Source organism: Mirounga leonina, unplaced genomic scaffold (genome assembly GCF_011800145.1).
Source record: "Mirounga leonina isolate KUSES-001 unplaced genomic scaffold, KU_Mleo_1.0 Mir_115, whole genome shotgun sequence".
Lineage (NCBI taxonomy): Eukaryota > Metazoa > Chordata > Mammalia > Carnivora > Phocidae > Mirounga > Mirounga leonina.
Window position 1 is genome coordinate 16148100 of NW_023270268.1, and position 144179 is coordinate 16292278.

The window sequence follows — 144179 nt, forward strand, 5'->3', positions numbered from 1 at the left end:
AAAAAAAACATAGAGTGTTGCTCACAGTACAATGTGATAAGTGCTGGTGTAAAATCAATAGGTAGCATTTAGAGTAACCCAATCAAAATATTTAGTTGACAAGAAAAATTCCTTCCAACAACATGGTTTGGCATAGAGGGAGATTGGCTGTAACTGACCCTGAATTGAACTATAGCTTTTGGTGAAGTTGACTACAGGTGCTAAAGTCTATCATGATGGATCTTTCTGGAGCTGACCACTTATTTTTCCTGGTGGAAGACCTCCAGTTGAGTTATACCAATCTCCATCCTTCGACCACCTAGTCATTCTGTCAGAAGAATATTGTAGAATCCCAGAAACCTCTCAAATGAAAGCAATTTGTCCCTGAGAGGGCATTGTTTCTACATGATTATCCTAATTGCTGTAGATCTTTTTCTTTCAAAAGAAAGTGGATCAATCCTTGTCCTCCCTAAACTTTTAAAGTGATAAAAATCATCTACAAGCTGAGCTGGTCGACTAGAAGTTTCGCAGACAAAAATAGAAAACTTCCCACCAGTCACTAGTTTCCATTTCCCCCCCTTCATCACCAGATCCAAAGAAGCTGAGAAGTCTTGAAGCATCCTATAACCGAAATGCCACATTCCGTCACAAAAGAGATAGGATTGCATGAGAAGGAGCGTCTCTTTGAAAATTCAGAAAAAAGAAAACATTTCTAAAGAAATTTTGTATAGAATATGTGCTAGGGAGGCTCTGCACAGAGAAGCAAAAGGGAAAAAAGGAAGGATAGGCTGGTAAAAGAGACAGCAAAGAGAGGCTGAAAATAGAAAAGATAATGATAAGCATACAGAAGGGAAGTAATAGGGTAAAATAGGCAATTAGAGGCATAAAACAATTTTTTTTTCAAATTGTATGTGCATATTCTTATTGTGATGGCTACTCTTCCTTGATCTTACTTTTTAATGCAGCAACATTTGTAAACAGGATAAAAAAACTTTAAATCATGCAGTGTGTTAGGCATCTTGATGGAAAGACCTGCTTTTTGAGAATAACGCAGCAAAACATTATGTGGCAGAGAAAAGCTTTTATGAAAAGTTCCCTTTGTGTTGATTGAGGTTTTGCAAATCTGCCCCTAACAGGAGGATTTGCAGTTGGATTAGCCAGATCAACTTGCTGAGCCAAGGAATGGTTTCTTCTATCCTGATTTTTTTAAAACCTAATGTTTAAACCCATATCCTACAACGTTCAAGTAGAATTTGTTGACTGGTGATTTAAAGGAGAAAAAATTCAATGACTTGGACTCAAATCTGGGCTTCAGTAAGAATTTTAAAAAAAGGCTGGCGGATGGGTGAAGGGTTCTGGTGCGAACGGGACTGTTTCCAGAATGGTATGACAGTGATTTTAAGGAAAGTAACTTTTTACAAATGGTTCTTAGCATCACTAGAAACCCACATGTAATTATAATGAGAAATAAAATGAAATAGGATCTCGTTAGGAAACTGAACCTGAGCTTCACTTGCATGGAATGAGTGAAATATGAAAATGACAAGAAGGTTGTTAAAGTTTAAAATCCTCTCCCTTTTGAGTTAAGAGATGCTATTTATAAGACAAGATGTTTTAGAAATTTGAGAAAACTTGGCTCTCCCCGCTCACCCAGGCCAGCACCAAGCCTTGTCCTCTCTGGAACCTGCTGGGTGGGGGAGTTTCAGCACTAGTTATCTGGTTTAGATTCACCAGGCCAGTCATTCAGTGAAGGGGGCATTTCCACAAGCTGTGCTCCCACCTTTCCGCTGGAGGGAGAGCAGAAAAGGCCCACCGGGTAGTCCCATGGTCTGGGCTAAGGTGATGGGTCTGATTTTCCAGAATGATTGAAAGGCTTCAATTACAGTTGATAGCACATGCAGGTGCCTGTGAAGCCCTAGGACATTCCACGATCTATTCCAACATCCTTTACCCTGAACCATCTCCTACACGCCATCATCTTCCAGTCCACTGACCCAGGTGGGGTCATGTTTCCAAGGCTTTATTTTGCCTCTTATATTTTATTTCTCAGCCTCATTTTTTCCCTTCAGTTTTACTTGTCATTCCTCAATCCTGATTGCAGTCTCCTCTCTGTCAGTTATTCTAGCTGTCCTCCAGAACATTTTACTTTCAAGGCTCTTGGGACTCCTATCAATTGTAGCCCACTCTCTAGTTGGGACTCTGAGCACATTCAGACCCTGCCTTTTTTTAGATGTGTAGGTTTAGAGCCAAAAGAGGGTCTAAGAAACTTGAGGGCATTTTTTTTTTTTTAGAAATTAATGAATTTTATTTTTTAGAGCATTCAAGGGCATCTTAAATTTGTGCTTTTCTCCTGAACATTGTCCTGTACTCCTATTCATAGCCACGGTCCTCCCTACATCCTTCCTGACCAAGTGCCAACTAGCACCAGCTTGACGGTCCTTAGCAGGTGGGAACTCACCAGGCATAGTGAACACTCAAAACATTGTGCGGTGTGGTGTTTCTGAGCAACGCATTCCCCTTTGGAGCTGCTCTTTTCCGAGCCAGACCCGCCTCCTGGTAAGTGACACCCAGTGGCCCTGAGCCATCTTTCCACAGCTTCACTAAATTAACTCCAACCCACTTCTGAATAAACACTCTGCACATATTTGAAAATCACAGCACAGCTTCCCCTAGGTTCTCAAACTTAATCTTATTTATGGACTTGTTCTCATGGCACCCTCCTAAATATCTGTGTTTTGTTAATGTTCCACTTAAGATCTTTGTCCCAGAGATGAGCGTACTCCAGATGAAAACCAAGCAGTGAAGGAGATGCAGACAAATAGGGCTTTGGCTCTAGACTCTCTATTTCATTTGGTAGCTGATTATGTTAGTTATAACTTCCTCATGGCTAGATTATAAATTCATTAAGGCCAGAGACCCTGGCCACATTAAGGCCTGATTTTCTGTGCGCATAGAGTCTGGCCCTGGACTTGACCTAGGTTTTTTGAATAATATAATGAATAAAGGGCAGCAACCTTACCCCATTGACTTAATTTGCACTTGCATTCAGCAAAAATATGTACACCTTTTACCTTTATTACTCCTATTACATCAAATCGCCCCAACCTGAACTTGTGCAATTAATTTCTTGGACCAAAGATGTGGAATATTCCATTTTATATTTTTAGCATTTGTAATTTTAGTTTGGATCTTATGTACTATGTGTCTTTTGGATCCAAATTCTCTAACCCCTTTCATTGGCTAGGCAAGTGTGGACTGGCTATAGTATGGTGTTCCCCTTCACACAGTTCTATCAAAGGAAGCAGGACATGGCATGGAGTATGTTCCTGGGGAGAGCTGACAGCTAGAGAACCATGGATTGCCTTTTAATTTCTGTTTTACGAACCACATCTCCACTCTTGAGACCCTTACCCTTCCCTTATGTTTCCCGTGTGAATTTACAAACATCTTCTGAAATATGACTTCCAAGCTCACTGCTGTGCAGTCTGTATGGTCATTTAAAGAGAAGAAGTTGCTCTATTGGACAGAATAACTGGCAAAAGTGGGGTCTAAATGCAAAAATGTTACAAGGACCCACAGACCACAAAAATGGGAGCTCATTTTATCTCTTGTAAGCAGGGGATTTAGACCTGGCTATGAAAGTGTGGTATTGAGAGGGGACATCTTCCCCCGCTCCCAGTTTTATTGAGCTACAACTGACACGTAACTTTGTAATAAAGTGTGATTTGATAATGTATATATTGTGAAATGGTGAGTTTTGTTTTTGTTTCTCTCTCTCTCTCTCTGTCATTATTGACAAAAGTACAGGGGCTTCTCCAAAATTCTGAAGGCAGTTACTGACTAGTATATATGCTCCCTGGTGGCTTTTTAAAAAGATTTTATTTATTTATTTATTTGATGGAGAGAGAGTGAGAGAGAGCCCACAAGCAGGGGGAGCGGGAGAGGGAGGAGCAGAGTCTCCGCTGAGCAGGGAGCCTGACGCAGGGCTTGATCCCAGGACTCTGGGATCATGACCCAAGACGAAGGCAGACCCCGGCCCGCTCGGCCCCCCCCGGGCCCCCCCCCCCCCCCCCCCCCGCCGGTGGCTTTCTGACAAGAAAATGGACTAAAGCCTTGCTACTCTGAGTGTTGTCCATGGGCCGGTGGCATCAACATTACCCAGGAGCTTGTTAGAAAGACAGAATCATGGGCCCTAACCCAGACCTACTGAGCCCGAGTCCGCATTTTATTGGCATCCACAGGTGATTTCTCTGCATAGTAAACTGTGAGAAGCACTTGAGTTCTAGGAATGGGATTTGTAATAACCCAAGCAACTTCACAAAATACTGATGGCTGTATTCCACCCCTACAGAATTCTGATTTCATTGGTCTGATCTGTGACCTGAGTGGTGGGATTTTAAAAAAAAATTCCCCAAGTGATTCTGATATGCAGCTCAGTTTGAGAACCATTGCCATCAGTAGTATAGTTTCTGTAGATCTGCCTGTTACTACGGGCCTGCTCCAAATTCTCAAGCTCCTAAGGAATTGAATCCGCGCTTCCTAGGAGCTGCCTGACATGACAATGCACCTTTGCTGTGGTTCACAGTCGTGGTTTCACATTGGAATCACCTGGACTGATGCCCGGGTCCCACCCTTCGAAATGCTGAGTTAACTGCTCCAAGTTGTGGCAGAAGCATCAAGACTTCTCACGTTCCCCCAGGTGATCCTAACATGCAGCCAAGATCTGGACTTCCTGGACTTTCTCAAGGCCCCCGAGCCCAGGACATTTTGCCTTAGTTCCTCTTCCCTCCCTCCCTCTTCCCCACCTCCATTCCCTGTGGAATTTCTGCAGGTGCTGACAAGGCAGACCTGCCACAGAGACTTTTCTCCCTTTGGAGTAAGGTAAGCACCCGTTCTTTGGGCCTCAGACTCATGGGGCCTGACACAAGGCAGTTTTCCATTCGCTATTTGACTTATTGGTCATCCTATATACCGGACCCAAAGTGATTTCCTCTATTTACTTGTTCACATTGATCCAATCAGTTCTGTAACTGAAAACATAACTGGGATATTAACCACAGAAGGAACTCCTTCCACCTCCTTTCCTTGCTCATAGGTTGGCGCTCTAACTGTGATCTGTGGGAAGAGACATTGGCAGGTTGGAGGAAATCAACCTTCCTGTATTGTCCACTGGGTAGTTGGTCTCAGATGGAAAGCTCTTCTACCTAGTGCTGGCATTGAGGGTGCTATTTCTGCCCACCAGTGGTCAGGAAGGAAGGGAATACCTTCTCCACTCAGTGGATCCCAAAGAGGGCTTAAGTAGTCCTTCACTAAAGGGGTTTGAGGGATAACCCTAAAGGAATAGAGAGCGGAGGTAGGGGGATGGGTGCATGGCAGCCCGCCCTGCACCCAGTTGTTGGTAATGTACATGAATCAGGCAATAAATATCCCGTAAGCCTCTGAAAGGAGGTGCCAATGATGGACCTCCTTGTTACTTGTTTGTTTTTATTTTTTTCCCACTTCCTAAAATTTTTCCCATTAACACTTTTTCATTCAAGTGTCTCCATTGTCCATTTTTTTCTTTTGGGAACTGCCAGATTTACCAAGAATCTGATCAAATCTTAGTCTCCATCTGTCTCTCCTAATGTCCCATACAATTTACAATCTCTGGCATTATTTGATAATGTTCTTTATCCTCTGGTTTTGGTGTCCAAGGCTCCCACAGTGAGGGGTTGAGCTTGGCTCCCAGGCACTCAGGATGAGGGATCAGGGAAGTTGAGAGGGAAAGGATGAGAGAATGTTTTACTCCAAGAAATGGATGGGTCTCTTCAGGAATATCTAAAATCTAAACCCATCACAATACTGCAAAGTTGAATTTCCTTCTTGGATTTTCAAGTTTGGACAACTTGAAAAAAAAAACTGTTTCTCATATTAATTTCATTTTGACTTTCTTTCTTATAAACTAACAACTTGGTCTTATAATGATTGACAAAGCACTCAGTACTTTCCCTGAGTTATATTTTTTTAAAAAAACTCACATTACCATAACAATGAGACTTTCTAAACTCAAATCACAAATCCCTAAACCATGAAAAGGCTCAGTCAATGCCGCACAATGTTAGTCATCCCGGTTTTCTATCTGAAGAAAGGAATTATACACTTCAGATTATTTTGAAATTGTGAGATATTGAGGCAAATTCATCATACATCAACAGGTATTGTCAGTTTGATTTAAAAGTGAAGCCTCTATTTCAAAATAAACTAGGGAACTCTGTGTGTGTGTGCGTGCGCGCCCACATAGGTTAAAAATGGGTACTCAGAAGCTATTTACACCAGCCATAAAACATTTAAAAAATATCAGTAAGTGGCTTGTATCTTTGCTATCTACAATGGAGTTGGGACAATTTCTCAAAATATAAAAATTTATTTCATTCTGAAGGTTAGCAACTCTTTTTAGGTTGCTAATGTGATCTTGTCCATTAATCCAGGCTTCTCAGACTATATTTCAACTTCTGATTCCAATATTTTGACATAGAACCACACCCCCAGAGTAGCAGAGAAAGATTTAGCTTCAAGCCTTTTCCTAAAAGCATGACTCCTGGTATCCTATTTCTATAATGGGATTTTTTTTTTTTTGCCAGTTTGAAAGGTACCATTATTTTCTTTTAGTGATCATATTTTATGTCGCATTTCAATTTCTGTGCCTCAAATATTTGTCACCTCAACTTTGCTTTGTCAAGTCTTCATTACACCATGGCCCCCTTTTTATTCTGCACATAATGAAAAGGAATGTCAAGGGAAAACTGACACTTTTCATGAGTTTATCCTGAGGGAGGGCTTCATTTCCATTGTATCAACGATATTTTAGTATCACACTGATTACACTAAATTTCACAGACAAGAACGTGCAAAACTGATAATGTTGCCCTTCAAAAGAGAGCTAAATGGGATAAAATTGCTCTCTCTTTTCACAAGAAATCCTTTGATTTAATTTGCATACTTGGAGAATGACCATTTGTTTTCAAAGCTCACAAGGATTTCCTGCAGGACATCATATGCCTGTGCATCTACATTTTTGCTTGTTACTTCTGAAAATAAGTTGCAAGAAACATGGAAGGTATTCTACAAAGAGAAAGCATAGCCATCTGTTCACCCTGTTCCACTCCCAGCTGACTCCTCATTTTCACCCTCTTCTCTTTTCAGACTCCTCTTATCCCCCCCTTCCCACTTCCTTCACGGAGCCATCACCAACTCTTTCTTCCCACATTGTGTTCCTTCTTGCTCCTTGATTCTGGTTTTTGTCTCCTCAAATACACTGTAGTCTCCTTAAGCTTAGGGACCATATTTTATAATCCTTGCACTCTTACTGTGTGCTAGGTGCATAGTAAATTCATTTTACTTTTGCATTCGTTCATTCAGTCAATAATTCATTCAACCATGTTTGTTGGGAGCCCTCTAAATGTGAAGTGCTATGAAGGCAACAGGGAACAATGCAGTCACTCCATCTTATTTAGTGTAATTGTTGAACGCTCATGGTGAAATGTTTCTTAGGAAGCAGTGGCAGCCAGCAACTGAGGATGTGAGATCTTCATTTCTGGCTTCCTAAGAGCTCTCAGAGGTCTTCTCCGGCACTCAAGCTTCTCCTCACCCACCGGGCTTCCCGGGAAGCTCCTAGGGTGCCGAGACACAACCAACCACTGGGACGCGTCCATGGGTCATCCCATGAGTTCAGAGTGGGGAGAGACACCCCAGAAATTTTGAGAGAATTATACTGACTGTGGATCCTGACTTTTCATTCCTGTTTTCATTTTATGGGCCACACTGAGCAAGAATCATACAGGCCAAAAGCTCCTTGGTTTTTTCTAGCCGTGGTACTCACTCCTCTCCCTTGGTCTCAGCGTCCAAATGTCAGCTCTGGGTAGCAGAAGACAGAGGACAGTCACCTCTCTCCTTGGAGGGAAAATAACTTCAAGGGGTTTCTAAGAGGCTGGAGAACAATGTTAAGGTTTATTTTTCTTGAAACTTAGGCCATCATTTACCATTTGTTATTTGCAATGGGTTATGTATTTTGATGGTCTCTTCACCACATTGTATTTTGTATATGTATTTTGATGGTCTCTTCACCACATTGTTGAGAGAGAGATTCCTGCACTCTAGGGATGGCGAAACACAGGACAGCCAACCCTGAAGAGATAAGGTCAACAGCTGCATATTCATTGCATATCTGCACACACAGGGGAGGAGAACACTGCACACCATGTAGGGTTACACAGGGTTGTGCTTAGGGATGGAATAAAACATCAGGGCTGTGGGAGGCAGGTTTTGAAGTATCAAGAGGGTGAGGTGCCCTTCATTCCCATGGGAGGAAGTGATGGCTTGCTTGAATAATTCTGAGAGCCCGCAGGAAACAGTTGTAGCTCACTATTCAGGTAAGCAAGGACTGTGCCTGGTCCCCATGATAAGAAGTGTTGTTTGTCTAGGTGATATTGCCCATGGGAGTGGAATGGTGGAGAGGGGAAGTAGCACTTAGGCCATTCGTGTCCCTCCCCATTTTACCAGATCTCAAAGCAGCACACAATAGTGAACCTTAACCTAGGTTTTCTATTTAGGTATCTTACCTTGCACTTGACACAATCTATCTCATTTCACTCTCATAATAAGCCCAGGAGATAGTTATTATTATTTCTCACTTTATATTCAAAGTAACCTGAAGTTCATGGTATTTAAGTCACCCCAGGTGATTCCCAGGAAATGGAAAATTCAGGATTCAAAGCTGGTTCTATCTTACTCTATTGCTGTGACCTACGAAGTGGCTCAGCTTGTGAGGGACACTTTGCAAATCATAACAGGCTATACTTCCAATTAACAATGAATTTTGACACCAGGATGTGAATAAGAAAGTGAAACGGAAATTCTTGATTCTCCTGCCACATACTTATCTTCTCAATGAGCTGCAGCTCCACCGATGGGAAGCCCTTGGGTACAGTGAATACCTTAGTTCTTAAGCAAAGTGCTAATTATCTTGCAAAACCTCAACACATTTCATTCCCTATGGATTATGTGTCCTTTGAGTTTCATGAATTGTTCAAGCCAATTTCAGGAAGATACTTTACAATAAAATGTAGACACATGATTTGGCATGGTTCTAATCAATCTTATGTATGGTGATTTTTGGAAATAAGCAAAACATTTTCCCATATTCATGCCTAGAGTCATTTGCTTTTATGAGAGAATCAGACTGACACACAAAGGTGGCATTTTGGTATTGACGAAGGGTTTGCCCAAAGAATTTTTACAAAGGAAGAGTGTGGATTGTTTCTATGCACATCACATATACAGTGCATTTCCTCTTAAAGTGTGCCCTCCAGGCTTAGAAAGCAGTAACCCTGATCTATTTCTCCCCATCAATATTGGGGGTCATTCACTTATAGCAGTAGGAGAATCCTTGGGGGCACTTTTTTGCTCATCTCTTTACCTGTAGGTGTACTCTAAGGTTATTTCTTATGGATTGTAATAGTCAGCTATTGCTGCCATCAAACTGTATACCAAACAAACTAAACATCTCAGTGGCTTAAAAGTGTTATGGACTGAATTGTGTCCCCTCAAAATCCATGTGTTGAGATTCTAGCTCCTCTCCCCTCACTGTGATGGTTTTGGGAAGTAGGGCTTTAGGGAAGTAAGGCTTTAGGGAAGTAAGGGCTTTAGGGAAGTAAGAAGATGAGACAAGGTCATGAGGGAAAGTCCTCATGGATGGGATTGGTGCTGTTATGAGAATCCTGAGTGAATGTGTTTCTTCCTGCTGGGAGGACACAACCAGAAAATGGCCATCTATGAACCAGGAAGTGGGCTTTTACCAGACACCCAATCTGTTGGCACCTTGATCTTGGACTTCCCAGACTCCAGGACTGTGAAAAAGAAATGTTTGTTGTTTAAGCCAACCAGTCTATGGTATTTTTGTTATAGCAGCCCAAACAGACTGAGACAAGGAGGAAAGATTTTAATTTTTCCTACTCACAGTTCTGAAAGTCAGCAGAGGTGACTCTGCTTCAAGCTACCAGATAATCTGTTTCGGGAAGTTCAAGAAATCCATTTCATGGTTCTATCATGCTCCTTAGCCCCCTGGCTGAGATACACTTTCTCATGACAAGTAGCAGAAGCACAGGAAAGTGAGGGGAAGCACTGGATGCCCCTTTGAGGCCTGGTGTCTGCTACTTCTGTCCAAAAAGAGGTACTGTAAGTCACTTAGCACTAGGTCAGAAGTGATGGGAGCATGGTCCAATCTATTACAGGAGTACTTGTTTTCCTCCTATTGGCTTTGAAATTGTACTTTCTAATTCATATGTATATATATGAAAGGCACTTCAAAATGTCACTTAATTCAGGCAAGGCTAAATCTCTGGGGGGAAAAAAAGGATAAAATCATACAGAATTACTTCATTCCCAAAGCTGCTATTTTTCTTACTTTTGATTTTTGTTTTTTTTCAGATGAATCACAAAATTGTGTTTTGGAGACATCTCTGAGGTTTAGGAAAAATAAAAAATCTCATGTTTAAGAAAAATTTACTGCATACTTTCTCAAAGAGAAGAGTGTATGTTATGGCTAAAGCACCCAACCTGTCATAGAGAAGAATGAAATTGGAACATTCACGAATTGGATTCAGCATCTACCCATAATGTGATACATTATAATTTATTGTCTTAAGGAAGACCCTTTACCTCGACTGTAGCTATTAACTCTTTTTTTAAAAAAAAGATTTTATTTATTTATTTATTTATTTGAGGCAGAGAGAGAGAGTGAGAGAGAGAGAGAGCAAACACAAGCAGGGGGAGGGGCAGAGGGAGAAGGAGAAGTAGGCTCCCTGCTGAGCAGGGAGCCCTATGCAGGGCTTGACCTGAGCCTAAGGCAGATGCTTAACCGACTGAGCTACCCAGGCACCCCTATAGCTATTAACTCTTAAAATGGTTGGTAGCTTCTCTGTACTGGCAAAGTACTGTAATCTAGGTGAAAACCAGACATTCATGTAGCTATTAAATTGCATAGTCTATTACTTATGATGAACAAGAGTTATTAAATCATGGCAGCTTGGCTAAGACATACAAATGATTAACTTTGATGAATCCAATGTCCCTTAATTTGAAGAACTTCCAGCTTCACCTCCCCATGGCAGGGGGTAGCTAACATCCGGCATGACAGCAGTGACGGCTTGGAACGGGATATGTGATGTTAATGCTCAGAGATGCACCTGCAGCAGGACTCCATGTATCAGAAGACTTACCAACTCGGGGACCCTGGTCATTCACTGAAGGTTCTTCTGGTATACATTCTTACTTAGGGAATGAAGCAAATAATGATGCATCATGTTCTCAGGCTTAGATGAAGTAACCCAAGTATTAATTATCATGATGATGAAAACACACAGACCGTGTCCACCTGGCCCAGAGCAGCATTGTGAAGCTAGCACTTGGCTATGTGGCCACCCGTGTGGGATTGCCTCCTCTGCCATCTTTACTGTACTTTGGAGAAGGTGTGACCTCACGTGAGTTCATCATCCCTACGTGCTTCAGTTTACTCATCTGTGCAATGTGAATCATAATAGTGTGTACCTCAGAAGGCTGCTCTGAAGAGTAGCCAAGAAAGTCATGAAAAGTGCCAAGCATGATACTGGCACATAGTGATTGCTCAATATGTTATCAGCCGAAATGTTGTTTTCATTATTTTGTGGAATCATGTGTTAAATTTCTGCAACACCAAAGGGTCCCAGAGAATATTTTGTTATACTGAGTCTTAAAATCAATATACTTCATCTTATTTTTGACAACTAGACAATAATCCTTTCATAATATAACATTTTTGATTGGCCTTTTGGACTCCATGATGTGACATGTGAGTGGCATGGGAAAGAATATTCCAGTTGTTTCCATCCACCCTTAAAGAACATCTCCTTTTGTGAGCTCAAGGTACAAGCATCTCACAGCCTAATCTCCTGAATGAAAGTGCAGAGATTGCCTGGGCGTCCCAAAAAACAGTTCACCACATATGTGGAGATGTGGGAGGAGCTAGAAGGACAGAGATTCCAGCTGATTACTATTCTCAGGTCAAGGACTAGACAAGATATTTAATAAACTGCATTAATGTGAGCAGAGTCATTTCCCTGCAAGGTGATAAGTGGTTGCATTTTTTAAATTTAAAACCTTCATTAGAAGAGGTCTTCAAATAAAATGAACTTTCTCCTTTTCTGACAACCAAAAGATATGAGATCATTTCATCTGCAATGCGGTTGAAATCAAACCTATTTTTAGCTACATCAGGTTGAGCCTGACAGTGAAACCATGTGTCCTGGCTAGAACAATTAGGTTAGTTTTTTGAAGTTTCATTAAATCCATGTATTTTCATTGAGTCCATTATTTTCATGTATAATCATTAAACATCAGAGATGGAGCACAGCTATAGCCATAACAGCTACCTTGAGGATGGTGAGAATGATGAAGAGGAAGAGGAGGAAGACTAGGAGGAGGAGGAGGGCAGCATCTACAACATACCTGAACTCATCTCCCAAACACCTCTTAAATCCACCTGCTTTCTGGCTCCACTGTCACAATCCCTGCCCAGGCCACTAGCTTTTTCCACCTGACTTTAGTGCAACAAATACCTGGGTTCCTCATCTTTGATCATTGCTTGGTCCCTCTGCAATTCCTCCTGACCACATCTGCCAGAAATGCAAGGCTGATTACACTCTCATACCTGCTTTGAACTCTTCCGAGTCTCATAAGAGGCAGGGGGAGTTTTCAGGAATTCATGATAGAAAAGGCAGGAACCTTGTGGAGTTGGGATTTGGGGGTGGAGGCAAGAGAACTTTCTGGAAAACTGGACAGGACTGGCCAAGAAGAGCTATGTTGGCATTAAGGGGTTTGGCCTGGGCATTACAGAGGGGTAAACAGGGAGCCGTTAAGTGTGTCTGAACAAGTGTATAGGATGTCCCACTTATGTAGAATTTTGTATGTGTATGTAGAGAGAGAGAGGTCCAGAAGAAAGTTCAAAATGTTGAGCCGTTTCTTCTGAGTGGTGAGATTTGGAGGAATTTATATATTTCTTCTTCGTGTCCTTTAAATTACTCTCATTTTCTACATGATTCTGTATTCTCAGGTTTTTAAACATTGATGTTATTTTCATCTTGCAAGCAAAATAAAGCACATCTTGTTTTTTGTTGTTGTTTTTCTTAACCACATCACAAGGCCAATTAAAACCCTGGGTTAATTGGGCCTCTCTACCCCGGTAGGCTTTCATAGTAGCTCAATCTGTGGCACCACGAACTGTGTTCTAATAGGCTTCCCACAGTCGCTGGCTTCGAAGTTTCTTGCCTACAAAAGTCTTTTGAGTCTCTTACTGGCTGAACCACAGTGGCTGCTAGCTAAGGGGAGCAAGCCGACTCTAATTACAGTGTTTTTATTGCTCTTTGAAAGGCGAGAGGCAAGAGACCTCATTTACCATGCTGGTCCGAGTTTTCAGAGCCCCTAATCAGAGAAGCGATCATTGGATTGTAAACTGAGCCCATCTACTGTGAAATTGCTGGAAAGGAATTGATAAAGCTTCCCAGTTTTAAGTCCCTGCTCTTAAGGACAACTACTGCAATGGAGTACTGGAGATTTTTTTGCTCCGAGGAAAATTCCTAAGGAAGCTGGGGCAGGGGATGGAGTAGGAATTGGGCTGAAATTAAATATAGGGCACACTAATAATGATATCATTCTTCCAATTAAGATGTTTTATTACCTATGGCCATTTTTTCCCCTTTAAAATAGTCTTAGTTAGCTGGAAATGAAGCACTATCTGATCATTTATTCATTTTGTCTCTTTTGTTCTCATATATCTACATGAAAGTCCTCATTTCTCAGAGTTGTTATACTTACTTTTTAGTATGGGGCATTTCCAGAGCAAAGAGGTAGATACCTTCCAAAGCAAAAGTGTCTCCAAGAACTAAGGGCAACACAGAAAGATCCAGATATGGGATGGCATTAATTAATTGCATTTTCTAAAATTTTCTTACATTGCTTCATAAGGAAACCTTCCAAAATACTCTCTAGAAATCAAGGGTTAATATAATGTATTAGTCCTCTAAGGCTGCCATAACAAAATACCACAGACTGGGTACCTTAAACAACAGAAATGTATTTTCTCTCAGTTCTAGAAGTCTAAGGTCAAGGTGAAGGCGGGTTTGGGTTTTTCTGAGGCTTCTCCCCTTGGCCTGTGGACAGCCACCTTGTTGCTGTGTCCTCAGATGGCCTTTCCTCTGAACACAAGCATCTCTGGTATCTCTCTGGGTGTCCTAATCTCTTCTTACAAGTACACCAGTCACACCAGATTAGGACCCACCCTAAAGGCCTCATTTTAACTTTATTATTTCTTTAAAGTCCCTACCTCCAAGGATAGTCACCTTGTGAGATACCAGGATTAGGACTTCAACATCTAACTTTTGAGGAGGACTCAATTTAGCCAATAGCATGTGGCATCTGTTGAAAGAGTAAATGGAGAAAGAAAGAAAAAAAAAAAACACCAATAAAGCACTAAAATATTGCTTGTGCTTTTATAATGTCAGCAACAGTGACAATATTATCTGCCAACTTTGAGTAGAGATGAATATGGGATTTTTTTTAATCCCCAAAAACCAAGTGTCCTCTGGAAACAGATCATTGTCCTTCTCCTTATAATTATCCGAGACCTCTCCAAAAGTGTTCATGCCTCATAAATTAGAAGTGGATAGAGCATGAGCTTTGGTGTCAAGAGAACTTCTTGCAAGTCTGAGCTCTTTCACTTATTACCCAGAGACATGTTGGGCAGGTCACTTAGCATTTCTGGGTCTTAGTCCCCACATTTGGAAAATGACACGATCAACTCCTTCTTGCCACAGTGGGTGAGGGGATCGCATCAGCAGAGGCTGCTGGGGGGCTGTGGAATTCTGAGGCTTGAACTTGTGTTTGAGCCTGAATCTCATTGATTAAGACATAGTTTCATAGGAAAGGATGATTGGGTATCAAACATTTTGAGCACATAAAAGCCAGGGGGAACAAATTATTAAAAAAAATCAAAACTTAAGCAGTACCGAATAGGAAATGAGTTGGAAACAATCTCTAAATTTGAGGGCAGTGTAAAAGGCCCCAAGTAAATATAAATGTTTTTCCTGTGTCACTAAATGAAGGGTTTGAAGGGTCTTGAAGAAATACTTAGAATAAAATAGAAGCATGCAAATAATACATTTAAAACAATCAGAATCACCGATTACTTACATGTGACAGCAGATTAAAAGCAAGAGGCAATTAAACTATAGCTGGATGGACCAGGACATCAGATGTGGTTACTAAATTAGAAGTGCAGAGTTTTTTTTTTTTCTCTTAATTTTCTGGCATGTGAGGCAAAAAAAACGGAAACTTATATTAAGTGTTCACATGATGCTCATTCTCCATGAGGAGACAGCTGTTTACTTTCGTATGGCAGCAAAGTTTTGCCAAGCACGATGTCTGAGAAGGTATTTCCAGCACAGAATGTCCTCTAGGTCGGAGTTACTACCCTGACTGGTCATTCTAGATCTCTCGGGAAGAGAGGAGCCACCAAAAAATTCAGTGGTCAGAGCCCAACCTTCAAGGATTCCAGTTCAGCAGATCTGAGTTAGGCAGAGGTATTTATATTATTCAAAAGCTGTGTCAATCTGCTGATCATTAGCCAGGTTTGAAAAGCATTGATGTAGGGTATACTCAGGGATCTTAGTTTAGGTACTTCCAGTGAGAAGACAGTGAGACAAGGATTTGAGTGCAAAGTGTTTATTTGGGAGGTGAAAGAAACACAGATAGATAAGACAAGAGAGGAAAGACAGTGAAGGCAGTGTGTCATGAAGCCCGTTAGCACAGTGGGCCACTGGAGCTTCATCCTTCCGGGGAAACAGTAACATGGAGTGGGACACATGCTTCTGAGAGCAAGGGAGCTGGGCATTGATGCACCAAGTGCCCAGTAGTCAGGGGCTGAGGGCTACTCCCAGAGGGTGGTGGCTCCCAGGTATCCTCAACCTTCTGCATGAGTGCTAGCCGGGGTAAACCCTTAGGTAAATGCGTGCAGGAAGTGCCAGTTGAAATTTGGTGGGTGGACATGAAAATGGTAGGGTTGTGGACAAATATGGCCGCCACAAAACCATGGTCACCCACTTCACTCCCCTCCTGGGAGCAACTGTGGAACTGTGGTCCTCATCCCCATGACCCAGAGCTATATTCACATCTGCCCTGCCCAGGATGGTGGTTTACTTTATGTATACATGGAATTTCAGAGCTGGGCACAGAGGGATGGGTGGAAAATGGCAATGAACCACTGCAGTCCCCAAACACCAGCGCTGTGACCTGGCTGAGTGAGCTAAGGCTTGCTTTCTATTTTGCACCTCCTTTCTCCCCTGTGCAAATTAAGAAAAATGAGTTACCCTGTCTTTCTTCATTTATTATCATGGGACTTAAGACAAGACTTCATAAAACTAAAGGATGAAGCGTAACTAGGCAGTGGGGCCTAGGTGGAACAAAGGACTTTGCAGATAGCTAGACCTGCTCCACTACTGCACGTTAACTGTGGGGACTTGGGTGGGATACATTCTGGGTCTTAGTTTCTTCATCCATAAAATGGGAACAGTGATAATATCTACTTGGCAGGGCTGTTGTCAGAACTAGGGAAGGTAGAAACGGAGCCTGGCACTATGCCAGGTAAATGAAAACTGTTGTTAGGGAAGGGGGACTTATTTGACAAAAGGTTCTTTTATTTGGTAAAAGGTTCTTTATCTGTGACTTACACACAGGGATTCCTCAGTTCCTGTTTTAATGTGAAGATAGAAGGTCTTGTGAATGGTACAGTGCTGAAAATGTCAGTTTAGGTCAGTCCTATTTGTTTCCCCAGAGCCTTCTTCCAGGGAGTGCTCTCCCTGGTTTTTCTCCTCAGTTCTTCATTTCACATTCTCCTCTTGTCACTGCAGCTTGCTCCGCGGAGAGCCAGGGAACTGGCGAGAGAGTCTGTGAGGATGAAAGACTTTGAGAGCAGACCAGCATCTTTCATATATCTTTCTTCCAGAAGGAATGTGGACAAGCCTAGGGAAGCTGGATTTGTGTAAATTAGCCCCATCCCACTCCCTGTAGGCCATTTTATTTTAAAATCTATTCGACAGTCAATGTCATTAGCTCAACAGATGGCTTGTTAATCTTTAGACCAAGAGCCAGATTTTAAATTGCCTTCCATTTTGCAAACTCTTCTCAGAAGAAAAAAGTAAATGAAACATAAAAGAAAGAAAAAAAAGAATTTCAGTCCAACTCCAGGGAGACCCACAATGTATTCATTTCAGGCCTAGCTTTTAAGGTCAGCTTCAGCAAATTTTTGTCAGTTGGATGCTCATATATCTATAGGCAAAGAAAGTAAATGCATTGATTCTTTTTTGAAAATAGTGAGCAAAATGCAGAACATTTGTCAGCCAAAAAAAGAGCATAACTCTCAAACATGATTAACTCAAGCATGATCAGATCAAAACTTGCCATTAGTGACAAGCATGCATGTTTTCTCTGAACTTGGGGACACCCTTGAAAATACATCTAATAATTTCCCTGGAAATCCCAACGCTCGGCCATCTCTAGATGAGATTATGTAAAGATTTTGTTTTCAGTGATCTCACTACCTCTTTTCCTGATGCTTTCAGGACCCAATTCCCCACCATGTTACCCCAATGTACACATGGACACGTGCGCGCACGTGCGCGCACACACACACACACACACACACACTTCTTAAACAATTCACACCAGCTTCTGGTTCTTTTAATATTAAATAAATCAGAGCCATAAAATAAGGGTGGGTTTTCTTTTACTATCTCCAACCCATGATACGGTTGGACCCTATGTGCATCTTGTGGCCTCAAGATTGTAATTTTTCTGAGTTGGCAGGAAAAAGTGTTAGACCTTAAGGAGCGCCCCCTGCCAGATCCACGTGGCCCACTAATTCATTTGGTGCATCTGGGGCCATCCATACAAATGTGGGCAAATGTGGGATGAAGAATTCAGGTCTTCCTCTTCCCTAAATCCTGATTCACCTATTTGGATTTGGAAAAGGGTTGGGGAGGGCATTTACAAATGTGTGGCCAATGAGTTTGCCTTTGGTCTGCTTTTTCTGGGTCAGACCAGCCAATGTGAAGAATCAGTGACATCACTTTGGGAAGAGAGAAGAAGATCAGACAGAGGCACGGGCTCCCCTCCTGCTGGCAGGGCTGCACTTGACCACTAGGAGTTTATGCGGCTACTCAAGGAAATACATGCTAATCAACCCTCCCTCCCCAGGAAGCTGCCCCAGATCATTTTCTCCATCTCTCCCCAGAGAAGCCAGATCCTGCCTAGTGTTGAGCATGTTATCTGGGGGCTGTTTGTGAAAGGAAAACAGATGATCTCATCCTATCTTGAGGGAGCAAGCAGCTTTTTAGAATCACAGATATTCTTCATGACAACTCTCTGACAATGTAAGAACCTCAAGTGCCTTCTGAATCCTCAGAGAAACTGCTGCTGAGAGCCGGGACATTTTCATGGTATCTATATTCTTACTTTGTTCTGTTTCTTTGAAGACTGGGGGACAGGGCATTGGGAGAGGCAGCTGGTGTCCTGTGAAGGACACTGGATGGGGAATATGGGCACACGCGTGCTAGTGCCCACGGCTGAAGGGTTTCCATTTCAGCGGGTGAGAGCATTTCTAGGACTCTTCCAGACCCGAGATTCTAGGATTTCGCCTATTTCTAGTAACCTGAACATTTCATTAGGCAGAATTTTCCATTCTCTAGCTGTGCCAGATAGAGGAGAGAACTTACTGAATGAATTGGAAGTCTCGAGCCAGTGAGGAAAACCTACCCACATCTCAGACTGCCTTCTGCTTGTTGATGTCAGAACAAGAATTATTGTGGGTAATCATTGAAGGACGTAAAAAAGAACAACGCGTACCTGGCAGAATTGGTCTATCAGTGCGTTGCAACTTGCCAAAGTGTTCTTGAAAGTTACATCTTCCATTACATAACTTTTTATCACTTTCTTAAAAAATGTTCCAGTTGGGCTGGCATGTTTTATGATTTGCCTTGCTTCAGAGATAAGCACATTGTCAATGATTAGACGAAACTTCCCAGGTATTTTTGAACTGAAAAGTTTGAGGTTGGCAGAGGGACGCCAAAGGAGGGGGTTGAGCAGAGAAGCTGGTATTTAAAATATTTAAAAGGCAAGATGGTACGTATGTGCCTCAGATAATAAGATGATAGTGAATTTCAAAAACTTTACAGTCCTAAAATAGGTAGCTTTCCATGTATATAAATATGTACAAGCGTTCAGAAACTTAAGGAGCATACTGGGATCGAAACCGAAGGGGGCATTTTGGGGCTTTTTCTGTTCAGCCAGCTGTGGGCCTCAGGAAGCCACTCCTTAGCATCGTGTGCTATCGGTCCAGTAGATTGGAATATCCTTACAAGCTGATGGGAAGTGTATTTCCTTCCAGTCCTGGTCATGAAGGGGCCTTATAGCCTGTTATTGGTTTGTTTGTTTGTTTGTTTTTTTAAAGAATTAATTTTCTCCTCCAGTGGCTTAACCACTCCAATTCATGGCAACCTAACTTAAAGTTGTTTTTTTTTTGAAACACTCGTACTTACAGCACTGTTAACTGAAAATCTACACACAGAATCCGGGTAGGGGAATGGTTATTAACCTAGGATGCACCTCTTACCTCTACGTATGTACAGAGTTACCAACCCAAAAGTGGAAATTTCACATTGCCACCTCTGAACCAGCAGGTGACTGTCTTACAACACTCTTCAGAGATTTTTTTTTATAGGTACTTTCACTTGACTAATGTAATTGGCCATTAGGAAAATAAACTCTTATTAGTATGAATATAAAGGTTATTTCAGAAGCAGCTGCCTGAAATGGATTATGTGATTTGTGAACGCTTTCCTAAAAAGAATGTGACTCACACACTCAAATAAACGTAATTGATTTTTTAAAGGGTTATCTTAGCAATGGATGGACTTTCCTATTCTTTAGGGGAATAAAAATTTGCATTCAGTTAGGCATCTGTCTGTGGTAGTACTTACAGAAATATATTAATGTTGTCCTCCAGGGGGCGTTAAATCTTTAGCAAAGCTCCAATTTCTCTGGCAGGCGTTCAAATCCAGTTAGCAAAGCAGACAGTCTGGCTTCTTTCTCACTGGGATACAGAAGTGCTAGGGCCCATATTCTGAATTGCACATCTCAGACTTGCAGACAAGGCCTTACATTTTTTAGTAAAGCTAGGGTGGGTCTGCCAATCTCCTGGCCCTGGGGTATATGCCAATATAGCCTAGACACGTTGCTCTGAACACTCTACTGCAGGTCTTGGATTGGCCGACTCTCATGGTCCATGTCAGTAAACTTTTAAGAGACTATTGATATGGATGGGAACTGCTGTGCTTTCCAAGGGCAGAAATGTGATTCCTGGAGGCCCCAAAGACAACCTGGTGTGGGTTGAAGAAGGCTCTGTTGGTCAAAATTGCAAAGGACCCATCCTTCCTACTTAAGCCCCACAAAGGGCTATTTTTGTTGTTACTTTGTTAACGAGAACATCACTTAGGAAATCTGCAAACCTCTTGGTCTGGGGAACCAGCAACTTCAGCAGTAAAGTGTATGATTGTAAAGCAATACAGTACAGAGATTAAGAGGTTTCTAGGTTCTATAATTGACTGACAGGATTTCAATATCTGCTATACTTCTTGTAAGGCTAGGATCTTGAATTAATTGCTGAAACTCCTGTGTCTCTGATCCCTCATTCACAAAAGACTATCTCATAGGGTAACTGGAAGGATTAATTAATACAACCCAAAGAAAGTATGTGGTGCATCCTGAGTGCTCCATAAATTCTATTAGTCATTCTTATTTGCAAGAATTGAGATCCTCCTGATATGGCTCCAGCTTTGTCTCTCATTACTCCCCTACATAGACTTCTTCATCCCAAATACCACCCTATACTTTTTACCTCTTTGCTCCCCCTGGTTCATCTATCTTCCTTGCCTATATCACTATCTGATGAGATCCCGCCCAAGTTCCAAGGGTTATCTGTAATGGCACCTCAAAACCAAACGCCCCCAACAATTCCCTACTCAAGAACTGAATGCGCTTTCTCCTGTCTCTGAACAGTAGCAGAGATGCGATATCTTGATCTACAGGTATATACATTTGTCAAAACTTATGGAACTATACACTTAACATGGCCACACTTTTTTAGCATGTAAATCATACCGCTACAAACCAACCCAGTAGGAGCATTATAAGAAGGTCTCAGCCTTTGGAGAGAGAAAGCCATACTTCAAATTCAAGTTCTAGTACTTTCTACCTGTTAGGCCTTTGAACTCCTTCCACCTGTAGTTTTCTCTAAATGGGGCAGTTGTCACGTTCTCCTTTTGTAGTGAGGGTTGAGAGACATAATAATACAAAATGCCTCGCACACAGTTGATGCTGCACTACTGTTAGAACTTCTTTTTCAGCATCACTAGTTCTATGTTACTCACATACCCCTGCCCACCAAAAGGTGATCTTAAGGACTGACTGTGTGCTGTCCTTTTCTTTTCCATGTTTCTTTTTTTTTCTTTTTTTTAAAGATTTTATTTATTTTTATTTGAGAGAGAGAGAATGAGAGAGAGGGAGTACATGAGGGGGGAGGGTCAGAGGGAGAAGCAGACTCCCCGCCGAGCAGGGAGCCCGACGCGGGACTCGATCCCGGGACTCCAGGATCATGACCTGAGCCAAAGGCAGTCGCTTAACCAAATGAGCCACCAGGTGCCCTTTTTCCATGTTTCTAGTATAGAGCAAAAGTTGTGTGTTTAGCTATTTATATATAAATATATATATATCCAACTTTTGGATAGCGAACACCTAGCAGCATCCCAACTGAAGCCTCTGCAGGATGCCACACTGTGTATTATCACTCGGGTTTGCTAAGGCTCAGTATTTTAAAGTCTGACGGATACTTTCCTTGGTCAGTAATTCAGCTACGGCTCCCTGGTGTACAGTAGGGCTTAATAACACAACTTTAATTATGATAGTTCTTTAGGTTCATAAGGGTTGTCTATTTCTCTTGAAAGCAATGGAATGGCCATACTGTTTTCTGGACCAATAAGTCACTCTGTTTTCCATGGTTCAAAGTTAAGCTTTTATTTGGTTTTAAATTAAAAAAATAAATTTCGTTATTAAATAGTGAGATGGATCTAAGTTATGTTCAGATAGTAGCTTACTCAGGAATATACCACTGGGGGTACAAGTAAGGGGTGGGTCACCTAAACTAAAATGGTTCGTGATGTCATCATGTTTGTTAAAAGTTCAACAGTGGCATAATTCAAAAGAAACGGAGATACAAAGTTTAAATGTTTACAATGGATGGGAGAAGTAAACCACTTAATCTATTGCAATTGCCAACTAATTTCTTTCTCAGTGCCAGTCTGCTTGGACTCTATACCACAGTGCTAATGTCATCGGGCTCATCTGCTTTCTTCTGCCTGCTCGGCAGGGATTTCAAGTATTCAAGGTGTCTCCGGGCATCCTCCTGATTTTGCCTCACATAATACACCACATAGGAGATCACCATGGTGAACCAGCCAAACATGGTGACCAGCATGGCATAATCAGTAGTCTTTTTAGGGAGGTTACAAAGGTCAGCATCATTGGCAGCATTGAGGAATGGTCTCCCGGCGTGTTCATCCAACACAGAAGTCTTACAGATCACGTTGTGGGCTGTCTCATGGTTAGATGCCATGCTCCTCAGAACTTGCTGTAGAGTACAGTCACAGTGCCAAGGATTGTTGGCAATTCTGGCCCTGGCCTTCAGGTTATTGAAGGCATTTTTGTGCACGCTTTGAATCCGGTTGTCAGACAAGTCCAGAGTCTGCAAAGTTTCAGCTACTCCTTTGAAGGCATGCTCATCGATAAACTCAATGCCATTTTTGGACAAGTTGAGAACTCTCAGTTGATGGAGGTCCTTAAAAATCTCATTGGGGATAGATGTGATCTGATTGGAGTCCAGATACAATAAGACTGTTTCAGGAGGAAGATCTCTAGGTATTTCCTTGAGATTTGCATTGCTACAGGTGACATTTAAACCCCCAGAGGAAGAACAGAGACAGCCCTTGGGACACATACTGGCAGAATGAAAGCACAGTATCATAAGAACAAAACTTTGTAGGAGGAGACACATGGAGAGGGAACGGGTTAACCACAGGTCTACCAGATTCATGCTGGAATGTCAGCATAATCACAAGCCCATTCCTCATTCACTCCAACAAGCAAGCGTGGCAACCGTTCCAGCCCTGTCCACACTGTTGACTTCCTTCTTGCTTGGTTCAAAAGGTTGCAACTAACACACGTGTCTCTTCATTATTCCTGTCCTTACTTGGGTACCTAAAGGAAAGGGAAGCAGATGCAATTAGCTTTTTTGCAGAGGGAGGTACATTGCAATTAAAAGTGCTCTCAGGCGTCTGGCATTCTATGTGGGCGGGAGAGTTCGTTATGTAGTTAATTTTCATCAATAGCACTGGGAGTTATCTGCATAATGGAAGTCTCCTGCTCAAATCCCAGGTGTTGGGCTAAAGGACTGTCAATAAACGACAACATTTCCGAATCATGTTGCCTTGGTTTTAGTTGTGCAGGATTACAGCAAACAGTCCAGATTTCTCTCATCTCTACTGGTTCTCTCACATCCTGAACCCCTTCTAAATTAGACAGCAATAAAATTTAATTAGACCTTCCCCCCTTCTACGGTAACAGATGCATTAGTGCAATTTAGAACTGCTCTTGAGCAGCAATGAGAAATAACACCGATATTTCATGGTTAATGACCATAGATAGCAATAATTGTCATGGCTTTTGAATGGATGTCCAACTGGAATATTTTCTCTAAAGAAACATCTTACTTGAATTAAGAAATGAATAAATGTATTCCAACTTTCACAACAGAATGTTGCTAGGGACTGATAGACCAGGATCTCCAAAAGAGCTGTCTCCCTGTTTTTCTCTGTTTTCTAAACAACCTATCCTCTCTCCAAAAGATCTTCAAATATGACACACACCTCCAAGACTTTTTATTTTTATCCATTTATTTATTTATTTTTAAGATTTTATTTATTTATTTGAGAGAGAGACAAAGAGCAAGTGGGGAGAGGGGCAGACGGGGAGAGAAAGGGAGAAAATCCCAAGCAGACTCTACGCTGAGCATGGAGCCCAACACGGGGCTTGATCACACAACCCTGAGACCATGACCTGAGCCAAAAGGAATAGTCCGACACTTAACTGACTGAGCCACCCAGGCGCCCCTTCAAGACTTTTTAAAATATAAGATAAAATTTAAATATATTAGCCTCTAAGGCTTTCCCAATAACTTATTTCATCTTTCATATATATATATATATATATATATATATATATATATATAAATAAATATTGTTGGAAGGGCCTTCTAAATGGCAAAAATTAAGTGATATATGAAAGGATATAAGCTTACTCAAAAACAGAGATGAGAATATAAGTGAACCCTCAAAACTACTTTTTCATATAGAGAAGACAGGCATCTTCGAGACCAGTTCATGGAGGAAGTGAGTGGATTTTGGAGAGATTATGTGATTCGCCCAAGGTCAAATAGTTTGTAGGTGGAAGAGACAGAACTCAGGCCAAAGGCTTTGTTCTGACTTATTAATCTCCTAACTCTTTCCACTACCCCCCTCCCAACTCTCTCCCAATCTCATCTGCTCTATGAGGACAGTCAGAATCCAGGGAGCATTGCTTGTTGTGATTTCTGATGCCGTTATGTTGCAGCTCAATCCCAAATTGAGTACTCTATGGAGTATGAGGGAGCTCCATGTCTGACTTCAGAGCGTCCTCTTTCAGGATGTGAGAAACAAGGAGAATGTTCCTTCCTCTCACTGCAGTGAGCAACAAATGACTTTCTGCAAACTTATCTTTTCTAAAGATCCCAGATGGATAAATACAGAGGGAAATGACTCCAAATGTTACCAAACTCACAGAAGAGAGGATTAATGTGAGCTGAAAACATAATGAACGGGGTTGTTAATGATGGAAAAAATGAGATTAGCACCAGCAGAATGGAGTGGATGTGCTTTTGGAATCCTGAGTCCCTTAAATGCCAGAGAATGCTAAAGAAGGACCCCTAGGCTTAGGAAGCCATCCATCAAAAGCTCATTTCATTTGAGGTGAGTTTCCCTCCCTTCCATGTTTTCCTTCAACACTGCATTGCATGACATTTGGGAACTCTAGTGATTGCCTAGGTGGGAGAGAGAAAAAATAAACAGGTGTGGAGGGGAGGGCACTCAGAGAGGAAAGAGGGTGGCAGAAGGATAAGGTAAAGGATGCTAGGATGAGGACATGACAAGGACACAGGAGATGGGAGGCATGAATTTGAATAGAGAAAATAAAGAGAGTCTGTGTAATCAACCAGCTCCCATCAATCAAGTAGGTACCACCAGCCTAGATCCTGCTGGAAAGTGGGAAGCCTTCTCTGGAGGATACTCCACATCTCCCGAGAGACTGATTCAGAGTCTATCTGAAGAAAAACGTTCACCAATTGAGACTAACAGTTCCATGAGGGCAGGCTCTTGTGTCCGCCTCATGTAGAAACAACAGCAAACAATTAAAAAGTGAAAAGTACACTAGTTTGTATACCAGCTGTAATCCTTGTTAGCAGTGTGCTCCTGGGCAAGTTATTTAACCTCACTAAACCTCATTTTCCTTATCTTTGTATAGAAATTATAAAAGGACCCAATTACAGAGTTGATTTGGGAATTCTGTGAGATAATCCACATAAAGCATTTAACCCAATGCCTAAAAAGCAGTAAGAGTTCAATACTTGTTGGCTACAGTTACTATTATTACCCCAGATACATTCTCAAATGTTACCACAGTGCTTGGTATGTTGTAAGGGTTAAATGAATATCTATTGTATGAATGATCCAATAAAATATTGAAGAATCTAGCTGTGCTTTTTCTTCCCTATGATGACTATTTTTATTTTTAATATAAACATTGGCTCATCCAATGTCTATTGGTTTTACATATTGACATGGTAGTCTTTGGAAAAAAATCACAAATGCAGGCTCCTAGTTGATGGAAGGAATAATGGAGCTTCTTTTCGGTAGGCTCTTTGAGACTTAATCTTGGTTTCTCCAGAATGATCAGTCCAATGGTCATGGTAATAGCCAAGAAATGATTAGTATACATCGTGAGTTCTCAACATCAGAGTGCAATACCTTTTCATGTCCAAATGATCCACCTATACTGAATAGAAAGCCTATTAGGAACACAAATATAGAGTATCTCTTGCATTCAGAGATGGTGGACTCAAACTAAGTATTTCATTTTCTTTCTATAAAAGCTCTGGGATAGGCTAGATGACTGGGCTGCTCTGACTCAGCCTCTAGAACCTCCACACTCAGCCAGGACAAAGTGAGAAGAGATGCAAGAAGTAGAGAACTGAGCCCTTCAATGTCTAGGAGGCAGACAACAAGGGCCAAAGTTATCGAGTCAAGGTCATCTTCAGCAGGGAGGATGGAAGAACTGCCTCTCCACTCTATTATGCAGAACTACTATTTTCCAAAGGGATTAGCAGCTTGACATTGTCTTAAATTGCTGGATAGGTCAAGAGGGGTTCTTGGAAAAGAAAGACATGGCAGACGTGCCTCATAGCAAAAACGTGGGTATTCTTTTGACATCGGTTACCACCCAGCATTGTACAAAGCTAAAGAGTAGATAACTCAGAAACGAACATTCTAAACCCCAAACTCCCTCCTGTTTTGTTTCAGTCAGGTCTACTAAAAAATGCAAAGTAGCAAACAAACCATCCTGTTGGGAAAAGAGAGTGCCTCCTTTCTAACTTCAAAATGAGGATGTAGAGCACAGAGAAGGGCTGGGGTCACACTGGTGAATGCAAGAACAGAAGCAGCATCACTGCCTGTCCTCCTGATAAGGAACAAGACCAGCAAAAGAGGCAGAGCAAATTAAACAGCATCTTTTCTACCTCTTGATTCTCCCTCTCCACTTCTCAACTCATTACACTACCCTATCCTCATTCCCTCATTCCCTTCAAATATGTCTGAGGCAGGAAGCTACGGTATTTTTGGATGTGGTATTTAGGTATGAGCTGTGCTCCCAAAGGGGGCCATTTTATCCACAGACCCATGCCTTGTTCACATTTCCCTGTCACACAGGTTTCCAAGCTACCACAATTAATGCCTGGATTGGGTGGCAACCATCAAGTGCTGTTTCCAGAAGGAAAAAAAAAAAAAGTGCATTTAGCAGACTGCCTGAGAAGACAGATCTTTCAGAGGTTGATTAACAACTCTATCTTGCTTCCTGTTTCTTTCTTCTCATCATTAGGGGACACTCAGGGACACTCAGGGCTTCTAACACAAAGCTTTCATTAACTCTTCTGAGATAAGTGAGTGTACCAATTCATGAAGAAATACCAGACACACTGATTTCTCCCAATTACATTCCATGAAACTCTGCTACCCACAAGGATTTGATTAAAAAGCACAACACAGCAACACAGGAAGGCCTTTCGATTTGGGAGGTAAAATTCAAATCAATGGAAAAAAAAACCAAACCTCATAAATTAAAGTACTTGAAATTAAAACTTCCATATGGCAAAAAGTAAGACAATACACAAAATTAAAGGACAGATGATAAAATAAAGGGTTGATTTCTTTAGTATACAAGAAGTTCTTACAAAGGGATAAGAACCTGATCCAACAGAAGAATGAACAGGAAAACAATATATACAAATGACCAATAAATTATATGAATAGATCCTTGATCTCACTGACAGTAAAATAAATTCAGGTTAAAGTACCTAACATCTTGGTTAAAATGAGGAAGAATATCTACTGTCAGTTAAGGTGTAAAGAACAAAGCACTCTCAAAATTTGACAAGCAGATACTTGGGGCACTCTTCTTGTATGAGCAATTTAGGAATATCTATTCAAATTTTAAAATACAAGAACAAGTTAGACTGAATTGTATTGATATAGAGGTCTCCAAAGATGACCTCAAAAAGGAGCTTGGAAAAAGGGGTTCTGATGGCATCATCTTATTTCTGCAAAATTTTTAAAAAGAGGAAGTAAATGTGCAACATAGGTATAGAATTTATATGTTTACATATACATAGATCATTTCTGAAAGGATATGTATGGAAGGAAATGTATAAGAAACTATTAATAGTGCTTAACTGAGAAGTAGAACTTTGGGGGCTGACAGGGTGAGAAAAGGAGCTGTTTTTGTTTTTTAATTTTATACCCTTCTGATGGAATTAACTTTCTGTGCTATAAAGGTGTTTTGTTTGTTTTTATTTACATAAAAATTAAAAAAAATTAATACAAAAGGACCAGGGATTAACTGAAAAACCAATCTGAACATAATGTCTCAGAAGGCAAATTTTGAGCACATGAAACAGTTGGACAATGGTGGCCAAGAAGGTTGTGCAAATAATAAGACATTAAATTTAAAAAACTGAACATGTTTCAACATGAGAGGCTGAAGATGCAAAGGGACCACGGTGAGACCATATATAAAGATAGATCTTGAACTCCCAACCTGCTGCAACCAGCTCAGGAAGTCAAACTACAACCTCTGTAGCAAATATCCCAACCCAGCGAGATCATTCTGCCAACTTCCTTAATTTTCATTCCTACTTCCAATTTAGGACTAACCAGGGAAACACAGATTGGCTCCCCTCACCAATCGCATAGGATGCTCTGGTTCTAGCTAGACTGCCTCCAGCTTCCCTATGCCAAGAGCCACAAATCAGGGCACTTCTGAAGCTTTTCAAAAATTTTCCCACTATCAAGCTTTTCCACTCCCCTGCCTGCCTATGAGTCTCTACCAAATGCTGGGGATGGGTGCTGGTTCCCTTGCTATAGAAAGCTTGGGAAAAATGGCCTTTGCTGGTTCTCATTTGGGTAGTTTGCATTTACTTCCACAAAGACTTCAGTTTGAGTATGTGATATTTTCAATGTAATATTTCCAAAATTAGCTTTATAACCTATTATAGAAATTATATAAGGATGTCTTTATATGCTCAGGTTTTCTATAGACTAAGTATGGGTTGCATAAGACATCAATGTATATAATTCCTGACCAAAAAATTAGGGACCATTGGGAATTGAATGATTCAGGAGAATGAACTGTATAGATAATTTTCTCTACTGCTGCTTTTTGAGATCACGGTCATGGAGACAACACCTTCATTCGTGTCTTTAGCACTGAGCTCAGTCAGGAACTTCAGTTCTACCTTTCCATTCACAACCACCTATTACCACAAGATTCAGCCTGGGCTTCAAACTGGGTGTCCCTAAAAGTAAAATCATTTTCACCCTTTATCCCCACCCAACTACCTTCCTCCTTTACCATACACTACTTATTCTTCCCTCCTGATTTTTTAAGAACAGTTTCCATTTTCATCCTCCTTGCACCCCTTCTCTTGTGCTTTGGGTCCCCACTGCCTCTTTCTTGTTTAAACTCTCCATCCTTTTGCTCTGGAAGGAAGCAAAAGCATCCTTCCTGGACTGCCCATGTGAGGCTTCCGTTCTTCTTCTAACATTGGGTTAAAATAACCCTCTGACCATGTATTTCCACTGGTTGAAAAGCTTTCACAATCCCCTGTTGTTTATAACAATCCTCCTTTTCCAATCCTATGTCCCACTACGCTTCCTCACACAGACACAGAAACCTGAGCTCAATAAACAGAGACCAGCAATTACAAAGCTGAGGATGAACAGCACTTTGTTCCACAAATACGAGATTTATCGGAAGTCATCCCAACCGAAGACCTCTCCAGCTTGGAATCGTTTTCCTGATGAGAAAAATCAGGCCCAGGAGGCATTTAGGTGGCTGTTTTATAACAGCAGCTATCATCACTTAGTTAAGGATATGAAATGATAAGGCTGACGGATACAGAAGGAACTGAGGATCCTTATATTTAGAAGGCATTTAATCTGCTTGCAGACCCATAATTTTTAAAGTCAGGAGCTCCTGAAATCTTGAAACTCTTGCTTTTGTAATTAAAGCTATCTGTTTATCTTTGCTACCAGACCACGAGTTTTCAGAGGGTAGGATCAATGTCTTACTCATTTTTGTATTCTCTTATTGCCCATGGTAAGAATTTAATAAATATTTATTGAAATCATTAGGATCTATTCTCATTCATCATTAAAATAGCTATTGTTTACTTGGTATTTATTACATACCAGGTATTTATTAAGGAAGAACTCATCTAACATGAGTAATGGATGATAAAATTTAAGTTCTGAATGGTCCCTGGTTAAATGGACATAGAATTCCAAAGCGAGGGGTCAGGTTGCCATGTGAAGGTTAGCTGACAATGTTCTTTGAGTCTAACATGTATGTCCTTGCCCACTTTGAGGGTAAAAGGCATCAAGAGGTACCTATCCTGTCATCTCCTCAAGGAGAAGAAAGAGTTATTACAGGATTCCTGGAGCTGTGGTGGAGATGCAGAATGTCCTAGAACAAGAACAAGGTTGACCTATTGTTTGCCAGTAGAGTTGGGTAATGTTTTGATGTTGGGGTGAGCCTGCACTCCCAGAGTTTGTCAGAAAAGGGATAGAAAACTATTTCCTATATGTCAGATATGGCCACCTGAGGGAAGGAGATCCCCGGTGAAAAGTATCTCAGGTCCTTTCTCATGGTCCCATAGGATTCCTTGGTAGGGCAGAGGGGCATGAGCAACAAGAAACTGAAGGGCAGATGCTTAGATTTGGGGGAAGTGACTTTCTGGAATATATATACCACAGGGGCCAGGGGAGCCATATGGGTGGGTAGGGGGCATAAAGGAGCCCTGGGAGAGAAGCACCAGGCCCATCTCATTCTACCTTCCAGTGAGCCTCTGAGCAGAGCAGCTGAAACCCAGTGATGCTGAAGGTCTGGGAGGGGGGGGTTAAGGGTCAGAGAGGAGAAATTGAGCTACCCACCATACCTTCTTTCCCTTTCCTTTATGCCTGAAACAAAGAAGAGGGGAGAATAGCTGAATATTAGATGAAATTCAGAGTATTGGCTAATCTCTTGAACTAGACATTTACATTACCATATTGAATTTTTACTTTGGTTTAAGTTAATTGAGTTTGTGACTTAAAGTAATGGTAGGACAATCTATTACCTGAGACTGGCACAAAATCATGGGGCTGACTGATGTTTTCATTCAGGGACTAGAGGAAGATGATCACCTGCACAGAACAGAGATGAAAGGAATGGTGGAAGCAGAAAGTGAGTTGCATTGTATTCTGGATATACATCTATCACCTTGTATAATCCTCAGTACCACATGAAAGTTAGCAATTATGACCCTCGCACAGATGAGCAAATTGAACCACAAAAAGGTGATGTAACTTGTCCACTTGTCATAGATGCTGAGTTAAAGAGACACAATCTGAACTCAAGTCCTTTGGCTTCCAGAGCTCATGTGGTCAAACATGGCACACACACCTCTTTACAGAGAAACTACCATAATTTTTTCCCTCCTTCTCAACTGATTCCACTAAGATGAGGAGCAAGGAGCATGATGGATTTTACACTAGGGGAAGTATTGCTAAAAAGGAAGACTAGCAGGATAGGAGGAGGGAGGGAGAACAGCTGACATATGCTTCTGAAGGGGTTCAGAACAAGTGTCCCCAGAGAGCACCACTCTGGCATGATGATTATTTTGAGCTGAAGACAATCAAGTCCTAAAAGACTCAGGAAGAGCTTTATACCTCCCTTTTAACTGTCTCTAAGAATTCAGATAGAGGGCCTGGTTTAGGAAGAGAGCTACCACCACAGGTAACTACAAAGGATATGGACTAGGTGTGGTGAAATGGGTAGAGGTCAGCAGAGCCTGTTTGTTCAACTTCCTTTCTGTGTCCCATTGCCTCTGCATGGCTCCACAAACATATGTTTACTAAACATTTGCTCTTCCCATCTTTCTGTGGTCTTCCTTCCCTTTGAAGCCTCAGCCCCCTACCCCCTTTATTTTAGCTCAGAATGGCATGCACGTCTCAATTGCCTGTCAGGGAGCCTCTCATTGTCTTTGTGGGACTCCCTGTATGTAATTAAATTTGGTTTTCTCCTATTAATCTGTCTTATGTCAATTTAATTAACAGACCGACCAAATGAACCTACAAATGTAGAGAAAAAATTTCCTCCCCTATTCTTCTAAACCAAAAGCTCTAAAATTACATTTGTCTTAAATATGTGAACTACCATTACATTAGATGCTTGTGGGGCAAGTCCATGGATATGCTCTCATGTAATTATCTCTAAACAGCCCTTTTAGTGAAACATGGTAAACATCATTGGTCCTATTGTAGTATAGTTGAGGAACTCACTGAATGGAGACTGCTTAAAGTCACACAGCTGGTTAGCAGAAGGGCAGAACCTGGATGCAAATGTCCTACAGAGTAGATTCCATTCAACACTCATTCGTTTATGTATCTCTTCTACTGGCCACTTTTTGATATGGAGAGTCTGTAAACACAAGTACTGAGTTTTAAATGCCAAACCAGTCCTCTGTTGACCGCTTTCTACAAACTTTGAGGAAGTCAATAATAAGAAGAGAAACTCCTTTTCCTGTAAGAATCTCTTAAAGGCTACTCATACAAAACTTTTATCAAAATGACATGATATCCATCTGTCCCAGATCTCAGTCAGCTCAGGTACTGCTTTTCCTATTTTGAACCTATTTCACAAAATAATTCTTTAAGCAAACCCTTAATTTATTGGGGGGAAAAAAAACGCTTATGAACACATTGCCTCCTTTCTACATGATCTAATGTCCATAGGTCTCCAGGGAACCCACTGGAAAAACAGAGAAAAGCAAAGAAATACACAAACAAAAACCACTTTTTTTTTTTTTGGACCTAGTATCTATATCTCTGTGGGACTAAACACAGAATAAAGATAAGACTGTCTTTGTGAACATCTGTATTTATTATTCAACATGCTGCAAGTTTATAGGGAGACTGAGTGGGAACACATCCATCTCACTTTCTTTCTGCTTCTCTATTATTATTTCTCAGCAAGTGCCTATGACATTTAACAGTGAGATTTTTACAAGCTCTTAACACATAATCTACATAAATGTACGTTCCCTAAAACTCACCAGGGTCCTGAAGCAACCTGAAAGCTGCTTTTAGAAAACACTAACTTATGTTGAATTCAGTTGCATTTCTGAGTAGGATGAATGACTGTTACCATTTAAAAACAACAACAACAACAACAACAACAACAACAACAACAAAACCCTTGTTTTGACTAACCCTACCCATTGACTTGGTGGGAAAAGTACAGGATTGAGATCCAAACCAAGGTCTAGAAACTGAATTCAAACCCCAGCTTCTTTGGAATGAATTCCAGGAACTTAGCAAATCACTCATACTTCTAAGCCTTTGTTGTCCTAGAACTATAATCAATAATATCCACTTCATTGGGGGGCGCCTGGGTGGCTCAGTTGGTTGGGCGGCTGCCTTCGGCTCAGGTCATGATCCCGGAGTCCCGGGATCGAGTCCCGCATCGGGCTCCCTGCTCGGCAGGGAGTCTGCTTCTCCCTCTGATCCTCCCCCTCTCATGCTCTCTGTCTCCCATTCTCTCTTTCAGATAAATAAATAAAAAATCTTTAAAAAAAAATATCCACTTCATTGGTCTCATAGTTATGAGGACAAAATAAAATAAATATATGTGAAATGTGCTTCAGAAACCATCAATGGACATTTAAAGATTATGCTCTATTATGGGTTTCAGTATTTGGCTGTTTTCCTAAAATATCAGATCATTCCTTTTCCAGAGATGTACATGTCTTTTTCTTTTCTTTTTTTTTTTTTTTAAAGATTTTATTTATTTATTTATTTGACAGAGAGAGAGACACAGTGAGAGAGGGAACACAAGCAGGGGGAGTGGGAGAGGGAGAAGCAGACTTCCTGCCCACCAGGGAGCCCGATGTGGGACTCAATCCCAGGACCCTGGGATCATGACCTGAGCCGAAGGCAGACGCTTAACGACTGAGCCACCCAGGCACCCCATACATGTCTTTTTCTTAATCATAACCGACTAGGATATGATTCTAACATAACCTATAATAGTATTCATGCCAAAATATATTTAACCTGAATCTAATCAAGAGGAAAGGATTTGACCAATCCAGAACTTGAGACACTTTGCAATGTGACTGATCAAGACGCTTCAAAGGGTCACTGAAAGGAAGGGGATGGTTATAGGACACAGTTGTTGCCTGCTTGGAAAAGTGGCACGTATATATACTCACAACTTAAGACTCTTGAAACTTTGAATCCGTATATGAACAAGAGAAGGAGCATCTAATTGGAATTGTATCTCCAATTGAATCCATATATGAACAAGAGAAGGTGAACCTAATTGGAACTGCATCTCCGATCACTGGGAGTGATTGATTAATCAAGGAAGGCTTCCTGGAAGCCTTCTGATAAACCAAGAAAGTTTTAGGAATACTCATTAGAGTATGGCTTATCTCCTCATACTGACACAGAATAGAAACCCAAGGTGAAATGAGAAGCAATTCTTTGAAATTGTATTTCATGTATGCCAGGACTACGAAGGACTAGCACACTGACAGAAACACATGTGTAGCGTGGACCTGGTTTTAATTAGGCAGCATGGAGATCATGGCTTAGCCACTTGCAAATTATATAACCTCTCTACCCCATAGTCTTCTCAATTAAACATGGGGTAATAATTTCTCTCTCAAAGGGGTTTCATGAGGATGAATTGAGATAGCACCTATAAAACACCTAGAAAAGCTTCCGTTATAGGATAAAACCTCCATGCGAGTTTATTATTACTTTCCCCTCTACCACTACTATTACTGTTACTATCCTCACCATCATCACCTTACACCTCGTCTTCTCTCTGCTAGGAGAGTGTAGGGCCAGAGTGTGACCCTATCCTTAATGCAATAAAGGGAATAACTACGATGGTGGACATCTACCGTGTGCAAAGCACTGGACCAAACACTGTACTTTGAAGATGGAGAGAAATTTTGTCCCAGGATGCATCATGCTCAGCGTTTCCTCATATCTACTTTGGATGATCTAGATGATGAGATTTGGGACTTTTGAGCTGATGCTATTTAGATGAAATTTTGGATTTCGACTTGATGTCATAATGGGTTGAGAGTTTGGGGGATGTTGGGATATGAATGAATATATTTTGCATGGGGGATGGATGTGAATCTTCTGGACCAGAAGGTAGATTGTAGTAGGCTGAAAAATGCTCCCCACTGGATTCTCATTTTCCTCTTCCCAGTATCCCTGCCCTCCTCGTATCAATACTCTTTCAAAACCTCATATAAAATTCATCATGTAAGTCATTGCTCTGTGAAAGAATTCCTAAGCCATAGAAGGCTAAATTATCATATAGGAATGATGTTTACTAGAAATACATAATAAGATGGGGATGATTAGCATGTCTTTTATAGTGTGGGGGTCCACAGGGTGTATCATGCAAACAAAGTCACCTCCGACCGTGACAAGCAGTGCTGGTAACAATTGTACTGGGACAAATGCTCAAACAAGAACCGTCCCAGACAAATGAGACACGCGGTTATCTTGCTTATAGGCAACATCCTTAAAAGTTAGGAGAGAGCCTAGTCAAATCTACAGTATGCCTTTTTAAAAGAATATGTCAATCCTTGACTGAGACTAAAACAGACTTTTTGTTCAAACTTCACATTCTTCCTAGACATCGACATAAATTATCTTCTGTGAACTATTAACTTATTACATTTACAAATAATATTATAAAACAGGTAAGTTTTATAAGTGACAAAGACTGCGTAGAATTCAAACATCTAACAAATCAAATATTTTATTCTTCTAGGTAATTTTATAATTGCCATTTTAGCATAGGTGACAATTTTGTTCCTTTTTTTAAGATTCTAAATTGTGATCCTCATTATTTTAATACCAGCTCCATGCCCCAGTGAATGGAGTTATATATTAGATCTATCCAAACATTATTCTATTGCTAAATATTTTGATTTTCTCCCATTTTTGCTAATAATTTATCATAAATAATGTGGAATTGAAATAAATGTTTCGAGTTGATACATTTTTCCCTTTTGGATCATTTCCTTAAGATAAATTCCTAGCGGTGGAATTGCTAGAGTCAAGCTTCTCATCTGAATTCTGTTTATTGTCTACATCATTGAAAGGGCTAATTGCATAATGATGGGTAAGTCTTTAAATGGCTAAGAGTTGGTTGCTTCTGTTCACTTTGTATTGAATATGTGTCCATAGCATCAACGCCAAAATATGTAGAGTTGTTCCACGGGGCAAGTAGCAGCTTGAGGAGTCTGAGTCACCCTCTCCTGGTTTTAGTCATTGTGGATCTTAGTCATAGTGGCATCTGATAGGACCACTGGCTCAGTCCATTTACTCCCTGGTGAGAACAGAGCAAACCAAAAAAGTAGAATACTGTATTTGGTCCAAAATTTGTATTTTAAAGAACCATTTATTTATAGCCCATATAACATTTTCTTGGCAATAGTCCACAGTTTTTCTTAAGAGAAGTCACTGGGGGAAAAAATGCCTTGCATGGTTTTTGGTTTTTGTTTCCCATTAAAAACATAACTGTGCAAAGATGTATGGATAAGAGTGTTTCTTCACTGGGGCACTGTTTGCTATAGCAGAAAATTTTTTAAAAAGAAGGAATTAAAAAAGTAACCAGAAGTACTTCAAAAATCCACCACAAAAATTGATTAAAAATAGTACATTAACACAAAAGAAAGAAGCAATCTACATATCCTGATAAAAAAAAAGGTGTCAAAGATATATTAGGTGAAAAGTGTACGTGTATGATCTCATCTGTGTAAAACAAAATAGAAAAATTTACACACACACACACACACAAACATATATAATTAAGAAGTTAAAGGACAACAATAAAAAATGATAGTCTTACCCTCTAGGGGATGGTTATAGAGCTGAAAAAATGGAGAAGAATTTTTACTTTTTATCTTTACCTTTTTCTACTATTGCCATTTTTTGCCATGAGCATGATCATAATGATAACTCGGTAATAAAGGGAGTGGCCAGTAGGCATTAACAGATAACCTCTTCTCTGTCAGGAGCTACAGGGATTACAAAAGTATGTGAGACATGATGTCTCTTCTGACCAGTTAGTTACCATGGGCAATCATGTAAACTTTCTGAATCTCAGCAGAGTGTACAGGAAACCTTATAGGCCTGAAGTTAGATAAAACCAGGTTTAACTCCCAGTTATGATACCAGCTAGGGAATCTTGGGCAAGCAGACTAACTGCCCAGTTTCCTCAACTATAAATGAAAAAACCCACCTATTTAATGGGTTTCTGATAATGCCTGGTTCTGATAGTACCCATCTCATAGCAGATGCTTGACAAATACTATTGATTCTGAAGACACTTTCAAAGGGATGAGAATCCAAGTTCAGATTTCCCACGGGTTCTGTGGAATATCAGGTATCTGAGAGTTCCAGCAAATGAGAATTCTGCAGTCACCCGAGTCTGAGAAATACCCTCTCGGAGAGTCACAATGGGCATCAGCCTGTGAGAGGTTCTGAGAAGTTACAGCAAAGTAATCTGTTAGCTCAGAATTTCCCAACATACTTGGTCCCCCTGCCAAAGGCCTCCCCACACCCCATTATTTTTATAGCATAAACACCCACAGAATTTATTGGCTAAATTCAGATCTAATTAAACAATATTTAATTCTACCTCAATTGCTACTACTAATACACTATCACTTTACCCAAATATTTGGAGGGGTATATAGTGACAAGTTTTGCGAATGAGAATTCCATTTGTTCTCGATCCCTCTCATGCTGTATAATATTACTATAGAGAAAGAGTCAATGACAGCTAATGTCTATTATAGGCAGAGATGAAAAAATGAATAATCCACCACTAGGATGGTTTTATTTAATAAAAGAAGTAGCCTTTGTTAAAACTATTCATGCCTTTAAGTAAATGAGAATGAATGGGTTATTATTATCTTTGAATTATACACTCTCCTATTTCCTTATCCTCAGGCACCACCTTCATTTTTGATAAGATCATTGAATAACATGATCCTTAAAGATCCTGAAAACCTTATAGAGTGGTCAAAGAAAGGGCTTTGGAGTTAAACATGCCTAAGTTTGCCTAATTTTGTCATTCAACCACTTACTAGTTACGAATTAGAGCTAGTATCTTACTACTTAACAGTTTGGTTTTTTTAGGTTACATAACACTGGACCTCAATTGTTTTCATCTATAAAATGAGCATGATAATACTTAATTTCATGTGCTGTGGTAGATTGTTTTCAAAAACGGTTTCTATTATTTCCCATCCTGTATTATCCATGTCCCTTTGCAAGGTAACCTTAAATTCCTCCCATCAAGAAGTGGAGTTTAGGGGCAGCTGGGTGGCTCAGTTGGTTAAGCGTCCAACTCTTGATTTTGGCTCAAGTCATGATCCCAGGGTTGTGAGATCAAGCCCCACGTCTGCGGAGTCTGTTTGACTCCCTCTGGTCTTCCCCTGACTCACACACACTCCCTCTATCTAAATAAAATAGGATAAGATAAGACAACATAAGATAAGATAAAATAATTTCTAGGCTGGCCTTGGAATTTCCTTTGACCACAGATGAGGCAAAAGTGACATTATGCCAGTCCCATGCCTATGCCTCTCCAAGAGGCCACACATGCTCTTGCTTTTGCTCTTGGAACCCTCCCCCACCTCAAGTCACCTTGTGAACAATCCCTGCCTAGCCTGCTGGATGATAAGCAATCAGATAAAGGAGGGGAGGGGCAGTCGTCCTAGCTGGGTCACTCCAGCCTACCGCGGGCCACACTTCCAGCATGCGATAAAGTCTCGCCTAGATCATCAGAGTCAACTTCTGACCGGCAGCTGACCACAGACTCCTAAGTGAGCCCAGCCAAGACCAGAAAAACCATCCAGCTACCCATGAATTTGTGAGCAACATAAATGACACTGAGTTTGGGAGTGCTTGTTAGCTAGAAGTCAGCTGATACACATGACTATTTTAACAATTAAGAAAGTTAATATATTTATGTTTCTTACCATGACAACCGATTGGTATTTGTTTAATGTATATATACTAACAACTAATAGAAGAGTATGCTTCTTAATAAAAGTATCCTACGGATATTATTCAAGAATGTTATAATTGCTCTAAGCTGAAGAACATCCGCAGTTACATTATCAATAGAAACCAAATTATGTAATTATATTTGCTGACTATGATAGTCAATCATATTCTAAATTGTTATGGTAACCTCCAAGTAGCCCAGAAAAACTAATACATAGATGGAAGACATCCATCTGATTCCTAGGTCAAATGTGAATAAGACATCTTCATATTGCTGGCTCACATATTGCTAGTACCTGGCACAGCGACTAGCATAGACTCAGTGCTCTATCAGCGCAGCCCAGTGGTTGGGAGCCAGGGCTCAGTCTGAATCCCAGTTCCTTCCTTCAGTAACTTTGCCTTGCCTCTGTTTCCCCATCTGCAAATGAGGATAGCAGAAGTATTTACTGCTTCTATTTGCAGGAAGGAAGAAGTGATGTTATTTAGGTGAAGTACCTACATGGCACATAGTACACAATAAATGTTAGTTATATCTCTTTGTTGAGATTTTTGTTTTAAACATATTCCTGGATACAGAGCCTGTGTGGCAGTTCTGGGCATAAGTGAGTAGCCATCCTAGTGTTTGCTGGATCTCTCAGGCTCTCAGAAGCTATCTATCCTGCAAACGCAAAGGCAAACATCAAAGAGACAACTACAAAGGGAAAGCAAAGTTTCTAGAGATTCAGTGAAGAATTGAAATGTCATGTCTTAGCAATTGTGATGAAACAGAATTGAAATAAATAACATTTTATTAATTCAGGAGCTATAGCCGGCATGTAGACACTCTGAGGTGCTCACCTGTTGTTTGGTCTTCAAAAGGTTCCCATGGAAAGGAACCCACTCTCCCATACACAGTCCTGAAGGGCAGAACCCTGAGGCTCCACCTCCCCTGATTTCATTTTGGCCATTAACCTGTTAATGAGCCTACCCAGACCTGGGACCTCATAGACATTCTCACTGAATAATCTAGGCTGATGACCTGAGGCTGACACTGGATCCTGATTTCAATTAAAGGTGAACAGACCATTTATTTGCACTCAGATTACCCTTCCCTCTAGAACCTCAGGTTTTCCATTCCAGAACTGCTGTTTTATCAAAGCAAGTAGAATTGCTGCCCCTCCAATCTGTTAGCAGAAACTAAGTGGTGTATAAATCATCCCAATCTTCATGTAATTTGCCCCTGATTTCAGATTTAGATTCTTCATTCCGTGAAGCTCTCTAATGTACAGTTTCAAATTTCATCTTCTCAGTGACCACCTGGGGATCGTGGAAGATACAAATGTCCTCATTTATTTTATCCTGTGATACGTATTTTTTAAAAAAACAAACAAACAAAAAACTTAAGTCCTCCCTAAAGAAAAAGACAGAATTGGGCGCCTGGGTGGCTCAGTTGGTTAAGCGACTGCTTTCGGCTCAGGTCATGATCCTGGAGTCCCGGGATCGAGTCTCGCATCGGGCTCCTTGCTCAGCAGGGAGTCTGCTTCTCCCTCTGACCCTCCCCCCTCTCATGCTCTCTCTCTCTATCTCATTCTCTCTCAAATAAATAAATAAAATCTTTAAAAAAAAAAGAAAAAGACAGAATGGAAAAACCAGTATTTGTAGAACAATAAAGTCATACAAAGAACTTGCCTGGATACTGTCAGTATGGCAATAATTCTAACAGGAGGATCTTCAGACAGGCTGCCTCCGATTTATCTAATTATGCCAATGGATAAAAGAGGCAGCACTTTACAGATCAATGGGTTGTATCTAGTCTAGAAATGTTCTTGCCTCTTCCTGTTCTCTACCTGAGCCCTTTATGTTTCCAGTTAAACATAAGCTTCTCTCAAATGTAAACAAACAAACAAACAAAAACTCCACAAAACAAAACAAAACAAAAAAGGAAATCAGAACTGAGATCTATGGTTTTCTCTTTTCCATACCGTGTAGTTCATTGAAATTCCACAGGGAAATGTGTAGCCCTTAGTTGGCTTGATTTTTCTTTTGGGAATCACCCGGAAAAATTAACAGCTACCCAGGGACTGAGCTCTTGTCAACAACAAACCAAATAAAACTTTCCAAATTCATTTAATTGTCTGCAGGATGCAGTAAGGCTTCCCTTATCTCCTTGCTCAGACATCATATGCCAGTTCAAATAAAACTGAATTGGTATTTTCCATCCTAGCATTTACTCCATCTCGGTGAACCAACCAGCCAGGTTAAGATAAGTAAAAAAAAGTAAGAATCAGTCCAGGTGAAGCTAAGAAAGTCAAACAGAAAAGAGACAGCCATTCTCAGAAAAAGATAATATAAAATCCCATCCTGTCTCTTCTAAATAGTTGCACAATCAAAAAAAAAAAAAATAGGCCATCATAATATTGACATGCAGTCACAAATTTCCTTGCCTGCAGCATGGTTTCAGGAATTGTGACTAAATTGCAGTTATATTAACCAATTCTTATACACTCTCGGCTCAAAAATGTTTGGTCAGGAAAGAATGTATTATTTTTACTCAACCTGTTGCTTTTTGCTTTGCATGGAGTCTCAGGATGTGATAACAGGAGGGGCGGTGAGGCTGGACTAAATTCCCTGATTTAGTAACACTTGGTCTAGGCATGAGCACACAGCCCCTTCACCCCTGCCCCTGGCATTCTTTTCCTTTTCTCTCTTTCCACTTCAGCAATTCCTCAAGTCACAGATGGAAGGGCTGGGTAGAGCAGAGCCAAACTCCCCTATGTGGTAGGCCTCTGGACCTTCTGAGTGTCTCAGCTATGGGCATCTCCAGAGCTGCCTTAGGGCCAATGACAGATGAGGTGCTCGGGACATGTTTGCTCAATGAAGGGCCGGATGGTTGAAAGCACACGGAAGCTTCTCAAGAACTTAAGCCCCTGATGCAGGGGGTTGGGTCGGGGGAGACTGGAGTCCCGGGGATGAGTCACCTTCCTCTTACCAGTGCAGACTTTTCCACTTATCTGCATGGCAGTCCATGTTGGAAATGGAGGGGGGAGAGAAAGAGCCACTAATTATGAGCTGCTTCTTATACAATCAGGTTCAGAATAAAAAACAGAGCTTCTCAAACTGGGGACATGGAGAAGGCAGCATCCAATTCATAAAATCTGACATCTAACAAGACAAAGGAGGGTGAGTGACACCTGTGCTCCCCACAAGCCACCCAGAGATGACCATGGTCACAAGAGGCCATGGTCTGGGAGGGCTCGCCATTGTTGACCATGTAGGGATGGATCCTGGTGTCCCAGGTGCACTGTCTTTGGGCCTGTGACACTGGCCTGGCCCATGATTTTCAGAAACACATAGTCCAAACAGGAAGGTAAAATATTTATGGGGTGTGAGTGGCAGAAAGAGACTGACTACTCTGTACTAACTGGATGTTTCATTTGAAATGTGCAGCATTTCCCTCTTTGCCTCTACTTTGTCTCAGCTCTAGAAGGTAAGCCATCATCATCAACCCTTAGGGAGATGGAGCATCTGAGCATCTACAAGGCCTGCTTGTGGGCTGTTGCTGAGAACTCTCTGGAGTCCAGGAAAACAGGGTAGAGCTGCGGACACAGAGCTCTGCACAGCTGCAGAAACAGCTGGTCCTCCTCCGATGCTGGGGAAACTGAGGCCTTGGTCACATGACATGCTGATTCTTCTGCTATCCACACTTCAGATTCTTGTCATTTGGGGGATCCAGCCAATCAAAATTATACTGGCATGCCTTATTTTATTGTAGTTCATTTTGCCCTACTTCACAGATACTGCCTTTTTTTTTTACAAATTGCTGCCACCCTGAATCAAGAAAATCTACCAGTACCATTTTTCCCATGGCATTTGCTCACCTCATGCCACTGTGTCACATTTTGGGACTTCTCAATATTTTAAACGTTTTCATTATCATTATACTTGCTATGGTGAACTGTGATCGGTGATTGCAACTCGCTGAAAGCGCCAATGATGGTTAGCATTTTTTTTTAGCAATAAAGTCTTTTTTAATTAAGGTATGGACATTGTTTTGTAGACATAATGCTCCTGCACACTTAATAGACTACAATACAGTGTAGACATAACTTTTATATGCACTGGGACACCAAAAAATTTATTCGCCTCACTTTGTTGCCCTGGTCTGGAATTGACCCTGCAATATCACAGAGGTTTGCCATTCTTGCCCTGCCATAGCCAGAACTAAGAGGGAGTCCTTGAAAGGTGGTACTCCAGGCGGCACCTGAGTGGCTCAGTTGGTTAAGTGACTGCCTTCCACTCAGGACATGATCCTGGAGTCCGGGAGTCCGGAGTCCATAACTTCCATGTTATGTCTTCCCAAGTGCACTCGTGGTACCTGAGCCTCTTTCTGAGATGACCGAGATGAAAGCTTCGATGAGGTGTCTTTGTAGTGTCAACAAAAACAAGGATCAGACAGAAATCTTTCCAGAGGCCACTTGTGGAGCGGCTCCTTGATCAGTGGCTCTGTTCAGTGGCCACATGAGATAAAGCCGTGGGAGGAGAGGGAACCAAAGCTAATTCTTGAGTCTTCAAGCTATGGATTATCTCAGCCCCTGGATTCTCCCCCACTTCCATCTGCCTCCTAGGTCCTGGGTCATTTTCACTGCTCATTATCCCGAGCACCAGAGGGAAGGCAGAGGAAATGAAGGGAGATGAAATTCAAATGAATCGATTCTGCCACTTGTTAATAGCTTAACTCGCAAGTGTACAAGGGGGAGGAGGCTGCAGCTCTTCTGTGGGTTTCAATTCTCTGTGCTATTCTGGTCCCTCGTGCTGCCAGGCAATATCGAGTGGGCTGTATGGAAATGATCTGTGGGATGAAAGAAGAAAGGAGGGGGGAACTGCCTCCAACAGTAGCTTCTTCGAATAAGAGGAAAAGGAATTATGTGCTCAGTGGCAGCATGCCACACAGAGTAGCCCAAATTTTATTAAACAAACTCATGTTTGGAAGCATCTTATCCCCTCAGAACTGGAGGAAAAGGGATGCTGAGACCATATTTAGAGCAATTATAATGCAGAGGATGCAATGATTGTCATAGCAGCAAAGAGAAAATGAGAAAGTATTCTTGAAAGATGATGCCAAGGACAGCGAAGGCAGAAGCAAGCAAGGACTGTATCAAAACCTTAATGGATACTGAAAGGGAAGAAAACCACAGTAAGACCTTTAAAAACCCACTGTCCCCAGCACAAAGAGGATGGCAGGAAGAGGAAGGAACTGTGTTGCAGAAGGCAATGCCCTTCTCTCTAAGCTTTGGGAATAGGAAGGAGCAGGACTATAGTCACCCATGTCCTATCCTGCTCTGTGGTGGGACTGGGAGGTGCCACCCAGATGCCCCTCTAATGAAGGGCTTGTCCCAGCTCCTGGGAGTGCTGGCGATAGAGAACTCCCTGTTGTCAGCCCCTTGCGGGCTTGTCTCTGTGGCAGAGGTTCGCTTTGCCCTTCAGGGACGGCCCACATCCAATGACGGAGCAATGTAGGAGGACAAAGGCCTGGCCTTCTCAGCTCTATCTGGGGCAGTTCCAAAGGGCCATTCTAGACTCAGAGCTGCCTGAGGGGCTGGCTGAGGTTGCTGTTGGGTGTGCATTATAGCTCAATTTCTCTCTCTCTCTAGTCCACCCCATCCCACTCACAAATGTGGATCTTCAGGGTATTTCTTAAGGAACCTCTCCCATACAGAATCCTACCTCCAGAGACTTCTGCCCTGGAAGCTCAACATGCAAGGGTCACTACTTTTTCCTCAGCCTGCCTGCACTTAGAGCTGATCCGTTTCTCTGAGCTAAAGAGTTACTTTTATATATGAGGTTGGCATATACAGGAAGAGAAGTTATGAAACACATCAAAGAAGAGACCCAGGTTGGAGAGGTAGGGGACGCCGGAGAGAACAAGACTATGAATGAGCCAAATGGGAGTAGAATAAAGAGACTGGCCTTCGAATTCAATGTTTAAAGAAGCAGTTTTGAAATAACCACACAAAAGACTGGGCACCAGGAAGTCACAATGACATGATTTAAGAAATGTGTGTGGCTCCCATGCCAGGTCCAAGCCCTGGGAAGAGAACAGGGAAGGGGACAGCATGAGTTTACCTGAGCAAGGCAAGAGGCAGAGTCTGCATGAATCCTATACCATAGCTGAGTCCATCAATGGGAAAGTAACCTTTTTTTTTTTTGCTAAGCCTAAGAAAACAGTACCTCTTATTTGGGAGAATTATTGGCAATAGAGTCTCAGAGATGCTTGCCACCAGATAAGATCATAACAGAGAGTCTGGACGAAATGACTGGTAGATCTGAACACACTTCCCCACTGAATGGCATTAGACACAGTCTTTGGATCCTCCATTTGAGAAGAATAAAGTAGGAAACAGCTGAGTGGAGACTCATGAAACCAAGGTCTTCCTGAATTGTCTTATAGGAATTTTTCGTCACTTGAACTGCCTGAGAAAATTAAGATACAGCCAAAAAATAGAATAATATAAAACAAGGTGGATACACACATACATACACATGCACACACATAAAGTCTACAAATCTTAATATTTAAAAAAAGTCAATTACAGAACAGTGTGTGTGGTAGTATAATTCCCTTTGAATCAGCAAAACCTTCTAGGGCATCAGGTACTACATCTGATAATTTCACAATTACTAGCTCACTTAACATGCATAACACTTTTTGAGGAATGTACTATTATTGTCCCCATTTGCCAGGTGAAGAAGTTGAAGAACAGCGAAGTTAATTAATTTGCCCAAGGTCACAGAGTGAGGAAAGGATAAAACCAGGATTTGAACCAAAATCTATGTTAACCACTATGTTGGGCTTTCTTTCATTTATCACGCCTGCATAAATAAAGAGCATATAGGGGTTAATTTAAAAAAATCTCTCTCTATCACCAAACTGAAGCTGGACCTTGCCAAGAGGAATTATAGTGATAGCATCTATATGGGTTTATCATGTGTTTTGTGGAGATGTGGCTGCCATTTCAGGGCTTCACAAAATTTTCAGGGCTCCTTCTTCTGGAAAGTGGTGGCACTGCACTTCTCCACCCTGTCTGAGGTTAGCCGTGGCCCTGTGATCGCTTTGACTAGTGAATTCTGAGCAGAATGTAGGTGAGTTTTCAGGCCTCCCTGCCTCCCACTTCCATATTCCGGAGTCAATGCAGACACCCTCCCTGACCTATGCTAGACACGTGGTGTGAGTGAGAAATAAACTTCTGTCCTTTTACCCCACTGAGATACAGGTTCATTACAGTTGCTTATCCTCCTTCCACAGATAAAGAAACCAAGGTTCAGAGAAGTCTCATGCCTTGTGCACAGTCACATACTAGTAAGATGGGAAGGACTTCGACAATCAGAGAGTCAGAGGCAGTATTATTTCAGAAAGGAAGACCAACTTTAGCAAAGTCAAGAAGGTAAAAATGTATATTTGAACAATTGCAAGTAGTCCATTTTTTTATTTTTGAACGGAGAGAGCTTCTGACTGGAGGAAAAGTAAAAATCAGAGTTCCAATTGTCACGTGAATAATGAGTTCATTCTGAACTTATTAGACATGCTTACAGGAAGTCAGCAAGGGACCTGAAGCAAAGGACTGGAAACTAGCAGAGGAGAGACAGGAAAGTGTGAGCATAGATGCAGCTAATACTATCATCCAGGCCAGGACATCATCAAGATCTTCCTACAACCTGCCCAGTTCCTGACACTGCATGGTCCTTTCAATGCCACATAGGCTGAGATTCTGACTTGATTTCCTGGGAACCAGCTGGACCGACCAGTTCCATGCAATTGGCTTTCACCTTTGGTTCCTCTGCTGCCCTCAGAAAACGCAAAGCCTTCACAGAGAGGGTTGGAACTTCCCTGACTTTGTTTTTAAGAAAAGCGGGGGGAGCTTCCAAGGGAATTGTTCATCCAGCCATGATCCTGACTGAATAATGAGCAAACCATCTAAATTGGCTGATTCACAAGCAGAAAGGGGAAAAGGCCACAGTGGACAATTCAGCCAGAAGGATCTTGAGGAAAATATTGAGAGGAACAAGCCCTGAGGACTAAGGGTCGGCCTCTGTCAGACATCAGCATGCCTTACACTCAGGAAAGAGTCCCAAGAGCTGGCGCCACGGTTTGCCTGGCCAAGTGCTGTGAATTCAGAAGAGGTTTATTCACAAGAAATTCCATTACAGGCATCTCAGGAAAAGTGAGCAGCCCAGCTCTGCACAAAGAAGCAGAGGGATACAACATGGAAATGTGGAGAGGCTGCTCTCTTGAGCCAGAACAGATAACTTTTGGGCTTGACAGACTAGCAGAAGTTGTCCTGCTTTCAGTAGGCAGTATCTCAGGGATGGAATCTGGGATTAGCTTCACTGCTGAGTCTCAATCACTTGTGGGCCCCCATTGTCACTGCCCTTCCATGTTGGGTGAGGCCTTTGAAAACTGCTGAGCTTTCATTCCTGATCTGCATTGTACAAGCCCTGGTTGGGCCCTGTCGTGAATCTCTCTGCTCCTGGGGGATCCAACTCCATGCATATCCTTGCCAAGCCCTTCTTCATTTCTCTAGACCTTGCTAGAGCTTCTGCTTAGTCCAAACCGATGGGGTCCCAGGAACTCTAATACTGCAACTGCTCGCATCTGGTTTGGAGATGCCAGCTGGGTCCTGATGCAGCCTATACCAGGCCAGTTTTTACCATGCCCCTAGAAGTGTGATTTGCACTGCTGTCCCCTTCCCAGATAAGGGGGTGCGGGAAGCCCCTTAGCTGCATTAGCTTCGCTTTCCTGGATCCCAACCTTTCCTCATCTCTTCCCATATCCGCAAGGTGCTCCTGAAATCCCCGCAGGCCTGGGAACTAAGCATGACTAGAATATAAAAGACCTCAGAATGGAGTTGCTCGGGTTTAACTGGCATAAAAGAATGCAGACAGAATTGTTTTTGCGTGTCATTCTTAATACATGCTGCAGAATGCCTGTGCAGAGAAATATAGGGTGTAAATTAGGAAATCTCAGACGTTGCATTGTTTTGGGTAAACACAATGGAAACGTGAAATAGGAAATACAGAGCTAATTGATGTAGAAGAAGGAAAAACAGCAATCTTTTGATGCTAATGTTCTGCTGGCGAATGTCACATGCACTGTGCAAGGGGAAAGGTAAACACCATCCCACTGGGGTAATAATGCCCCTGGTGTGAGAGCCCCGATGCGGAGACTGCACAGAGGTCCAGTGGTGCTTTGAAGTGAACAATGTCACCACCAAAAGGAGTGTTTGATTTTTCTCTAGGCTGGGAACTGTCTTTCCAGTGGCACTCGGCCAAGAAACATGTTTTTCCGTCTCAATGACAGGACTTCCTGGGGGTAAAGAAATAGCTCTGCCCACCAGGAACAAAAGCAAAAGAAATGTAGTAAAGGAGTAAACCAGGTGACAAGAGAGCAACCAAAGAAGTTCTCTTCTTTAGGGGACAATGTGTGTGTGCTTGGCGGGTCTGGAGCCAAGGAGGAGAAAGAGAGAGCGAACTTGCGAGGCTGCAAGGGAAAGGTGACAATAAGCCGTCTCAATCCTAGGCAATGTGCAAGAAGGACAAGATAAGTGTGAAATAAATGGGTTGGACAAAGAAGAGATGCTGGTGACAGCCCCCTCAGCGAGTCCTGAGTGAGAAGGGCTTGGGGCTCACTGCATGAATTGGCTATACCCTAAAATGGATCTAGTTAATGGCTAAATCTGGTAAACACACTGCACATAGCGATTTTTTTTTAAGATTTTATTTATTTGCAAGAGAGACAATGAGAGACAGAGAGCATGAGAGGGAGGAGGGTCAGAGGGAGAAGCAGACCCCCCGCCGAGCAGGGAGCCCGATGCGGGACTCGATCCCGGGACTCCAGGATCATGACCTGAGCCGTAGTCAGTCGCTTAACCAACTGAGCCACCCAGGCGCCCTTACATAGCGATTTATTAAATGAATTATTTTGTTGATAAGCTTTGAATTCAAGAGCCTTTGCCCGTTTCAGAAATACTTTTACTCACACCAAGTTCATCAACCATCTGGTTGCTACTCTAATGCCAGACGGTGATTGATGTTAATGAAAATATGCTGGTAAGAATGATGATTGTAATTGTAGTCGCTGACATTTGGTTAGCCTTTACTTTGGACTGTATGCTTTGTACACATCATATCATCCTATTTCACATGCAAAGCTACCCGGAAATGTGGGAGCCACTATGGTTCCCTTTTACAGATGAGGAAATCAAGGCTCCGAGAAGCATGCTTGAGTCAGGTGCACAGTCTGGATTTTGACCCAGATCTGCCAATTCAAGAGTCTGAGCTCATAAACATTATGGGATCTCATCTCTTGCTGGGCAGAACTGATGGGGTTTATATCTATTCCTTCCTACTATACACTGTGAGGAAGAGTTTCATGCGCTACAAATATGTTCTCACACCTATATTTAATTCAGCTTTAGTTTTCAAGTAAGCTCCCCGTTACAACTACATATTCAATATTACCCTTTTATTAACCATAAAATCAACACCTATAGTTGTGTTTGTTAACACAGTTTAGTGGGATTCCAAAGGATTGATGTTAGATTACCTAAGGCTAAAAGAAATTCCATGAACACAAAAGAACAACAACAAAAGAAGGACAAGTAAATGCCAATGAGAACAGAAACTATATATTAATTATTTCACCTTCCAACCTTTCCCTACTAATTTCTTGCTCCCTCAAAGGCTTTTTTTTTTTTTAAAGCCTGACCTAGACCACAGTATTTAAATTGTCCTGTGTAGTATGTATGTGACAAAAATACACATTTGGGAGAAAAAAAAGAACAGTTTTTCTTTTCTCTGTCCAATGGTGCCTTCAGGTTTTAGCTTCCAAAAGAAAATCCTATGATTAATAACGAAATAGGAATGATAAAGCCCCCTTTCTGGATTAGGATACTTATCTGAAATATTTAGAAATCTGTGTTCTAAGATATACCAAGATAGGTCCCCTCTCTGGGCTGGACTATACTTTGATTCTTTTAACCACAATGAAACAAAAGATGTTGAGCCCAAGAGGGAGAAGCCAGCTATAGTTTCCTCTACCAATCCCAATGTCCAAACAATTTTTGCATATTACCCACAGGCTCTGTGCATTCTGTTTGAAGGTGGGAGAAGGTCAATTGTTGGAGCAGTTCTGGGCTGCAGGGTGGGAACTGCATGTTTGTGAGTTGGGGTGACATAGAAGCTTCAGGGAACTACAGAAGTGCCTCATGTGTGACATTTCCGGGATAATCTTCCAGCAACTGGATAAGATAGAAAATCCTATTTCCTAGGCATTGGGAAATTTGTAGTCTCTGCCCATGGCATTAGACTTCATCCAGGGGAAATCCTATCAAAATCTTCTTTTGTTTCATTTGTGAAAGAAAGACATGGTCAATTCCTAAGTAGATTAACAAGGCCTATATTTCAAAAGTGCAACTTAGCAGGAATCCTAAACATAGAAACTTCATGAGAGTTTACCATATAATTTTTTTTCCTCCCTCAGAGAATATTTTTACTGGGAAAGTTCTTGAAACCTTGGGATAATCATCACAATTTATTGACACCTTTGGATTAACATAAGAAGGAAAATCTTTGATATGGCAAGAAGAAGGAGATTCAGCTTTTTATAGAAATTTGCCCAAGGATCTTCCACCAATTTCAGTTAATACTAAAGCTCTGTGCATTCATTTCTCAATAAAAAAAGAACAAGACAGGCTTAAATATCAAGCACATTTGACATTTCTTCTATAAAAACAAAGTTGTTTAAAAAGTTGTTTTATACAAAGTTGTATAAAAACAAAACTAGTTATCAACTGTTATTTTCAGCAAATTACTTTAACCTCTCTGTAACTCAGTTTCCTTATTTATAAAATGGGGACATTGAAAACTGCTGGGTTGGCTTATCTGCTTCCACAGTCTCATTCCACTGTTCTCCATTGCACTCAGGTGGAATAATAAGGACAGGTGATCCAAGCCTGCAGGTGAAACGGAAGAGAATATCATGCTGACCAAGTAACCTTTGATACTCTGGCAAAGGTAGTGCTCAGAACACCCTTCTCCTAAAATGGAAAAAAATAACTTGCAATGAGGGGGGCCTGGGTGGCTCAGTTGGTTAAGCTCTGCCTTCAGCTCAGGTCATAATCCCAGGGTCCTGGGATCGAGCCCCAAGTCGGGCTCCCTGCTCAGCAGGGAGCCTGCTTCTCCCTCTCCCTCTGTCACTCCCCCTGCTTATGCTCTCTCACTTGCTCTCTCTCAAATGAATAAAATCTTAAAAAAAAAATAACTTGCAATGAAATGGATCTTCAGGCAGCTATTCTCTTCTGCAGCCTGCCAAATATAATAACATGGTCATTACCTTTACTAATGTAATAATACATCCTTAAAGTTATTAAGTATGGACTTCCCTGCTGGATTGTGATGGGTAGGTGATAGACTGGTGTCTGGTTTCTAAATTCCAGTTTCTAAATCATTCATAAGGTATGCCTTGTTTCTCTTCCATGTATCTGATTGGGGAAGGGTAGTGATCAAGGAAGGGCCAGTGATTTCAAGTAAGAGGTCCTGGATGAGGATGCCAGGCACAACTTTGTGCCTCTTGAGTTGGGGGTGGAGAAGAGAATAAACCCGTAGAGGACAAGGATGCTGTAAAACCGTCCTGGAGGGAAAAAAGGTGACAAGGGAAACATCCACTTTCTCGTTAGCACAGATGTCACTGCATTCTGGGACTCCAGACAAGTCTCCACAAAATGGACTGCTTGCCTTAGCAAATGGTAATGACATTCAGTCATTCAACAGCCATTTACTGGGGTCTGCTATGTCCCAGACACCGATTAAAGAGCCATGGATGCAGAAATTAAGATAACAGAATGAGCCTCTGACCTCACAACAAGGACTACAGACTCCATGTGAGCGAGACAGACACCACCTCACCACCTCCCTATTCAACCATGAGTTCCTATGTCTCAGTCTTAGTGACAACAGGCGCCATGGGGAGGAAGAAAGAGTTTGAGTCCAGGGTCGGCAGTGTGATTCTGGGCAGATGACTTAACCTTCCTAAAATTCCATGAATTTATTTTCAAATGAAAGCAAAACCCTATGGACGCTAGTGTATCTTCTTTAGTCTCTACCTGTTAATTATAAAGGAAATGCAGAGAGACGCTACTTTCTTGTTCTGGCAAGAAAATCTTCAGGAGGACTGTCAATATAGGATGTTTAACACTATAGATATAGGATCCTTAACATTGTGTTACATTGTTATCTATCTAGCACACAGCCATCATTTCTTGGGGAGATTACCCACCATCTCATTTCACTGGCTACCCCAGGACTCTGAACTGTTCAAGAAGTTGTCTAGTCATGCTAGCATGATACCAAATGTGTAACCAGACTGCCACAGTGGGCACCATTTCCACGAACAGTAGGAACAGAGTGAAAAGGATAAATAACTCTATAAATTGTTATCAAAATGTATTAAAGAACTAAAAAGCTCTTATGTTATTTTGACTCTTTGCCAAAGATGCAACACATGGAAATTGAAATTATGCAATTTGAAAGGGAGGAGGAGGAGGACTTAGGACAAGCAAAAGAGATTTTTTCCCCCTTGAAATGCAAAACAATACCTGGGAAAACAGTTTATTTTTTTTTTAAATACATAGAGTCAAGAAAATGTAAATCCCAGAATTCTGGCCAGTCTGCCTTTTTCTTATTTTATAGTTTCCTTGACCTTTAATAACTTGCTTAAAAATCAAAAAGAGCATGGAATGAGATCCTCCGGAGAACTCACTCAGAGGGAATTTACCTTAACTGCCCTGGGGTGAGAAGCAGATTCTCACCTTCCTCAGGTTCTCCCTTTTGCCTTTTACTGTGCAAGACTCCACCTTAATGGAAATCCAAAGGTGGGGAAAGGGGGTGGGTGGTGCCAGGAGGCCCGGGAAAGACCTGCGTCCTGGTGTCGGGGAGGACAGCTTTGATGATCCTTGGCTTCCCCTGGCCTGTGGACCAGCAGCCCTGGCAGCACCTGCAAGATTCTTAGAAACACAGAATCTCGGACCCCACCCCAGACTTCCTGCGTAAAGATCTACCCTTCACAAAGTCCAGGTGATTTTCTTGCCCTTGAAGGTGTGACTCGCTCTGCCTCCACCTCGCCTGCAGGCTGATGAAGGAGAGCACATGAGCACTGCATAGGGGCGGGTAGTGACCCATGGAAGAAATGAAGTGCAGGGACCCCCTTCTCTCCTGAATGCAGCTTTTTCACCACCTCCAGCCTTCCGTCACTCACTTTCATTTGCTCATGTGCTCACTCAACAAAGCAACAAAGCTCCTCTTTTCTTAGGAGCCTCCTAGGTGCCAGGCACTGTCCCTGCCCGCATTGAGGGTACAGCAGTGCACACAGCCGACCAGGTCCCTGCCTTCATAAAGCTTCAGCGAGGGCGGAGGAGAGTAAGATGGACAGGAGGCAAACAAGTAAATAAACCATTTCATGCAGCAAGTGACTAGGGAGTAATAATAAAGCAGGATAAGAGAAGCATGTTGCGGTGGGATGGTGCTATTTTAGATAGGGGTTGGGAGAAGCCTCTCCAAGGAGGTAACTTTGGAGCAAAGAACTGACTGAAGTAAGGAAACCCATCTCTGAAGAGAGTGGGGGAACAGTGTTCCAGGCAGAAGGAACAGCATGTGCCAAGACCCTGAGATATCCTCAGCTTCTTTGAGGAAGAGTGAAAAGTCTAGCCTAGCTGAAGCAAAGTGAATAGGGGCACAGTGATAGAAATAGGTTTGGAGAGGTCAGCAGGGGCCAGACCCTGGAGGTCTTCAAAGACCGCAGTGGGGGGGGGGGTTAGATTTTATTTTAAGCGTGATGAGAAGCCACTGGAGGATTGTGAGTAGAGAAGCAAGATTGTCTGGTTTATACATTGAAGAGATTACTCGGCTGGTTGTGATCACACCAAGGCCACTGGCCATGACCTCTCCTGCAGAAACACCTACAACGCCACAGATTGTCCATCCCTAAGGGTTTTGTACCTCCTTGTTTAAGTATTTGATGACTGGGTCAAAAACTGAATGAATAAGTGAGTGAAAGGTTCTGATTGCCCCAATTTGGGCTCCCCTGAAGCAAATAATCCTATGCTATGCCATATTGATAAAGATCTTTCCTTGCCATATCTATTTTGATTTGCTGTAGGATAACAGACATATTGTCAGCAGAAAGCCCACCCAAATATTCCTGGAAGATCTGAGCTTTTTAGAGAATTCCAGATTTCCCATTGTTTCTAATGGGAGACGGTGAAAAATACACATTTCTCTCAGAGGCAGAACTTACGAAAGAAATTCCTCCCAGGAAGGTCGTCTCCTCTCCTTATCTCAAAGACTTTCATAGTAACCTTCAACAGAATGTGAATTGGGTATCAGATGACCTTCAAAGTCATTTTTTTTATCTCTGGTTCTGTGACCTTATGATTTTATGTTCTCTGATTTTCCAACCTTTCTTCCAGAATAAGCTTCAAGATCAGCACCATGATTGGCATGTAGCTTTGAGGGTTCCCTGGCTCTTAGGTGCAAAATCTGGTTCCTCAGACACCAACACTGACCAAACATCCCTACTTCTGCCAGACGTTCACAAGTTTCATCAAGAAGCTCTCTCTGGTGCCTTTGTATGTCCCTAAAACATTTTTCAAAAATCCTCATCTGGCCATTTACCACCTTGGTAGCTCAATTTTGGCTAACAATGAGAATGTGTTACATGTGCACCTGTGTTTCTCTGGAATTATAGCACTACTGTCCTTACATGCTCTAAATAACCTCCACATTTTTATGGCATTGGCACAGGGATGCTTCCGTGTTCCTCAACCAACTGGCCCACTACCCAATCTGCTTTGACTCACACAGACCATCCCTTCTTCACGTACAAACCCACTAGCTCCTCCAGAATGGGCCAGGATCACGGTGGAGGAGCCCGTCTCCTGGCAGTAGTGTTAGCTCCATGATAGGCCCATTACCAACCCCAACCACCCCCCACCATTGTGACCATTGCCCATCACTGGCCAAACCTCCCTCATATTTGCCTTCATGTGGAAGCTTATGGGAAGTGCAGTCTCTGCAGAACAGAGCACTGGGGGTTAAGTAGTCTCAAAATCAACCTATTCACATTCCTACTTCCGCAGAGGAAAATATGGCTTCCTTGTGTGATGCCTTATTATTGCACAGTCCTACACAATTTTCAAAGTGCTTCATGCACATTATTTTCTTTGATTGTTCAACATCCCTGTGAGTAAAGTAGACATAGTTTTTATCTTCATTCTGCAGATGAGATTAATGACTCATCTTCACGACTAGTCAGTGATGGAGCTAGACTGAGAAGCCTACTCTCTGACCCCTAGACTAGTGCCCTTTTCATTCTACCATGACACCCCACCCAAGTTCTACTTTAGGCTGGGATTCTGAAGCCCAAACATCTCCATTTTATATGCCCATCCACTCAGTGCCTGCAATGAAGCCAAGATTCCCACCTTCCAAAACCATGCTTCTAGACCAGTGCTCATGGATGTGCAAAATATAAACATGAAATAAACCAAGGATTGATATAGTGCTTCCACATTTTATCTTGCCAGCTACCACCATTATTTCATAAAAGAAGTGACATGTTCACCACCAAAATAGAAAGGAAAACATTTTAGAATAAGAGCTATTCTTTCCTAAGAAACAACCATTAAATCATTTTATACCACTGCACTCTATTTTAAAAAAATATAATTATATTTTCACATTTAAAATGCAGAAAAAATGAAAACAATTTTCCTTTAACTATATTTTATACGTAATGATTAATTGACACAGTTTGTCAATCCAAGTATGTCTCTCTCTAGATATATTCAACACTGCAAGGAAAACCAGTTATTTCAATTAGCTCATTTCTATCAATACTATCAAACCCCCAGTTTCACATACTATTTGGTAGAAATGGAAATGACACCCACTAGGGCTTCTTCACACAGCTTGGAATATTCTGGGCAAACTGAAAGAAGCTGAGAATTAATTGTTTCTATGCCACTAGCCGCTTTTCTGACTCTCTCTCCCCCCAGAACTCCAGGAAGACAGTAGGTAGTTGGCAGGGTGTGCATCTGGCTGAAGGTAGCTAGCTCTGCAGGAAGGGGGCTGCGGCACCTAGAGCCACTGCTGAGACCCAGAGCTGACATAGGGCTGACTCACAACTCTGTTGCAAATCATCTGACTGGGGTATCACAGGCACTTGCATTGCAGATCTGATTTTAAGAATCAGCAGTTGGGTATGTGCTATGGTGAGCGCTGTGAATTGTGTAAGACTGATGAGTCACAGACCTGTACCCCTGAAACAAACAATACATTATATGTTAATTAAAAAAAAATCACTGGTTGTATTTACATGCTATTCCCGAATGTCTCCATTTTATTTTAAGAAAATGACATACGTTCCTACCTGTATGGTATCTATCTACATACACAGGTATCTTCCTATATGCAATAGAAATTAGGTGGGGGAAAACTCATAGGGAAGACATTTTATGAGAGTATAGAGAAAACATACGTCAAAGATTAGAAAACATCAAGAGAAGGATTTCTTGGGTTTTCTGCTTGTGATACCCCAGGGTGTTTCCAATTACTTCAAGTCAAGGCATGGAGTGTCAACACAATAGCCCAATATAAAATGATGTTAAATTCATTTTAGATTATATTTAAGCACATCCTATTTGAGAGACAACCAGGAGGGATGATGAATAGGGTGTGAAACATGTTGACAGGTCAAACCTGGTGACTTTTCACTGAGAAAGAAAATATGAGAGGAGTAGTTTGTAGGTTGGAGCAGATAAGGAAGGGGCAAGTTTGAACTCCTTTCTAGGAATGCTCAGTTTGATGTACCTGTGGGACTTTCAGGTTGTGAGATCTCATAGGTACTCATAATCCGTTTAATCATCTAAAACTATTTGTTATATACAGGTGACCCTTGAACAACACAGGGTTTAGGGGTACCAAACCCCCCACAGTTGAAAATCTGTGTGTAGCTTTTGACTCCTCAAAAACTTTATGAATAGCCTAATGTTGACCAAAACCTTCACTGAGAATATAAACAGTTGATAAACATATTTTGTATGTTCTATGTATTATACACTGAATTCTTATAACAAAGTTAGAGAAAAAAATGCTAAGAAAATCATAAGGAAGAAAAAGTACATTTACAGTACTGTACGATATTTATCGAAAAAAAATCCACATATAAGTGGACCTGTGCAGTTCAAATCCATGTTGTTCAAGGGTCAACTGTGCAATTAATGACTGGCAAACCCTGCCCTAGGTTCTAGGGACTAAAACAAGAACATGGGCTCTGCTTCCACAGAGAACCTACATTTTAACAGTAACAATTTCTGAAGTAACTGATAAAATGCTTTGACTATCTGAAAAAACTTGTTTTTAAATATATAATTCATTTGGAAATTTTAAAGAGCATCTTTTTTTTTTTTTTTTTAATTATCTCTACACCCAATGCAGGACTCACATTCACAATCCCAAGATCAAGAGTCGTACACTCTACCAGCTAAGCCAGCCAGGTGCCCCATCTTCTTTTTTTTTAAATAAGAAAACAGGAATAGAAGTCAAGTACTGTCACATTTGCATAATTGCAACATTTTACTTTTGTTATTTTGATCTGGCTAAATTAGTCAAAAGCCTACATTTTAATTCAGTCCATTTAATTTCATCTTAATATTTTTCACATTCATGAATAAACATGTTTGCTTTTGTCCTATGACAGTATGACAAAATATATTTACCAAATATTCATAGTTAGCCTGTTGAATTGGATGGTGCAACCTCCCACAGGCTTCAAAAATATCCTCCATGAGTTAACTTTGGGAGATGGTGAAAGTCACAGCCATATTATTTATTTTTTTTAAGGATTTTATTTATTTACTTATTTAGAGAGAGATCAAGCAGGGGGAGAGGCAGAGGGAGAGGAAGAGAGAGAATCTCAAGCAGACTCTGTGCTGATCATTGAGCCCAACGCGGGGCTCGATCCCGTGACCATGAGATCATGACCGGAGCTGAAATCAAGAGCCAGATGCTTAACCAACTGAGCCACCCAGGTGCCCCATAGCCATATTTCTAATAGTGCTCCATCATGAATCCACAAACTACCCCAACACAAACCTATCTTGTAAAATGCAGAGTATACTTGTTTCAGAAATTCAGGAGGTTTAAATGACTTCTATTAAATCACGGGATTAACTCAGTCCAAAATCTCATCAGCAGCAAACCTATTTATTTCTTTGTTACTTATTTATTGTTTGTTATTTATAATCTCCAGGAGGCCAGAAGATGAGATTGGGTCTCCTGCAGCCTACCAGCTCTCCAATGTGGTGCATAATCCACGGTTCATTTTCAGGAATGTGCTATAGCTGAATGTTTCTCTTTTATTTTAATAAAATGGCTCAACTTCCTACCTGTATGGTATCTATCTACCTATGCAGGTATCTTCTTCTACGTCATAGACACAGTAGAAGGCAAAGCAGCCAGAGAGACCCAAGCCAGGAAGCAAGATTGAGGGCATGGCTTTTACCCCATCCTGTGCCAGGGGACTAGCTTCACTGGAATTCTCTTCTGTCTGGATTACATGCAATAGGTGTGGAACTAGCAAGCCCTCACTAGTAAGTGTCTCTATCCAACCCCTATCCCCCTTGCACTGTCCCATTTTCTAAGACTCTCCCTCAAAATCTCCCTACACAGCTGAGAAAACTTTAATAGAAGTACATTTTCATTGTACTGCAGCTCAACTCTGGTGCCATTTTTCTCTCCTTACCTACATATTTTGTAATAACCCCTTCAATATCATTGGGTTTTCATCTCACACAAAAGATATCTAAAGATGCAGCACTACAGTTGCTGCTTGAAATGAAAACCTTAGCATAAGAGAAATAAAAGACTGCATAAACTCAGTTTTAGATACTGCATGTTCTGATTTTTTAAGGATATGATTTCTATTTTAAAAAAGCAATCTATGAACACTTTGATTTTTCTTGATTTGACATTTGCACAAAAAATACTACTCACCACTGCAACAGACCTTCTTTTGGGCTATTCAAGAGCGATCTCTAAGATTCATTTCATGTGGCAAAGTTTGCATTTGCTGAAGCTAGAACTGGAATTCCAAATGCTACAAAGCTGGGCAAGTGGAGTGAAACGTTAGAACAGTGAGTAAACCTAGGCTGCCACACAGTATTCTCATTTCATGTGCAGCCTTGCTGTTCCTCACAGTCATCTTGTAGAGGTACTGTGGTGAAAAATGATAAAGAATATTGTTAACTTTCCAAAGAGTGGCCCCTAAAAATAGTATGCTATGAAGTTTTTTCTGAATTAAGATGTTCAAAAAAGATTTGGATATATTCTACTCAAAATGGATTGATTTCAAAGACATGAAAAAGGAGAAAATATCAAATATGTCGAATGCAAAAATCTTAAGTAGCTACGAGTGCTGTGATTGTAATTTGAAGGCTAAGGTTTTAGCCTCTGATACATCAGATAATCTGATTTTGAGATAATGGATAATCAATTTGAGATTTTATGTCTAATAATAAAAATGTTAATACCAGGCTGACCAGGTTGGAGGCTGGGAGCAGAGACTCAGTATGAGCTGCCCATCCAGGAAACGCATAGTAAATCTAATGTTCTTTTTCAAAAGGCAGGTCGTCTTCCCAATGTAACCACCCAAGTGAAGGGTCTTCTTCTTCTTCTTTTTTAAGATTTTATTTATTTATTTGAGAGAGCGAGAGAGAGAGAGAGAGAGAGCACAAGTGGAGTGAGAGGCAGAGGGAGAATTAGACTCTCCACTGAGCAGGGAGCCCGACCTAGAGCTCTAGGATCATGACCTGAGCCGAAGGCAGATGTTTAACCAATTGAGCCACCCAGGTCTTCTTTTTTTTTTATTCTTTACAGTTAACTGGACATTATGGGAAGACATTCCATATGCTTGTATCACAACTTTTATTGAACAGCTAAGAACTCACCTTGTGACTGAACAATGAAAAGAAGAAATCAGGCTGACAACTGCATGGCGTGTTACAACGGACTTATCACCACCTTTCTCCCTCAAAATTACTGACTGTGATTGCCGGGATATCATATAATTAAAAGCTGTGTTCCCTCTTCCTTGATATATCTTCAGCTTTGCCCTTTGAAAAATCAAGAATACTCTCTTCCAAATGCATTTTGTCTTCCAAAAAACTTACTCAATTTTAAATTTAAGGATTCCATTTAAAAAGACTGACATTGCCATATCAATGTGTATGTATATATTGGATATTTTTATATTCAATATTTTTCCTGTAAATCCAAAAATATATATACACAGTTGTGTAACCAGAAAGCAAAGGTTTTTTTCGGGGGATGAACACCCCAGTTACTGGACAGCAATTTCTTTCAACTGGTTGAAGCTTAGAGCTGCGGGGAGGGGGTGTGCACAGAACACCATGTGTTTGAGAAGTCTATAAAATGAGTTTAACAATGAATCATTGTTATTGCAGTGGCTTTTCAATCTTCTAGCAACAAAACAGATCTTGTGTTTAAAATCTACAACGTTTATTATCTTGGCCTTTCTGGGAGAGTTTTCTGTTAAGGAAGGATGTCAAGCTCAAGTTTGCAAATACAGAAGAAAGAATTCTAGGACACAGTCTGAAGACCTAGACAATGGTCCTGGTTAAAATAATCTGCTTCACATCTCTGAGCATCAGTTTCCTTTGTCAGTAAAATGGAGCTAGTTTTGGTCCTTTAAAGAGAGATATTCTTTCTGTAAGTTACATGAGAAAAGGACTCTGTTCACCTCTCTCAATGCAGAGTCACTATGATGCCCCTGGCATAGGATGTGATGAACACACCCTGAATGAAAGAACTAAAATATCAGAATTCTCCTTGCTAGTTCTTTGCATGTGCTGATAAAGACATTAATGGTTACTGAGGTTTATGATGTGCCCAGTACCACACTGAGCTCTTTCTGTGAATTATTGCTTTCCAGTTGCCTAATCTAATGAGGTAGTAGTTATGATTAACTCTATTTTATGCTTGCGGAAACTGAGACACAAAGTGGTCAAGTAACTTGCTCAAGGTGACACATAAGTAGGACTGGAAATTCATACCCAGGCTTATTGTCTCTTTGGATGCAATAAACAAATAAGAAACAAATGACTTTTGCCTTCAGCTTGTTAATAAAACCTTTGATTCCTGATATTTTTATAGCACATGTGATATTTCATAGGATTCCCAGAAAACCTTGGAATAGCAGGACCTTTATTTGATAGATTAAAAGGCCCAAAGCTCAAAAAGAAGAAATAATTTGCCCAAGGATCTGAGTGGCATAGTGAACAAGAATTCAAGCCTCCGGAATAATAATACAATGAACATTCCCCTGTATTGCCCACCATGACCTTTTATCAAGCAGTGGGGTGGGAGGTAAGGGACAGGACTCCAGACTAAATCCCTTTGGTTATTTTGAGAAACACAGCACTAATGTGTCTCTCCATATTCTAGAAGACTGCTCCACATCTCTCACTTGTGAAAGGCAAAGTGAAGAAATGATTTCTCTTCAGAACTGAGCATGTAGCTCCTTTCCTAAACCACACTCACGTCTCCTGTGATGAAAGAAATAGATTAATTAACAACATCCACAGATAAAAATGAAAGGAGAAAGGAGAGAAATGATTAGAATGAAGTGCTAAACTGATGGCAAACTCAATCAGGGACTGGAATATTAATTCAAACCACCTAAAAAGAGAAGGCTAAGTAGGATGGAGAGGGGTCAAAGCATTTTATTAAGCTCTGGGAAATGTGATTACATTTGGAATGCACTGGAATGGGTGAGGAGGACTTGATCTTTTGCCTGGGAGCCAGTGTGCACCCCCAAGTAACAGAACTGAACCCAAACAAACAAAACAAAACTAAAATAATTGGCTTGGAAAGGGCATCTGTTAACACATCCTGCTTATGGAAAATCCAAGAAATCACCTTTCACCAGCAACCGTAGGACTTTAAGATTCAACTTTGCCGAGAGAAAAGTAATGAAGTGTGAAATAGTTTTTTCCTCAGAATGGCAAATAAGAAACCTCCTTTATTTTCCAAATTATTGGTTTACTCTTTTCAAATAGGACAGATTTCACTAAGAGAGTCAATCTTAAGGAATGAGAATCAAGCAATTAGTGAAGTTTGGGGTTCATGACTCTTGGGGTCATCAGGGTTAAAAGAGAAAAAATCGTCTCCTTGTTTTACAAATGTTGGTACATTTCAACAGTATTTTTGCTTCAACAATCAAATCTTTTATCTTCTAGCTAAGCCAGTACAGGTTTGTTAATGCAACTAAGGAAGAAGGACCTTCCAACAATGTGAGCAATTTGTTTCAAAGTAAGAAAAGTAAAGGCAAAGGAAGTGTTCTGGAAGCATGTGACTGGCATGGACTGAAGTATGACATGGTGGAAACAACAATAGCTCCAACAAACCACTCATCCCTCAACACGAGCACAAGGACCGCTTTGGAACTTCAGTACATCTGTGGGCCTACTATAAGATAGTTGAATTTATTTAATATTCATTGACTGAAAAAATAACTAATGACAGTAAGCTACTCTAAATTCAGTAGTGCTTTTGAATGAATTTGCATTTATTAATCTCAGTGAATAGCATCTTTGTATGTTTACCCAATGGTTGAACATGTGTGTGTGACATATTAATTTGTTCAATCTACAGTCAATGTTTGATAAGCATGCAGATCTGAGGACCCTTATGAGTAATTCGTGTCTCCCCAGGATTCCTCAGCTGCCAGATGGGAACTACTAAACCCTTTCTCTTCTACTAAAGACTCCATGGACTAAAAATAGACTTTTAGAAGGCATTCTAAATCCTGCAAAAATTTGCAGTCTATCTGCATTGAAAAAGAGCCAGAGTATCATACACTAAAATGGTAACAGTATTCATTGCTGGCTACAATAGTTTAGGGAGGTTTATTTGCTTTTCTGTATTTTCCAAATTTTCAACAGTAATTATTTATCCCTTTTGTAGTAAAAACAAAAACAAAAAAACTTAACAAAAGGTCCCCATGCCATGACATCAGGAAGGCCCTAGCTGTCCTCTGTAAACTTAAAAGCCCAGATTCTTGGAAAATGTCCCTAATAGCTGCTCCTACTTTCTCCTGGGGACCCAGTCCTGCAAAGCAACGTGGGAAACTATGAGAATGAAAATGTGCATTCTGGGGCGCCTGGGTGGCTCAGTTGTCAAGTGTCTGCCTTTGGCTCAGGTCATGATCCCAGGGTCCTGGGATGGAGCTCCGTCGGGGCTCCCGGCTCAGTGGGAAGCCGGCTTCTCCCTCTCCCACTCCCCCTGCTTGTGCTCTCTCTCTCGCTGTGTCTCTCTCTGTCAAATAAACAAATAGAATCTTTAAAAAAAATGTGTATTCTACTACCATGACATACCCCACAAAAAATGAGTTTCTGGCAAGAACAACTGCATCTTCAGCACAAAAATAATTCTGTCATGCTTCTGCTTACATCCTTCAATGGCTGCCCCATTGACCTAGAGGAAAATTTCAAAGTCCTCAGAGTTTTCTGATCCTGCCCCCTTAACCTCTCTAGCTTAATGCCTAACCACTCTGTTAAGTAACCAACTTTGGCTTGGTCATGGTCTTCTAGAGCCATCTTGCTTGCTACTTCTTGAAAGAGTTTAGTCATTTCCCAGGGCACATCCTCTGGAACGAAGGCTCTCCAACTCATTTATGGAGGGAAAAAGACAGCTCCACTATTCTACGCATTCCTAAAATAGATTAAGCAAATCCATTTTCTTTAAGATTTCACTGCAATCCAGATATGTCCCCATCATCTAGTTATTTGAAAAATACAGGTCCAAAATACTGTTTATGCAAAAATTAATGATAGGTCCAATGTTGAGTCTAAAAACTCAACCATTGATGGCGTACTGAAAATTGTTAGTAACTCAGTGATCTGTGTCTACGTATGCAGGAGGGATTGTACAACATTGCCAAGTGTGGCGTTGGCCACTATTTATTTCCCAATTTCCAGTGTCACCTTCTTCTTTGAAGAGATATTCAATTTCTGCTAGGTACATGACCACCTACAATAAAAAATCATATCACCGACCTCCTTTGTAGTTAGGAGTATTCATGTGGTCAAGGAGCTATAAAGAGGAAACATTGTGTGGTACTTCCAGAAATCTTCTTATAAGGGAGAAGGCACACTCTTTTCTTGCTCTATCCTATTGCATGCAATGTGGATGTGATGAACAGAGTTTTACCAACCCTTCTGGACCAGAAGAATGGGACCACACTCTAGGGATAACAGAACAGTGAGCCGAAGGAGGCCTATGTCCCTGAGTGAATAATCTCTATAGCTCTGATTCCAGTTTTGGATTGTCTACTCTGAGTTGTTTCTAGGTGAGAAAATAATAAATGTTTGCCTTCTTTAAGTCTCTATATTTACTGGCCATTTTTTTTTTTCCCAAATCTCTGTCCTTACAGCCCAACCTAATCTTAAAGGATATATGAAGCTTTGTATGACAACCAGACATTTTAGCAGAATGCAGAATTAGGACTCTTAATAAACTTAATAACGCACTAGGTTCAGTTAGTTATTATCAAGTGTTAGTGATCCCTAAGAATTCACTTAAAAGGTTAGCATCCTCATCAAATCTCCCAGGAGCTGAAAGGCCATGGGATTGGGTATACTGGTCTAAACTAAGGTGTGTTTCTTTTTCTCAAAAAGGGGCCTTTAGTAACAGTGAAAAAATCACAGAGGGAGCATTCCTAGAATTCAAGGAGCCCAAGCATTGCTACAAAACAGTTCATTCTTAGTTTTTAATGTTGTTGCTGGCAAAAGTTATTACTGATACCTTTCTTTTCAGCCCAAATCTCTATCTTTAATGAAAATGTTACAGTTGATAAGCTTCTATTAAAAAATAGCAATTTCAATTTCACAAAATACCTCACCAGTACTCTTCAAAACTGTCAGGATCATGAAAAACAAGGAAGGATTGAGAAACTGTCATGGACCAGAGGAGTTGATAAGGGTAGTGTGGATCTTGGATTGGATCCTGGAAAAGAAAAGTACTGTGGTGACATCCAATACAAGTCCAGAGTTTGGCTGATAGTGATGTGCCAATATTGGAATTTTCATTGTCACAAATAAAGCAGAGTAACAGAAGATGTGAACAATAGGGGAAAGTGAGTGAGGGTATGTATACAGGAACTCTCTGTTCTATCTTTACTTTTTTTGTTCATCTAAAATCATTCTAAATTTTAAAATTTTCACTCAAAAAACGGCAATACCTATTGCTCAATAGTCTGGTGGATTGGTTGTGATAATTGGTATAAAACCATGGAGTTGTAGAAGGAATACAATAAGTAGTAATATCCTTCCTTCCAGGGAAACCCTTAAAATCCCATCAACCTTTTCATTACAGACAAATTCTTTGACAAGCACTTCTTCTGTCTTGGCATACCTGAAAAAATTATTCTCTTATCATAAACTTAAATAAATTTGAAGATGGCTATGTTTTTCTGTCATTTTCTTTACCAGCAATTACCTATTTGTCATAGGTTTTTCCTCTTATACTTCTTTCTTCCCTGAAGTCTTTTTTCTTTGTAGTCTTTGTAAGTTTTACACATATGACTAAATTTAGGATCCAAATCATACTAAGCGCTCTCAAAAAGGCATCTGACAGTAAGCTTTGTAAGGGCAAAGTTCCTCCTTCTCCATGGTTCTCCCCCTCCCCTTCCTCCCCAGGTTTTAAACAGAGTAGGTTCTCAGTATGTTTCTGTTAAATTGATTTAAATTAATAAACAAAGAGTACAGTGAAAGGACCATTTCATGATTCCTGAGTGATTTATTACCTTTGCAAAGATTCCAGCATGATGTCAGATTTAATTACAAAACCAAACGTTTAGCTCTCTCATATTTATTTCAAAGCACCAAGTTAGACAGATTTTCCAGTACATCATGAGCTACTCTTGTGAACATCAGATGCCTCCGGGAGCTCCATGAACTCTTTCAAACAACCAGGATAAAAAACAGTGAAGGAAATCTTCTTTTAGTAAAATAAAATCATACCTAAGCTTTGACCAAAATTCCCACAATTGCCAAAATTCCACTTATTTCTAAAGAGCATCTGGCAAGCCAACAACTAATTTCTTTTTTTTTTTTAAGTCTAGGTCATTTCTTGCTGATTTAGCCTATTTTAGTGTCTGGTTATTCATTTCTTACACTACATCTTTTTCTTACACTGTATTTTTAGTTTGTTGCCTTAACTCTTTTCTATATTACTACACTCTACTCTTTTCTGATTAGATAACATTTTGACGTTTGTTTTGGTAAATTATAATAAAAGAGAACACACAAAGAAGTCAGCTGGGAAGAAAGACATGTCAACAAGACAATGTCCAGTGGTGATTCCAGGAAGTACTTTTAGCAGATTTTAATGAGGAGGACAAGAGAACCAAAGATGATATGAAGAAATAGTTTAGTAAGTGTGATCTTCAATTACAGCAAAGTGAAATTTGATTTAGAAGTTAAATACTCACATAACCAGTCCTTCAAATTGGGATCTGGCCTTGGAGTAGAAATGGGGCCAGCAGCACTCTGCTCTGGAAAGCTCAAATCGTCTTGGGCGTTAGTCAGGACCCAATCCCTGGAAGCAGCTGCTGTTGATGTTCTATCCTTATTCCCTTGGATCCCTTGATAATTCTGGTGTGTTTTCATTCCTGGCAGCCTGTACTCATGACTTTATTGTAGGATGACCCTCAGGCCTCAGGCCACTGTAACTCACTTTGCATAAATCAGTCCTTCTCAAAGTATGATCTGCAAATCAGGAGCATCAGCATCACTTGGTAACTTGTTGGAACTGCAAGTTCTTAAGCCCAACCACAGATCCACTGAATCAGCAACTCTGGGGCGAGGGCTCAACAATCTGTATTTTAATAAGCCTTCTAGGTGATTCTGACACGTGCAGTTTTGAGCTCCACTGACCTAATTATATACATTGAAAACCAAGTGACCGGGAGTTTATATTTTGGGGGAGAGGTGATCTTTGGCCAATGTTGATAGATGTGAATATATCCAATAACCCCACCCTGGTGGGGACAAATCGAAAGTGGGACCCGAACTGTCTCTAGAACTCCCCTGCAGAACTGAGACTCTCTTGATAGCACTCCCATCCTTCCTTCACTTCCCTGCCTCACTGCCCTACTCCTTTACTAGTTTTTTCTAGGACCAGTTCCAAATAAATCATTTTCACATGAGCCTTCAGCTCAGAGTCTGATTCTAGGGAACTATACAAAAATATGTCCTATAGTGAAAACAAAAACAACAAAAAAACCTCCACTTCATTGGTTCTATCTGGTGGCCTGGCATGACATTGTCAATTACTACTAGACTCTAGATGCTGTCCTAGAGGCTAGGGATAACAAGATGAGTAGGGCCCTTTCTGCCTTCAGAGAACTTAAGCCTAGTGGCAGTAGTAGTGAGGAACAGACACATGAATGGATACCGTCAATAGATCAATACTGAAATTCAACAGTGCTAGGAAAACATTTTCCCCAAAATTCCTGAAAGAGGCAATAGGTCAAGCTCACTGCTGAAGTGTGGATGAGGACTCATGAGTCAGGATATGGAAAGTGAACAAAATATTCCAGCCCAAACCAAAACATGAAAATGAGCAACAGAGAAAAAAGCACATAATTTGGTGTTCGTGTGGTATCAAGTTCAAATTGGAAAGGTGCAGGTGATGAAGCTGAAAAAAACAGGAAAGTACAGAAAGATTTCCATGCCCTGCAAAGTAGCATGGCCTTTTTCTGTAAATGGTGGGTATCTGCTGATAGCTTTTAAGCATGAGAGTAATTTGTTCAGAAGTGCATAGAACGATCCTTCTGGCTGAATTAAGAGGGGCCATTTCATCATCAGGAGACCAAGTCAAAGACTGCAGAGATAGCCCAAGCAAGACATACCAGGGGTCTGAGCTAGAGGAGAATATGTAACCCAAGAAATATTTAGGGAGTGAAATTGGCAAGATTTTGACTGCATAAATGTTGTACTGCATGACGGGGAGGAACTAGGCAAGGACAAATCCAGGTTTCTGGCTTAAGTGATGCAATTAACTTCAAGTCATAATCATTTCCATTTTGTCAGTTCAGAGTGAGGACTAAAACAGTCATGCTCAGAACTGCTCCCCTACCTTGGGAAAGCAAGATACAACTAATATTTTAAATCAACACAATTGACGGAAGACTTCATCAGTGTCGACAGACACAAGGCAACTCTGATTAGCACAGATACAGAATTGCCTAATCAACAAAAACACCAGACACAATTAATACACAGCACTTTCAGTTAAATGCAATTTAGGCATGATTACTTAAATGGGAAGTTTATGAAATTACCCAGGATTTCTTAAGTAATTAATAAAATTCTAAGTCTGGAGAGAATTAGACATAGAGCAAAAGTTTCCTAGAGAACCAACAGTAAAATGAAGATGTATGTGTGTGTGTTTGGCTGTGGGCAGCAAAAACATAATCAATGTGAGTTGTCATCAAGGCAATCTGCAAAATGAATTCCACAAATTACTACTTGGACAGAAGCAAACATAACACCTAACTCTGGTACATAAATATTACCATTACATGTGCCCGTTTTCTCAAAGCCAGAACTTGCTGCCTGCAGAAGGGGAGAAGTCTGTAGAATAGACTTGGAAGACATTTTTACTGATGCCATTGTACCTGGGAGGGCCTACAGAGTAATCCAGGACTCTTGCACATGATGCATTGGGAGCAAAAGTGATGGAACAGCAAAGCCAGCACAAGAACGCATCTCCCCTTCTGCCCAAGTGTCGGGGCTCTTAGAAAGGCCCCCTTGGTAACACAGATGCATAGATTCACACCTGTCCTTCCTTTCTGCTCCCTTTGACTTCAACTCCGTGGTATGCAAAATGAAAGAAATAGCAATAGGAAAGACCAGTTTCAGGCTTTCGTAGAAATACGGAGATGTCAGTCGGCTTCATCATCCCACCATCAACCTGACAAAAGGCTTTCTTTAAGAAGCAGTCTGGGTCGGTGAGAGCGAGAGGCAGTGGTGGGAATCAAGTGCTATCCCTACCACCGAAGTAGCTGCATTCTTTCCAGGAAATTCGTAAAGACTCCAATCCCAATTTGAATAAAGCAAAGGTATCTGTCTGTCTGTCTGTCTTAAAACATAAGCAGAAACAATGCCATAGCTACAGAAGAGATGAGAAGCTACATGGCACAGAGATTTCAGAGGAGGGGCTGGGGCTGCCAGGGTAGAGTGGGAGGCAGAGAAAGTTAAGGAGTGAGAGGGGGCCCTTTCAGGGGACAGAGCGGTAGAACCTATCTATTACTCAGTACGAATGCATTCAATATTTCAGTGACTGGTGTGCTGTACCACGTGGATCAGATGAGTATCAGTCTTAGCAAACAAGAAGTTTTCTTGTATTAAACTCCCTAAATCCCCAAATGTAGAGCACAGGTAGGGCATGACAGAGAATTTAAGGACAGTAATTAATTAAATTGACTATAATGATCAAGGGGAAAAAAAAAGATAAGGCAGGCTAGCTTTAATTAGAAGAAATTACTTAAATTATCTAACTCAAGAGAAGGAAAAAGAAGGGGTTTGGCTAGAAGTTCTGAAATTCATATTCCTGTAAAAATGAAGCTACTATAGGGGCGCCTGGGTGGCTCAGTTGGTTAAGCGACTGCCTTCGGCTCAGGTCATGGTCCTGGAGTCCCGGGATCGAGTCCCGCATGGGGCTCCCTGCTCGGCAGCGAGTCTGCTTCTCCCGCTGACCCTCCCTCCTCTCATGCTCTCTCTATCTCATTCTCTCTCAAATAAATGAATAAAATCTTTAAAAAAAAATGAAGCTACTATAACTGGTTTCCTGGGACAGGTAATGGAATGCTAGGGTGACAGGTTAAGGATAGCAGCATTTCTCAGAAGAGTGTCAGGATCCTCAGATAATTACTAAAAGTTTCTGAGGGGTCACAGAGATCACAACCTGTAACCCTGAGAACACGGTTGTCTGAGCAAGAGGAGTAACCTCTCTCCATTCCAGACCTATCTGCACTTTCCTGACCATCTAGCTTTAAAAGAAACAGAAATGTCAGAGACTGACTTTGGACTTTGATCTTGAGCTGGAGGAATCTAAGAACATCAGGAAATACAGCGTGGGACATTGACAGCAGCAGCATGAACCAAGTCCCGACTGTAAGGACTTGACAGATGTGGCCTATGCAGGATGCACGTGACCATTGTCACAAATGCTGCAGTGTCAGTATCACAGCGAAGAACTGGGAAAGTGTAAGGTGGCTGGACAATCGACAGCACATCCATTCAGTGTGATGATACGTAGCCATTAAAATAATCTTTGCAAAGACACTGTAATAATGCTTTTTTAATGAACATAATGGAAAGGGAGGATATAAAATTACCTATAGAGTATGACAGTAACTAACAACCACAAAACACCTACAGTCAGAAAAACCACCCAAATATTAATAATATTTGGGTGTGGGGATTGAGGTTTTAAGCGGCATTTATTCATCCTCCTATTTGTTAGTATTTTCCCAATTTACTTTAAATAAGCATGTATTAACCCCATGAATTAAAAACAATAATGTGCTTTGGATGAATTGTACATACCTACACAGATTCTATAGGCAGTAAATGTGGTCTTCTGAGAGGAATTACCCTTTGGCTCCAAATTGAAGTTCTAACACTTCGTATTCTCTTCTCAGGAGACCTTCCCCTAAACTAAGGCCAATGTTAGTGCGTGTGGTGCATGTGTGTGTGTCGTGTAGTGAGGGGACTTCTCTTAAAGAGGCACACATTTCTGGGGCGGCATTTCTATGGACTGGTTTGAAAGGCACTCATAATTCATTCAAGGTGTTTTTGAAATTGCTCAAATGTCTAAGACAAATTATGGCAGGTATTAGGGTCCCACGTGGATTAATAACAAGCCAAAGATAAAACTGTCTCAAAATTAACTTCTACCTTGACAAGTTTTATTATTTTTTAAAGGAATATATGGTATTCTGGGGCACCTGGGTGGCTCAGTCGTTAAGCGTCTGCCTTCGACTCAGGTCATGATCCCAGGGTCCTGGGATGGAGACCCGCATCGGGCTGCCTGCTCCACGGGTAGCCTGCTTCTCCCTCTCTCACTCCCCCTGCTTGTGTTCCTGCTCTTGCTGTCTCTCTCTGCCAAATAAATAAAATCTTAAGAAATATATATATATGGGGCACCTGGGTGGCTCAGTCGTTAAGCGTCTGCCTTCGGCTCAGGTCGTGATCCCAGGGTCCTGGGATCGAGCCCCGCATCGGGTTCCCTGCTCGGCGGGAAGCCTGCTTCTCCCTCTCCCACTCCCCCTGCTTGTGTTCCCTCTCTCGCTGTGTCTCTCTCTGTCAAATAAATAAATAAAATCTTAAAAAAATAAAATAAAATAAATATATATGGTATTCCACACAACACATTGGCATAGTTGTCACCATAACTGCTGAGGTGAAAACTATTATCACTCCACGTAAGGATGAGGCAGAAGCCTAGGCAAGATAAGATAAATTCACTCAGGGCCATGCAGCTAAGAAATGAAAAAAAGCAGGATCTGAACTGAGTGCTCTCTGACAACTGTATCTTTGACCATATCTTATATTGTCTGCGTAAGTCAGTAGTCCTCACAGACCATCTTTCTCTGTCAATGTTTGCTCTAGAACAATACCAGAGAAGTCAAGCCATGTTTGAGAACGCAGAGACACATGTTATCTACTGAAGTTTTTTATACTTGTCACTTCAGAAATCTAAATGAACCCTATCGTAGAAGCTACAGTTAAAGAAAATGATGATGTCATTGTCTGATGGCTCTCCTTTGATTAAATCAGCTTTAAAATATTACCTCCTTGCACACGTAAAATTCACTCCATTGTCTCGAATCTGCTAATTTATTTAAGAGAGCTAATTGTATCTAACTCTAACATTTACTCTGAAATACTTATGACCTGCTGCCGAAAAGGAAACACATTCTGATCTGGCAAAACTAAATGAAATAGAATAACGTCCTGGTTTAAAATTCACTTGCTTGACTCCTGTGGCTTTCTGACCTAAAAGAAAAAAAAAAGAAAAGAAAATTAATCTCTAACTATAATTTTTATAATTTAATAATTAGGAGGCACTTCCGTCACACTCATCCAGGAACCAGAGACATGGAAATCCTGGCCCCGGCAACACAAGCAAAGCCCCTGTGATCTCGATTCTCAAGTCCCCTGAATTCTTGGGTGGAGGAGGGATATAGTAATACAATTATGGGGGGGGGGCCCTACAATATCTCTTACTAAAATTCAGAGGGAGAAAAATGTGTGCAGCTGGAGCATTAAAACTCTAAGCGATGGCTTTTGCAGAATGAGAAAATATGCTGGCACGAGACAAGGCAACAAGAAAAATCATGGACTAAATCTGAGTGCAAAATTCTATGGTGAAATGGATTTCATCACAAAACACCTTTCCAAATGAAGAGCTAAATTCTAGAGGCCTTGGAGAATCATTGCAATCCAGATGGGCTGACACTTCAGAGAAGAACCTACAGGGAATAATATTTCACAAAATAGAAATGAATGAAATCAGCTCATGGGTTTCTATTGGTTTTTAGCCTCTGCAAAATATTCTGTTTTCAGAAAACCTAAAGAAAGCAAGTCCAAAAAGATTTCTTTTTTGTTGTTTTCTGTTTAAGTGTCCAGACAAAACTAGTTCTTCCTGAGGAAGCAACAAAAATATAAAAATAGAGACTCAGGAAACATAAGTTGGGTCTTCACACAATAGTATTTAAAATATACCAATGGTAATTCGAATGTGTCCATCTAATCTTTGAACTGCCTGTATAGTCGTATATGATCTGTACGATTTTGATGCATTATCTTATCTCAACTTCCCAACAATCCTGGGAGATTGCAGAACCTCATTAGGCCCATTTCACAGATGATGGAACTGATACAGACAGACCAAAGGACTTATCAAAGGACAAGTGCAAATGGCAGAATCTGAACTTGAACCCCCATGTCCTTGCCGTATATGAGCCCAGGACAAGCATGATGAGAGAGAGAGTTCGGCAGCCAGCCTGCTCAGATTCAAAATCTGAGCTCTGCTGAATTGGAGATGGTACTTAATCTCTCCGTGACTCAGTTTCTTTACCTATAAAGTGGAGACAAGGACAGGGCTGTCGTGAGGATAAAATGAGTTAATACATGCAAAGTGCCCGGCGCCCAGTAAGCACCATACTGGTGGCTACTATCATTAACTATGTACAGATATTTGGTTCCGCCTCCCCTTTTAAACATAAGAATGTTTTTATGAAATTATGTCTCTAATATTTATATCTGGATATCTCCAAACTCCCAACGTACTATGCAATATCATTAGCAAGTTAGCATCTGATCGCAAGCCAGCTCCTCAATTCTCTATGATCCTGATATCCCCCTGCTCCTGTTCATCCCTTCTGTTGGGTAATTGGTTGTAGTCATGCTCATAGTACTGCTCAGATGGAATGGGATCTGTTATCTTCCTGTTCACTGCTAGCGTAGACGCGGTCTTAGAACTGGAGCTGCCTGAATTACGCAAACTCATTCGGACCCAGAAGAGGCACTTTGTAAAATACTGTAGATTAAAAGAAAACATAAAAGATCCCACTTTTCTCCTGATTGCAATTTTTTATCTACTGTCACAAGTGCAACCTGGTTATTACTCCTTATTTCAGAGACCACATCATCTAAAAATATTTCATATAAAGAATGAGGCCTTGCAGCACCTACCAGTTTGGCCGTCTTAATCACCCTGAATTTCAGTTCCCAGAAATTGAGTGTTGGAAACAAAAAATTCCTTGGAGAGCTCATTGTCACTAGCTATTTCTGATGAATGGCCATTATTCTCTTTAAATTTTAATACATTCAGAGGAAATAGCCATACTGTATGAACTAATGAAATGTGCTACATGAACAAAATACTTTGAAAAAGCTGACGCTTAGAGTTTGCTTTTGGAATTATCATAACTTCATTTGAGGAGGTTTAAGATACAGATAATAATAGTTGTGCATGCATTAAGTATTAATGAGGTGCTATGTGATGCTCCTAGCTTACAGCCAGTCAGTGAAAAGGCTCAATAAATGTTTATTCCTTCCCCTTCACTGCCCTGCCCCGCCCCCCCCAAAAAAAGGCCTGGTAAGAACGTCTCAGCCTCATCAACTCCTCCATCCCCCTCAAAGTGTGATAGCTTGTTAGAAATGCCAAAGACCCCACTGCACTTCCACTGCCTCAGACTCTGCATTTTAAAATGATCCCAGGCAATTCCCAGGCACGTGAAAGTTTGAGAAGCCCAGGGTGGCCTCTCTGCAGGACCTTTATTTGCAATTTTCTCTTTTACTGGAGGGGCCATTCAAGGAATAGACACTCTGCAGGTAAAGTCAAGATTAGGCTGAATTTGATAGTCAGTACTAGGATCCATGTCAGCAACCATTCTAGAACTAAAGACAGTCAGTTTCTCTCTGATTTGCACTACTGTCTCTTGTTATTTACTTATTAAAGCTTGAAAAAGCAGATGCGGCCTCACCTGCCACAACTCAGAACCATAAAAGAGTGAGTCATCCCACTTCCATGGTTAGAAGAGCCACGCTGCTCGGCGATTCATAGCTGGGTAAGCCCAGGATGAATGAAAGGCCCAGGCCAATCAGCCCTTGTGAAACTCGGCTCAGAAAGCAACCTCTAACGTCATGAACGCCTTGGCTGGAATTAAGAAGTTTGAAGAGATTCCAACACGAAAAGAAAAAAAGAAAAAAAAAGAGGAAAAGGAAAATAACTTAATGAATCACTCTAATTGTGGCAATACTCAATGCAGAAAAGAAAGTCTGAGTCTGTTTAATTGATACCGTCAATTCAGAAAAATGATTTAGCAACTAAGAAAGTTGGAATGTCATCATTCAGGATAAATTACTCTCAAAGAGAGAAATGGGAATTGTAAGAGCCCATGTTATATCCCAGGGGAGTCAGTCACTATTATTGTACCAGCCCACTGGTCACTCTGTTTTTGGCCAGAAAATGTATTTTAAAATTGAATGTAATTCAATAGGCAACAATCGGGCGGCAACTATATACCTGAATGGTGGGGATTTCAAACATGGGGGTGATTCACGCTGTTTCCTCAGGAGCTTACAGTTACTCATGGTGTGTGTTGACGGCAAGCATCTATTTCAATATTTTGAAAAAAAAATTTATGCATAAATGCCCTACTTCAGTCAGCGGGGAAAGGGCAAAGCATCGAATATGGGGTTCAGAAAGCACTCGTCAGGTAATAGGGCCTTAAGCAGAAGTCCCCGATGATATCAAAAACAAAATATTAAATGCTTTAATTATCTCCTTGATATTTAAGGGTTTTCAGCCACTTTCACATAGGCTACTGGTGTGTATATGTTCTGGAACCCTACAAAGGAGGTAAGGAGGTGCTTTTCCTCCTAACTGAACAGAAAAGGCTCTGCAGCTCAGAGAGCTCAAATGAGTGAGTCATGCTTACATAGCTAGAACTGGCAGAAAAAAAGAATGTGAACTTGGGATTCCATAGCTCAATCCAGGTCTTTATCTACTATCCCATGCTAAGTGCTAAGTTGCCTACAAAGCATATCCACATTACCTTATTTCACTCTAATTTTGATCTTAAATTACCCCGTGGAGTGGAAAGCACCAGGGGTGATTGATCCTGATTTTCAGATGAGAAACTAACTTGTCAAGTGGCTCTTAGTAATGGGTCATCAGGACTGAAAAACCCAATCTTTGGGCTCCTAGCCTGGGGAGCTTTCCTCTGCTCCCTTGATCTGAGTATTCTCGGCAATTCATTTCCTCCTCTTCTTGGAAACCTGGCTTGACTATATTCCACAGCCTTCCCCGTAATTAGAGGTAGCCATTTGCCTGAATTCTGGCCAGTAGAATGGGTGTGCAAGGAATGCATGCCCCTCGTAAGGCTTGGCCTATGAAAGTATCCCACGCTCACTCCTGCAAACCTCTTTGCTCCTGGCTGGCTGGAAAGGTGAACAATGGCAAATGTGGAGGCCATGTGTTGGTGGTAACAGAGCCGTAGTCAGCTGGGGTCCCTGAATGACCTCATGGAGCAAAGTCCCCTTTCCCTCCCACCTTACCATCAGCTTCAAACTGCCCTGGATAACCATGTGATTAAGAAATAAAACTTGTGTTCTGTTGAGTCATGACATGTTTGGGTCAATTTGTTCAAATGGTTAGGTTATCTTGGCTATGAAACGCAACCAGTCTCCCCGGATGCCAGCTCACTTGGGGTAGCAACAGCAACAACGTGAGTCTTGCTCTGTTTCACAGAGATGATCAAATCCTTCCCTGCCGTGATTGTTCAGAGTGCTCATAAATCATTGAGCCAAAATAACGTGGTGGAGACGAGCACCCAGGCACAGCCATTTGGAGGCCGTGTAGAGAAGTAGAGGAGATTAACTCTGTGAGCAATCCTCAGTCTGCGGCTCGCTCTGCATTCATTAGCTATGCAAACTCTGCCTGGTCCCTCAGTTTCTGAGTCTTGGTTTCCTCATCTATAAAAGGGTGATGATAAGCAACAAGAATGTGACGGTGAGTTTTAAGCCATGTCACAACTGAAGTGATATGCTTGGCACAGACCCTGGCCCGTAAAGGATACGTGGTAACCAGCAGGCATTATGAATATTTAGCACGTGCACTGTTGGGCTTCTCTGTCCCCACAACACAACCAGAGTTGCCGCTGAAGGTAATACGGGTAATTAGTAATAGAAAAGCAGAGATATGAGCTCTGCTTCATTTGGTATTCTAAAGAGGACACAGCTAACGAAGGGCAGTTAAGACAATGAAAAGGATACAGGTAGCCGCTCTTGATGCAAACAGGGCAGTTAGTGAAATGAACTGAAGCATATTTGTCTCCAGCACTACAGGGTTTTATTCATAATCCTAGGTCAACCTGTCAAGTAAATCTATTTATCAGCAGAATGCCTTAGTCATGCAATTGTAGCAGGCTCTAGATTGGATTCTACTAATAGTCTACATAAACAAAGCAGCATGTAACTCAAGATAAGGACATTATTATGCCTCTCAAAGGCTTTAAGAGAACTCCAGAGGGTTAGCAAGAATTACAATTCCTTCTCCATCGGTCACTGGCTTTAAAGATAGGGCCATAATGTTTGCTCTATGACTGCAGGCTTATTTCTCTCATTACTTTCTTTGCCTAGTAATTTTGAAACTACTTTGGAAAGTTTCCATTTACCATAGCGCTTAGTGAATATAAAACACAGACACACATATATGGACACCACAGTGTTACCATTGCTTCAAACCTGATCGACCCCTCACGAAAATAAAATGCACCCATATAAAATTATAGCCAAGCAGTATGCTATTGTCAAATTCCATGGCATTCCAAATTCTCATTATTCTCTTATTTGGCACCGCATTTTAAAAATGACAATCATGGAGCGTCTGGGCGGCTCAGTTGTTTAAGCGGCTGGCTCTTGATTTCTGCTCCTGTCATGATCTCAGGATTGTGGGACTGAGCCCCTCATGGGATTGTGGGAGTCTGCTTGAGGATTCTCTCTCCCTCTCTCTCTCCTTCTGCCCCTCCCCCACTCAAGTGCACTCTCTAAAATAAATAAATAAATCTTCAAAAAAATGACAATCACTAAATCCAAGTGTATCTAGTTACATTATATGTTACCAGTTAAGTTCATTCACACCGACAGCAAGTACATTCTTCCTGGGATTATCAAACCATCGGGAGCTGCCTTTTCTGCAGACATAATAAAAGGGAATGATTAGACCTGAAAGAATCCTCAAAGAGCTACTGTTGTGATTTTTACCATGCTTCTCAGCCACATCCCTTGTAGGAATTTTAGCATTCAAGCTGACACCTGGCAGACTGTGAGTGCATTCTCTGGGGCAACACTGACAAAATGCCCATTGTCCCCGAGCAGAGCCAACAAGGGCCACTGGCCAAAGACTGGGTGCACCTGCCTCTGAGTTGTCTTGTTTCCATCCCCTCTTCTCCAGACTCATGGCCACCGCTCTTTAACACCTCTTGCAAATCTCCCCTTTTCACAAAGAGCCCAGGCCTCAAAGTCGGAATCATCGGCAGGTGAGGATAACTATCAAGAAACGCCTTTGTCTTATTTCTATAGTATTGGATCCTATGGTTAAACTTCTATTTATGAAAAGTGCTACTAGTTTTCCACTAAGGGAGTTGTGTTAAGTATTGATAGAGATACATATAGATATATATTCTTTATAGATATATTTAAGTAAAAAATAAGTCTATTTAGGGCGCCTGGCTGGCTCAGTTGGTTAAGTGTCTGCCTTTGGTTCAGGTCATGATCCCAGGTCCTGTGATCAAGTCCTGCATGGGGCTCCCCGCTCTGCAGGGAGTCTGCTTCTCCCTCTACTCCTCCTCCGTGCTGGTGTGCTCTCTTTCTCTCTCACGCTCTCTCTCAAATAAATAAATAAAATCTTAAAAAAAAAAAAGTCCATTTAAAGAAAAATATTAGGAAATTATATTCAAAAATGAAGATGTAAGCTAATGGCTAACGTTAGGAAATGCCATTTAAAAGCAACATGAGGCTCCACATGGGCTGCAGGGTTGTGGTTTCTGCTTTCCTGTAGGCACCTGGTACACGCGGGTGCTATGTTCATTAAAAAACAATACAATAAAACATCTGCAAAGAGGAGTCGGAGAGGCCTCTGGGAGCCTCTGCTTTCCGTTTAACATACACAATTGGCAGTTTTAGGAAGCAGCCTTTGGGAGGTAAGTGAGTCCTGCAGTGTACCCTCTCGGTTTCTTTTTCAGCGGGAACACGGCGTCTGGAAGGCAAGCCGCATCTGCCCCGGCTCACGCGCCACAGGCCACGGCCTCCGAGGGCCACGGCGGCCACGGTGGCCATGGCGGCGGCGGCCTGTCTTCAAGGGCGGGCATTCCGCAAGAAATGGCAACTGCCTTGTCCAAGGAAAATCTGCCTTTTCTCCGCTGTATTGAATGTGGAGCAAATGTTTTAAGTGGTCAAAAATAACAGGTTTGGTCATTATGGTTGTTTCCTTTTCTCTCTAAAATGGCTCCATGGACGGCAAGGGCAGTGCACGTACCACTTGCTCAGACAAGTTGCAAATGACAACTTCACGTCTACCCCTGTGTCCTCACTCCTGCTGGAGCCTCAGCCCCCCGTCCCGGGATCCCGCTCTCATCAGGAAGGGATTGGGCTCACAGGCAAATACACAGGACACCAGGTGCCCAGCTCTGGAAAAGAAAAGAAAGAGTTTTCTTCTCCCTTTTTCATAGTCGCGGGGAGGTTAAAATAGAACAAAGCAGTCTCAGTTTTCAACAAAAATTAGTTCTGCCCGCCATAGGAGGACTTGTGAACCAGATGCCACTTCTCAATGGTTTAAGAAACATGTGACCTGGAGAATCACCTCAATTTTGTCACCTGTAAAGTGGGGTTCTCTTATCTGACCTGAACATCAAAGGGGTATTGTAAGAAACATTTAGATGATATCTTCAAAATGCTTACGGTTCTCAGGGGGAAAAATGGTGTATGGGGTGAGACTATAAAATGAAGCATCCAGAAATGAATGAAAACAAACAACCAACCACTTGTCTCCAACCTTTTCCTAGGAAACTATATATAAGATTTCATCCACCTGGTAGCCAAGCCCCTTTACAGCCTATCATGATACTCAGTGATATTATCTCCTGCTAATTATTCCCTTATGCCTCCGGGCCACAGCCAAAAAGGTCAAACAAAACAATAACAAGAACAAAAAAACTCTGCACTTTTCCACTACAGGCTTTCTCATCTCTGTGTTTGCTTATGCTGTTCCTGTTCTCTGGAACATCCTCCTTACCCCCTGCCAGGGAAGTCTTTGCTATTTCTCTTTCCTCTGAAGTACATCTAGAGTATATCCACATTTCTTGTCAGCATTTATTATACTAATCTTACTGTATAGCTGTGTATCAGAACCACCTAGCAGATAGACTACTGATGGCTTAGCCCCAGCCTTAGCAATTCTGTTTAATGTGTGCAGAGTATAGCCTGGAACTTGGAGGATTTTAGAATCTCTCCAGAAGATTTTGGCATATAGTGAAGTTTGAGAACCATTGCTATACATACTTACAGTCTTCTCTAGGCCTCTGCTATTGGACGGTGAGTTTCTTACATTTGCTCACCTTTGTACAGATGGATGGCAAGCCTCCATTTCAACGTTCTGAATGGATCCGGGCCTGGGCTTACTAAAGCCTACCCTGGTTTCGGTTCAGGACCCCTACATTTCTGATGGATTTTTGGTCTGATTCTATGATATTATTGTGCAGGTTATTAGAAACAGACCACCAGGAATAGGAAGGCATCACAGTTCACCCAGGCTGTGGACTGCTTCTACATCTAGGAAATATATCATGCAGGCTATTTTAGGTTCTTTTTTTTTTTTTAAAGATTTTATTTATTTATTTGACAGAGAGAGACACAGCGAGAGAGGGAACACAAGCAGGGGGAGTGGGAGAGGGAGAGCAGGCTTCCCCCTGAGGAGGGAGCCCGATGCGGGACTCGATCCCAGGACCCTGGGATCATGACCTGAGCAGAAGGCAGACGCTTAACGACTGAGCCGCCCAGCCGCCCTATTTTAGGTTCTTAATTAGACATGGAAAAAATAGCCATCTGATGCCATGAAGTAAGGGCACTACAGACTTTTTCTCCAATATCCACATGATATAATTTGCCTCTAATAAACTAAATGCCACCCATGAGATGAACTGTTGTTTTCAGTATGGTGGCCTTCAGTATGGCCGTGCATAACTATTTCATGGCACGCATATGGGTATAGTCTGTTCTCAAAAACAAACAGCTCAGAGTGGATTATGTTATAACTCGTAGTCAAATTTAACACCTGACCCTGAGTGGTAATCCGATAAATGATTTAAGGGTCTAAAACACCCAGCACGATCAAGAGTTCTCAAAATCTCTGCTGGACTCCCGGTTATCTTACTGTTGTTTAAAGGACACCGTCAGTTTTCTTCTCTCTGAGTTCTTCTTTCTGACAGTTTACATGTTTTGTTTAATACTCCATCTCTCTCAGCCTCCCAGAGGCTTAAATCAGTGAGAAATGGCATGTCAGTTTCTCCTAAAATATTATTAATGACAGACCAATTTCTGCAACATCTGAACTCACATGAATATCCAAGCCCATCTTTGAGAATATTTCAAATCAATCTTTCCACCGTCTTTGTTACTCTGCCTGAAGAAAAATGACAGGAATTCTAGATTTCATGGAGAAACTGCCCAGACATAGACTGTGGCTAGCACAAGTCGGCTGAACTGAATGTCAAGGGAGATGCAAGTCATTTTCCTTTCATTAATTCTCATTAATATCTTTTTCTTAGCTCATTTTTCCCTTTCCCACCTATATCTGTTCTTTTTTTTTTCTTTTATCCACTCTTTTAGGCATTTTTTTCTCTCTTCCGTAGTCTATTCCCTGACATCTCATTCATTTTTTTTTTTAAATCTCACAAGCTCAGCCTCTGGTTTTGGGGTGACCTCTCCTTATGTATGACTTTACGGGGGATGTTGTCATCCCTTTACCTCCCCGACCCTGGCCATGTCCTGCACTCATGGCAGTGGAAACGGCAACTCCCTCCAGAAAGAGATTCCAGCACATTCCAGATGCAGGCTAATGCCAAAATAAAAATGTGCATGCAGATGGACAAGAACTGGGAAGGGAAGAACCCAGAAAAAAATGAAAATATTTTTTAGCATGGTGAAATTTCAGGAGATGCTTTGTTTACGTCCCTTATTGTTGTGATAACTTTGTTATGGCAGTATTTTATAGCAGAAATTTAAACTTTCAAATAAAAAAGGATGCACTTTTTAAAAAGCTGACTTCAAGTCTCTAAAACGTCTATGAGTTGTTGGGGAAAAAAATGTGGGGTTGAGGGGTGGGTAATTCAAAGAAGGAGACAGAAAATAATGAGTATCTTTGTGGAGGAATCCTTAGTACCGATGTAGGAAACTCGCCCATCCTCCTTGTGCACACTTGACTCTGTGAACTAACCCATTCCTACACGTTCTTTCCCCCAAGGACCATCTCTTTTATTCTCGAAGGATTTGAGCTGACGCTGTTCTCCTAACCCTCTGAAGCCCTGCATTTAGTTCCCCAGCTCTTCTGTGCTATTCCTTCTGCTTCTGTCTTCTACCCCATTTCACAGCTGTGCGGTGATATCGAACACTTCCCGGCAGCATATGCTCGTAGGAGCAGATGCCCAAGCAGTGAAGCCTGTGGGAAATGAAGAGGACCCCATGAAGGGTTGGGCTCTGCCTCACAGGGCCAAGCTGTCCTTCCTCCCTGGTCCCAGGGACAGGGCAGGTCCAGATAATCACACTGGTATTATCATTTTCTCATCTATTAAATTGCTATTTTTTTTTTTTTGAGAATTCATTGAGATGTTACATATTAAAGGGCCTAACCATAGTAAATTTTCAATATATATTAATTTTTATTACACACTCCCTTCTAAGTTAGGCTTCCAGGCTGAACCAACGGGTACAAAAGTTGGGGGCAATTTTCCATTGACATCAAGTTTAGGCAAAAAGTCACTTCTATAACCCGTTTGAAGGTCTGCTCATTCTCCCCACTCAGATGAGCTCCAGAGAGAAGAAAATAAATGAAAGATCTCTGTGGGGTGTATGATGACACTTTGTTCATTCATTCACTTAACAAATATTTACTGAGCATTGACTATATGTTAGACTATCTTCTTGGTGTCTAAGATACAACATTGATAAAGCACATTTCCTGGCCCCATGGAAATTGAGAGTAGCAGAGAAGACAAATACTAAACAAGTGAATAGACACAAACACACACATAATATGCTCATGTATAATATGTCAGGGGGTGAATGCTATGATGAATGCTACGGAGAAAAACAATCTGGGGTCAGAATGATAGAGAGTGTGGGCAGGGGAGTGACTGCATATTGCAGATGGTTGCTCAGAGGAAGCTTCTCTAATAAGGTGACATTGAGTAGAGCCTTCTCTGGGGACCTCCTAGGAAATTGTTCTTCAGTAAAACAAACACATCTCACACATACGGATTCTCAGTATTGTCAGGACTGACAAAATGACTGGACTAAGTCATTTTTATCATACCCCTTCTCTACATGAAAAAATGATTTTCAGTGATAATTATGATATGGGACAAATATATTTATGTCGTGTAAATATGCATTAAAATATGCACCGACCAAACAAAACCATGTACTCTGAAGTATCCAAATGTTAAAATCAAACCAACAAACAAAAACCACAAGTGGTCACAGAAGATAAAAGAATTAATGTAACTCGAGATCTATTCCTTTTTATGATCATTGTTTTCCACTGTTAATTCTAAATCTACAATTTAAGTGCAAGAATACATGATACCATGGGGACTGGGGACACAAGCTCTTCCTGAAGCAAGGGAAGGATCCCAGATCTGTTAAGTCCTTTTTATTAAGTGGACACCTGATGCCATGGGTGCTAGTCAGCATATTGGGACTTCTCCAAATGAACATCCATATATAATTCAACATTTATTAGATAACAATAATAATGTGCTAATTTGGAGTTTGCATATATTATTAACATTTAACAGTAACCACAGCAACACGTATTTTTGGGAGGAAAGAGCATTTTATCATTGACATTGTTTAGACGTGCCAGTGTTTAGTGATAATAAGAAGCAGAACCACTCAGTGCGTTTTATGACAGTTTTAAATCCCCTGTGCACCTGCTTAATGCCTGCCCCCAGGGTATGCTACTCCCCCTGTCCCACCCTAGACATGCGACTGATGGGGTAAGCTGAGTGACCCTCTCTCCTCACTTCCAGATCTAAGTGTGACCCTGCCTTCTAAGGATGTTTCACACTCTCCTTCATGGACCCCTTACAGGCTCTGGAATACAACAGCAGTATCTTGGAAATAAAGTGAAATGACACAGTTGCTGAGGCTCAACAAAAAAGCCTATTTGATGCCCATAGAAATGGAGCCCCCCAGCCTTCATGTTTATTAGAAAGAGCATTACCTCACTCTTGAGAGCAAATAACAGATATTGACTGAATATTTATAATGTGTAAGATGGCAAGCTAGGCAGTGAACAGGGGTTTGTGAAGTTATGAGACATGGTCTTGGGACTTAAGACATAGCTTGGACACAGCTTAGAAAAGGCAAAAACCATACAGCAAATAAATTTAAGAGATAGAAGCTTATTAAAAAGGAGGGGTTACTTTAATTAGGGGTGGTCAAGGCAAATGTTTGACCCAAGCCTCAAAAGGATGCATGAGGGCTGCCTGGATGGCTCAGTCAGTTGAATGGATGACTCTTGATTTTGGTTAGGTCTTGGTCTCAGGGTCCTGAGATTGAGCCCATGTCATGCTCAATGGAAAGATTGCTTGTCCCTCTCCCTGCCCCTCTGCCACTCTGTGCTCTCTCTCTCTCTCTCTCTCAATCTATCTATCTAAAAGAAAGAAATAAAATCTTTCTAAAACAAAGGATGCAATGACATTGGATGAGTAAAAGGAAGAGGAGGGAGGAAGTCTTCAGTGGAGACTACATCAGGGGTGTAGAAAATGCAGTGTGTTAAACAGTCAAGCAACAGTTTGGACGGTGTCCAACATGAACATTGAGATGCACCATGGGATATATTAAGGGAAATAGAATGGGGCCATGGGTGGCCTTGAAAGGCAGGTAAAGGAGTTTGACCTTATTGACAGCCGAGGGTCACCACATGCTTTAAGCAAGGGGGTAACCAAATCAAAGTGGTATTTCAGGAAAATTAACTTGGTGGTAATATGAAGTAATATGAAGGACTGAGGTAAAGAAAGGGGGTAAAGAAGGAGCAAATTTGGATACAGGCATGGAAGTGATAAAAAAGAATTTGAGGAAATTCTCCTTCAAATATAATGGAATGTATGACATTAGACAAACGGTCAAACATCACAAAATTAAAACTCAGAGTTTGGATTAAATTTTAATTTGGGGAACATGAAGATATGGCTCTGGGGAAAATATACAATTGGCACCTAGTCAAATTCCCTTATATTTGCTGACATAGTATTTGGAGCTAAAGATTCTGAGCTACATTCCCAAAGGAACAATTTAGAAAAGTCAGAGGGGCAAAGAGTTCTCTTTGACCGGTAGAGCTCTAATGTTAGTTTCTCCACAAAAGCCAGTAGAAGCTTTCCATCCTCAAACACAAGCAAACAAACAAAAGAATCACTTGCATGAAACTCCAATAGAATTCCATCTGGTGGTTGGCCCCAATTGGGACAGCCTGGCCTTAAGTCAGACGATACAATATGAAAACCTTCAGAAATGTAAGATCTACCTTCTACTTCTAATTCTTTTCTTGGAAACATAAGTAGCTTCAATTATAAACACTAAAAAAAAAAAAAAAAAAAAAAAGAACAAAATTAATCCTCAGAATGAGCTCTATTTCAGGGCTGCACTTAATGTGTGATCTCTCCTGCGCTATTCACCTCTCCTCTTTAAATAAAGCTCCCTACAAAAAATCTTCAGCTCTTCAAAAGAGAAAAATGCCTCACTCTTATCTGTGAGTTGTCTTAAGGGAGAGATGCAAGTTTAAAAGAGTCTAGATAGACAGTATATTGGTCTTTATTATAAATAATTTTCTGAATTTAAGGCATGGTCCATATCACAAATTTCATGTCCATTCTTCAAGTCACTCAAATTCAAAATAATATAATTGAAATATTTTGCATCAAGCATCAAAGTCCTTGTGCTACATATGTTTGTTTTTTTTTTTTTAGTAGACATGAGCGTCTGTATGAGGGTTTCTCTTGGGAGAAAAAAGACCCCACATCCTAAGAGGTGAGAGCAGGATTCTGATCTTCTGGTGAAGGGAGAGGCGGAAACAGACTGGATATTCAATCTCCTTTTATGACTCAGTTTACCAAAATCCTTGCACTTTGAGAAACAGGAAGAACATCCATTTTGAGAGCCACAGGTGAAGTAATTTTTCCCAACATTTTTCAAGATTTGGTTTCAGTTTCTAAAACTGGAGATTTCAATTTCCACTGAAACGTAAAGAAGCCCTTTTAATTTCCTGGGGAAAGGGAGAGAGAGTCGGGAGTGGAAAAGGCCAGCAGCCCTGCACACTGTGTCTACAAGGTGGCAGAGAGAGAGGGGTTTTCACTGTGAAATCAACATCGTTCGCTGCCTGATTCAATCTCTATCAGGATGGTTTTCACACTTACAAAAACCCATCTTTCTAAACATCATGAATAATGGATGGAGATTTCTGAAACCCCTTCCTTTCCCTCCACAATTTAAATCAAGCTCTTTCAAAGCCAACTTACTACATCTTGATGGAAGCCTGAAAAGGTTATAAATAGGAAAAGTTGAAAATTTTCCACAAAGGTAGGTAGATGAAAAAAAAAATCCTGATACCATACACAGGCAAGATGTACTCAGCAGCTCATTAACAACACTGTCTTCCTTCATCACCGTGCTGATGTCATGAAAGAACACAAGGAACAAAGAGGGGTCGGGGCACCACTGCGCTTGCCTTCAAGCTGAAACCTCTACATTATCCTGCTTCCCCCAAACCAGGCGTATGATGCTGTTTTCTTGAAGCTAAACTTGGCCCAGGGAAGCTGTATGTAACTTGAATTCTTAATACAGTCTCCCTCTGACCCTGGCCATTGTTTGAATGCTGCACGCTCTGTGAGCTCTAGAGGATTGAAGCTTACACCTGTAAATTGTTCGCTGAGTACAAATTTCCAAGCTGGAGGAATTGTTTTTTCTCTTGCTTCGAATTCCTCTAGGTTTCATGGGAAACTCTTGTCAATGTCACAAACACCAGATCTTTACAGAAAAAGCTGTAAGAATATGAAAAGGATACTTCAGGCTGGGGCAATGGAAGGGGTACTTCATGGATGAGGTGGAGAAGGCTTAAGAATAATAATGTTATTTGGATGGTGTTAAATTTCTAAAGGACCCTCAGAAACCTGTACCATCTGATCTGCAGAAGAGCCCTGTGAGGCTGTTCCACCTCTCAGGGAGTCTCCAGTGAGTTTCATGCAATAAATACGTATTGAGCGACCAGTATGTACCAGGTGCTGCTATGCCCACAATAGTCAAGGCCTCTGCTCCCATGGAGCTCAGGGCTGAGAGTGAGAGACAGATAATAAATATCAAACACAAATAAATCACCTAGATAACTTAAGATAGTGAGAGAAGCCATGAAGAAAATCCATGAGGGCCATATGTTAGAGATGAGGAGGTTGTTCTTAGGGGTGACACTCAAGCTGAGAACTGAATGAGGTGAGTAGCAACTGATGGGGTGATCTGAGGGGGGCCATGTCAAGCAGAAGGAAGTGCATGTTCAGCAACTTTGAAGTAGGGACCTACATGCCATGTCCTACAAACAGCAAGAAGGCCAGCATGACTGATGGGAGCTATCCTACTTGGAAGTACATGACCATGCATAAAGAAACAAGATGGAGGAAGAGAAGGAAATAGCGCTCATATTTGTTGAGTGTTTACTACGGGCCAGGCTTTGAGCCAAGTTCACAGTAATAAGTGGTGGGGGCTGGGACTCACACCAGATTCCCTGAGTCCAAATCCCGTATGTCTTATACTATGCCATGCTGCCTGGCCCACACCCTGCCATCTGGAAGGCCAGCTGCAGTTCACCCAGGTAGAAATGGGGAGGAGAAGGAAAAATAATATTCTGAATCCCACACAAGATACTTTTTACCTGCTGGCCTATGTCCTGAGTGGTTTTCTAGGAGGGGCAAATTTGGGCCCAAATTTTAAAAGTTGCAATTTCTCTAAATGCAAAGGAACATTGTCTTCACTTCCTATCTTTGGCGGCCTCTGGTCTAAAGAATCAACTGACTATCTCTACACTCTGAGGCAAATTCAAGCACTGAAGATAGAATATAGTTATCAGATGAAACTAAAAAGGTGACTGGAAAAGAAAAAAAATAAAGCCTATTTAATGCATCTAGGAAATGAATCCAAATGGATCTTGATTAGTGTTGCAAGGAGAATGCAATATAAGTTCTTTCCACCACCTTCCTTTAAGCAAGCTTGAATACTTTCTCTGACACTGCTTTTACCTGAGCTCAAATTGATTTAGAAACCTGTCATACTGAATTAGCAAAAGAAGATAGTAATTCAGAGGGGTGCCAATGTGGCATTATTGAAAAAGGCTTCCTCTGCAAGATTATTTGGGGACAATAACTCACTTTCATCACCATGGGTCAGTATGAGCCTTTCTGTGAACTTTCTGTGGCTTTTGGATTTAATCTTTTAGAAAGCCCACCATATAGATGAGAAGTACACAGAGCACACCTGCACTCACCAACCAGAGAATGAGGACAGATGCGAGAGCAAGAGCATATCCACGTGTTGGCTCCATTCTGGTCACTTGGCACGGACCAACACAGACCCTGTGGCAGCCTGGCAGAACAGCTGGGTTTCAGAAGACCCTTAACCTTGACATCCAACTCAAAGGTCAGGAGAATTAGGAATAAATAGCACAGACATGTAAAATAAAATACTCTCCCTCATGATCTTAATGATGGGCCATCTCTTTGGAGAAGCCTTCCACAACCATCCTATCTCCCCCTGCTTCATCACTCCCTGTCTTGTTACCCTCATAATTTTCTTTTTCTTTATTAAGATGAAACAAGTTTTGAAATCACCCAATTAATTTTCATTACTTGCCTGGCTACTTCCATCCCTCCCATCCCAGAACATGATCTCCATGAGAAGTAGAATTTTAACCATCCTCCACCAGCCCCTAGGAACAATGCCTGGAGTAGGCACTCAATAAATATGAACTGAAGACTTTGGACTTGACAAAAATCTCATTATATAAGAGCAGAGGCTATTCTGTGTGCAAGCGTGTTGTTTTACCAGCTGTAACAGTGAAGCCTATGCAAGCAAGAATCCAGGCAGTCACCATGAACCGTCTGCTGACGAGAGACTGGCTGTATGTCTACCGGTTACTTGGTGGAAAGAACCTTAGCTGTGGAAGAGCTGAAGGGCAATTTTGGTTCTCCACACTAAAGTAAGCATACTCCTGAGTAAGCTCAAGAAAAATGTCATCCAACTCTTCAGCACCTACTTCTTTATTTTTTTTTTGTTTGTTTTTTTAATTTTTATTGTTATGTTAATCACCATACATTACATCATTAGTTTTTTTCTTTTTTATTCCTTTATTTCATTTTAGTAGGATTTCTTTTTTTTAATTTTTTATTGTTATGTTAATCACCATACATTACATCATTAGTTATAGATGTAGTGTTCCATGATTGTTTGTGCATAACACCCAGTGCTCCATGCAGAATGTGCCCTCTTTAATACCCATCACCAAGCTAACCCATCCTCCCACCCCCCTCCCCTCTAGAACCCTCAGTTTGTTTTTCAGAGTCCATAGTCTCTCATGGTTCGTCTCCCCCTCCAATTTCCCCCCCTTCATTCTTCCCCTCCTGCTATCTTCTTTTTTTTCTTCTTAACACATATTGCATTATTTGTTTCAGAGGTACAGATCTGTGATTCAACAGTCTTGCACAATTCAGTGCTTACCAGAGCACATACCCTCCCCAGTGTCTATCACCCAGCCACCCCATCCCTCCCACCCCACCCCCCACTCCAGCAACCCTCAGTTTGTTTCCTGAGATTAAGAATTCCTCATATCAGTGAGGTCATATGATACACGTCTTTCTCTGATTGACTTATTTCGCTCAGCATAACACCCTCCAGTTCTATCCACATCATTGCAAATGGCAAGATCTCATTCCTTTTGATGGCTGCATAATATTCCATTGTATATATACACCACATCTTCTTTATCCATTCATCTGTCGATGGACATCTTGGCTCTTTCCACAGTTTGGCTATTGTGGACATTGCTGCTATAAACATCGGGGTACATGCACCCCTTCGGATCCCTACATTTGTATCTTTGGGGTAAATACCCTGTAGCTTCAGCACCTACTTCTTGATCTGTACAACGAAAATTGTACATTATCTCTGAGACTTCTCTACCTCTGAAAGTCTAATATTTTTCTCTAACTCTTTATTTTGAACAATTTTAAGGTCTAAGACTTCAGAAAGGGTGCAAAAATTGCACCATGAACACAGTAGACTGACTGGCTGTTAAATATTCTGTCGCAGGGTGCCTGGGGGCTCAGCTGGTTAAGCATTGGACTCTTGATTGCAGCTCAGGTCATGATCTCAGGGTCCTAAGATCGAGTCCCGCATTGGGCTCCATGCTCAGCAGGGAGTCTGCTTCTCCCTCTCCCTCTGCCTCTTCCCCACTCTCTCTATATCTCTCAAATAAATAAATGAGTTTTTTAAAATGTAAATACATATTCTGTCATTTGTTTTCCCTCTTCTTGTACATATGTGAGTATGCATGTGTGAATGTGTGCATGTGTGTCTATGTGTATGCACATGCATGTGTGTGGTGTGTGTATACGTCTATGTATACGTATACATGGGCATTAGGTGCGCAAGTGAATATCTATGTATATTTGGCTTGAATTATTTGAGGGTTCATTGCAGACATTGATGTACTTCATCCCTAAATACTTGAGCATAAATCTCCTTAGACCAAGAATAGTTGCCTCTACTGCAATTATCACACTCAGGAAATGTAAAATTTATAACTATACAGTTTTCTAATAAGCAGTTGGTTTTTAAATCCCTTAAATGTCCCCAAATGTCCCTTATAACTTCTTATTTTTGATCCGGGGTCCAATCGAGTATCATGCATTATATTTAGTTGTCATCTTTCTTGAGTCTCCTTTAATCTAGGATGGTTCCCCAGCCATGTTTATTTGTTTATTTTTGGCCCTTTACAACACTGACATTTTTGTAGTGTTCTGGCCCAGCTGTTTTACAGAATTTCCTTTCATTTTAAATCATCTGATTTTTTCCTCTAATTATATCCAGGTTAAAGTCTCTCGTTCTAAGTACCTAACATGACCAATATAAAGTAGATGTGAAATACTTATGGTTCCCAAAAGGAATATTTAGGTTGAAATACCTAACCAATGAAGAATAAGAACACTTTTGGCATAGGTATCAGGTCTTACCTGATAGAAGAGTCTCCTCCATCTGTTAAAAGCCTCATCAATGCGATCAAGTTAGTGCTTCCCACATATCAGTCACTCACATACCACCTTCAAGAATTTTGTTATATCCAGGTTTGACTTGTGTTAGCCTTTATGCAATCCCTTACTTTAATTCAATGTATTTATTTAAACTATCATCCTAAGAAATAATATCCATAAAAACGGTTTTGCTATGCTTGCTATATTTTTCTAATACCTATCAAAGTACACAAAAATATCCAAAGCAAATTTATGCACATCTAAAATGATTTCCCATACCAAAGTGGGCTTCTTGGGGAAATACTGAGTGGAGTATGGTCATATTGCTGTGTGTGTCGTGCATGTGTGTGTAGACAGAGTTGGCATAAAAGGCCTTCTCAAGAACTAAGGAAACAAGAAGTTGCCAAGGTTGTCAGGGCAAGCCAGGGCCAACATCCAAACAAATGACAAGTCCTGCAATGCCCGAGAGGCACAGCTGCTATCTCCAGTCCCCTGACAGCGGATTGATTGCTTCTCTATTCATTTCCCAGGCCCTCAATAGGCAAGATGGAAAACAGGCTCAGGAAAATGCTACTCAAGCAAACTCAGACACTGATGGAAGGAATCACTGTGTCCTCCAGAAGATCACTCTTTGTGGCCTGTAAAATACGCCTATTGGATCACAGAATTCCTGATGTTTCATACCCCTCTACATCTGCCAGAAGGAGACCGAGGCCAGGGATGCTGGGTGGGTTGTCCAAGGTCACACTGCTAGTCGGTGGCAAACCAGGAACTTCATCTACAACTTCAGATCCCCAGGGCCAGTTCATTCCATACCTCATGCTGAGGCCTGAACCTATATAGTTTTTTTTAAATATATAAAACCATACATATATACACCATTACACATATGAAACCATATTTGTACACACACACATATAATCACATACATATACATATATAAACACACACACACACACACACACAACCACATTCTGGCTTCCTGAATCCCTCCTAAATGCTCTTTTAATCACAAATGTTCCCAACCCCCAAGAGAAGGGCATTGTTTGAACCTCACTTCTGTCAGCTTGGCTACTCACCAAACAATCATCTTTCTCTGTGTCCCTTCATATGTGAAACATGTAGCCTAGGCCAGCCCACACTCAAATGCTTCTAGTAGTTCTACCCATCCTAATTTTGGCAAATGTACAATCCTACTCAAAAAACTGAGCATCGGACCTCCAGAAAAGTATTCTAGGGCTAGACCTCCCACCTCCTTTCTACCTCAGGTCAAAGCTTTGTGGAGCAGAAGGCCTGGGTGGCTCAGGGACAGGTTGGAACAGCCTACACCTGTCCTGGCAGTTGGTAGATACCCAGCTATCCATCAGCCCAGGATGCTCTCAGGGACTCTCACTTTTCTTTCATCCCAACACGCAATTGGTTACTAAGTTCTGTGGCGTCTGTCTCCCTAGAGTCTGTCTCTTCCATTCGCTCTTCTCCTTCCCTACCGATACACCTTGGTGCAGGCCCTCATCTTCCTCCCCTACACTGTTACAAGGTCTCTCCCCTTGCCTGCCCACCAAGCCACCCTCTACACCAGTGACTCTCACAGTGTGGTCCAGGGACTCCTGGAGGTCCCTGAGACCCTTACATTAAGACAAGACTCTTTCCATGATACTGTAGACATGATTTGGCTGTAGATATGATATAGACTATTTCCATAACACTACATATATAATATTAAAGATGTGATTTGCCTTTTCTACGCTTATTCTATCATAAGTATACGGGGTAGTTTTCCAAAGGTTTTCTGACATGGGATATCACGACAGAGTGAATCCAGAAGCAGATATGAGAATCAGACTGTCTTCTATTAAGCCAGATGTTAGAGATGTACAGAAATGTATACAGATGTCACTCTTCTCACTGAATTTTCATTCTGGAAAATAAATTATTTTTCATAAAAATGTGTTTTTATGTTAATATGTAATGGGTTTATTATTGCTATTTTAATGAATTAGTAATCATTTTGTTAATATCTCAGTTTTAATTTCTAATATGGGAAATAAGGATAATATAATCCACATAAACAAAAACTGCTTGGGATCCTCCATACAGTAAACCCCTCATTCATGATAGCCCTGCTTCCCTGTTCCTATCCTAATTCATATTAGGTTCTCCAGATCTCCTGCCCCTCCTCTCTCTGTCAGGTAATATCAGTTTGGTCTTTCCCTCAATCCATCCAGGGTTTCTAAAGCCCCTTTGAAGCCATTCTCACCAACTCACAGCCCAAGCAAATATGACTCTTTTCTCTGTGACCTCACTGCTCCCAGCACATACATGTCGCACTCTGCCTGTAATGCTTTCTTTATGAGCTCAGCTTTCCATAGATCTCTCTCTCCCTCCTATGTCCACACATTCTCAGAGATCCAAGACAGAATCTCACAATCTATATCTTTGTATCCCGGGTCCCTGGAATAAATGTGTATTTGTTAAATGACCTGAACACAGGGGAAATGGAATAAATGCGACAGTGGATTTCTAAACATCAGACATGGGGAAAGAAAGTGAATGAGAAAGGGTGGGGTCAAAGAATTTCATATGTCCAAGTTGGAGAGGGCTCTGCATAAAGCAGTGATTTTTAAAATCACTAGGCAGGGCACCTGGGTGGCTCAGTTGGTTGGGCGACTGCCTTCGGCTCAGGTCATGATCCTGGGGTCCCGGGATCGAATCCCGCATCGGGCTCCCTGCTCTGCAGGGAGTCTGCTTCTCCCTCTGCCCCTCCCCCGTCTCATGTGCTCTCTCTCATTCTCTCTCTCAAATAAATAAATAAAATCTTTAAAATAAATAAAATAAATAAAATAAAATCACTAGGCACAAGGATTACTTAAGGAGCTTATTAAAAATGCAGTTTCTCAGCTTCACAGACGCAGCTATTCTGACTTTGCTGGTTTGGGGCAGGGCCTAGAACTCCTCACTTCAACAAAACACAGGCTATCCTGATGAAGGGGGTTCTCGGAACACACTTTAGGACCCATTAGCAAAAATAATACAGCGGAGAGGAGGGCTGCTCAGGGCAGCAGTTACTAGATTAGGCTGGGCTGAATCACCTGAGGTAGGGAGAGCAAGGAAGACTTGATGAAAAGGCAGTTTCCTGAGTCTTCAGAATCAGAATCAGAGGTGCATCCAGTGAGGCTTAGAGTCGGAAAACTTTACTCCCATGGTTTAAGTGCTTAGTCATAAGAATCTGGAGCTGGGGTATTAACTTCTTTTCTTCTTCCAATCATCTCTACTCATCCCCGAACCTCCCATCTATGAAGCAGAGACCATATGGTGCCCCCGGATGTAAATGGTAAATACTCATAAGGAAAGGCCCTTTGGAGGGTCATATAAATGGATCCTAAATGGATGGGGAGCTTTTGGGAAAATACTGGATTAACAAGAAGACCAAAATAACTTTCATAGAAAGGACAAAAAAATGGAAGGACAAGCAACTCCCAAGTTTTCCAGAGTTTAAATGTCCACACTGTGCTTATGGATCTTGCTCCCATTGTTTCCCCATATAATCTAGACCCACACCACCCAATACAGTAACCACTAGTCGCAGTGGCTACCGAGCATCTGAAACGTGGCTCCCATGATTGAGGAGCTAAATGTTTAATTTTATTTGTGATTAATGTAAATTTAAAACCCAATAATGCCATTTATTGGAAAACATTCAAATATATTTGAAACAACGTGGATATGTGAACCTGCTTTTTCAATTGTCAATTTTGTGAAATCTGAACATAGGTCAAGTGTTTCTGATGAAAATTCAGTGTCCAAAGTGCAATGTGCTGTATAAAATACACACTAGTTTCATAGACTCGGTATAAAAAAAAACAAACAAACAATAAATTTTAACTCGATCATATGTTAAAATGATAATTTTGGATATACTGGGTTAAGTAAAAAACATTATTAAACTTAATTTCACCTTTTTCTTTTAACATATTTCATGTGGCTACTGGAAAATTTTAAATTCCGTAAGTAGATAGTATTATATTTCTGTTGGAGAGTGCAGTTCCATTTAAGATGGTATAGAATATGACTATTGAATATTGTCATTAAATATTATGAAACCATCTTGGAACATTACTTTATAGAGGGAAATGAGTGTTCCTCTATAAATTAGTCACCCCAGGGACTGCAGGCGGATTCCAAGGATGCTATCATTTTGGAAACTCAATCTTTTCCAGATCTCACCCCTACCTGTCTTCCCAATGATGGAGCAGCCTCCAGGACAGCTAATGAGTCCCTTCTGAAAAGAAGCCTCAGAATTTTCAAGTTCCAGTCTGGTGTTTACACACTTGATCACCGTCTACCTTTAGCAGCCTTACTTCAAATGACTTTGGCTTATTTCAAAACACCAGACCCACCCTTAAACAGCTTAAGAATTCATACTGATGAGACTATTCACAACATTATGCCATTGGCTCTCAAAGAAGACCCAATGCTCTACTGAATAAAGGCAAAAGCATCTCTCTCCAAAGAGACTAGTTACTAAGCCAACCACACTCTTTAGGTCGAATTCTAGCATGTTAAATAAATTACCAGACGGTAACGTTCTTTTCTAACCCCTTCTGTGGGTTTCATCTGTCTGAAAACTGCTCTCATTGTTATTTCCCATGTTATCAGGCATTGACTCACACCTTGAGGCAAGGGTTTTGACTTGGGGTTCATGGTCCCCCACTGAGAGGCCATGACTACAGTGCAGGGGATCCACAACCGTGGGAGGTCTTTTCTGACTTTCCCCCCACACTGATCAACAACTGGAATTTGGCATTTTCTTCAACTCTAAAGACAAGCAACAGACTACACTACTGTCATCAGTATCTGATATCACCAATAAAAATCACAGCTTTTTTTTTATATGTAGCAACACAGTTGTTCAGAAATCCTGAAATATCATTTATGCATATCACAACTTTAAAATCATAATAGTTAATTCCTCCTGCTCATAACCCCTCCTAATATAGAGAGACAATTATTGGTCAACTTCTCACCTAGTAGTCATTCAGCCACAAAAGGGAAAAGGTGCATCTTCTCACTCAGTGATCCAGACATCTGGGTTGTTTAATGGCTGCCCCATCTACACTTATTTATTCTTCGTGGATAAACAGAAGGAAGTCAACCATTTAGATCATTTGTTATAGTTTCGCAAAACTGGCCAGTCTAAATGAGAATGTTTAATTCTTCATAAGTTAGCACTGCCTTTTGAAATATGCCAGGTATGTGGGCTGCAAGTCTAGACCAGGCAAGTTCAAACACATCGCATGGTAAAGCTAACTACTGAAGTGTGTTATTTAAAGTGATATTTTTTTAATAGTGATGACAGATTTGGCAGTGATATAGGTCATGCATAATATTGTAAGTTCAGTGAGACAGAGATTCCAGTAATCCCTGAGAATCAGTGTTTTGTGGGTATTTTTGTTGTTGTTACGGTTCTTTGTAATCTTATGTACTTTAATTTTTACATTTAAAATATTTTTAGATTTAATTTAAACAAACTAAAAATGTTAATTTTACATTAAAAAAATAAGAAAGAGTACATAGGTTTTACCAGACTTCCAAAAGGTTACATAGCAAGAAAAATGGTTAAAATCCCCTGAACTAGGCATTGCATTACTAATCCAGGACCCTGAACATCCATGTGTATTTACCAGAAACACCTGCTGCAGGTAGAATCCACAAATGTTACCTGGCACTGGTCACAGTCATGTTCATCACCCCTACTCCACCCACACTGAGGAGAAAGAAGATTTCTCTGAATTAGGGTCTACTGTTAATCAGCACCAAAAAAAGGCAAAGTAGAGAAAAGACCACTACTTTTTAAAAAGAAGTAAATGCACAATTTCACCTGTTAACACCATATAAGTTGATGATGAGTTAGAGGTTTTGGAGCTTGGGAAGTGAACAGTAACTTCTTAGTGACTCAATAAATTACCATTAATTTCTCTAGAAACCAGTTGGCTTTTCCACCTGCAACATGCAAAGTAAATTAAAATCTTGCCTATTATTACTGAATCTATTTCCCTCAGTTAAGTACAATATGAATGTATATTTAGAAACACTGCAACACCTTCCAATTTAAAAGAAAGCGATGTGGGGCTTATAGGGTAAAACCAGGCGAGGCAGCAGAAAGCAACGCAAGTTGAAGACCCATATTTCTCAGCACTGTTGTCCCAACATTTAGAAACACCCTGGCATAAAAACAATGCTGTCACTTTTGGAAATTTTGTTCTTTTTTTTTTTTTAACATCAAAAGCCAGCTTCAGCCCGCAATTTAATATTGTCAATACATTTTCTTCATTACACAACTGGCACACCAACTTTTACTAAGTACTTCACCCTTCAAATCCCACACCCACACATTCTGAACTCATCTGCACCCAGATATGAATAAAGATGAATAGCATCTTGAGGAAATAGCTTCTCTATTCTCCAATGGCAAAAGCTATGGAGCAAACACCTCACAGTGTCTGAAGGATTTCTCAGAGGAATGAGAAAAAACTCTAAAGCCACCATTTTGTCAGGAAAATTACGTCCTTCCATGGCAACTTGCCCATTAGGGATTTGAAATCCAAAGGGACCTCAGAATTCCTTTCCAATATAGAGGTTTGGTGACTTTCTTATAAAGAAATGACTTTTCTTTTTTCTTTCACTAAATTTCAGGCAATTAGGTTTTGGTAGGTCAGCAGCCCAACTCAGCATCTCTTTATGGAGAATGGTTCTAGGAGACCTTGATGAAATTGCAAATGCTTGGAAATAGTCACTTGCTTGCATGCTGGGTAAATAGGAAAGCATGCTGACTGTATTTATTTTACTATCATTATGTCTCCATGGGGTGGGCTAGTAAAAAAGTGCAAGCTGTTAACAGCTTGGTATATACATACATACACACACCCCACACACAGTATACTCAAAGATTTTATTTTTCCTTCATCTCAAACCATGAGTGCAGAAAATCCCCAATACTCGAAAGATTTTTTTTTCCAAATGTTTGTTTCTAAATTGGATGTTTGTCACTCCATTCATTAGTGTTCGTTCATTCGACAAGTTGTTAATGAATGCCTACTACGTGCCTGGCTGGTGGTGAACATCACATACAGTGGTATAAACACAGGCAGGTCTTTGCTCAAAGAAATGTTTCACAAGGTGGCTAGGTGCCGAGACTAACCTATAGTAACCTCCCGTATTAGTCTTCTTGGGCTGAGGTAACAAAATACCACAGCCAAGGGGACAGCATGGCCAATATCTTGTAAGGGGTCTCTCCTTGGGTTCTAGATGGCCTTGTTCTTGCTGTATCCTCACAAGACCGTTCCTCAGTGGATGTGGGTGGAAAGAGAGGGGGCAACCTCTCTGGTATCTCTTCTTATAAAGGGCACTAATCCCATGATGAGGGGCCCACCCTCATGACCTCACCTAAACCTAATTACCTCCCACATACAGTCACGTTAGGGGTTAGGACTTTAATATCTCTTTACTGTCAAATGTGCTATGTCACCTATAATGTGAACTCAATAGACTTAACTGTTTCAAATCCATCTCAGAGGAGTAGGACTTTGGTTCCTCTGCGATTTGGCTGCTGCAGTGGTTAGGGCTGAGGACCCCAGACACCAACAAAGGATGAGAGCTCAGCAGCACCAGACACCTCAGTCCTGAAGACCCAGTGGTTTGGGGTTTAGAGGAGAGTAAAATAAACTCAGGTCAGCATCTAAAGCAGAAATCATAAGATCTCTGCAGTGAGGTCAAGATCCAGAAATGATATGCTTTTAAAAATCAGGTGTCCTTATTTCCTGCCTGCCTCTTTGAAGCTCCTCATGATCAAGTTCAATCAGGCAATACAGCGAAACAAATAAAAATAACACAAAATTTCAGAATAACAGAAAGATTCAATGTATTATACTAGGCCTGAGGTTTTCACAAAGCTGCAATTACAGAGCGCTTTTAACCAGGCCTGAGGAAGTAGGCTAGCTGCATACTCACCCTTCTGCTACGGGAAAGCCAACATCCACCCGGCCCGGCCCCTCGACTAGAAATGATCTGACTCTTCCAAGGTTCGATCATTTCCTTAAAAGCCTATATGATCAAAGCCAGCCTGGAATGGACAGGGATCAAAGAGGAGAAATTCCAGAAATCCAAGTGCAGGCTTTGACTCTGACTAAGACTTCGTGCAGCTGACTTCCTTTCAGACAATTCTCTGCCACCTCAAAGAAACCACCAGCACATATCACAGAGGTTGAATGCACCTTTCCCCATGGTCCTGAGTCCATGCAGAAGCAATCAATAACTTTCAGCTGGAACTCTGACATACAGACTTCCAAAATGGAATGTTAAGCTCCTTCATGTTTTTCCCAGAATGAAGGAGTAAAAACACTCCTACATTGCTCTTCCCCCATCTAGTGTCAAAATTGAAAAGGCAGGTAAGGACATTCAGGTATCTTTGGGTGACTTAATTCACGCTTGGGGCTGTGCACATAGCACACAGAGCCTGGGAATAATTCTAACGTGTGTCTGGTTCTTTGCAAGGGCTTTTATCTCCATAGTCCAAAAGGATCCTTACAGTAAGTTACGTGGGACGAGAAATATGATAGCCATTTGGTAGAAACCCGGGGCTCAAAGAGTCAAAGGGACTCTCACCTTCGGTCACACAGTTAATGGCAGAATTCTATTCAAAAGAGAAATTCCAAGTGCAGATTTTATTATCATCACACCAGCTTGGGAACTAGAACTCCATTCGTCATCACACCAGCTTGGGAACTAGAACTCCATTCGTCATCACACCAGCTTGGGAACTAGAACTCCATTCGTCATCACACCAGCTTGGGAACTAGAACTCCATTCTTCTGCAGGAGGCTGGATACAGCCTGCGGATGTGTTCTGTGTTTTGTTTTGTTCTGTTTTTAATTGAATTAGTTCAACCATTAAGCTTCAGGAGTTTTCCCATAAAAATCTGGATTTCTGACTTTTTTGTAAAAACCAAAGCTCAGATCTGTCCTCATGCAGGCAAAGGAAGAGCAGAGCTAAGAGGAGACTGGCCTGAGGAAGTGAGCCTTCGGCTCAGGTCTTGATCCCAGGGTCCTGGGATCGAGCCCCACATTGGGCTCCCTGCTCGGCAGGAAGCCTGCTTCTCCCTCTCCCACTCTCCCTGTTTGTGTTCCCTCTCTCGCTGTCTCTCTCTCTGTCAAATAAATAAATAAAATCTTAAAAAAAATCTTAAAAAAAAAAAAAAAGACTCCCTCTCCCTCCATGGGCTCATGCTCAGCTACACAAGACCCTAGCAGGTCATGCTCTTCCCACTTCCGTGACTGTGCTCACATGACTTCCTTCCCCTGGGATGCATCTGTCTGTCTTGCCAGTTTGGTAGGAGTATGAGAGCAATCTTTCAGAATTCAATTCAAAGGCCCCCGGCTCCGTGAAGTCAGTTCTTGGTATCCCTGGAAGAACTAACTGGCCTTTGTTCAGGGCTCTTAAATACTTTCTTGTGTTATTTTATTAAACCTGTTTTCATATGTGCATATTCAGTATTGGGCACATAGTAGGCAATCAACAACGTTTTGATTGATACTAAAAACAAAGAAGTAAGTAGTACTTACCATGTGCCAGACACTGTTCTGAGCACCTTATACACAGGAACTCATTTCAGCCTCACAACATTTCGCATAGAGAAAATGGAGGCCTATGAAAGGTTGAGACATTTTCTTGGAGTCACTCAGCTTGCTGTTAAGTTGCAGAAGGGGAATAAGAACGGAGTCTGGCTACCTCTGGATAGATGGGTGGATGAAAAGATGGAAGGGAGAGACAGAAGAAAGGAAAGAGAGAGGGAAGGAGGGAGAACCAGGCAGGTGAACTGTCAGGAAGAGGGAATGGCATGTTCTGTGGCAGGAACTGTAAGGCTGTCGGTGGGGGCAGGGGCAGTGTGTGTGCTGATAAATTTTAACAGCAGATTCTCTGGGAATAAAGAGCCCTGCTTTGCAGTATCTGTTTCTGTGGTGTCAATAATCCTACCAGATGGAGATTCTGAGCTATCAACATGATATCACTGAACACAGAGTTGGAAAGAGGAAGGGTGACGAGTTGGTGGTACTCCCCAGTATGAACTCCTCAGCTGGAACACACCAGGGTACAGGATGTGCCCTGGAAAGTGACCGAGGATGAGACAGGTAGGACCAGGTGAGGAAGGAGCTATTAAGTCATACTAAGGATGTAATTTCCTGGACGCAACAAGGAGTAATTTGCCAGTTTTTAGCAGGAAGTGACACATCACACGGTTATGAAGATGGACACACATTCAAAACTTCAGGAACCCCTCCTTCATCTTTCCTACAGCTTTCCTGAGTGACAATTATGGCTGCAAGGAAACCTATCAATGATTCTACCCTTTCTTTACTCTATCCCTTTACCCACCAGCTATACTTCCTTCTACCACTACCCCTGACAACCACCACCATCCCCTTATTCTGGGCTCCTGGGCTCCGGGGGTCAACAGACTCTCAGGACTGTCGAGTGTAGTGTCTACCTATCACTATTGGTTCTGTGGCATGTCAGGGCTGGGAGGCCTAAGCAAAGAAAGTGAGCTTGAACCAGCTGAACAGGAAAGCCATCATAGGGAGTATAAATAAAACAATGCCAGATGCGCCCTTGACATTACAGACCACAGAGCTGGTAGGGGCTCTAGAAAGCCTCCAGTTCACTGGGGAAGTAGAGCAGAGGGCAGTCAACTTAACCAGCCCAAAGATATCAAGCTGGTTAAGGTCAAAGCTAGAAGTAGAATGAGGTTGCCTGGTTCCCAAATACTCCACCTGCATATAAAGAGGAGGTTTTCTGAAATGTTGCCTCCCCCTGCAAAGTCAAAGGTTTTCTTAGGAGAGCTTTTTCTACTGAGCAGGTTCTACTTCACCAAATAGAACAAGTGGAAACATGGTGATCTCCAAGATCAAGGACATCCTGTCATCTTCTCACAACAAGGGACAATATGAGCGATCTGTTTAGAAAACACTCTCTGACCACATTCCCCTCTCTATCACTCACAGCCTTATTATCCAGCTTAAGAATTCTCCAGATCTGGACATTTTCCCGTGGGTCTCCATCCACCTGCCTGCACTGAGGCCACTTCCTGATAACCAGGAAGTGGGCAGGGAAAGGAAGTGCACCTTTCAAAGCCATTGTGGCAGCTCTGCTTTGGGGGAAAAAATCGTTGGGGGGCGGGGACTTAAAACTTTCAGCTGATATGAAATGCAGTCTGATAATTCAACCTCACGTCAGGTGAAGCTAGCCAAGGCTACATACAGGGCATGGAGCCAAGGCAGCCATCGGGAACTGAAATACAGGCCGATATTCATCTAGCCAGGAGCCAGACTCTGCTGCTTCTCCAAGGAAGCCCATTTTCTAGTTCTTACAAAGGCATCCCACAGCTTGCTTGTGCCCCTGACCTGTGACTCTCTTTCTGCTGAAGGTATCCTTTATTTGCCAATGCCCACCAGTATCTATAACCATGATCCCTAGGAATAGGGCAGGTAAAGCCAGTTCCTGTGGCCAGAAAAGTGAAAATTGGTCCAGAGAGAGAGAGATCCCAGAGAGATAAAAGCAGCTAGGAGGACCCTGTTACAACTTGCCCACGCCTGTTCCAATGCACACCTACAGTGTTAGCTGAAGATACTAAAGCATATGGGTTTGGGGTTCCTGGGGTCACAGACGTCTAGAGCATCTATCAATAGAATTCAAGTGATCCACAAACTTGAATGGGAAAAAAGTGACAACTTTGTTTACTAACTTTGAACTACCATTTAGTATTTCATTCCATTATGAATGCAGGCTACAAACCTGACATGTAGTAGTAGAACCAGCGATTTTGCCACTGATATAAATCAGATATTTTCGTATCAGAATACAGGTGTTGGAGTTATCTCGAATCAGCTTTGCTGCTGATTCCTACTTAGAAGAGATGGTAGCCATCCGTCCCACCAATAGATCTTGTTGTTACATATACATCAGCAGGTCACAGTGGGGTGTGTGTGTATTGTGTGTGTGTGTGTGTGTGTAGTGTAGTGTTATAATCATGTGCATTGCATTTTAAGAATTTAAACACATCATTCTGGGGTCCCTAAGATTGGCAGACTGCCAAAGGGCTGTAAGGCATCAATGAGATGAAGAGCCCTTGGCCTGGTGATTGAGGAGCCCCATTAACAAGGGACAGGGGAACGTATGAGACCATGCCCTCTGGCTGAGCAGCTAGCCTGCCTGCCTTTGTGTTGACCTAGACCTTGAGGAATTATTTGGGTACATTATTTTTCCTTGTACACTTCTTTAGCTCTTTATCACTCCTGTTCACTTTCTTTAGCCCCTGATTTCTAGGCCTTTTAATCTTACCCTTCAGGTTTGGCTTACTATCAAAATCTCATTTCGTCTTTCTGCACTAATGGCTGGGTTCTCTTCCTTCGGGTGGTCTGTTTTCCCTCTTGGCCTTCCTTACCCCTTCTCTCCTCCGCCTACCCTCTGAGGCATCTCGGTTACCTCTCTCAGCCCTCCTAACCTGACTGGCTATCAGTCATCCCTCCTTTTTGGGTTTTGCAGTAGATGCTTTGGACACCAAGAATCTACACTATACCCTGCATTAGGGAAGGGAATGAATTTTGTCTACAGGACGTGTTTCTAAGAAGCAACCAAAAAACAGACTGACCACCTGGACAAAGTACAACAAAACATTCCACGGTAGGAGAGTACCCTACCTTCGCCAACCCAAGCTTAAATATAATTTATAGGAGGATGGAAGACATTCCTGCTTAATAATCCCTGATGACCAGATACCTAGGGAAGGTCAGCAGACTGGACCAGGAGTCTTCTGAGCGCATAAATTCCCAGAGTAGCTAAAGGAAAGTATACTGCTTAGTCACTGCTGACAGGGTGAGCCCTCTGTAAGCAGACCTAGACCAGCATCGCTTTTCTAAATCAGAAGTGATGAGGTTAGACTAGAGAAAAAGCCAGTGTGATTTCATGACCTTTGTGCTTTAGCTTTGGACAAACATGCAAGTGCACTGTACCTCCTCCCTGCCCTCACCAGGGGAAATATTTGTCCTGAAATAGCCAACTCTCCCTGCAAGGTATTGAATACTCACATGTAGACTGAAAATTATATCAATGGCCTAAAATAGAAAGGAAGAAAGAAAAAAAAGGAAAGAAAGAAAGAAAAGAGAGAGAGAAACAAAGAACCTAATCTGCATTTGAAAACATACCTTAGTTTTGTCAACTATTAATCTGTGTTTGAGCATGGCTCACAATATTTTATTTTTTTATTTTGTTTCTATTTTATTTCTAAGAAAAGGCACAAATCTTAAAAAAAAAAAACCTCTCTGAGAGTATATGACACTTACATTGGACAGTTGCTAACATAAAAAGCAGCTCAGAGAACTTAGGATAAATTGAAACTACACATTTTCTTTGAGCCTCTTGAAGAAAAAAATAATCTTTTTATCAGTGTGGTTCTTTTTTAATATTTGTTCATTTGTTTATTTTAAATGAATTATACCACCCTTACAAGAAACTCATCCCTTTTGAGAAAATCGTATGTTCCAAGCCTGTTAGCTCTTAAGAAGATTGCAGACTTCATTCTCACATACAATGGACATTTCTAGGTCATGTTGCAATGTATTAATTCACTAGCTTTTTATGAAGCATGTATAGTTATATACTAGTATGTCAGATATAAGAGCTTCCCTCATGGTTCCCAACCACTTGTAGAATAAAGCTCATCAAGGTCACAATCTGCAGATAAAATATTAAATTTATTGATCATATGGAATATTCAAACTTAAATATAAATTAAGGTATTAGATATTTATTTAAAAAAATCCATGAGGGTAAAGCTTCTCGGGTTCTACTTAGTGATCCTTTTTTTCCCCCTGCCAACATCTTCTTCAAACTCCACAGAGACTTATTATGTGGCTTCTCTTGTTATTTAAAGTAGGTCAAGTTCAGATGCTCTGGTCCTTGATTATTTTTTTTTTTATTTTCAAATACCTAACCCAAACTGAGAACTTTGATTCATGCTATGTATTGCTCAATAAATGTATTCATTGTGTTCCAAATAAAAGGGCTTCGTTTTTTCATAACCTTTCCCCCAGAACATGTTGTTTAACGCATAATTGTTATTCTGCCAACAAACTGCAATCAGTTTATATGATTTAAGGTAAATACATGCAAAAGGAATTGTCCCAGCAGAAGTGTTGTGTGGGCCCTTTAACACTCCACCACATAGGAGCCACAGTAAACTAGGCAGAGAGCATGACTACCATGCCCATCACAGAAACAGGATGAGGCTCCAGCTAAGTCTCCTATCATCCCTGAAAAGATATGAGTTGGGAACCAGGATGTCTGCCCAGATCAAAAAGGATTCTTCTTCCTGTGCTTCCTAAAACAGAGACCATTTCTTTTGAATTTTGTCATACCTGATTTCAATGTTACGTCTTTTTTCCTCTCACATTGCTATAATTTAACTGAACCAGCATCCCACCTTCAGAAGGCTACTCTTCTAGGATAATTTGATTTTTCATGGTTCTCCCTTAAGATTAGTGTAACTATGCATATTTTTTCTGACTCACATAAGACAATATTCATTTCTTTTTTTTTTTTTTTTGACAGAGAGATAGAGAGCACAAGTAGGCAGAGAGGCAGGCAGAGGGAGAGGGAGAAGCAGGCTCCCCGCCGAGCAGGGAGCCTGATGCAGGACTCGATCCCAGAACCTCGGGATCACGACCTGAGCCCAAGGCAGCCGCTTAACCAACTGAGCCACCCAGGAGCCCCGACAATATTCATTTCTAATAAATTCTCTAGAAAGTGAATGCTTCCCTTGAGATAACTGGGGACTCTGGGATTTAGATCAGTCAACCCAACACAGATAGCAAACTGAGGTGGTGGGTAGGTGGGGAAGGGGGAAGAAGAGCATCTCTTAGTGCAGACTCTCCATGGCCATTCCTGTCACCCCAAAGCCCTTTATCAGCCAGGCCTCCATAGACTCCCCACCCCAGGTTCTTGATAGCACTGTCCCCCCACCCCCGACCACCTTTTCCTCCTCCACCCCGATTCACTGTCTGAGGGCTTCTGTCCTGGCTTGCCACAGCATCAGGGATGGAAATCCTATTCCAGGGGACATAAAAGGCACCAAGTTTCCACCATCTGTCTGCCTGTAATTCTTACCCCTCATGTGATTCTGAGAAACAGGCTTTTCCCAGTCCCCCTCTCTGTTTACTCCAGCTGACTTTTTCTTGATTTGTCTCCAGGGGCAGGACATCCTGATACTATAGCTACAGAGAAAAGACAGGGGATGTTCTTAGAAACCAGAATTCTGTCCTACAAGAATGCCTAGGGGTATATGGAATCCCTAAATTGCTGGAGAGGTCCCTTTGTTATAGGGGCCCAGTGGGTGAGAAGGTGGCAAAGAACTTTTTTCCCCTTTCTGACCCCCAAGTATATCCACTAGAAAGATACTGTTTTGCCTCAGATTTCTGTTTTGCATCAGCCTGAGGCTTGACCCAAGGGTCAGAAAACCAGAAGAAATAATACCAAATTATTTCATTGTATTCAAGAGGATTTCTCTTATTTTCCCAAATATTTGGGCGTGAGGACAGACAGAACTATTCAACTTGACAAAAAGACTGCTAAAATGATTGAAAATCCATTTAATTTTATTTAGAGTCATCTAAAGGTTTGCATGGTTAGTTAGATTCTGTTGATCTGAAGGCGTATATGTATTGGGTTGCAACATTTTTACAAATGAGCCACATTTGTGATGGTTTATCCATTATATGACAGTTACTTTTCCTGGTTATGCTGATTGAGGCATTTATGAAAAATAGAAAAGTGAACTTTTCTTAATAAACAAGTTTTCTCCTAATTAGTTTTAAGAGGCTGAAAAGCAACAGCAGTGGATGTAATCTGTTCATGCATCAACATAGTTTATTTTGACCAAGAATCAGAAGACAGTGCTTCTAGTACTAGTTATGCTAGGAACACACTGAATAGCCTTGAGCACATCACCAAATCTCCTCCCTACCTCTGGATTGGGAGTAGCGCTATCTGAGGTCCCTTTAGCTCTAATATTCTGTGATTCAATCACTAGAAAGGTACTCATTTGCAAAAAAAAATATTTCTACAGTTTGTGACTATAGAAATCTCTGTGCACCTTTGAATTCCCCCCTTGCCAGTTCTCCTCATATTTAAAAAGGGAATGTCTACCAAAAGGTCCAGAAAAGAAGTCCATTGCCAGAGGCTAATTCCCTAAATTTACTTCCAGTACCAGGATCTCATCCTGCCGAGATGCACCCCCAACAGACTCCGAGAGAGGCAATATGCACCATCAGTCTCCCCAGTGCCATAGGCAAGAACTGGAACTTATATAGCATGCCCCTGGGGTCTGGAGTAAAGGGCTGGAGCCCTCACCCATACTTCCTTGTGGACAAAAGGTCTTCAGTACCAAATGGGGCTGAGAGCTTGGAGCATACCCAGTGTTCTCCACCCACAAGAACTAACCACCTTCACAACTTATTGGCTGGATGACAACAAGCAAATAACTTAATTTCTCCATGGCTTAGTTTTCTCACCCATAAAACTGGGGAAAATAACTTCATCGTCCAGGGTTGTTGTGAAGAGTAAATCTAAAACAGTTGATGCAAAATATCAAGAATAGTGCCTGGCACAGAGTAAGAGCTCAGTAAATACGAGCGCTGATTATTATTATTATTATTATTATTATTATTATTATTATCATCATCATCATCATCATCATCGTCCTGTCTCCCAGGATAGCTCAGCAACGGTGAAGGGACACTTTGGTGTGGATTTGAAGTCTTCCTTCAAGAGTTACAGGAAGGACATGTTCCAACCTGTTTCTAGGGAAGTGATCTGAGCACAAACCCAGGTAATAAGCATCCGAAAAGAAATGGGCCCTGGGGTGTCGGAAGCTAACTCATCCGGGGTGACGGACTTAATTCTGGGATCCTACCTCAGGTATCCAGGTACTTCGGAAGAAGCCAACGCTCTATCCCCCCGCGATGCCTGGCCTGTGAGGGTGTGGCCTTTGTGCTCAGGAGCTGCACCGGGAGTCTGCGCTGAGGGAATCCCCGTTCCCGCTCCTTGGGGCTCTGAAGCTTGCCGCGGGGAGACTGGGAGCTCGCTGCTCCAGGGGTACCCCAGGATGGGAGTGACCGACCTCAGGATTCCTCGGCGGAGCCCTGACGAGTCGACGTCTCTTCCGGAAGGGTCTGGCCAAAGCGTGGGGCCCAGAAAAGGGGAATGCGCGGAGCTCTGCTCTCTCCCCGCTGGTTACAGGAGAGCAGCAGACTTATGCAGGGCAACCGCAGAGACGGCTGTGCCCCTAAAAGCCTGCACGTGGGAGGCCTGAGCAGGCAAGGCCAGAGGGTTTTAAACAGCTCCAGAACCCACGCAACCTCCAAATTCTTCTACGGGCCAGTAGGAACCGGGAATCGGACTCTCAGCCAAAGGTGCTCCTTGGAGAGGGGCGTGCACCTCCTCAGAGAGAGAAGGGTTAAAAGAGGTGCTTCCAGGCCTTTGGTAGCCCAGTGTGTTCCCCAGCTGGACAAACGGAGCCTGGGGAACTGCCCGTTCTTTGCAACGGCAGTCTAGGTCCCCTCCCGCAGATGGTCTTCCATTCCAGATTGCTGGAGTGCAAAGGAGGAAAGAGCCTTGCCTTCCCGCATCCGCCAAAGCGTCTGGAGCAACCAGAAAGATCTACCTAGGGGCCCAAACGTGGACAGACCCACCTGTGCCCGGGGTCCCCGGGCCTGGAAGCCAAGTCTCCCCTTACCTGGTGCCCACGCCCCCTCGCCTGCCCCGCACGCCCTCCAGCTCTGCGCTCTGGAGCCTGCAGAAGCAGCGTGGGGCTCCCCCACTCCTTCGCTCCGCCCAGGTGCGATTTGCGGAGGGGCGGGGGGGAAAGGTGGCTCCCACTGCAGCCTCCGCCCCTGCACTCTCCTCCAACCTGTTCGAACCCCTGTCTACTGGCTAGGCGCTGGGGACTCCCCCCTACTCCGCACACACGCCTCCCCTGGGGGCCAGGAATCCCCTTCCCACCCTGCGGCTGTGCAGACCTCTTTGACTCCGAGCGCGGGGCAGGAAAGATGGGCGTGGGTCTACGGACGCGGCTGTGGAGGTGGAAGGGTGTATAAGTGGGTGCCGGAGAAAGGAGCGGACCTCTTAGAGCCTGGAAAGGCATCCCTGGTCCATGATCCGATCACTCAGTCACCGCCTAAGATGCCAACGCATTCAGAATCTCGCCGGGAGGTTTGTTTCTCCTGGAGGGGAAGATCGCCCCATTCCAGGCACCCAGAAGCCTGCCTTCCCAGGTCCCCCTCGGGCTCTGGCATTCCAGGGCTCCATTCTGACTCTCTGCGCCTCTCCAGGTGCCCAGCCCCTCCCCCATCTGTATTTACACACCCGGGCCAGAGCCCTCAGGACTCAAATCCTTTTTCCTCCACGTCAGGTGACCGCTCGGAGCTGGCACCTTGCCCACTTTAAAAAAGCAGAGCCCTTTGGTACCCTTTCAACCAGATCTATCCCCGACCCTCGGTTTCCTCCCCCACCCCTCCAGCAACACTTCCCTCCCCAAACGACTTACTTCACCCACCCGGATCTGCACTAGCCGTTCCCGCGGCGCACAGCCGCAAGCCACTCCAAGGGTTTCATTACCGAGTTGGGGGTGGCATTCGCAAGGATGGACCGGCTCCCGCCGTACTAGACAGAGCCCCAAGGGTAGCCGCAGCCTTCCCCCTCCACCCCCCACGACCCACCCCTCCTATTTCATTATCTCTGCTCCTATCCAACCCCCACAGGCAGGATGAGCACTGCTGGGTCCCAAACCCTCGCCTCTCTAGCGGGAGCTGCAGGGAGTGAAAAGTCGACTAGCAAGAACACCGAGAGAGAAATGGGCAGATGCAAACGTCAGGGGGTGGTAGTGGGGGAGGACTGGGGGAAGGGCGCACGCGAGAACTAGACGTGCAACTTGCACGGCACGGGGTGAGCACCGCGCAGGGAGGGGGGCACAAAAGTTTGCAGACTATTGCACGGCAGTCGGCTGCACGCGAACAGAGGGTCGACTCCCCTTCGCTAGAAGGGGGTCTCTAACAGGATCGGCGCCAAGGGGACCGGAGGTTTGGACATGGCTCTGACCTGGGGTGACAGTTCCCCTCTACTTGTTATGGAAGGGATGGCCTAGGCACCCGGGCAGAGGGACGACACCGCGCTTTGCGAAAAAAGCAACAGGCGGCTGCACCTTACCTTGCGCCAGTCCCGGGCCGGGGTGGCTGCTCCATCCTCGTGGCGCAGGGAGGAGGCGTTGGATGCGTATGCCTGGGGGTGTGCGCCGCCAGAACTGCAGCGGCCGCTCTTCCCACTCGGCTGCTCGCCGGGCTGCCCACCCCGAACCGGGCCGGCCGGGAGGGCTCGTTCCGGGTCGCGGCGGCGGCGGTAGTGCGCGGCGGCTGGAGCGCGGGACGCGGGCAGAGCGTGGCTAGCTGGCGTCCTCTGGCGCCTCCGCCGAGCGAGGGCGCGGCCCCGGGCGGCCGTGCGGAGCACCGCTGGGCTCCCGCTTCTGCGGCGGCTGCTGCAGACCCTGCGCCCGGCCCCGGAGCCTCGCAGGAGGAGGAGACAAAGACGCGAGGGAGGCGAAGCGCCGCTCGCCCAGATGGATCGTCTCAGTCACTAGAGGGGAATCGCCTCCAAACCCGGGCTGGGGAGGAGGGAGGAGGGGCGAGGAGGCAGGGGACTGGAAAAGCAGCGGGGAATGAACGTGACAGTCGGAGCCCTGCCGCCGCCTCGCCGGTGCTGCCCTGTTGCCACCCGGGTGGAGGGTCCGGAATGGAGAGGGAGGGCGGGGGCTGAGCGTTTGCTGCTGGAGGAGAGGAGCTGAGGTGGGAGTATTGGCTCCCTCCGCCTCCCTTGCCTTCATTCGTCGCCCCCCCTCCCCCCCCCCCGTGCATAGCTCCACTCTCAGGATGCTATGGCCCCATTCTTTCTCCTGTTTTTCTAACTACTGAGATCAGAGCTGAATAAAACTGGCAGAAGAAGCATAACGTGGTGGTGATGGGTTGATCGTCCTCTAATGGGGAAAAGGCGAATGCTTAAAATCTATTTGACAAATGATTGCCTACTGGGTGCCAAGTACTGTACTAGGCTGTTCTGGGTAAGATGAATAAAGTGAGATATTCCCCCTCCAAGGCTCTATGATTGAAAATCAGAATGATCCTCTGCAGTTCCTGAAGCCCCAAGTTTTGGGGATGAGTCGTGGCCCCTGATCCCCACCCCAACCAGTCCAGTTTCCCAAAGCAGAAGGTGTTCAGAGAATTGAATTTGCCTTCCCATTGCAGGGATGACTGAATGTACAGCCAAAATGGAGGGTGTATAGTGTATATAGATCCTAAGAAAGTACGTGTGTGTGTGCGTGTTTGTTAGGATTAAAGCAAATTACTGCTTTTAGTAGTTCATATGTCATGATTTAAATTATTCATCAGATCTGCACCTAAATAAATAAATGAATAAACAAACAAGCAATTTGGGCCAGATGAACTGGTCTTCCAGCCTCTACAAATACCACCTTCTTTGACAGCCCTTTTCTACAGCCCTAAGCCTTTACTTTGGGCAGAATTAACTTCTCCCCTTCTCTTTGCTGTCACTATCATACTTGCCAATCACTTGCAGAATTCACATACTTACAGATTTTTTTATGGATTTCTACTGCTTTACTCACCTGTATTACTGCCTTTTTTTCTCCTTTTTTAGGAATCCGCTGCAACATCCAGCCTTGTTTTGTAGCTAATGGGTACTCAAGGAAAGCTTAACCGGTTGAAGGTCATTTTCTTTTTTAAACACGGCTAAATCCCAGTATCTCCAGAATTAAAGGAACTTGGGTGATGAAATTTTTAAGAGTTTGGGGCAGGGGAGAACACATATAGTTCTACTCACAGTTCCATTGACCTAGAAATATAAAACTATGTAATTCATTTGTGTTTCTAGACAATTTTATTCTCCCACTGACAAGCCCACCTCTGTTGAATTTCCAGAAGCAAGGGAAACCAAGCTGTTGGACAACTGCATAGAGCAAGAGATACATACTCAGCTGCCAACACCTAGAGCAAACCCATTCCAGGTGGAGAATGACCAAAACCTCTTTGATCATTTCATGACCTGTGTCAAGTATGTTGAAAGCTTGTCAAAGTTTCCTCGTTTCCAATGAGGCTTTCTTTGTGGATGCATTTTAGAAAAGTTTGAACAGTATTTCATTGCTGAGAGGTGAAAAATGTGCTGTGTTTAGGGATATTTAAAATAGTTCTTTAGGGGTGCCTGGGTGGCTCAGTCATTCAGTGTCTGCCTTTGCCTCAGATCATGATCCCTGGGGCCTGGGATGGAGCCCCACATCTGGCTCCCTGCTAGGTGGGAAGGCTGCTTCTCCCTCTACCACTCCCCCTGCTTGTGTTCCCTCTCCCACTATCCCTCTCTCTGTCAAATAAATAAATAAAAAATAAAAATAAATAAAAATAAAATTGTTCTTTATTTTCTGTGCCCACTTCCTAACCATTGTAGGATGGATACCCTAGATCAGGGATGCTCTATGAAAAGGGTCCACAATGTGTAGGAGATTAGAGAAAATGACTGCTATGTTTCTAAGATGACACTATGATTGGAAAGGTTGTGGGTTTTTTTTTTTTTGTTTAAGTTTTGCTTATTAATTTTGTTTTTTTAAGTGAAGTTTTAGGACCTAGACACAGGTATGTATGGATGGCAGGTATGTGATTTGGTATAATTTTTCTGAAGGGAAATATGATGTTACTCTTGAAAGCATGAAATTTTTGCATGCCACGGTCCCTAAGACTCTAATCCTAGAAATTCATCATTAGGAATAAATAAGGATGTACAGTAAGATTTATCTACAAGGATATTCACTGCAGTGTTGTTTATTCTAGTGAAAAACTGAAAATAAACAAAACCAAATTGAAATGTCTAACAAGATAGGAATGGTGAAATATTTTGTAAGTCTATAATTGGAATACTGGTCAGACATTAAACCTTGGCTGTAAGTGAATGGGTGAATATTGTCAACAATGACAGTTATGATTTTAGATGCAAAAAAAATCAGATGCACAAGATGAGAGATACAATAATAAAAATTGATATCTGGAGTCAACAGATGTAGGTTTGGAGCTAAACATTTCTTCTTGATAGTTATGTGATCTTAGACTTGAACTTCCAAATCCTCAACTGTGTAATTGGTTGATGTTATTTACCTCATAGTGTTGTGTTTTAAATGAAATAGTTTTTGCGAAACACTTACTACAGTGCCTACTACATGGTAAAATCTCAATATGTTTTTCTCTTGGCAATCATTAAATGTATAAATGTTAATACCTACATATATTTAGGCTCTTGTCAAGAGTAATATACATTCCAGTATTAATAGCGGTTATCCCTGTTAATACAGAGATTATGGGTATCTTTTAAAAAATATAGGGTAATCAAAAGCAGAGGAATTTGTTTTTAATTTAGTTTTCTTTTAATTAAAAACAAATAATTTCTAACTATTGACACAGGAAACCTCAGGACTTGGATGCTTTCTGCTCTAGTTGATTCACATGATCATCAACAAGACTTGCTAACCATTGGTGTCGCCCATGCGATAAAAAGGATAAATGACAGGACATGGAGTTTGTCACCTCTGATACAAACTTAGATTTGTTTTGTAGTAACCAGGAGTCAAATCCAGCTCAGCAAAATATGCTGTTTAATACCAGGAGCTGACTGGTTGCTGCCCCTGACTTGTCTTGACAGCCTATAAAAAAAAGAAGAGAAGAGAGGAGGTACCAGAAGCTATATTTGTAACTTGATTAGCGAATTAAGAAGGAAGCCTAACATTGAAGGGATTCAATGACCTTCACATCTACAGCAGTGGCTCCTCTGGGCCAGAGGTGGAGCTTTTGTAAAACTTACTGTGTGTTTTGAAATGTTTCAGAAATGTGGAGGAAAATGTGATTTGCTTGTGTTTTCAGTTTAACTATCTTTAGAAATAAGGGTAAGTGTTGTTTTAAAATCAATATATTCTAATAAGTTTGCATATAAAGGAAATCCCTTGAATTTTGAATTGTATTCTCCATTTGAAACTCTCTAGAGAAATGAAAATGCATTTCTCTGAGCCCCTGAGTTGATTTTCTGAAATCTGAGTAATTGGAGTGCCTTAAATGAATGGGATCAAGGCAAGAAGATGTTAATATCGTGAATCCTTTGTGGAACATGTTCCAGTGACCTATTCTTCATAACAAACCACCCTAGAATTTCTTGGCTTAAAATAACAACAATCTTCTATTGGCCTAAATCTGGAATTTGGACAAGGCTCAGGGAGGAAGGCTCACTTCGGGCCCTCTCAGTGTCAGCTTAGGGCCACTGGATTCAGAATTAGAGGATTCACTTCCCAAATGACTCACTCATGTGCCCAGCAGTCTCTGTTAACTATTGGTGTTCAACAGAAGCTGAGGGGTCAAGAACCTCAGTTTCCACATTGTGTCTCCATGTGCATCTCACCATAGTTTCTCATAGATTTCCTCACTTCATGGAATTTAGGTTCACAAAGAGAGCCCTGCTAGGAATCAAACCTTGCCTGGATAGTGAAAACCTGAACAGTTAAGCATTGCCCATTATACAAATAATCTAGTCTTCATACGATTTTATAAATATTAATCCAGAATTGACTGGACAAAGTAAGCCAGTGAATCTAACTCATCCTTTGGATGATTTAGGTAAATGGATCAATTTTTCTTCTATTTACTGAGATTATTTGGAATGTGAATTAGTGCACCCACTATGGGAAACAATATAGAGATTACTAAAAAAATTAAAAATAGAACTACCACATGATCTACCAATTCCACTTGTGGGTATTTATCCAAAGGAAACAAAATCACTATCTCAAAAATATATCTGTACCCTCATGTTCATTGCAGCATTATTTCCAATAGCCAAGACCTAGAAACAACCTAAATGTCTATTAATGGATGAATGATAAAGAAACACACACACACACACACACACAATGGAATATTATTGAGCCATAAAAAAGAAAGGAAATCCTATCATTTGTGACAACATGGATGGACCTTGAGGGCATTATGCTAAGTGCAATAAACCAGACAGAGAAAGGCAAACACTGTATGATTTCACTTCTATATAGAGTCTAAAGAAACAAAACAAAACAAAAAAACCAAAAAAAAAAAAAAAAAAACCCTCTTCGGTACAATGAACAGATTGGTGGTTGCCAGAGGTGGGGGCTGGGGGAGATGGGAGAAATGGGTTTATTGGAGGACTAGCCATTTATAAATTCATGATAATTTCTCTCTCTCTCTCTCTCTCTCTCTCTCTCTCTATATATATATATATATATATATTTATTTATTTATTTATTTATTGATGGTTCCACATAATAAAGACCAAATTCCCTATCATGGCTTTCATGGGCCTCTGCAATTTAACTTTCTTTCTAGCTCAATCTCACAGCTTCCTCTAGCTTCTCATGTTTATCCATCTTATCCGGGCCTTATGTTGACTCATATTCGGGCTAGCTATTGACAAGTTAGACTTATAGTGGGGGACTAAAGTTCCTTGAGAGCAGAGACTTTATTCCAATCAGTGTATGCCCCCACAACTGTCAGTCAAGCCATGCAAGGAGTGGGTGCTTATACATTCTTATTGAAAAGATGAATAATTCAACACCCCTTGCCTTTCCAATTCAATCATTCTATCTCCAAAATGGCAATATTGTTCATGAGCTGCTCCACAGGGGAGCTAATTAATTCTCTGAAACTGGAAAATGTTTTGAAGTTCCACAGTACTTTGGAACCCTCAAGAACATTAATATGTGCAATAAAGACATTATTATTACTTCCCTGACACATAAATGGTGAATAATCCATTTTAATGTGTTTGTTTTGAATATACTCAACAAATTTGCAAGAAGTAATGTATTGTTGGCTCATTTCTACTAATGGACCACCTTGTGTGGACTGAATAAGATGTGGCCTTTTCTGGCTCTATTGTTTGTTCATTTCTCTAGCTTTCAGAGCTGCTGTTATACATCCTTCCTGCCAGAAAGGTACCCATGATATGACAATCAGCCTTCTGGAGGTTCTACATCTTGACATGTAGTATGGGTACTTATGAGATTCTGGGATTGCACTCTTAGTCCCCTAACCATATAATTTCTGTAGGAAATGTCTGGTAACTACAAAGCTGAGTGATCCAATAGAGGATTCCTATCAGATGGAGCTATCAGTCTCTTCTTGGGAATTCTGGAAAAGAAAACTGGGAAGATTGGGTTCATCTCTCTGTTGGCTAATGCTACAAGATATAAACCATCGGAGCCATGACCAGGCATGACATCTGCCATGTGAAGAAGGCCATACTGCATTGTGAATGATACAGCTTTATCATTCACAATGTGAGTGAATGATAATGAGAGGCAGAGAGAGTCCCTGTAGGGTCTGAGTCCCTGGATCCAGCCATTTGGAAGTTCAGCATGTCTCTGCTTTTCCCTGCTTTTATTCATCCTCTCTTTTATTCATCTTCTGCTTTTATTCATCCTCTTTTCAAGAAATCGCCTTTTTGCTTAAACTAGTTCAAATTTAGTTTCCATCACTTGGGACCAAAAAAATTCCAACGAATGCAACATCAAAGAAAGATTTGAGAAATGCTTCTCAGAATATATTTGATTAAAAGGTTGGAGAGAGAGCAACTGGGGACACTTTGAGATGAGGCTTATATTTTGAGAAGTTAAAAGTCCAGTGAATAATAGAAATGGAACCCTATTTTTCCAGATAATAAAAAGAGGATCTGACATGTAAAAGCAGGATCCCAGTGTTTGTGATTTACTAGCATGTAGGCTTCATGAGGGTAGAAATTGGATTCTTTACCACTATACACTGATGACTACAATAGAATTCTGTACTTAGCAGGGGTTTAATAAATATTTGTTGAATGATCTGATTCATTTATTTATTGTATCTCGTTATTCTTAGTCGAAGAATGAAATGAATGAAATGAATGAAAAATGACTTCTTATTGAATTCACCCTATAAACCAGCCACTGTGCTCATTAGACCCATCATTTAGTTTATTACCAGACCTTGGAGTGGGCTGGGGGTGACTATGGATTAAGAGAACTTGTTCTGAGATTAAATAGTTTGTTCAGTTTGCATGCAGATTCTAGATGTTGAGGGTCAGGATTTGAACTTAGGACCATCAGTCTCCAAAATGTGTGCTCTCTCTTGGGGCGCCTGGGTGGCTCAGTCGTTGGGCGTCTGCCTTTGGCTCAGGTCATGATCTCAGGGTCTTGGGATCGAGCCCCATATTGGGCTCCCTGCTCGGCGGGAAGCCTGCTTCTCCCTCTGCCCTCCCCCTGCTTGTGTTCCCTCTCTCGCTGTGTCTCTCTGTGTCAAATAAATAAATAAAATCTTTAAAAAAAAAAAATGTGTGCTCTCTCTAATGTACCACATTCACATATTAACATATAGGGCAGAGATTTCTTATTGGAGCAATAAACTAAAAGGGGATAGGGTTGGACTGGAATATTGCTTCATATATAATTCCACCTCTAATTATCAAGGATTTAGTGAACAGACTTAGTCCTCATTTTATAGACAAGTAAGTGCAGGTCTACAGTGTTGCCTCCAGTACTCGCCAGTCAAAATCTCCTTAGAAAGTCTCATTATCAGGATGGAAGCTCTCTTCTTATTCCCCTTTTCTTTCCGTAAGGGAACTTCATTGCAGCCCCAGTCCCTGATAGCTATTGGTGCTCCCCTGCAACCCTTTGGCCTCACTGTTCCTAATCCCACGGCTTCTTACTGCAAGCACCTGCTACTCTATGCCTGGTCCCTTGAAGGGGAACCCCGGAAGTGTTAGGGGACTTACTCCTTACCTCCAAGACTGATGGGAATTGATGGATAAATACCCTACACACTACTCCTCTGTTGGTTCGACTCTACAGAATGTTCTACACTGTCTCCGAGAGGTCCTCAGTGTGCTTGTGCCCCAACTACCCATAACACTAAATTGTTCAAAAGTAAACCGTTTATTGGTTTCCTTCCCTTCCATGTCTCACTTCCCTAGACCTCTCCCCGAACTTTCCAAATAAACTATTCAAACTCTCACCTGTATCTCAAGGGTCTGCTTCTGGGCTAACTCGAGCTAAGTCATCTCTCTGACCCCTTTATCCTCATCCCTAAGGGAGAGGGTCAAATTACCTGACTGATGAGTTTGAAAGAAGAAACTGAGCACTGTCTGTTACTTCAACTCTTCTGAAGAGGACAAGTTCATAGGACGTGCATGTTTGGACTACTCTTTGCCATGGGCTTAAAGGCTTGCCTTCATGGGAAGGTCTTCAGTTAACAACTGGATGGATGAGTCAGTTTAATTCAGGAGTGATGTATTAGGACACTCCCCAGGTCCTTACAGATCTAAAATCATGCTCTCCAATCAGCTTTATCAGCAATATTTTGATAAAGTGGACATTTTGATTCCATCAGATTAGATTCATATGATTCATAAAAGCCAACATGTGGAAACAACCCAAATGAACATCAACTGATGAATGGATAGACAAAATATGCTATATCTATGCAATGGAATATTATTTGGCCTTTAAAAGGCATGAAATATTGATACCTGCTACAATAGATGGATCTTGAGAACATTATGGTAAGTGAAAGAATACACTCACAAAATACCACATATTATATGATTCCATTCATATGCGATGGCTAGGAGCTCTGCAGAGACATAAGACAGATTAGTGGTTGCTTAGGGCTAGGGTGTGTGGAGGGGAGTGGGGAAGGGAGGAGACAGCTAAAGGGTGTGGGGTTTCTTTTTGAGGCGATAAGAATGTTCTAAAATTGACTGGAGTGATGGTTGCCCGTATCTCTTCATAAAAACCATTGAAAGTTACACTTTATTTTTATTTATTTATTTATTTTTTATTATTAACATGTAATGTATTATTTGTTTCAGGGGCACAGATCTCTCAAAGTTAGGTCCACACCATGATGCAAAATGCCGACATGAGGGGAGGCTGGGTTAAAGGTATATGAGAATGCTCTGTACTATCTTGGCAACTCTTTTATAGATGTAAAACTATTTAAAAATAAACAGTTTTTAAAATTGGGTCTAAACTTGGGAAGGTTCTGACTTGGAAAGTTTCAAAACTTCTCTGACTCAGTTTCCCTACCTTAAGGGAGAACAGTACTATAATACTCATCTCATAAATCAACTGAGATAGTGTATATAACACTATTATATCTGGCAAATAACCTCTCTCTCTATCTATCTAAAATCGAGACCTAGGTGTATAAGGCAGACTTGTCAGTGTGTCTCAGGCATCTCATTTTCCCCCAAGATCTCCGTCATCCTCCTATCTCCCCACATATGAGGTTTGGCCTGACAAGGTGTGGTCAGAATAACATTCTTTTTTTTTTTTTTAAAGATTTTATTTATTTATTTGACAGAGAGAGACACAGCGAGAGAGGGAATACAAGTGAGGGAGAGGGAGAAGCAGGCTTCCCGCTGAGCAGGGAGCCTGATGTGGGGCTCGATCCCAGGACCCTGAGATCATGACCTGCGCCGAAGGCAGACGCTTAACGACTGAGCCACCCAGGCGCCCCCAGAATAACATTCTTATTACTACAATTTAACAGGTATAATGAGCTAACTCAGTTTGCAATGCCAGAGATTTGGGGGTAGGGGGGAGGGGCAGAGAATTTGGGTGACACTGACAATTGATGCCAAAGTGGCCCTCCTTAGCAATTAGTTGTTCTTGTTTCTTTTGCCTCCCATCATAGCTATTTCTGTTATTTGTGTTTTGTGAAATGGTATCATTCCATCAGACCCACATGTAAGCCTCAAGTTGCTGATGCAGGCTTTCCTTTCCTCCTTCTGTAGCACTTATGGAAGCCAGCACAATATTTCTGCTGGCTGGTCTGGAGTCAGTTCTGTATCTAATTATGGGGTTGATTTTCTTCTTTTGTATTAAAGTTTTTTCCACCCACTGGGGGTGTTAGGGATGTGACAAGGAAGCTTTCCCTATGGTCCCTGTTTCATTGTAGGAAGCCAAGGCGTGGGGGAAATGCCCTTGTTGGAGTGGAGGCTGGGGTTTCAGTCCTTTCTCTAAATTTAAGGGACAAAGGAAGCCTCAGACAAGCCATTTAATTCCCCAGGCTTCTGTGTGCCCTTTATAAAATGAGAGGATTGGCCTAAATCATCTCTTCTATAACTCTTAATTCCTCCTAGGACTGACATTCTCCACAATGCAAGCATTTTCCTGAAGTTTACTGACAAGTAGTTGCCAAACACCAGAGGAGTGCTGATATGTTATTAGCTAATATTCTCTCTCATCTGTTTGCAGTATCTTGATGGGAAATCATCCCTGGGAGCAGCCCTCTGTTCTGGTGTATGCTCTGAGAACAGATTTAGAGAACACAGGAAGAGGGAACGATGGGGACAGTGGATCCCTCCAACATGGACAGGGATGGTGGCATTCTGTTACGATTCCGAAACATACAGAGAACCTAATGGAAGGCTGGTCTCAGTGCCTGGAAAAGGAATATTACATAAGTGCAGTTTTACTTTCTGCGTTAATCTTTGCTGAGGTAATTGCCTTCATTCTATTTTAGGTGTGTTGTTGGCAATGCTGCATGGCCTACTGACAGTTGTTCAATAAAAATAGAGATCATACTCAAGAGGAGAGGTGCAATATTCACACATGGCCAAAGTTCTTTGAGCCACAGCACTCAATTCCTCAAGAGTTACATGGAGATAGACACTGCTAGCATTTAGCAGGAAGAAAGTTTGAGTTATGTTTCTAGGTTGTTGGGTGTATCTGGCACACACCTCCGGACGCAAGAAGTTATGTAACAATTTCAGCAAGGGGGGAGCGGAGGGGCTTTTCAAAATGAAGGAAACTGAAAGTCCTATTCTTCCCTCTACTCACCATATATTCACCCTCAGCCTCCATATGCATCACCAAATAGAACTAAGTATGCCACCTAAATATCTGTCTAATTGTCCACACCATACTATCAGCCCCCTCTCCAGTGCTGTCTTGATTCAGAACATTATCATTTCTCACCTGGTTACTGTGCTACCCTCCTAAAGGTCTCACTGTCCTCTGCTCAGCCTTCCTTCACTCTCAGCTCAGCAGCAGGAGCAAACCCCTAGCCTGCAAATGTGTTGGTCACACGCCTTGCTCAAAATTCTGCAGTCGTTCCTAATCAAACCTGAACCTCATCATACAGCCTGTAAGTCTCACTATAATCTGTCTTCCAATTTCACTAGCTTCAGCAGCTGGCATTTCCTCTTCTTCTAGGGTCCAGCCAACCGTAGCTGTTCATGGTTCTTCCCGGATTTACCACACTCTTGTGCCTCTCACTGGGATATGGCCTGGCATCTCCAGTTCCTGCTTCCAGGTTCTCCTCACCTTTTAGGTGTCTCTCACCAACATCCTCCCCAAATTGCCTGTCCTAACTCACTAAGGACTACTTCCTTCTCATTTCCAGTGTTCCATGTACATACTTTCAATATGGCTATAATCAAACTAGCATTTTCAGGGTGAATTCAAGTGCGATCATCTAAAGGCTGAGACCATGTGATGAATCTTCAACTCCTTAGCACCACACCAGATAAGAGGTGCTCAATAAATGTCTTAGGATGAGATGGAAAGAGCATTTTCTAAGCACCTAAGATATGATAGGCTCCACATTTGACTTTGGGGAGACACAGGACAGGAAGGGAAAGTAAGCAGCCTATGACTTACATCTGGGAGAGTGATAAAAATAATGAGAGGATGGGCAGAGATATTAATAATAATAAATCATGCATAGTGTAAAGTCAATAAGCCAGAAAGTCCTTGAGTCTTGGGTAAAATTTAATAAATCATGGAAGGAAAAGCAAACTAAGGGTATTATTAAGGAAATAAGAACTTTGACTCCAAATGACTCCCACTCCCTCGGTGAGTGGAAGGCCCCTGGAGTTCTCACTATTAAAGCCTGTTGGCATAGTTGAGGATGGCCATGATAATCAAGCATCTAGCCTATGGAGTGGATCCAAAAATGTAGATGTTCCAAAACAGGGGAATCCCCGTAATCATTTCTCATGATCTGTAGAGATGTTAAAAGGAATTCTTGGGGCGCCTGGGTGGCTCAGTCGTTAAGCGTCTGCCTTCGGCTCAGGTCATGATCCCAGGGTCCTGGGATCAAGCCCCGCATCGGGCTCTCTGCTCCGCAGGAAGCCTGCTTCTCCCTCTCCCATTCCCCCTGCTTGTATTCCCTCTCTCGCTGTATCTCTCTCTGTCAAATAAATAAATAAAATCTTTAAAAAAAAAAAAAGGAATTCTTAAGTAGGTGACTTTATACCTATAGAATTTAATCATAGCTCCCAGCAAAATTGTTCTCTTATTCTCCTTAGCATCAAAGACTGACTTTTAATGGGGAGTGTTGGGAGGTGAAGCAAGACAAGTAGCAGATGGGAAATTATAATGAGACTTGAAAACTATATTATGGAGTTAATATTTTATCAGGAACCACTGAAGAGTTTTGAACAGGTATGTCACAGTCACATTTGCAGGCCAGGCCAGGAGTCTGGCTGCTGTATGCAAGATGGATGGGAGGTATAAATAGAGGGGTGGGGATAGTGAGAGCATTTAGGACTCTAGACAATAACCAAAGTGAAAAATGCCAGTGTTTAGATAACAGAAGGGTGAATGGGGAGACATATAGACAATTCTAAGGTAAATTAAGGCATCTGATGTTATCTATGTGACACATTATATGATGGATTCCAATTTCCCCTTCCATGTGCTAACTCAGTGGGGTATTCCTAGCCCATCAAGATTTCTGTGGCCAATAGAACCCCAGCACCACTGTGATAAATGCAATTGGCTGTCTAGCCAAATGACCCTTCTCCTCCCCACCATTCTTACAATGGAGCCCATACCTCACTGTAGAAGCTGAAAATCTGCTTACCCAGCAGACTTTGCAGTGAAAGGTGGGCATCAGACATGATTGCAGTCAGTGGAAAATAAGGGGAAGCTTGCTGCTAGGAATTTTTTAGTCAAGGCCTTTCTCCCTATAAAAAGAATGACAAGAGGAACAATATCTTTCTTCTAATGGTCATTCACCTTGTCATGCCTGTGTGTGATGCCTAGAACCATGGCAGCCATCTTGAGGTCATGAGAGAAAAGCATGAAGACAGAAGCCATTATGTTGAGGATCAGAGAAGAAGAATGGAAAGAACCTGATTCCTTACTGATGTCATTTGATCTTTTAAACCCACCCTGAAACCACCTACCTCCCACTTTTGTTCTATGAAATACTATAAAGCCTTGTTTTTTGTTTTTTTAAAAAGATTTTATTTATTCATTTGACAGAGAGAGAGATAGCAAGAGCAGGAACACAAGCAGGGGGAGTGGGAGAGGGAGAAGCAGGCTTCCCACTGAGCAGGGAGCCTGATGCGGGGCTCGATCCCAGGACCCTGGGATCATGATCTGAGCCAAAGGGAGACGCCCAACGACTGAGCCACCCAGGCACCCCTATAAAGCCTTGTTTTAAAAGTTCTTGCTACTCAAAGGGTAGTCAGTGGACCAACTCTATCGGCGTAAACTGGAACTTGTTAAAACACCAGATTCTTGGGCACTATTCCAGAAAAACTGACTCAGAATCTGCATTTTAACAAGATCCCCAGCACCAGTTTAAGCCACTTTTAAATGAGTATTCTGTTACTTTCCTTTGAGGCATCCTAAATAATATACTCACTACATATAGTTCCTTTTTAACTAGAATTAATTGTACTTTCTCCTGTTATTCCACAATATTTGACCACCCCTCTATCACAGTATGCATTTTATTTTGTCACATACATGTAGTATAGTTAGAACTACCTGTGGCAATCTGACCCATATAACTTCATGAATTCCTTAAGAGTAGGCCCTACATCCTACTTTTCTATTCCCCTTTCTGCCCAGCAGTAAGGTCCACAAAAGCAAATATCCAAATATTTGTTGAATGAAAGAATAAAAGGAGTAATCATTTCTTTGTAATTCCTCCAGCCAATGAGAATTTTAGAACCTCCAATAGGAAGCTATAATGGACTCAAAGGTATGCTCGTGATCTGCCTTGGACAATAAATGTATTCTGTTTTCTTATTCAGTGATTTTTCCAGGCAGAGCCTTGCTCAAAAGAGCTCTTCAGAGGCAAAACACTCAATAAATCTTGGGTCTTCTTCATGGTGGGTAACATGCTTGCCATCTTCCTAAAGCTTAATTGCCTTATTGTCACTGGAATAATGAAAGTCATCTCAGGGTTACCCTGGTCCAAGTCACCAGATCCAGCCCTCTTGGGACCACTCTATCCATATACTGATGAATTTAAAGTAATCAATGCCACAAATTAACCCACCATTTAGCAGCAAGCATTGACCACTGAATATGGCCAGGAAGGAAGTTTCTGGCCACTCAGAATTCAAGGAAAAGCCAAAAAAGAGGCAGGCACATTCAGCTGACTCTGCTTTCCTTAAAAGGCTCTGGCAGTGGCCAGGCTTGGAGAAGCTAGAATGAGAGGATAAATATAGAAAATTGATTTATCTTTTTCATTTAATAAAAAGCATCCGTAGATTTCATAAAGTAGAAACCCTGCATATAGGTCATCCAAACAGAGGACACACACACGCTTTTAGTCATCTTACAACACCTACACAAATACATAGCAATGGGGTTTGACTTTCTGTCTTATCCATGATTTTGTAAACACACCTTCACAGCCCACCATGTATCTGCATGCTGGTCTGCTCCCTCAATATCTGGCAAAACAGCAGTCATTGTAGGTGTGGTAAGTAAAACCCAAAACCTAAGGTAAAGAGATAGGATCTGGTCCCACCTCCACACTGGTTAAAGGTGAGGAGTGAACCTATCCCAGCCTGTTTGTTCAAATGAGTGCCATCCTTCTGACTATGAACACTCTTCAATCTCAAATTTTAGAGTGGATAAGAAAAACCATACACTGATTTAGAGGAAATCGTTTCACAAAATTCATGGGAATTATATGGGATAATTTAGAAGAGGTTGCACTGAATTCTGTCTGTTTCAATAATTTCATTTATTTACTGACAGCTCTAATTGGGCAAAGGAGCAAACGTGATGTAGCAAAATAATCCCTAGCAGTGCCCGCCATAATTCAATATTGTCAACTGAAAGCTAAACTTTATTGGACCAAATTGCCCAGTGAGGGCCACAGAATACCACACATGGACAGCTGTGGTTTTAAGTCCTCAATTGACTTTGCAAATAGGAAAATTGACTTTGCAAATAGGAAAATTGCAGAAGCTATTTCAGAATCTGGGAATGCTTATTAGCAAATTTTGCCTGTTCAAATTATGGCCTAGATTGAGAAAATCAGTCTTGTAATTGTTGGGGGCATTTTTTCACTCCCAGAAGAAAAACTAATTTTATGTTTATATTAATAAGATTTTTTGAGACACTATTCATTTGAAATTCAATGGAAGTTAATTCCCCAGAAAGGATTTGGTTAACCAATTTATAGAGTTTCCAATTTGGGTTAACAGACATCTTACTCATACTTATGATAAATGTACAGCAAGAAAGAGAGCCCTGAGGAGTTAGTGGCTTGTCCAAGATCCCTCAGTTAGAAGCAGAACTAGGACCACAGCCTCATGACCCCTTTTAAGGCAGCCGTACTGACCCGGTGGTAATTTTGTCCCCCCCAAGAGATATTGAACAATGTCTGTATATATTTTTGGTTGTCACACTAGGAAAGAGCTACTGCTTACATCTAGTGAGTTGGGGCCAGGAATGCCGCTAAACATCCTCTAGGGCACAAAACAGTTCCCCAGCATAGTAGTGATGAGGCTAAGAAACTCAGGGATAGAAGTATCATTTAAATGATATTTGCATATGCACACGCAAACACAAAAGTCACAAGAAGATAGGATAGCTAGCTACATTATGTCTAACACTTGTTTATAAGCAAAATGGGAACAGTAAGGACAACAGAAAACCTTCAAGTTTCCCCTAATACTTCTCTTTCGCTTGTTTCACTTCCAACACCAGCACATCCTGCCAGCCCCTCTTTCAAATAGTATTCCCAAAACAGCTGCTTTGGGCCACCTCCACGGATACCTCCCAGCCCTGGCCATCACTCTCTTTCTCCTGGACCACTTCAACATTCGAAATGGTTCATCTTCAACTCTCCCCCTGTTCAATGTTTTCTACTCAGCAGTCACAGTGACCTTACAAAAGTAAACCTGATCATGTCCCTTCTTTGTATAAAGCTTAGGCTCCACTGGGATGGGTCCCATATCCCAGCATGCTATTGGGAATGAGTAGGGCATATTTGTGGTTGTCATTATAAGTGGGGAGCTACTAGACTTTAGTACCTGGGGGCAGCAGAAACGTATCAGGAAACCTATCACCCTGTAACAGGAAGGATTGGGAAGAACTGACTTGCCCAAGCTGTTGAGCACCTCTGATGAGATGCGGCGGCCTCACTGCCTACCCCGCTCTCCAGCTTGCTCTCTATGCTCCAGCCAGTGTATTTGGTGTTCCTTGAAACTGCCAGGCATGTTTCATTCTCAGGGATTGGGCACTGGTTGCTCCCTGCCTCAAAAACTCCATCGCCCATATCCGGATGCCTTGTTCCCTTGCTTCTTTCAGGTTTCAGCTGAACTGTCATCTGATCAGAGAAAGAGCACATCGCCCTCTTACTTAAATTAGCATTCTCTTCATTAAGGCGAGGTGTTATTCTAACCCATGTTTCTTCCTTTCATTTATCAATATCTGATGCCATTATCTAACATATAGTTTTCAGTGTATTCTGTCTCTTATCTGTCTCTCCTTTCGAGAGCGAGGTCCAAGAGGGCAGGGGTTTTTGTCTGTTTTGCTCAACTTTGTATCTGCAGTGCCTAGAACAGCACCTGGCACACAGAAGGGACTAGACAATATCTGAAAAATGAAGAAAACGAATGCATGTCTTTACTTAGCCTGAAAATTATCCCTCTGGAAACATATGATCAGAATAGAGAGAATAATCATCAATTTTCCTTTAATTTGACAGCTGTATATTTTCTTAAAAACCTAACAATACCGGGGGAAAAAAACAACAACACTGCATTCACCAAGGACTGCTTGGAAAATTATACTTAGGAAACAGTCTTAATTATTTGGTCACCATAATCTGTCTTTGTGGACTGAGTAGTATAAATAGGTCAAGCTATTTCTAAAGAACTTCAGGAATCATGGAATAGAAAAAGATCTATTCACCTAAGATATCATTGAGAATCTTTTTAAGGGATGCAAAGTTTCATGGGCTATTTTGTGCTGACAATCTTAAACATATAAATTCAACAACAATGTTGAAGAAGAATTCCTCCCCATTAACTTTGATGGGAGCTGGGCATCTGGCAAAACTGATTGCCCTGAAGCCTAGTTTCAGGCTCAGGAAACAAACTGCTCCTCTCAGGGAAAAGTATGAGTTTGGAGAGACAGCCCTTTGATCAGTAGACAGAACTCAGCTTCCTCTCTGCTATCTTTCTGAGCTCTGACTCACCCCCGTGTCTCCATTAGCCTCCTGGCTAACAAACAATAGGGATGTGGCAAAGCAAGGAGGTTGCTGTTGTGGGGAAGGAAGTGCCCATAACACTCATTGCCATTTGAAATTGTTGACCCCATGTGTTTTGGGTCAGGTTCCATAGACCCAGAGTCCCAGTGGTATTTCTGTGCAAGCGATTTATTGGGGGCTCCTCTCAGGAGAAGGGCAGTGTAGGAAGCCGGACAAATTAGGGGAAGAAATCTAAGCAAGGAGGTACTTTTCGGCTGGGATTTAGCTTCAGCCTTATCCCCTGGGGAGATCTGGAATACGAAGTGTACTAAGGATTTGGTCCCCCCGGGGGCAAGGAGACCTGCTTTTCATAACCCTTTGTCAGTCAGTCTTGGGCCTTTGACTGCTCAATAGGATGGGACATGACCCCCCTGGGGACAGCTGTGCACCCCAAGCAGCCAACAATCACAGAGGCTGCGAGTGGGGTGCCCCTATCCCGTGAAGGGGATTTAGATGAGACACCAACAGCATTTGCTTTATGTCTGCTAGAGTCCGAAAGAGACATGAATCACAGTTAAAAAAAAAAAAAATACCCCAAAGCACTTTCTCTAAGTATCATGCTTTGGCACAGCATTATTCACAGTGGCCTTGAGAATCATGTCTGGCATCCTGAGTTTCTTCTGAGGCAACTCTGCTAATGTAGGGCAATGTCGACATGGTATTTGCAATGCCGAATAACAAATATCTCCTTTTCTCCTTGAAATGTTCCAAGCATCTTACAAAGAGCGATATTAATAAGTCTCAGAGAACAGTGGAAGAGGTTAAGAATATATGTTAAAACATCTAACTTAAAGATTTGAAAAAGGAGTTCATTGTATCAGCAAATTTGAGTAATAATCAACTGAAGTCATTGCAGCAGATCATTTAGAAATGTTGCTTGCAGATATTTTCTTTTCACTTGTTTTCCTTTTTTAAAAAAGATTTTATTTATTTATTTGAGAGAGAGAGTGTGTGTGCATGGGGGGGGGAGCGCAGGGGGAAGGGTAGAGGGAGAGGAAGAAGCGGACTCCCCGCTGAGCAGGAAGCCCATTGCAGGGCTTGGTCCCAGGACCCTGAGATCATGACTTGAGCTGAAGGCAGATGTTTAACTGACTAAGCCACCCAGGCAGGTGCCCATTCACTTGTTTTCCTTAACAAACAAACAAACAAATAAAAATATCTCTGAAGCAGCATCATCTAGTCCAGGATTCTCAATCTTAGCACTATTTACATGTTGGGACAGAGAATCTGGAGCTCTTCTGTGCATTGTAGGATGTTTACCAGCATCCTGGCCTTTACCTACTGGATGTCAGTGGTACTCCTGATCCCTCTCCACCCCTCACATTGCCAAATGTTCCTTAAGGACAAAATTGCCCCCACTTGAGAACCATTGGTAAAGCCAAAGAAATTCAGGATAATCTTTGGAATCATGGCAGGGCCATAGACTGTGTGTGTTGAGCAAGGTGTTTAGAAAGTTATTCTAAATCTTGGTTTAGTCATATGTGAAACGAGAAAAATACCTAGCTTATGGGACTGTTATAATGATTTCAATGAAAAACAGCAGTGTGGCACAGAACCTGGCACATTGGCCAGTGCGTACGTAGCTCTCTTCCTTTCCTTCTGGATATGTATTGGGTTGCAGTGAGGGGTCAGTGGGTACTACTCAGTCTACTTCAAAGTGAAGTCCAAGTCCACTCATTTCATTCATCTTCATTTCCACCATTGGGAAGTAGACCGAGCTGTAGCAGTCTCTGGGGATAAGGTGTTCCAGGTGGAGGAAGGCACAGGCCAAAGCTCAGTGGTGGGGATATGCTGTGACTGTTTGTGGGTTGTCTCTAAACTGGAGTGGCTTGAGCACAAGGTCCAGCGGTAGAAAAGGAGTATATAGGAATAGGAATTATTATTTTTTTAATGTATCAGGCTTTTTCGAAGGAAGAGTAAATGCTGAGAAGATGATGTCACTGCCTTTCTTTCTTTTTTTTTTTTTAAAGATTTTATTTATTTATTTGAGAGAGCGAGAATGAGAGAGAGCACATGAGAGGGGGGAGGGTCAGAGGGAGAAGCAGACTCCCTGCCGAGCAGGGAGCCCGATGCGGGACTCAATCCCGGGACTCCAGGATCATGACCTGAGCCGAAGGCAGTCGCTTAACCAACTGAGCCACCCAGGCGCCCGATGTCACTGCCTTTCTAAACCAGCTGAGCCAAGACCATCTTATGATAATGAGTTTCCAGAGGGTAACGGTGATGGGCTGACCTTGAGAGCTTCTTTTCCCCACTCGAGTGAGTGTGCCCCAGTCCAAGAGCAACCCTTATATCTTGCTTCCACCAGTTTTATGCTGAGCTCACCAGAAATGCCAGCCCCAAGTTTCACTCGCTGAAGTCACTCACAGTGAAACTAAAATCCAAGGCATTCCTGGAAATGTGCTTGACATTAACAATTGGATTTCTAGTGTCTAAGATGTGCTTGCCCCATGGGTGTTTGCTTGCAACAGCACATAGGAAAGACCAACAGAAGGCAGGTTGTTCATCCTGAGAGCCCGGGCACACTCTGGGTCACAGAGGTGTCAGTGTAGGGTCAGACGGGGTCAGGCAAACAAGTCTCTGGTAGTATGGCCTGAGGGCACTGTCCTTTTCTAGAACTTTCTCAAACTGCTTTCTGCAACAACAGAAGATATGTGGCTAAGGACTGACAAAATTCATTATCTTCTAATTCCTAACCTGGGTAAACCAGAGCTATAATAATTAGTAACCAGGCACTGAAATATGACAACACAGAGAGATACTGGCAACATTGCTTCCTCACGCTGGGGAGAGAAGCAGACAGTGGGCCTGGCAGGGGCTCGGTAGATAAACCACCCAGCATTCATGCCCCTGTACAGAGATGAGTCAGAGGTACCCTGCACTGTCTCCTGCGTTCCAGAAGGGCCAGTGTCCCACAGCAGGACCCTGATAGAGAACACACACCCTACTGGCTGCCCCACATATTTACTCATTTCATTCTCACATCACTATAATGATTTGGGTACTGATATTCATCCCGGTTATAGATGAGGAAAGCAAGGAATGAAACATTGATTACCTTGCCCAAGGTCACACGACTGGTTAGCAGAGGAGCCAGGTCAGGCAGCCTGGCACAAGAATTGATGCTATTTTTCATATAAGGAATCTAGGCTCAGAGAGGTTAGTCAACTTGCCAAAAGTTGCACAGATGGCAAGTGACAAGGCTGACATCAGAACTCATGTTCGTTTGCAGCTAATGCACTTTACCTACTAATTAGCAAAAATCCTCCTGGAGGTCCCTTCGTGCATGCATCCTCCCATTGGATTCTCTGAAGGAGCAAGCCTGGAAATGTCACCTGGGGCCCCTTCCAGTGGTACTTTGCCTCACTCCACTCTACAAACTTGTGCTGAGAAAGACACAAACCCCATGAAGTGTGGTTGGAGGGAACCCCCAAGCCACCATGTAGCCTGAAGCTACTGCATACTTTCACCTGGATGTTTTCCAAAATGTGAAATTGCTTAATGAGAATTCGCTTCTTACATGTTTCTGGTCCTTGGTCCTAGCAGAACAGCTGGTGTTTGATGAATGTATTGTTCTTCCAAATCAAGGGGGAAAAGAATAAGGTTTGTGCTTCAAGAAAACATCAAAGCCTTTGGTTTTCAGAATTCTTCTCTAAGTCACTCCTAAAGCACTAGCCACGTCAGTAGGAAGAAAGCACTGAAGAATCAAAGCACATTGCAGTGGGATGCCTGGTTCCAGTCAGGGCTATGGAACTTCTTGACTGTGAATTTATGGAAATCGCTTCACCACTTTGAGCCTGACTTTTCACAAATGAGAATAATAACAGTGCTGGTTATGTTAGCCTCAGGTGAGGATCATCATGGCGCTAGGCGTAGGAAAGATTGTGCAAATATTAAGATGCAATAACATAGTAGGGACACTGCAATATTACAGGGCAGGGGTGTGTGTCTCTTCTTTTAATTCTGCCAATATTAACTAATGTAATAAATATTTATGGAGTACCTATGACATGCCAGACTATTTCTTAGGCTCTGAGGACACAGGTAAATAAAACAAACAATTTCTTGCCATGCCTCTTAATGTAACCAAAATAAGTAAATATTTAGTTTGTTAGAGGTTGGTAAGTCTTAAGGGGAAAAAGAAAGCAAGGAAGAGTAGAAGTATTGGGGGAATCATTGCATTTTTAGATATAGGGAGAAAGATCTCTCTCAGAAGGTTATATCTGGGTCAAGACTTAGAGAAAGGAGAGTGTAGACCACGAAGGAATAACTCAGGACAGTAGGACACTCTGGGGTTCCAAGGAACACACTTTGGTAAGCACTGCCCTGGTGGCCAGACCAACCTCTTTCACTCCATGACTGTGGCTCTTTGGGAGAAGCAGAGTGTGCTTCAGTCCAGCAAAAAGGAAAGAGACCTTAGTTGGCCCCGATTCTGAACATGTTCTTGTAAGTTATGGGGTTCAGGACATGCTATCCCCAAATATGGCACCTTGGCACATTAAATATCTTAAGCTGAAGGATTTTCTTTTTTAAAAAAATGGCGGGAGCAAAACCCCCAACCCCTCGCCCTTCTTTCCTGAAAGCAGGAGATAAATCCCCCCATATGAAAGGTAGCCTACCTGAACTGGAGGGAGAAAGATGTTCTTCTCACCAGAGATGGGGAGTTGAGGACTGAGAAATCTACACAAACCTTGTTAAGCTCACTCTTACCTTCCCGGTTACTTCTTCACCACGTATTACCCCTAGCCCAAATGCCTCTGTCTTGTCAATTCTTTACAAATTTATCTTCTACTTACCTAAAAGGTATAAAAGCTTCCTGCTTAGGGCGCCTGGGTGGCACAGCTGGTTAAGCATCTGACTCTTGGTTTCAGCTCAGCTCATGATGTCAGGGTCCTGAGATGGAGCCCCGTGTTGGGCTCTGTGCTCAGTGTGGAGTTTGCTTGATTCTCTCTCTCTCTTTCTCTCTCTCCCTCTGCTCCTCCTGCTCATACTCTCTCTCTCTCAAAAAAAAAAAAAAAACCTTAAAAAAAAAAAGCTTCCTGCTCTGGCCGCTTTGGGTCTTCATTCTCTTGTGAAGTTTCTCATGTGCATGCAAAAATTCAATGAAATGGATATGCTTTTCTCTTGCTAATCAATCTTTGTCAGTTCCACTTTCAGACCCAACGAGGGACCCTAAGAGAACTGAGGAAAACTTTTTCATCATCTCCATAAGCTACTTGCCATCTAATCATTTCTCTTATCTGGAATCCCAATTCACGAAACCTGAAAAAATAACCCGGAAAGCTTCCATAAAATTGGCAGCTCAAGAGAACCACTCTGCAAAGCCTGCTAATTCTGCAGACTCCCCAGCTCCCATTAGGGCTGTAACCAGAAAGGAACATTCACTATGCAGAGGGTGAGTGCAGAGCTAGCAAGGCTGGCCCACTACAGGTTTCCCCCGCTATCAGAAAGTAGAAGGGACCTATGAACACTTTCATAAGCCAAAATGGCACAAAGTGAAGCAATTACCATTCATTTATATGGAAAAGTTTTTGAGCATTCCCAGACCCCCTCCAAAAATAACCTCCTAGGCTTTTTCTGATACCTTAGGACACATCTTGCTAATGGATGCACACGATAAATTGAGATAAAGCACAGACGCTCAGAGACTGAGTTCAAAGCTATGTTGGCCTGATGCTGGGATGCCGGAGCGCAGTTCTCAGGGAAGGAATGGGCGGGGCTCCTGCTGCTACTTGGGGTGTATACTGCCTCTCTCAAGGATCACTGCAAAACAAATACTGAATGTTGTTTTCACTTTCTGCCTTTTTTTTTTTCATAAAAGCAAAAATCCTTTCCAGATTTCTCTTGGTTGGCAAAAACAGGTACCAGTGTAGGTCTTTTGTAAAAGCGAAGTGGCAATAATGCAAACTTTGAGAAATAGGGGCTCCTGCGCCCTCTGCACAGGGGGGGCCCTGCTTTCCAGTCAGTTGCTCCTGACCGGAGATAGTCAGCAGCGTCCCCAGCCCTGGAGAACGCCGGGCAAGTTCAGCAGCCTCCTTGGCATCACAGGGCTACGGAGGAGGTCTGCCGTGTCCCCAACAGCGCAGAAGCCTCAGGAGGACAGTAGCGACCCCAGAATGAGGAAGCTGGTCTCAAGTGGGCCAGAGACTGCATTTGGACCACCTGCGGGTCAGTTAGATTTAGAGTGTTTGTCGCGGCCAGAGCTCCGCATACACTGCATTCCCTGTGGAGAAGAAGCAGCAGAGCCCTGGGCAGCATTCCCAGGCAACTCCTTCAGCCTGAATTCTACTTAACAAGTACTGGGCTCAAGTTGCTATGCTCAGCTTCATAGCCTCACTCCTTCCAGTGAAGCAAGAATAAAAGACTGACTGTGTCTCAGTTGCCCTGGGATGTGTTCTTGCCGCTCAGAGATGAGGTAAGAGACTCAGAGGTAGAGTGCAAGAGGCGTGCTTCTAATCCCAAGCACGTCTAGCCAGGGACCTCTGGCAAGGGGGTAAATGCTCTGAGTTTCAGTATTTCTATCTGTAAAATGGAAAATCATTTCTTCATCAAATAAGAATTCTCCTGAGGATACACCATCTTGTTGGAAAGTCATAACTATGTTAGTTTTAAAATAGGGTTTTTTTGGTAATCAGTCAAGTGCAGACACAAGGTAACACCAGAGGGGTGCCTGAGAGGGAAAGAGATCATGATTCTCACAAGTCCTAGAAGAGCGAGGCATGGCTGGCTGTGCAGGGAGGGGGCCAGACGGGGAGCAAGGTCCAAGGAACAGGTTCAACCAAGTAGGTGGGGAGCCGAGAGAGAGTGAGCACCTGTGGACAAGTGCCTTTATTGGGGGTCAAAGTGGAGTTCACTAGCTAAAGGTGTGAGGAATTTCACTGGAGTGTTCGAATGTCCATAGGTCACAACCAGGGGAGGACAAAAAGAGGAACTTGTGACAGGGACCAACCTGATCACACTAGCGCACCTAGTCACATGGGTAAAATGGTCACAGCCCGTTTGTGGATCTGTTGAGGTGGTGGGAAAATATGAAGTTTTAAAAACTTATAATACAACATCCTTAAAGGAGAGAAGATGCTGTTCGAGTCTACCTATGCTGGACATCTCCCCAGGGTAAAAATCACCATGCAGAAAATTTCCAGGTCCTTCTGGCAAGCCAAAAATCTCTCCAGGGATTTACATGAATATGCAAATTTGCAACCACATGGATGGAGCTAGAAGGTGCTGAGTGGCATAAGTCAGTCAGAGAAAGACAAATACCATATGATCTCACTCCCGTGTGGAATTTAAGAAACAAAACAAACGATGGGGCACCTGGGTGGCTCAGTCGTTAAGTGTCAGGCTTCAGCTCAGGTCATGATCCCGGGGTCCTGGGATCGAGCTCCGCATTCGGCTCCCTGCTCAGTGGAGAGTCTGCTTCTCCCTCTCCCACTCCCCCTGCTTGTGTTCCCTCTCTCTATATCTCTCTCTCTCTGTCAAAGAAATATATAAAATCTTAAAAAAAAAAAAAAAGAAAAGAAACAAAGAGAGAGAGAGTCAAACCAAAAAACAGACTCTTAACTATAGAGAACAAACTGGTGGCTACCAGAGGGAGTGGGTGAAACAGGTGATGGGGATTAAGAGTACACTTACCATGATGGGCACTGAGTAATGTATAGAATTGCTGAATCACTATATTGTACACCTGAAACTAATATAACTCTGTATCTTAACTATACTGGAATAAAATAAAACTTAATGAACAATATGCAAATGAGTCAGACCAAGGGACCCCTTCAGGACCACCAGACAATCAACATTTTTACCCACCTCTCACCCATCTTTTCTGTCCTGCTCATTGGATTCTCACTGGTAAATATGTTTTCTCCAACTGCTTTCATTAGAAACTAGTTGCACACCAAATGTAGATAAAAGTGGTGTTTTTTAAAAAAATGGGTTTATATTAGATTTTTTTTAAATTAAGTAAGAACTTTTTTCCATTTAATCATATCTCTCTGAGGTAGGAATTGTGAAATGAAGTTGATGTTTTTAGATGAGAAACTGGGAGGGGGGCCTCAGATAGGTAAGGAAGCCACACCTAGAAAGTGGCAAAGCCAGCCCCAGTCGGTTTGATTTCAATTCCCTGATCTAACTGCAAAGCTATACTAGTTAACTATTTCTTCATAACAAATTACCCCCAAACTTAGCAGTTTAAAATAACAAACACTGATGATCTCACTGAGCTTCTGAGTGTCCAGAATCAGGGGGCATCTCAGAGGAGTGGTTCAGATTGAGGTCTTAAAGCTGCAGTCAAGACGTTGCCTGGGGTTGCAGTCATCCCAGTGTGTTGCTGGAATAGAAGATCCAAACTTGCTCCCATGGATGTTGGCAGGAAGCTATGCCTGTCCATAGGGCTGCTTACAATATAACGGCTTCCTTCTCCAGAGTGAATGACCTGAGAGAGAATGGTACCCAGATATATGTCCTAGGAGGTATCTAACCCAATCTCAGAAGTGACATGTCATCTCTTCTCCCATAAAATGTTATTGGTCACAGATTCCAACCCTAGGAGAATGTGGAGGGCACTGTCCAAGTGAGTATCTTCCAGGAGACCAGGACTGTGGTGGGCCACCTTGGAGGCTGGACAGGATTGCCCAGCAGAGTTTGATGTTATCACTCTCAAAGGACTCAACAGCCCTCTTGGCTCATGGTCTCCCTGCCAGCTACACATCAGCATGGAGAAGGTAGGGAAAGGTTTTTCTAGGCATCTTCTTCTTGATACAGAGACGAGGAAAAAAGGGAATGAAGAGGACTACATAAACATGCGTTATTTTTGCATCCTTCACCAGTGCCTTGAAAACATTAGACATGATATGTTGAGGGTAGTTAACCCTTTTCAGGATATGCACACACCCATTTTTTGATGAGAAACAGAAAGAGAGAGGGAGAGAGGGGATGGGGCTTACTTTTCCAGTCTTTCTAGATACAGATTCCCCAACAGCTTTAGTGCTGTTTTTCTCATAACATGGCAGGACATAATCTAGCTCAGGAACTAAGAAAACCTGATGGAGAAATGAGCCCTAAATGTTGGCTATACTGCCCAGCACCAACAGATGATAAACTCCCGCTGCTCCTTGAATAGATATATAACTATAACTGCACTTGCCCCTTTTAAAAATAACAGTCGGGGTGGAGAGTATTTCTAAGATAGTAGAGTGTCACCTTCATTTTTAAACATGAATAAGCTACACAGATGAAGCCTGTGAGGGCTAAAGCATCAGGCAAGGGAGACTCAGGGCAGAGGCAGAGGTAGATTTTGTCAGGGGGTTCTAGAAAAGAGTCGGTTATTCATTCACTCTTTCAACTAGCTTGTGGGTAGCCTTTATTATGAGATGGCTACTAAGCATTTGGGGGAATATTAAAATATATGGGGTGCAGGTAGAATATTATCGATTGATTCCCACACATTTAGTAGATAGACATATCCTCAATCACTTATTCATTCACTGACCAAATATTGCCGTGTCAGACATTGTGTCAGAAACTGGTGTGGCAAAGATAAGTAAAATAAGTTGTCTGTTCTCCAGAGCCCACGATATCCTGGAGGGTCAGGATTACAGTGCATCAGGAATGATAAGGGAAGAAAGAAAAAAGGAGGCACCCCTGTCAGTTTGGGAGAGAGGATGGAGAAGTTTCTAAGGGGGAGTGGTACTGCAGCTGAGTCTCAAAGAGAGAGTTTAAATCATTCCTTAGATGCATGTAATGTAATATGCATATAATGCATAACTGACTTGTGTAACTGACTTTCCATCTGTCTGTCCACTAACGGGGTGTGGATTAGAGGTTGCAATCATGGGCTTTAGTTTGGATCCCAGTTCTGCCATTTACTAGCTGTGGAACCCTAGGTAAGTAACTCTCTGGATGCCTGTTTCCTCATCCATAAAATAGGGATACTATTAGAGATTACTCCCCATGATCATTATGAGAATTAAATACATGAGTTAATGTCTGCAAAGTGCTCAAGATAGTACCAAGCACAAATAAGTACTAAGAGTACCAAGCTCTATGTACATATCACTTATTTCTATCTAGACAGAGAGGCAGTAATAAACATTTTCCACTGGAATACCTCCCAGTTATATTCCTGGGTCATAGGAATTAAAATCAGGGCCCACGAAGGAGAAAAGCCAAGTTGCTGGTTTTGAGGGAGGTCGTAGAGATAATGTGAGGAATTTTTATGGTTATCCACTGGGAAAAGTCAGAGTTGCAAACTTTTGGGCAGGAAGCAGGGGCAAAAGCCAGGCATCTCAGATCTTAACAGTATCAGAGACCTTGAGGTGGGAGCGGTTGTACGGATAACCTCATGAATGTTTTGGCTAAATTGACTGCAACATGGAGGGGCCAGAGTGCTTGGGTGCTCCAGCAGCCTCCTGTGGGGCGGAAGAAAAACCTGAGCTGCTTTCAAACTCTATGTCTTCATTGTGTCTCCCCTTCTCTACTCTCTCCCTTTGGGAGGCCCAGAGACTGAACCCATTGGGGAAACTGAGCCTGCAGTCAGTGTACAACTTATATCTGAATAACTGCTCTACAAAGTATGGAGTGGGGACCCTTATGTATAGCAAAAGAAATAAAACTAATTGTTATGACATTTGTCTACATTGAGTACCGTGTTATATATGTATCATTCCATGTTTAGCTTCAAACCAGTCTCCCGAGGAAGCTAGTATTATCATTCCCATTTTAAAATGAATGAGGAGATATTCAGAGCAATTAATAACTTTCCCAATGTTGTTATTAGCAGTTGGAAGAACTGCATTATGAGCTAGATCCATATGACTCTAAGGCAAGTGCTTGTAACTTCTGTGCTATGTGGTATCAGAACTAAGGAGTTATAGAATTCCAGAGAAGAGCAGAGGGGGAAATGGTGAGGACTTCCCAAGCGATTGAGTATTTGGGTTGAGTATCAAAAATGGTTAGGGTTGGGCGCCTGGGTGGCTCAGATGGTTAAGCGTTTGCCTTCGGCTCAGGTCATGATCCCAGGGTCCTGGGATCAAGTCCCGCATCGGGCTCCCTGCTCCTTGGAAGCCTGCTTCTCCCTCTGTTTCTCTCTCTCTCTCTCTCTCTCTCTCTCTCTCTGTCTGTCTATCATGAATAAATAAATAAAATCTTTAAAAAAAAATGGTTAGGGTTTTACATGTGAAAAAGTAGAACAGGTCATTTCAGATGAAGAAATGCAAAGGTTATGAGGGTATGAGCTTATGAACCTCCCAGGGATATGGGGAGGAGGCCAGTGTGGCTTACACATGGGATGTGGTGGCACACAAAGCTGGCTAGGGTCAAGTTCAAGGAGGGTCATTTGTTCCCTCAACCTAATAAAAATGCAAACTCTTCTTTACAGTGAGCTGGTGGGGAAGGGGAATGGAAGGAGAGGCTCCGTGTCCTACCAGGCAGGACACACAAGTGACATTCTGTTCTAACAGGCTTTTGCCCATGGTTGATGCTCAATTTCTGCATCACTGTCTAAAGACGGTGGCCTGACCTCGAGACACTGCAAGGGACCCAGCTGTCTGGATTGGACTTGATGATGTGAAATCAGCAGCAGAAGAGAAACGTGTAAGGAGCTGAACCTTGGACCCAACCTGATGGATCCTGAAGCTGAGGGGGTGCCTGACTATGCCAGGAAAGAGTCCCCTCCAGCTTGCCTGTGCAATCCTGACAATTCCTATGGTGATGCCTGTTTGGAAACAACCATTCCACAGACAGCCCATGTGTTTCTGAATTAGGGTTCACGGAGATATCAAGTCTGGGATTTGTTTTTAATGACCTTGTTCTTTTCCCACACCATCCTTGACTAGAAATCACCCCCAGGCAGCTAGCATGTCGTTTTCAGAAATAATGTGAATTCAAAACAACAAGACCTATTCACTGAAAGAGTAGTTATGGTATCATTACAAAAAAACCCAAAAAAAACAGTGAAGTGTTGGTTTTGTAAGCAACAGTTCAGGTTCATACTCTAGCTCTTAGCACTGAGCTCTTCCGTGACCTTGGACAAAGTGCTCACCTTGCCCAAGCCTCCGTTTTCTTTTCTTTTTTAAGATTTTATTTATTTATTTATTTATTTGACAGAGAGCACACAAGCAGGCAGAGTGGCAGGTAGAGGGAGAGGGAGAAGCAGGCTCCCAGCTGAGCAGGGAGCTCCATGTGGGGCTCCATCCCAGGACCCTGGGATCATGACCTGAATGGAAGGTCATGATCTCGACTGAGCCACCCACGCACCCCAAGCCTCTGTTTTCTTAACTGTAAAATAGGGTCAAGAAAGTGTGCCTCGCAGGGTGGATGGGAGCAGAAGTGAAATAAGGTGCATGAAAACACATTGCTATTTTGAAGCCTTGAGCTTTTGGACTATATGAGAGGCAATAGAGTCATTTAAGAATCTGAGGGAAACATCAGGCCCCTAAGGGGTCCCCTTGGACACTACTTTGTGCCCTCTCTTAGGTCCCCTGAGTAGAGGCTTCTTCCCAGGGACAAAGCAGAAGACAGGAGTTTCGGGCACCGTTGGCTCCCGCTTTAGGCAAGGTCTCTGATTACCTTCACCTCCTCTGTGTCCCAGCAAATAGAGATGGTGACACCCAGGTGCATGTGCATTTAGATGTGTCTTGAACAACAGCACAGACCCAAAAAGTATCCCTCTCCACTGCTCCCTGACATGACTAGTTACTACCTGTTTGTAGTTCTGTGGTCTTGGGAGAGTTGTTTAATCTCGGAATGCCTCAGCTTTCTCATCTGTCGAATGGTGACATTACTTCCTTCATCATACTATTGTTGTGAAGAGTACTTAGGATACTACATATTAACAGAATGTCTGGCACATAATGAGCACTCCATGAATATTAGCTCCTGCTAACATTGTAATTGCTGCAGTACATCGCAATCACCTCATTCCCTCACACGGGGGCCTCAGCCCCACTAGACTGCATGTTCCCCCCAGGGTGGGGCAGGGCTTGGGGGTCTGCCGTACAGTAGATAAAGACTAAATGAATCCAGAAAGGCCAGCCATCCCAGTGGACAGGAGTATGCAGACAGCAGGACAGATCTGCTTGGAGGGGTAGAAAATGAAGCTGAGACTCAAAATGAGCTGAAGTCATTGCTGGGTAAGGAGAAGTGGCCAGAGCACTCATGCCAGGCTGGGCCCAGGCATCCTCCAGGATGACAGCGAGGCCAGGGCGAGCTGGGAACTCAAGACTACAGATACTGGAGGCCTTGGGATACACGTTAAGCAGCAGGGATCCTATCCCATGGGCATCAGTGTTTTCCAAACTTCAGCCAGAATCACCTGCATGGTTTTTGCCAGACCTGAGTAACTCAGGTTACTGACTTACTCAGGTTACTGACTTAACCTTGTAATATTTTCCTTAAATTAATTTACATTTTTTAAACTTATACTGTCTAAGAAAACTCTATTAGTATTGTCAGTAATAATCCATGTCTTCTGCGGTGAATATAATGGTGAAACAAGTAAAGTAAAAACAACTTACTTTCATAAACCCTTGCTAGATACTTTTGCCTGTGAAGGCTCTGAGCCTACTGTCTCCTTGGCTAAAAAGGGAAATCAGTAGGTTTCCGAGGAGTGTGAAAACCATCAAGCACATATGGCAAACTTTTCACTTAGAGGGATGGAGAAGAAGCTGGGAAGGGAATGTGCTTGGTGCTGTGGAATCCGATGTCAGGTAATGCTGTCACTGTGGGTTTCTAAAAGCATCCTCCGAGCTGCCAGGGGCAAAGGTCCCACAATTAGGGAAACCATCTCGGGATGATGGAAACATCTTTTAATGGTTTTAGGGAAGAAAAGTGACCCCTTTAAAACATCTTTCTGGCTATATTAAGAAGTGTGGATTTATGGGGACTGAGACTGGTAGCTGGCAGTTCAGATAGAAGCAAATGACCACAGGTGAGAGGTAGTGAAGGTCTGAGAGCAGAACGTTGTAGGGCTAGGGGGAGGGGGGAGAGAAGCCTCTAATGGAATATTCAAGGAGCATGGTGGTGCTTGCTGATTGACTGTGCAAAGAAAGAATTTAGGATGCCCTCCCTGGGGTCAACTTGGGCCATTGGGAATATGATGGTGGAAGAGAATTCTGAAGGCGATGTTCCCACTGCTCTTTTCTGAACTTGTCCATTCTCTTCTTCCAGGCTCCCAGGTTCTTCCAGCTGATTCTAGGAGCTCAGACCTTCAGGATGCCCCCAGTCAGACGTGCAGAAGAATTCATACTCCAAACCCATTAGACTGCCTAGGACGATCCCAAAGTAGTGGGCTAGCAGAAGACAAATCACTCTATATCTTGCTCTCCCCATTCCACTACTATTATACAGTTGAGAAATAGTTAAAAGGAAAATCAAGCACAAGAGCAAAAAGAACTTCAAAATTCACCCAGAGAATCCCACAAATCCAGGTGTAGATTCCAGGATATCACTAATTTTCTTTTTCCACTTGGTGACTAAGTGGGGTAAAGAAAGTTAGAAGCCACGTGTATGCCATTTACATCTCAGATGATTTCTTAGTGCTGCTGGAGGAACAATTTTCTTGGTCCCAGGCTTCCTTACTTCACTGCTCAGACAGACATCTTTATTGCTACAGTGGAATTCCTGCCTTTTCCTTGAGGGGCCAGTGGTCTGCACATCAATTTGCTATATCCTGGAAATGATACTATCCATCTTATTTCTCCCTTATCCAAATGAAAATATCAGCTGGCAGTCACAGCAGAAAGTGGCTAATGAACCAGCTCACACTACGGTGTAAATGACTATGAGTAAGTTAACTGTCTAACATTTAGCAACGAATTAATCCAGAGGAATAAATATCTTATGTGAAATTTCAGATCCATGGGGCTTTATTTTGAAGTAGCAGATATATCTTTTCCCTCCTGTGAGCCTATCCTAAATCAACAGACACCAAGGCATTAAAGTTTCATTGATTGGGTAAGAGTGGCCTATAAAAGACACTCCCAAGAGTGTCATGAACAGTCTACTTTCAAGTTCGGCCATAGAGTCAATTAAGTTCTGAAACAAACACCTTCTCCTATTTCTAAGAATGATCATGTCTATTTCAAAATGAAAACTTCTCCTTTGGTGATGCTTTAAAAATTGAAAAGACAGTAAAGGTAGTGACAGAATGCATAAAGACCCTCTTGGGAGGATCAAAATATTTCCATGTAACTTTGTCAGTGGGTGGACTAGTGATGTAATCTGACATTTCATAGGTAATTCAAACATATTATCTGAATAGAAAAATGGAAGGGAACACAGGCAAAAGTGATAAACATTCCAGAAATTACATAGACAAACTATGGAGTTCACTATTTTGAGAAACTAGTGGTTTCTGCTCCCCTCATTAAAAATATGTCAATTTTCTTTAAGTGGACAGCCTTTGAATTTGTCTTTGTTGACAAATTTCCTATTTGAACCTACTTGAAAAGATTGAAGAAGTTGTTCATAATTTGATTTAAAATACCTCTTGACTCTGAGATGGGAGGTCAATAGGTGTTGTAAATTGTGCCATTCAGAAGCCAAAAGATCAGTGTCAGCCAACAGGTCTATTTCCTTCAACTTTTAGGAGAGTAGCTAAAACATATAGTTGTATTATAGTCTGCTATGTCAGAGAACCAAAATTAATGATATGGCCTACAGAACATATTCTTTCTCGACCAAGTCATGTTTTTTAACCCAGAAGTGTCTTTTTTGACATAGTACTTGATTATTCAGTCAAATCATAGATTCCTAAGATAGAAAGGAACTTAAATGTACATATACCCTATGTTGTTATATCTAAAATAATGGTTTCTAACCCTGGATGCTCATCAGAATTCCCTAGAGAGCTTTTTAAAAAAATGCACATGGCTGAGCCCCACTCCTGGGCTACAAATCGTTATCTGTGGTCGTTTGGGCCCAGGCATCAGTATTTTTGAAAGCAACCCTCCGCCTCCATGACCCTGATGAATACCCAGGGTGGGGAACCACTGACTTAGAAATCAAATTCACCCCTAGTGTTGAGTTTGTGCTTCTCAGTGGTAAAAT

At 42.0% G+C, this 144179-nt stretch overlaps 1 protein-coding gene across 3 annotated transcripts; it reads right to left on the bottom strand.

Moving 5' to 3' along the window:
* Positions 1 to 22153: 22153 nt before the first annotated feature.
* On the bottom strand, positions 22154 to 110866 carry LRRC3B (leucine rich repeat containing 3B). 3 transcript variants are annotated; one of them, XR_004677227.1, is made up of 3 exons: positions 110722 to 110866; positions 31187 to 31253; positions 23397 to 23409 (listed from the first exon to the last, which is right to left on the bottom strand). XR_004677227.1 is itself a non-coding variant. In XM_034993529.1 (2 exons), exon 2 carries the CDS (start codon positions 23243 to 23245, stop codon positions 22466 to 22468), a length of 780 nt encoding a protein of 259 aa, XP_034849420.1. In that variant the 5' UTR covers positions 23246 to 23409; positions 110722 to 110866; the 3' UTR covers positions 22154 to 22465. The 3 variants fall into 3 exon arrangements, 2 of the variants coding, with proteins under 2 accessions (XP_034849420.1, XP_034849412.1); XM_034993529.1 differs by lacking the exon at positions 31187 to 31253 and having other exon boundaries at positions 22154 to 23409; XM_034993521.1 differs by lacking the exons at positions 31187 to 31253; positions 110722 to 110866 and adding an exon at positions 70883 to 70920 and having other exon boundaries at positions 22325 to 23409.
* Between the last annotated feature and the right edge of the window lie 33313 nt (positions 110867 to 144179).

Excerpts from the sequence above, each read along its gene's own strand:
- LRRC3B (XM_034993529.1), bottom strand. The coding sequence starts at position 23,245 with ATGAATCTGGTAGACCTGTGGTTAACCCGTTCCCTCTCCATGTGTCTC.